Source organism: Ursus arctos, unplaced genomic scaffold (genome assembly GCF_023065955.2).
Source record: "Ursus arctos isolate Adak ecotype North America unplaced genomic scaffold, UrsArc2.0 scaffold_7, whole genome shotgun sequence".
In the NCBI taxonomy this organism is placed as follows: domain Eukaryota; kingdom Metazoa; phylum Chordata; class Mammalia; order Carnivora; family Ursidae; genus Ursus; species Ursus arctos.
This window is the reverse complement of record NW_026623089.1, coordinates 16,347,622-16,490,737: the sequence shown is the minus strand read 5'-3', so window position 1 is coordinate 16,490,737 and position 143,116 is coordinate 16,347,622. Positions and strand designations below refer to the sequence as shown.

General features: G+C 47.6%; 2 protein-coding genes across 51 annotated transcripts; one reads left to right on the top strand and one right to left on the bottom strand.

The window, feature by feature from the left end:
- The first annotated feature begins 42,039 nt into the window (after positions 1 to 42,039).
- Positions 42,040 to 73,283, top strand: HABP2 (hyaluronan binding protein 2). The gene is made up of 13 exons (XM_026494169.4): positions 42,040 to 42,218; positions 53,899 to 53,935; positions 60,597 to 60,707; positions 62,137 to 62,244; positions 63,444 to 63,560; positions 64,455 to 64,574; positions 65,073 to 65,244; positions 66,438 to 66,535; positions 67,393 to 67,648; positions 68,668 to 68,810; positions 69,581 to 69,715; positions 71,069 to 71,214; positions 71,909 to 73,283. Exons 1-13 carry the CDS (start codon positions 42,162 to 42,164, stop codon positions 72,071 to 72,073), a joined length of 1,665 nt encoding a protein of 554 aa, XP_026349954.3. The 5' UTR covers positions 42,040 to 42,161; the 3' UTR covers positions 72,074 to 73,283.
- On the bottom strand, positions 72,412 to 142,014 carry NRAP (nebulin related anchoring protein). Of its 50 annotated transcripts, none has more exons than XM_048218788.2 (42): positions 141,700 to 142,014; positions 141,286 to 141,380; positions 140,625 to 140,712; positions 136,386 to 136,490; positions 133,637 to 133,741; positions 132,447 to 132,554; positions 131,825 to 131,929; positions 130,515 to 130,622; positions 130,152 to 130,250; positions 127,491 to 127,595; positions 126,377 to 126,493; positions 124,047 to 124,151; positions 122,469 to 122,576; positions 121,327 to 121,431; positions 116,016 to 116,114; positions 114,603 to 114,707; positions 112,759 to 112,866; positions 112,414 to 112,515; positions 110,228 to 110,425; positions 109,534 to 109,638; positions 107,031 to 107,129; positions 105,794 to 105,898; positions 104,553 to 104,660; positions 102,701 to 103,012; positions 101,457 to 101,561; positions 98,652 to 98,750; positions 96,947 to 97,051; positions 96,119 to 96,226; positions 95,460 to 95,573; positions 93,645 to 93,842; positions 91,874 to 91,978; positions 90,633 to 90,731; positions 88,622 to 88,726; positions 88,173 to 88,280; positions 86,986 to 87,297; positions 81,460 to 81,564; positions 80,589 to 80,687; positions 79,181 to 79,285; positions 75,771 to 75,878; positions 74,236 to 74,547; positions 73,346 to 73,477; positions 72,412 to 72,767 (listed from the first exon to the last, which is right to left on the bottom strand). In XM_048218788.2, the coding sequence occupies exons 1-42, from the start codon at positions 141,769 to 141,771 to the stop codon at positions 72,663 to 72,665; spliced, it is 5,190 nt and encodes a 1,729-aa protein (XP_048074745.2). In that variant the 5' UTR covers positions 141,772 to 142,014; the 3' UTR covers positions 72,412 to 72,662. The 50 variants fall into 50 exon arrangements, with proteins under 50 accessions (XP_048074745.2, XP_044238072.3, XP_044238073.3 ...); XM_044382137.3 differs by having other exon boundaries at positions 127,491 to 127,598; positions 141,700 to 141,975; XM_044382138.3 differs by having other exon boundaries at positions 127,491 to 127,598; positions 132,447 to 132,551; positions 141,700 to 141,975.
- Positions 142,015 to 143,116: the final 1,102 nt, after the last annotated feature.

Below are 143,116 nucleotides of genomic sequence, written 5' to 3'. Positions count from 1 at the left end.
CGGCTCAATTGATGAGTTGGTCATAAACCCAGAAAGGCCTATGAATGAAAACAGAACTCTCCGGGGTGGCCTTGGGGCAGTGCCTGTGAATATACATAAATTATTATTATTATTATTATTATTATTATTATTGCAAACAGATTGATCATCAGCTCCACTCCTTCTGAGTTATGTGACTTTGAGTAAATTCCTTCCAGTCTTTAGCCTCAGTTTCCTCCCCTGTAGAATGGGGTGGCTGGAACTCCACCGGCCTCCTGCAGGAAGGGGAGGAGGTGCGGTGCGTGCGAGAGCTGGTAGCGCGCAGCTGACAGTGAGCATTGTGGCCCTTTCTGCCCTTTCTGAACTTGACTCCTTTGCTCCATGTGAGGAGAATCAGGGTGGGAATCCAGCCCAAATGGCGTGCAGGAGGGTAAACTGAGGCCCCAGCCCTCAGCAGCATCCCGTCTTGATGCCAGCTGCTCCAGAGCTCACTCCCAAGTTTCCTGGTCAACTTTCAAGTGACCTTGAAGGAAGTGCTGCTTTTCCGCGTGCCTCCAGCTGCGCGTTTCCACCACAGGGGAAACATGCCCACCCTTCGTCCCCCAGGGTGGGTTGTGAAGGTTAATGAATTGCTATTTGTGAAGTGCTTTGAGATCCGTGGATGAAAGGCCCTATGAAGTCAAAAGCATCGGGATGATGATTAAATTGCCTTGCCTGAGGTCAGACAGCGCAGGACTAGGGGAGCCGGAAAGGGAAGACACACTCCCTTTCTTCCGTTCCCCTGCTAGAACAACTAAGACCGTCACCTGTTCTTGTGAAGATGGGCCTGTCCCTCTGTGAGTGGATGTCCTCGGGCCTGCTCATCCGTCTCCTTTATTCCCAGCACCCTCGTAAGGACCAGATTCGGGCTCCTCACCAACCCTGCTCATTGGAATGCCGAGCAGCTGCCCGCTCTGGGGAAGAGCTCTGGTTTGCAGGGTTTTTTAAAGCCCAGGGAAGCTGTCGTGTGAGGGACGAAGAATCACACTTGACCCCGAGACCCTTCTTGAGAAGGAAAGGACACAGTCTTTCCTATGCCGACTGGCCACCCAAGCTAAGGAGGACCTCTGGCCGAACGTCGTGGGTGGGGGGGTGGTTTGGGGACCCCACACCTCCGGCGGTCTCCTACACCCTGCTTTTTCTGCCCTTTCTTTTCCTTTTCCGTTCAACCAGACTCACAGTGCGATATTTGTTTTACAAACATCTCCTGCCCACCTTTGTCTTTTCCTGCCCCCACGTCGGTGGGTGTAGAGGCGCCTCATTACAATTCAGACACCTGTCACTTTCGGATGTCAACGTGGCTGTTGCCACACTGATTAGTTAAGATGAAGAAAAAAAAATACAGTGCCGTATAAATAAAAAATTAGAGACTGTCACATTGTGTAAAAAGGGCCCACCTTCCAACACCAGATCTCGGCAAAGCAACACTCCTTCTGTTTCCTGGGTATCCCAGCTAAGGGGGATGCTTATAATGTCTTGTTTTTAGTGATTAAGTGGTTAATGATTTAATGAACTAAAAAAAAAAAATCTCATTTGTTGCTTCCCTTGGACTTGGAAAAAACCTCAAAGAGCTGATTTTCTATGTACCTCTGTCCAATATTGCTACCTGCTGGGATACGAACACAGTCTCTAAATAAATTGCTAGTGGCCTTAGGCGGGTGGAAGAGTCTCCCTTTGATCCTGCAAGAGCAGATGAAGTCAAATGTTCAATCAATCAATCACATTCATAACTAGCAGCTACAATCGGGCTGACAACAGCCTATTATTTATTTTTAAAATCATATATTTCATTATTGCAAAACACACAGGCTCTCACGAGGGGGAAGAGACTAAATTATTGATAAGCCGTATAGATGACGGAGTTTGTTGTTTCTGACATGCTTGTCACTAACTATTGTCAGGAAGAATTTACTACGATGGAGAGCCAGGAAAGTTGGCCAGAAATGTATGTCGTGCCAAAGAGGCGATGGGGAGAGGGAACTCTAATGGCCTCTCTCTCTTATTGAATTCTTGTAGGTAAAAGGCAGCTGAAGGGAGAACAGGTTTCTATTGTAAAGCAAGACTTGAAAAGCCCCCAATTTGATTGCTACAGAACAGGAGATTTGGTTCTCAAAATAGCCATGCGTCTGGGAAATGAATTTTTGCTGGTGTCTGTGCATTCCTGGAAATAACAATCGTAACTCTCCAGAATTCCCACATGGACCAGGGCCAGGCATATTTATTCAGGATTGTGTGTCGGGGGCCGGGGGTGGGAGGCGATGTGCGAACGCAGCCCCAAGTAGAAGGGATGAAGGAGGCTAGCTCCGGACTCCAGTCTTGGGAGAAGACGGGCGCACTCCCCACTGCCTCCTTTTTCCTACCCCATGAGCTGCCAGGGTGCTCTCCACGGAGGCGGGCTCCCTGTGGACCTGCACTTGAACTTCTCCAATAGATTTAGGAGAAGGAAGAACAGTCAGAAAAATGCTGAGCTCTGGTTTCTGTGTGCACCTTTCTTCTCTGTTTTCTGGGTCACTAGCTGGGGAGGCCATGGCTAATTGTGAGCCCTGGTGATGCTTACAGTCGCCGCTGGTCCCTTCATCTGAACAGTGAGGGGTTGGACAGGAAGAGCTCTCGGCACTGTCCCCTGGCTGTCACCTCTACGTTAAGGAGGTTTTTGCTCCTGGATCTGCTGGAGGACAGAGCCCCCTGGGCTGAGGGAAGGGAAGATGTTTTATTAAGGGAACGTAAATGCTCGCTGGTACAGATCAAATTCTATTAGAACAAATACCATTATATTTGAACAAAAACAGCTGTGGAACCAAAGACCGCTCCTACCCAACCCCCCCGCCCCCCGCCATTGGATACCCCCTGGAACGAAAGTACAATGTAAGTAAAAGGCAAGCTCCTTCGGAGGTCCAGTTGAGATTCGACTTGTCCTCCTAAATTATTTGCTAATTCCAAGATGATCTCCCAGTGGTTGGGGACAGAAGAGAGACCGTGCTACGGGTGTGCCCTGGAATCAGTTTTCTCACGGCAGAAGGGCCCTTCCAGGTCAATCTGCCCAACACCTCCCCTCCCTATTTCACAGATGAGAAAACAGCGTCAGAGAAGCTGGAAGCAGACAGCCAGTTGGTGGCAGATGGGGAACGAGATCCTGGCCTCCAACCCCTTCCTTCAGATAACCCAAGGAATTACTAACAGAACTTGAGTTAGAAAACAAGGTGTCTCGACTCCCAGTCGAGTGTTTGTCTTACTTACTACATGATGCTACTTTCTGGTGGAACATTCTGATCTGTGTTCGCTCGGTGTTAAGACCATAAGTTCCATTTAGAACCCAAGCAACCAGAAAGTCACCTAATCGCTCACGGTTTCACGATGCTGAGCCCAGACAATGAGTAGACAAAGTGATATAGGAGGAGGATTTGGAAAACATTTTTGTATCCATTGGAAGAAGTTGCATCAACCTCCCGGGAGTCGGGAGCCCTTCCAGCTTCGACGGTCACTTCCTTTGTGTGTCACTTCTGGCTGACATGCCCCAGTCTGGGACACAGGTTTTTGTCCATGGTGTAAGGGGCCGTCAATGTGGGCTGCAAGTCATTGTCTAGTTCCAAAATGCTCCTTAGTGGCGTCTTCCTTTTATTGTTTGAACGTTTTGCAGCTTAAGTTAGCACACATGGAAACGGAACCAACCAAAGAAATCAATGCAGCAGAACAAACCCTACCTTCTCATCTTCGTGGTACAGGAAAACTGACCTTTCACCGGGAAAATGAGGAAACCCGGCGGTTTAGTCTTGGCCTTGCTAAACTTCGGTGAGTCACAGAATCCCATGCATCTCAGTTTTCTCATCTGTAAAATGGGAATATTGATTCCTTTTCTATCCACTCAGCTGGGACTGATGGCTATGAAGATCTGACTGCATTACCTAAGTGGGAAGAGGGAAAGAAGCAGCGTAAGGTTCAGCAGAGATGGGGAAGAGTAGCATCACCTGGTGGGGGGCATTTATGGCAGAGGAGCGAGCCGGCTGCAAATTCAAGATTATGCTTTTAATTACCTTCAGATGCTGACCTATATAAATAAGCCTATTTCACTTCTTTGGGAGGGGAGCTGAGAAAGGGATAGGGCGGGACTCATTAACTTCCTGGCAATGCGGTTTTGCAGCAGTGGCTAGGAAAATCTTCAGGAGGGGGAAAGCCAGCTGCTTTTCTCTAGCGGGAGAGAGAGAGCCCGTTCCTTCTCTCGTTCCCATCCTTTTCTGTGCTCTGGGTGGCAAGGTGCGTCTGTCCCCTTACGGCACTCTGGCAACTCCCCTTGACAAGGGCCATAAACATTCTAGTCATTTCCTCCATGTGGCTTTTTCCCTTTTGAAGCCCGTGTGCTGCACACCTTGGGGAGAGCTGTCACCTCAAGGAGGGCTGGAGTACCTGCATGGCGTTGGGTTGCCGCGTGCCAGACAGATGGCTTTTTTCCCTGGCAAGATAAGACTATATTAAGGACGAATTTATGAATAGCCCGTCTCCCAGCCCTGGTCCCCCTGGGGGCCTCCCGCGATTGGTCAGTTGTGTGATTACAATGGGCACTAATTATACCCAGAAGCGAAGGAATAGCAGGCTTAACTTACAAAGCCCTTGGTGATAAGGGTCCAAGTAAACACAATGAGATAAAAAACGACTTCATCCTTCCAAAAGGACAAAGGCATTACTTCTTGGAAAAAAAAAAGGATGGCGTAGGAAAAACAGTTAAACAGAGAACAGAAATAAAACAGAAATGCTTTCAGCTTTTGTTTTTAGGAGAACACCGGCAAATTTGGGTTAACCCTGTGTGGACCACGGTAGCGTCAGTAGAGCACAGTCCTTGACTTGTCCTGCACGGATGCTGGGAACTCTCGGATCTCACCGTGCCACCTCCAGGAAGAGGATTTACAAGTGTGGAAGCCAAATCTGTACGTTTAAGACCCCAAAGATAGATGTTTCAGCCAAGAAACAGCCCCAGCCTACACAGCAATACAAATGCTCTTTAAATGGCTCCCTCTTTTTTTTTCCCCCAAATGACTCAGCAGCAGCTGTGCCCAGACTAGCCTGTGGCTCTTGCCCCCGAGATTGGTCACCCCAGTGTTCGTTCAACAGAGTCAGGATGGCTGTATAATCAGGGGCGTGAGATGCAACTTGTACACACACAGATGCAAGGAAGGCCACGCAAACCCCAGGAGGTGCTTCCCGGAAAGAGGCTGGTGGGGAGCGGGAAGGAGAGGCCCAGGGAAAGAGAATCTCTTATTTCCTGAGGAGGCTGACTCTGGTGCCCGAGGAGCAGGGCTCAACTTTTCACGTACTTCCTGCCCTTGCCTGTGCTGCAACACTCTCCCCCCCGCATACCTGCATGGCTCCCACTTGCTTCTGTCATGTATCTCTCAAGACACGTTCTTGGTCAAGCCATTCCCGAACCCTCTGCATAAATTACCAACCCCCTTCCCTCCCCAGCCTTCTCTCCGTTCCCCTCAGAGAACTTTTCTATGAAGTATTTACTGCCCTGTGACACATCCTCTTCACCTGTTTGTTTATTTGCCTGTCTTCCCCCACGAAATGAAGTTTTATGCGTGAGGGGACTTGGCTTCGTTCATGCGGCAACCGCAGAGCTCAGCACACCTGATCGGGCGATGGGATAGCTGGTAAACCATGCCTACGTGTGTCTGTGAGGGCGTCTCTGGACAAGATTGGTGTTTGGATTGGTAGAGTGAGTAAAGAGGACGGCTCTCCCCAGTGGGAGTGGGTACCACCCAATCCAGCGAGGGCCTGGATAGAACAAAAAGGTGGAGGGAGTATAGATTTGCTGTTTCTGCTTGCATTGAAGCATCCATCTCTGCCGGCCCTCCCGCAGGGGCGCTCTCGGTTCTCAGGCTTCTGGACTCAGACAATATTCACACCGTGAGCCCTGATTGTCGGGCCTTCACACTGGCGCTGAATTACACCGCTAGGTTTTTGGTTTTCCAGCCTGCAGACAGCAGTCTGTGGGGCTTCTTGGTTTCCATAACCACATGAGTCAATTCCTACCATAAAGCTCCTCATCTACAAGATACCTATCCTATTCTGTTGCTCAAGAGAGCTCTGACTGGTGCAATGAGAGTGTCGCATGTGCAACCCCATTTAAGCCTTGTTTTACTCACGAGAGCGCAGATGCTGTGATGTTAAACTATCCAAGATCACACAGATGGTGGGTAGGGAGCTAGACTCAGACCCAGGTGGTTTGCTCCTGAGTTGGCACTCTGAACCCCTAGGCTCCAGAAGCTTCTCTCTGAGTTCTTGATCGAAAGTATGATTTCCAGCTTCCAGCTCCTCACCAGCTACCAAAGCCCAGCTGAGCACATGAAGGATGCATGGTCCCTTTCTTCTTTCACATTCCCGTGGTCTGTGCCCAGATAAAGACCCATCTCGATCATCAGAGAAATGTGGGCTTTGACCCTTCCTGATTATGTTACTGAGTTGCACTTGGGAGTAGGTGGGCCATCAATGGACACAGAGGGCGTGACACAAGAGGGCTGTACATCGTCCCTAATCTGCAGTTTTACTTTCCATGGTTTTAGTTACCCACGATCAACGGGTGGGAGGTGGAAGCAGGTGATCGCCTTCCGACACCTGGTCAGAAGGTCAGTAGTAACTTAACGCCACATCCCAGTGCCTCTGTCATTCACCCCACTTCATGTCATCACGTAGGCATTTTATCTCCTCCCATCATCGCAGGAGGAAAGGTGACTACACTACAATAGGGTACTTTGAAAGAAAGAGACATATCATATTCACATAACTTTTATTACAGTACCTTGTAATTGTTCTATTTTATTATTAGTTATGGTTGTAACTTGCTTACTGTACCTATTTTACAAATCAAACTTTATCACAGACATGCACATATAGGAAAGAACGTTGTCCATATCGGGTTCACTACTATCTGCGATTTCGGGTTTCAGACCCCACCGAGGGTCTTGGGAGGTATCTCCCGCAGGTAATGGGGGACTACTGTATTGCTCTGTCACTTGTTTCAGTAAAAATGAGGGGCATTGCCCTTGATCTAAGTGACCAGCGACCACCCCATGGGGATTCATGGAAGAAGATTCTCACGTCTAATAACAAATATACACACACACTATGGGGACCGTGAATCGAGTAACTTGTAGTCTTTCCTACTGCGCGTCAACTCCTGGGAACTTAGAGACACATGTCTGGCCCCGCCTCTAGCATATGCAGAAAGCTTCCCAGCCCCAAACTGGTGAGTGAGCCTCCCGCTCTGGGCACAAGGTAACTCTTCTAGTCTTGGTTTCCTTTTCCTTTTCTTCTCTGTTTTTAACTGTTCTTGCCAAATTATATGTCAGTGAGTGTAGGGGGGTGTGTACATGTGTGTATACACATTTGTGTAGCTTGTATGTTTTTTTAGTGTAGGACTCAAATATGGTCACAGCTCTTTTCGTTTTCCTGTTCACTGCCTGAGGACCACCTGCCCTCTGTTAGCAGAATGTCCCTCATGAAGTCTCTCCCCAGCTTCCCACCCACTTCTGAACCCGAGTCTTTTTTTTTTTTTATATCTATTTTTAGAGAGGGGGGAAGGGGCAGAGGGAGAGAATTTTTCATGTAAACTCCCTGCTGAGCAAGGAGACTGACGTGGGGCTCTATCCCACAACCATGAGATTATGACCTGAGCAGAAACCAAGAGTTGGATGCTTAACTGACTGAGCCACCCAGGAGCCCCTCGAACCCCTGAGTCTTTAAATGAGAAGTGAAACTTTCAGTCCTTCCTCCAATTTCTGAATTAACGGAGAGAAATCAGATAGCTAAGTAGTGTGCTGGGATGTTGACGCAGCCATGGTCACGTGGTATCCCTGCTGGTCCTTTGCAGTCCAATCTTGTGTTCGAGATGCCTGCCATGGTCTTGGGCACGCCACCATGGACCTCACATTCGCTCTTTCAATTCACTATCATATAAACCATTTATCCTCAAAACATGACATAAGCCAGGGTGCCAGGAACGCACCATGCTGGGCCACCTACCTACCCCCCAACAAAACTCCGGGACTCTTGGGATGTATTTCTGGCCGTCAGTCCAGGCTAACTGTCCCTCTTCTGCTCTCCATGGTACTTCTAGGGAGCCCCTTGTCTTCTTTCTTGCTAGAGAACTTTAGCCAGAGCCATCCTATCAGATTTTTAGAACTTTTAATCTCAGAAAGCAGTGTTTAGGGTTCTAATTCCATCCCTCCCTGTAGGTTCTGAGATTTTAATGCAAAGGAGTCCACACCTTCTCCAGAGCTGTGCGTCCCACCTAGGACCAGTGGGACTCTCCAAGGTCATTGTCCAGCTCACCTACTCTCTGTTTTGTTTAGCTCTGCTCTGCTCTAAGCTTTATTATTTCCTCTCTTCTGCTTGCTTTGGATTTAGTTTTCCCTTTTCCTAGTTTCTTAAGGTGAAAGGTGATATCATTGATTTGAAATCTTTCTTCTTTTTAAACACAGGTATTTACAACTGCAAATTTCTCTCGGAGTACTGCTTTTGCTGACTTTCATGAATTTCAGTATGTCGTACTTTTATTTTCATTCATCTCAATGTATTTTCTATTTCCCAATTCCCAGAAGTTGTTATTTCTTTTTTGACCCATTGGTTATTTAAGAGTGTATTGTTTAATTTCCACATATTTGTGGATTTTTCAGATTTCCCTCTGGTATTGATTTCCAATTTTATTCATCATGGCTGAGGAATGTATGACTTCAAACTTTTTAAACTTAGTGACACTTGTTCTGTGCTTTACCATAGAGTCTATCCTGGAGAATATTCCCTGTGCACTTGAGAAGCATGAGAATTCTGCTCTTGTTGAGTGACATAGTCTACAGATGCCTGTTTAGTCTAGTTGGTTTATGGTGGTGTTTGCATTCTATTTCCTTGCTGTTCTTCTGTCTAATTTCTCTATTATTTAAAGCAAGCTACTGAAGTGTCCAGCTATTATTGTTGAACTATTTTCTCCTTCTATTGTGCCACTTTTTGCTTCATACATTTTGGGGGATCTGCTGTTGTGTGTATATATGTTTATAGCTGTTGTATATATCATTTTCATGGTTTCCTTTAGCTTTTTGTCCATGGTTTCCTTTATCTCTTGGAGCATATTTAAAACTGTTGATAGAAAGTCTTGGTCTAGTACGTCCAACATCTAAGTACTCTAAGAAAGAGTTTCTATTGATTACTTTTCTTGCCATGTATGGGCCATACTCTTGTCTCTGCATACTTCAGTTTTGTTATTGTTGTTGTTGTTGTTGAATACTGGACACTGAATATTATAATGTAGCAACTCTGGAAATTAGATTATCATCCTTTCTGGGGTGTTTCGAGGCAGGACATTCTAGCTGTTGTCTTGTTGAATGATTCTTCTAAACTAACTTCATAAAGCCTGGATTCCTTGTCATTTGTGACCACTTAAGACTCTCTTCCATTTGTCTGGTTATGGGGCAGAGATTGGACAGAAGTTTCTTTAAATGTCTGGAACAAGGACAATCACAAAAACTCCCAATCTTTGCAGATGCGCTTTGCATGCGTACCAGGACATGTGTTCAATACTCGGCCAAGCACTTAGCAAATCTGCTTGAGCCTTTCCTTTATTCTTGTGCAGCACCTGAATGTCAGCCAGAAGGGAAAGTTTGGGGTCTCCTCAGTTCTTCCCTGAGCATGCAAATAGCCGTGGGCATGCATGTGGCCTTCACAATTCCCAAGAAAATGTCAGAGCATTTCCGAGCCCTTATTTTCCAAAGCGTCTCATTCCCCAAGCTTTCCTTCCAAATTTTGTGGTTAGTCTATTGTTTGCACCAACTGTTACCCACTGCCCAGGCAGCAGGGATTAGTACCTTGGCCTTTAAGTGTTTTTGACAAGTGCCCCGTGGATAGCCATCCATGCACTGGGTGAGTTCTGAGTCAGGCAAGGTTAAGGTGAGCCCTTTGAACTGCTCCAGGGAGCTACCAGACAGGTCAAAACAACCAGCCACAATTCTTCAAGAAAAAGATCTATTTCTCTCCCTCAAGGTACAGGTGCCTATACTGGGATTACGGATCGTTGTCTTCAAAACCACTGCTGAGCTAGGGAATAGGGACTGGGACCAGGATAAGTTAAATGTGCCGCAAAGCTCTCTTACTAAGATTCGGTTGTTAGGTTTGTTTGTTTTTGTCTTTGTCTTTTGGGGGTTGGGGTTTTCTTCAATATTTTTTACTAAGTGTCTCCCTTTCTGCTGTATGCTTTTGGTTAGTTTCCAGAATTCCAAAAGGGTTGATTCTGAGTTTTTTGCCAAGTACTTATTGCTTTTGTGGAGGAATGAGCTATTCAAGTTCCCTACTCTGCCATTTTCACTGATGTTAGTCTTGTAAGTATCTTGTAAGTACCGACATTGGGCTAGGTAATGGGGATGCAGAAAGGCTTACAAGATGGCTTCTGACCTCAGGGAGTTTACAGTCTGGTAGGGGAGCAAGATTCTGGTACACGAAGTAATGGTACAAAATGACAACTGCTCAAGGGCAAGATTCCTGCTCCCAAGGGAAGTTATGGAGGACTGAATTCTTTAAAAAGCCAAGGGTGATTGGGCCAGGTCCTTTTTACAGGTAGTTTCCTAGGCATCTCCTTGTCCCTTCCCTTAAGCTTCTCGGGGCTACACTCAGAGTGGTAGCCACTGCTCTGTCATTTTTGGTATTTGTTTCTAACTCCCTAGTAGACAAGAGCAATCCTCTCCTAGGCAGCACAGAACTGACCTTCTTTGAAGTTTCTCTCTTTAAATTAGATATGAGCATCTGGGACTTGGAGAGCACTGATTAGGTCTAGACTTAATTGACCTCGTTTGGAAATAGATGGCCATCAGACTGATAAGGTAAACATGTTGTTAGAGGCTCTAGTTAATTTGGAACGGCTGTAGCCATGACCGCAGCCAAAGAGCAATCTCTTATTCAGTTGAGCTCTGCTGTCTGCCAGGCAACATGTTGTCAGCCCCAAACACAGCCATTTCATTAAAAAACTAAATTTTAGGGGGCACCTGGGTGGTTCAATCAGTTAAGTGTCCACGTCTTGATTTTGGCTCACGTCAAGATCTTGCTGTCATGGGATCGAGCCCCACATCAGGCTCTGCGTTCAGTGTGGGGTTTCCTCCAGATTCTTTCTCCCTTCCCCTCTGCCCTGCCTCCCACTCTCTAAATAAGTAAGTAAGTAAGTAAGTAAATAAATAAATAAATAAATAAATACAGTATTTTAAAAAATAAGTAAACATTTTATACATTTTATGTACTAGAGAGTTGGTAGAGAAAAAATACAGAATAAGTCAAGGTCCTTGGTCCTAAGGAGATCATAATCCTTAAGATGAACAGAAACTCTTGGCAAAATAATCTGGGTCTGCACAACAAAAAATTCACCAAAAGAATGCTAGTCAATTATTTGGACGTATCCTTCCCTTCCTTGGCTTTCTTTTTCACTCTTTGTCTTCATCTCTTCCCTTCCTTCCTTCCACAAATATACGATGTGCCCAGAACTGCCTACTTGTTAAGAATAAAACACTAATAAAAATAAACTTGGTTTCTGCCTTCATGGAATTTATAGTCTGGTAGTTGAGTCAAAGTAGAAAGACAATCACAACCAATTACCATTGAATCCAGGTAACAACAGAGGCTCATAACCTAATCTCAGGGGTCATGAACTGCATTCTCAAAGAAAGGATATCTAAGGGGATGAGGAGGGGAAAATAAGAGTGATCCAGGAGAAGGAAGGGTATTTTTCAGGAGGAAGGACTAAGAGATGTGCAAAGGCCCTGAGGCAGGAGGAAATCTGAGAATGGAGAATGGAAAGTAGGCCAGTGTGTGGGGCATGAAGAGGGAGGAGGGGCAATGGTACCAGATGAGACTGCAGAAGGAGCAGCACAGGGGCTGTGTCATCCAGGGTCTTGTGGGACTGAATTGGACCATATCCTAAAAACAATGGAAGCTGTCATAATCATAAAGCCACTGAGGGGATGAGTGTCCACACTTATACTCTGAGGCTCAAATGTATCCTCAGAATGTTACTTTTCCCCTGTATCTAATGTCAGTCTAATCTTACACCCTCACCACAGAGAAACAAAAAACTCTTTCTTGACGTTGTTCATGTCTCAGTTGCTTCCCATTTAAAACAATCTAAGATGAAATCTTTGGGATAAATATTTGGTCTTTTCAGAATGTGATCTCAATTCATTCTGGATTTTCTTCACCTCCTTCTTCAGCCCTCTTCCCTGGGACAGCCTACCAGTTTCCTGTTGTAGTCGTTTGTTTGTGGTAGGAGGCTTGTGTTCCATTCTGTCCTCGTGGAAGAGGCATGTCTGTGGGCATCTCCTCCTTGGGCCAGCCCTGGGTCCTCACCAAGCTCTCCAGAGGCATGTCCCATGCCATGGTCCTTGGTGGCTGGTACCTGTCAGGGGAGGCTGGGCTTCCCATTCCTCTACAAACCACAATTGCTCCCCACCAATGTGCTCGAACTCAGTAGCTTCCTTCTCCTCCCTCCCCTTGGTTGTGTAACCATGGGGTAAGTGCACCTCATCAGAATTAGTGGCGACCCTCAGACAATTGTCTGTGCATTCTCACCCAGCAGCTGGGATAGGTTACTTTGAGACCCTCCATTCTCTCACCCATGCGGGCTCACCACTTGGTCCTCCTTTGTCCCGGATTTTCCCAGTTTTCAAGCTGAAAGTGCTGTGCCCTTCAGTCTCAGGCAAGTGGAGTCAACTGGTCACTTTCCACCCATTCCTCCCCATGGCCAGTGGCCGGAAGTCGGGCAATCAAGTTAAAGAGAACAGAGAAGAACCACTTTGACAAGATAAGGAAGCACAGTGGCCCAGCCCCTAGGTTGCCACCGGCTTTCACATGGGGTTCATTCCACCTCGGTGGAAATACAAAACAACCTCCTGGCTTCTATATTTGCCAAGAAAGAAGTTATTCACTGCAGAAACGGATTTGATAAAACACATAAAGAGAACACATGCTTTAAACTGTAAGGATTAAGTAGCTAAGTTTTATGCTGAAGTCAGAAGGGAAACAAGAATCTTAGGTCATGTATCTAAGTTTACACAAACATCATCTAATTCTTATTTATTTGGTTAACACTTTGGAGCAGGAAAAAAAAGTCAAATGTTATAGTTTCAGCATCAAAAACATATGTAAAGCAGCTCTTACTCTCCTGCGCAGTGGATGGAAATGGCCCCTCTGGAAGGGGTGTGGAAGAATGCCTTTGTGTAGCTGGGTTTTTATGTTCTTGACTTACCAGATCAAGGACAGATGTGAATGTATTTTTCGGCTTCATAACCAACAGGGAGTATTGCAACTTAAAGCAGCTGGGGGAGAAAGCTCTGTATACTACAACGTTCTTTCTGGATACCGACTTATATTTTAATGGAAAAACTGGGAGGCATTGGGGGTGGATACTTTGATTCACTGGGAGAAATATAATGGGAGTGCACGGGGCAGATCCTGGGTCTTCTTCTGGTGTTATGGGCAGTCCCTATGGCTCCCTCTTCGAAAGGATGTCCAGCTGTCTTTTCTGTCTGAGGCCCCACCTGGAGCAGTGCCCTTCAGGAAGCAGGGGCTGGGGAGAGGTTTACTCGCTAGGTGCCAAAACCCGCGCTAAGTGCTTTACACGTGTTCTCTCATTTGTTTTTCAAAATAACCTTTTGGATGCAAGTCGTCAAGGCCCTTATCCCAAAATGCTTGGGGCCTCAAAAATGTGTCTCAAAATGAAGCCTTTCCACCCAGATTTAAGTCAAGAAAAAATGGGGGTGGAGACCATGCAGCCCATCACACCCCCCTGTGGGTCTGCGGTCGCACCCCTTGATCCAACACACTTGTACTTTCCCATTTGGTGGGACAAATAAAAGTTATAAATTGTTTCACATGAATTCTGGTCAGACCTCACCACTAAATGGGTTTTAGTGCCAAACATTTGGGACAAAAAGGAGAGGCTTTGTGTTTCCTGCGCTTTTTGGATTTCAGAATGACAGGAAGGAAATTTGGACTCTCCTATAATGCCCATGTAACGGAGAAGGAGGCTGAGGTCAAACACGTTTGTTCTCTGTACCTCATTCTCTTCCAATTTCAAACTCATTTCTGAATTAACTCCATGTCTTTTGGGTCAGGGCTCAGTCTTTTTAGAATTTGAGTTCCATTGGTGCTGGCGTTGCCCCCCACCCCCACCCCCGGGGGGACCTCCGTACTGGGCCCGTGGCTGGCTGCTGTGGCTGAGTCTCGAGTGTCTGGCTAGATTCCTCAGCTGCATGTGGGACTTGACACCCACCCCCTCTTTATCTAAACGTAGCTCTCTTTCCTTGTCTCCTCAAGGAGGAAGATTTGGGCAAACAAGAAGCAAAAATGTGGCTCCTTTCTATAAAAATGAGATATCCGTGGACTCCCCTAACATGGCTTGAGAGCTGTTATTTGTGGCTCTAGAACATTCCATGTCTCTTGAACTGTAAATGTTTCTAGGGCAGCCGGGAAGGGCCTCTGTCCATTCACACACAGGGACCTAGCTCGATATGTAATAACCACACTCCCAGAGTGTGGCAAGGTGGGTGCACATGGGTACACACAGCAATGAAGTGTTTGCCAGTGAGGCCCAGGCTGCCTTGACCAGCAAAGAGCCAGTGGTGAGACCGCGAGCTGGGTCCTCCCACTGTGTGAGTGAGGGTGGGTGTCGCTCTGAGCAGGGTCCAAGCCAGTCCCTTCTCGAAGGCAGAAGCATCCTCGATGGTTTCTGACCTCTCCTTCCTCCCTACTTCTGGCCAAGGGAAAGCAAGGGGTCCAGAGCCAGAGAGGCCAAAGCCACAGGAAGTGTGTGTGCAATGGGCTGGGGATAGTGGACTTCTTTGTCCCTGCTGGTGACACCATCCCACCGGCTGATGGACGACCAGCGGCTCCCATCTAAATCACAAGTACAGGGGTTCAGAGCCACCAAACCGACTTCTGCTGCTCCAGGCAGATAGTGAATGTCTTTCTAGAAGGTGAGAGGGCCTCGCATTTCAGAGAGCCAGCTAGCAAGAGCTAGGGATGGAACAGAAGACTCGGTCCCACTGCGGCAGAAAGAAAAGTGTTGCCCCAATGCCGTTCCGCGGAGTGCTTGGTCCCCCTGCTAACACAGCGCACGTTCTCACTTTCAAAGAACAGGTGGGAGTCTGACATGCTCCTGAAAAAGAGAGACAGAAAGAAATCCTCCCCAAGAACTTTAAAAGTCACTTTTCTTTTCTCCATTTCTGAAAGGACTTGGTCCACGTTCTTGCCCCGGGGAGAAATGGCTCCTGAGAGCTGAAGGAGTGGGAGAGAAAAGGTCTCCTTAGACCCCGAGCCTCAGTGTCTGCATCTATGAAGGCACCTACCAGAAATACTACTGGGAAGAGTTTGTGTAGGGAAAACGTCTGAAATATGCAGGTGCTCAGAAAATTAGTTACTATTTTATTAGCAGTAGTTTTGCTATGGGAATGGTGATGATGGTGATGATAATGGTGATGATGGGGATGGTGGTGGTGGGTATGGTGATGATGGTGATGGTGATGATGGGGATGGTGATGGTGATGATGGTGATGATGATGGTGGTGATGGTGATTATGGGGATGGTGATGGTGATGATGGGGATGGTGATGGTGGTGATGGTGATGGTGGTGATGGTGATGGTGATAATGGGGAAGGTGATGATGGGGATGGCGATGGTGGTGATGATGATGATGATGTGGGGATGGTGGTGATGGGGATGGGGATGGTGAAGCTGATGGGGATGTGGGTTGATGTCCTCTTTCCTGTTCATGGGTGTAGTCCCAACACTGCAAGTGACATGACCCCTCCTCTCTCCCAGCCCTGCCCATTCTGGGGCTCCCCCTTGATAATGAACAGAGTGGGCTGGTTGAAAGGGGCAATAATGTCCCCCCAGCACTCCCTGGGGTTGGCTCCTCCTTCGTCCACTTCAGACCCTCTGGGCTCCCAGCTTCCTTGGCTAAGGAATAGTGCCAGAGGAGACAACAGTCGCAATCTTCCCCAACAGTTTCTGGGTGTCCTGTCCTCACTGAGGTTCCCCATGCTGGGGTAGGGAGGTCAACCAACTACCCCAGTGGCCTCCCTGGGCAGGTTAGGCTATGGCCCTTGCCCAGGTGCTCCTGACACCCTGACATGCCCAGTCACAACCTCCCCCCCCCGATACTCAGGCATGCTGGGGTCCACAGCCCAGGTCCTCACTTGGACCCCAGTTCATGGTTACCTCTGATACCTCTCACTACAAGTCTGGGAGGAAGGAACTATGATGCTCATTCCACAGATGAAGAAATAGAGGCCCAGAGAGGTTAAATATCAAGTCCAAGCTCACACAGCCAAGATAGGGGCAGGGCCTAGATTCAAGCTCAGGGCTGACCTCAATGACCTTGTGATCTCCTGGCCCTGTCTCATACCCAGAGGCTCAGATCAAGTACCAGGGGGGCTGTTGTTTGCCACAGACTCAGGACAAGGCCTAAAATGGGAGCAAAGGGATAAGGATCATTTTGGAAAAAGAGCCCAGGGAAAAAGAGCTGGAAATCCACCTGCTAGGCAGCCTGTTTTCCAGAGTTGAGGGCTGGACCCTCAGCCTACCCCTGGCCCAGTGCGGGAGGGGTGAGGTAGGAGTACCCCAGGGGTTCCCACCCAGCCACGTCCCTTTGGGCTTGTTCCAGAGGAAGATCTTGCTTCCCATGCTGGGAACTCCCATGAATGTGCTCAGGAAGAATATAATCACAAGAACTTTCTAGAGAAATGGGTTCCCACTGTTACCCTTTAACCAGAGCCTATAGCTCCACTTCTGTGGATGGTTATAAACCTGACCAAAAAGACAGGAGAATTTCAGGAATCTTTATCTGAAGGTAGCCATCAAATTCCAGCCCCTGGCAAGTAGCAAAAAAATACACTGCCACTCCAGTTACTTCTGCAGCTGCCATTTTCCTGTTCCCTTTGTCTGGGTGGCCTTTTCCCAGCCTTCTCTATCTGGTGAACTCATAGACCTTCTCCAGGAGCCAGCTCAAATGTCGCCTCCTCTGAGATGCCTTCCTGGACCCTTCCAGGAACACGGTGAGGACATCCTTTGAGAATGCAGATACATTTTAGAAACTTGTACTGGGTTGTCAGTTTACTTATCCATCATCCTCAGTAGCAGCAGAGTTCTTGGAATACAGTAGGTGCTCAATAAATGCAGGCGAGACAAGCACATTCATGAATAAAAGCCCATTTAGCTTAGTTTATGCTGGAAGTCGCAGAGAAGTCATAAGTTAGGTCTTCGCACCAACTGTTGGGGCTCATCTCATCTGCAGATTCATGATAGTGGCCTTAAAACAAGAAACAGCTGCTGCCGAGGCCCAGACGGAGGCTGGGAGATTTGGTCCTGGTAGCCTTGTCTTTACTTCCCTCTTGTGGCCAAAAATTACTGCTGCATCTGAAAAAGCCAGAGATTTCCCTGAAGCCAGGGAGAGGGAGGGATTTTTGCCTCCTAGAGCAGTTTTCTTAGGGTCCCCTGAATTATTCTGATCCAGTCTCACATTTCCTAGATGTATCTGTGACCCTCCCTCCAGTGCCTTGAAAATATGTTAAAACGATGGTAGATAGATAACCAGCAGGGTCTGACTGGCCTCAAAATGAGCATCTAAGAGACTCCACGTATCTGTCAGCTCTGGCTTGAAAGTGTGTTGGGGGGCGCCTGGGTGGCACAGCGGTTAAGCGTCTGCCTTCGGCTCAGGGCGTGATCCCGGTGTTATGGGATCGAGCCCCACATCAGGCTCCTCCACTATGAGCCTGCTTCTTCCTCTCCCACTCCCCCTGCTTGTGTTCCCTCTCTCGCTGGCTGTCTCTATCTCTGTCGAATAAGTAAATAAAATCTTCAAAAAAAAAAAAAAAAAGAAAGTGTGTTGGGTGCTTGGGTGTGGAAAAGAAGGATATGACAAAGCATGTGGTAGGTTTCTGCCCTTAAACACCTAACAGTCTACTTGTAACACCTTTGCTGGAAGTTCAGGATGAACCATATGACACTGTATATTAATAAAGAATCATAAAAATGCCTGTCAACCCAAAAGCCTAGCTTTGGAATCAGGCAGAGTTGGAAGTCCATCCTGATCCCACCACTTACTACCTAGGTGACCTTGAACAAGCTACTGCGTCACGCTGAACCTTTCTTCATCTGCAAAATGGACCTGCTAAGAGAGTTCCTCCTTCACAGAGTCATGATGATTTAGTGAGATGATGTGTGTCCAAACCTCAGCATGGTGTCCAGCCCAGAGTGATTCCCGTAAATGTTAGAAATTATTGTTATAAGTAAGATTTTTAATTTTCTAGTGCAAATAGAGAACAGGATGGGATGTAATAAAAAAAAAAAAAAACCAGGATAAATACATCCCTAATCACGGTCTTCCTAAAGGCAGATTTCAGGGTTTTTTATTCTTAGAGCTCATCTCAATATGGTATTTATTAGTATGATAGTGTATCACGAGCAAGATGACCCACAGGGCTGCCTTGTTTTAAGGCTGCATGGAAGAGGCAGGCTACCAGCTGGCTCTAGCCAGAGTCAACTTGTTTCAATTTCTTCTTCCTTCACCCCTGGCAGACATCACTAATCAATCACTTCTCCCTCCCACACCCATGGCAGACACCACTAATCAATCACTTCTTCCTCCCACACCCATGGCATACATCACTAATTAATCACTTCTCCCTCCTAAACCCATGGCAGACATCATTCCTATGACATGCCAGACATCATTCCTATGACATGCCAGACATCACTAATCGGTCATAGCCCTCTTTCACATACAGCAAGCATATAATCTTGGATTTCTCAGTATAGAGCTCCAGGGAGTTACAACAATTAAGCAGAGTGGGGAAATGGCATACAATCTAATTTACCTTTTCAGGTCTTGACACATGGGTGGTTAAAGATGTATAGAGGAAGGGGATGGACATCTTCCCCCTTTCTGCCAATTTTTCATGACACAAGAGTTACTGAGGCATCACATGGACTGGTACTACAGCCCTCTTGGCCCATAGGTGAGGGCACCCTACCAACTCAAAGAAGATGTCCTTGAGCCAAGGACAGTAAGCAGAAATGGGTCCCATATTTGGCCCTGGGCCTGTTCTTGAAGACACTTTGGAGAATTCCTACCACTGATGGCCAACAGCAGACTAAAACTCTGGAAGGTTCTAGAAGGTTCTGGAAGATTCTGATTCATAGGTTGGAGTTCAGGGCATCCAGAGGGAGTAAAGTAAGCTGAAATATGAGTGAGAAGGCAGATGTGCCAGGAAAAGGAAGTTAGTTAGAAAGGAGCTGCTTTGTGGAGCCCCTTGGCCCATAAAGTGGACAAAGGGAAGGTTGTTAGGCAGATGAATAAGGGATAGCAGTTGTTTTGAGGCAAGATCTCACCGGCAGCTAGTGCCAGGAGAGGGGCCTGAGCCCTGAGAAGGATTGCAGAGGGTTGGAACTCAGGACAAGGTGTGGAGAGAGATAAAGGCCAGGGATGCTGGGAAGGAAGCTCTGGTGGGCTTGGTGACTCCAGGCACATCAGGAATGAAGGAAGTGGTGCCATCAAAACTGCTTTCCTGGCCTTGAGCTCTGCAGGCTGGGAGAATAATGACACCTCCAGAAGGAAAGGGGGCTGGGGCTCAGAGGAGAGGATGTGCTTTGTTTCAGGCACTGGAGGTGCCTTTGGGACATCCAGTGGCAATTTCCTGTGGGCAGCTGGAAATGGGAGATTGGAACCAGAACTAGAGCTGCAGATATTAGAGAGGAAGAGAGGAAAAGGTTAATGCTTTACAGAGCCAGCCTCTCTTTTACTCAAAGCAGTTTGGGTAGGAAAAGAGAGCGTGCATCCAGGAAAAAGATGAACTGGGTGAAGGTCATGGCTTAATTAAAAGGCATTCGCTGCAATCCGGTTATTCCAAAAGATACTGCATATCTGGGTCAAGTGTCCTTTTCACAATATCACCTAAAATGAGTAGGGAAAAAAATGTTTTTTGGTAATAGGGAACAGTAAGTCTCATGCACAGGACCCCTAATGTCCCTACTGCTAAGAAAGAAAGTGTATATTTAACTGAAATACCCAAGCAGTCAGAAGAGAGGTCAGAGGGACGATTCCTTTATTAGGAAACTCCATTTCCTAATGCGTAATAAAGTCACTTGGTCCCAAAGGTCAAACAGACCTGGATTTGAACCTCAGCTCCAGCACTTCCTAGCTGTGTGACCTTGGACAAGGCACTTAACCTCTCTGAACCTTGGTTCCCTCATCCATAAAATGGAGCTAATAGAGTACCTAGTTCACAAAGCTGTGGTGGTAATCAAATGAAATGATGTATATAAAGGTTTAGTCCAGTACTTGATCAGTAATAAGAATAGAAAGAATGAGAGCTGTCCTTTTATCTTATCATCTAACTTTTTGTAGAACAGACAACCAGTGCATCTTTTCATGGCTGATCTGATTCCTGGCAAGTCCTCTGAGGGAGGCAGAGAAACCCTACACTGATAGGCACCAGCAGAGCCCATTTATTTCTTTTGTTTAAGTCGATCGCATCATCCAGGAAAAGACAAGAGGGAGAGGCTTCTGGAATTCTCCAGGAGATAAAAAGCTTATTGGCCATCTTCTGTGGGCTTGTGCCCCAGGTTGGGTCTGGAGGGCTCTGCTCTCTGCAGTCCTGTGTCCTTCTCCCTTTCTGCCAATGTTTTCATGACACGAGAGTTACTGAGGGGTCACATGGACTGGTACTACAGCCCCCTTGGGCCATACGTGAGGACACCCTACCAACTCAAAGAAGATGTCCTTGAGCCAAGGACAGCAAGCAGAAATGGGTCCCCCATTTGGCCCTGGGCCTGTCCTTGAGGACACTTTGGAGAATTCCTACCACTGATGGCCAACAACAGACTAAAACTCTGGAAGGTTCTAGAAGGTTCTGGAAGGTTCTGATTCATAGGTTGGAGTTCAGGGCAGAAAGGCAATTTGTGGTAGGAGGATTAAACTCAGTATGCTAACAATATCTAACATTTGCTGAGCAATTACCAAGGGCCAGGAACTGTTCTACATAAGTACGAACTCGTTCCATCCTCACCATGACCTGCGAAGGGCCTACCATCTCCATTTTACAGAGAGACCACTGAGGCCCAGGGATGCCAGCAAACTAACATCTACTAAGATAAACTAAGTGGCGGAAGAAAGGTTTGAAACCGGACTTCTGACTGCAGAGCCCGGACAATAACCACTGTGTTCCAGCTGTGTCTCAGGGCTGCGGTCACACCTGAGGGAGGGGAGGGCTGCCATGTGAAGCTGAGGAGAGGCTGGGTGGCAAAGGAACCCCTCATAAGTGCTGTTTCCCAGGCCTGAGCCCACCTCGGCAGAACGTCCTGCCTGGTGCTAGGCGTCCAGATAAATAGCCTTTTTGTCAGATGTTCCCAGGGATGAGTCACCCTCAGGAAGCTGCTGGATTCTTCTAAGGGCCCCTGTTCTTTTATCTTCTTGTTCCTTTCCTGGGGATAAATAGGACACTGAGAGAATTTCTTTAATTCCTATATTTACTCACATGTTCTTCTCATCCCCAAACAGTGTTTAATAGGAAAGGTACAAAGTTTCCTGCTACACCATCCTCCCCCCAACTAGTGGAGGAAGTGGGGAGATGGCCCAGGGGCCCAGCCGAAGGGTTCTCCTTGTTGGACGTGTAACCCGGGGCTTGACCACTGTTCCCACCTCTGTGTCTGCTCTAACGAAGCTGTCGAGAAGGGGAGGGCAGGCGTGGAGCAGCAGAAAGGGGGAGAAGGCCCCCAGCTTCAGGAGAAGGAGCGAGGGGGTTCATTCCTGGCTAGGGGACACCCAGGGAAATGGACTCGTATGCTATTCTCTTGCAGCCACTTGCATGGAAGTATGGTGGTGGATCCTAGAGTCTTAGGACAAACCTCTGGTAGTAATGGTAGAGGACAGAAACATGAAAATGGGTCTCAGATCACAGGGCCCTTGGAGAGTAAGTCCCCAGCCACTTTATGCTGTCCTATCCCTGGGTCCACCCAGAATCCAAGTCAGACACAGGAAGGCCATGGAATGAAAGACTGCAGTCTGCTCATTCATGATTCACTCATTCATTCTACACACACTCTCTGAGCACTTGCTCTGTGCCAGGAGTCTCGCTGCAAGGTGGGGATGCAAAGCCAAAACGGACACCGCCTCCAAGAAGCCTGCAGTCTGGAGGAGAGCGGACCTCAGGCACCCAGCCGAAATAGCCCCAAATCTCTGGCAGCTCAGAGACCCATGGGCCCTTCCCCCTGGGCATGACTGGGAAGGCACAGTGGTAAGGTGACCACACTGAGGGTTTGGGAAGGAGGCAGGGGGCAGCGGGAACCACTCGGTCTCCCCACTAATTCGGAGCTCCCTACTGATTCGGAGCTCCGAGCTCAGCCAGCCCCCCTTCTCTGCTCCTCCTCAGGAGGCTTTGGGCAGATGTGCTTGGTGGAACGTGCCCGGTCAAAGGTGCAAAGCCATTCCTTCCTCGCCCTCTCGTTCCCACCATCACCCAACCTATTCAAAGAGCAAGCAAGGAGGGGACGCGGGGCACCGGAGCGCTTCTTCTCAGAGAGCTAGCAGACTCTCACAGAGGTTAGAGGCACAGGGGGTGGTGGGGAGCCCGACCTACTTCAATATACACCCAGTTTTGCCCCCCTGAGCACATGGCTTCATCTCTCTGAGCTTCAGCTTCCCTGACTGCAAAGAAGAAATAAGAAGACTTCCCTCACAGGGCCCTCATGACGATGACATGGGACAATGCCAGCAGGGCCCTCAGCATAGCACCTGGTGCACTGCAGCCCGAAATAAATGGTAGCTATTCATATAATAGTATTAAGTGCATTTTTACCATATTCAGAGTCTCTGAAATTTGTAGTGAACTTAGAGTCAGAAGATCCGGATTAGAGGCTGGGTCCTGTCACTTCTTCACCATTCCTTATGTCCCTCTGTGTCTTGCACCTCTCATCCCTCAGCATGAGGGAAGGGAAATCTGCTCTACTGTGTTGTGAGGACCAAAAGAGACAACCCTGGGAAAGGGTTTTGTGAATCAAGTACAGTGTGGATTGAGACAATTATGAACCAAGGGCATCCCTGGCTTCTGTCCTGTGTCTGCGGTGAACACTACCTGGTACCCAGAACTTCCTCCCCTCCCCTGATGTCTTCCAGCCCCTCTTGGGAATGAAGTGTTTCCACCTGATTCTACATTTGACTTCTCCCCAGTCTCCAGTGAAACTGTAAGTCTCTTGAGGACAGACCCATGTTTATACACAAAGAGTAGCCTTCCACTGCATTCAGGACATGCCCAGCATTTTGTAGGCATCATATCATGTTCTTCTCCCCAGATCCCTGCTGGGAAGGGACTGCTGTTATCCCCATTGTCTAGATGAGGGAATTGACACTTCGACAAGTTAAACACTTTGCCAAAGATCCAACAGCCAATGTGTGACTTCTTCACCAGGACCCACAGCACATGTTTGAACCTAGATCAGTCTGGCCCCAAGGCAACCTCTTAGCCCCATGAAGAGCCAGGCCCAGACAGGCACCCAGTATATTCATTTTGCTTGATTAATTACGATTTCTCTTTTATTCCTATCTCACACCTATAAGAGAGAACCCCATGCAAGAATCCCCTAATCATAACCCCACAGCCCTCTTGAACATTCTGTGGGCACTGAGAAATGCACATGGGTGACCAGTATAGGCATAGTCTCTGTCCTAATCCCATCAGCAGGTTTCCTACGATGGCCAGACCCTGTTGGAAGGGCTGGGACTATAGTCAGTGACCTAGCAGACGAGGTCCTGTCCGCAAGGGGTGCGTGTTCTGATGAGGAAGATGGACAATGGCCAGCAGTGAATAGAGCTATGGGGAGAGAAAGTCCCCATAGCATAAGAAGAATAAGGAATAAGGGCCGGAGCGTGACAGAGTGGGGTACTCTTTGAGTTGACTAGTCAGGGGAAGATGTCTCCAAGTGACATTTGAGCAGAGACCTGAATAAATGAGGAAATGAGCCATGTGGATGCCAGGGAAGGGGTAGTGTAAAAGGTGTTCTAGGCAGCGTGAAAGGCGAGCACACCGACGCTAACAAGCGAACAGGCTGGGTCCACATAGACAAGAGCAAGCTGGCCAGCGCGGCTGGTGTGGAGCCAGCAAGGGGAAGAAATGTCAGCTGAGGCTGAACCAGGGGACCACGAAGGAGCCTGGAGTGCTTGGTAGGCTCTGAATGAGACCAGAAGCCACCGGAGTTTTGGGTAGTCTAACAGAGAAACAAAATCACTCTTTATCTTTCCTAGTAGAGGCCAGTGGTTCTCAACTGAGGGCAGTTTTGTGGGACATCTGGCAAAGTCTAGAGACATTTCTGGTCGTCACAAATGGGCGGTGGGGGGTGTGGGCTACTGGCATCTAAAGGGTAGAGGTCAGTGATAATACCAAAGATCCCCAAATGCACAGGACAGCTCCCCTCCTCCCCAGCAAACAAGTCTATGGCCTAAAATGTCAACAGTGCCAAGGCTGAGAAAGATAGGTATAGGCCCAGGCATGGGCAGTATGCTCTTGGGAGGACGGCAGGAACTCACCCATGCAGGGTCCAAGTCCCAGGAGCCCTGGACTCGCCCAGAGTCAACATTCCTTGCACTACTGTTGGTATTTCCTTCTCTGCTCCAAGAACCACTTAATTGGGACACATTCCAGGCCACTTCCTGCTGCGTGGCGCCTGCTGTGTGTCTCAGCTCAAGATGATGAATTTTCTGTGCTCAGGGCCGTCTGTATGTGTACGCGGCCTTGACGTTTTGTGCGCATCCTGCGTCCTGAAGTGTAATTTATTAGGCCTAATCCCTGTCTGGGGTAATGGTAAGTCCTCCCTGTAGAAACGCTGGGGAAGAGGATATGCCCCATTATTATTTCATTAGGACACCACCGGGTATTCCGGGAGTCCCTGAGTAGGGATCACGTGCTCCTCGGATGATTTAGGCAAGACAGCTGGGGGGCCGCGTTCCTCCCAGAACTCAGGACAAATAGCCCCAGATTTCCACTCAGGCATCTTCGGCTCTCTCCTTGTTACTGAGTTCCTTCTCTTCACTTCATGCCGGTGTTGTTCTTGCACATCAGGAGAATACACAAACACCTTAAAGAAAGCGTCAGGCATTTCCTGCTTTCTCAACAATGCGAGTAGTAGATCCGAGAGCTAAATGTCAGCAGCAGAGGTTCTAACCTCACAACGTGTGCCTCCAGGTTCCCTCCGAAATCGGCGTTGACGGAGGCTGCTAGGGCACGTTGGCATTTCATAAATTCTCGGTCCTCCTTCGGCCCAGCCTGTCTAAACATGTGGAGTGAGGGGAAAGGCATTGAACCATTAGGAGACTTCCAGCCTCCACTTCCCTCAAGGATACTCAGCACTCTCTCAATCATCGGGCTTTGCTCTTCCTTCCCACCCCGCTTCTCATGTTCAGGGTCAGCTCTAACATGCCCTGGGTGGTAGGTATGAAGGTCACTGCATTCTAATTCCCTAACTCATGAAGATAAATTGTTCTTTGCATGTTCATTTCAGCTCAGAGATCCCTTCTTCTGGGTCCTTCTTTTCCCATCCTATTGAGTCTTCAACTGATCTGAGTTGGGATGGATTTATGGACCTTCCTTTTCCTAATCCCACAAGGGACTCTTGCTTTGGCCAAGGCCCCACTGCCACTCAGCTCACAGTTTCACTCATCACTACGGGCAACAGGTGGACCAGGAATGGGCTGAGGGAGGGCTGCAAACTCAAAACCTTGGGTTCCATCCACACAGTACACCTCAGCACCTGTACTTTAACTCGGGAAAGTCTTTTCCCCATTCTGAGCCTCAGTCTCCTCATTTGGGAAATGAGAATCACTGTACTTACCTCTTTGTGTTGTGGTCTGCAGAAAGTGAAACAGTGCATAGCAAAGCAGTTTTCAAAATGCAAGGAGCAACTTGGAGGTTATGATTCTATTCTAACACAGTAGCCCCCTCATCCACAGGGGATATGTTCCAAGACCCCCAGTCGATGCCTGAGCCATAGATAGTACATACGTACATACATACATACAGGATACATACATACCTATGATGAATTTATTATAAATTAGGCACAGGAAGAGATTAACAACAATAATAAAATAGAACAATTATAACAATGTACTGTAATTGAAGCTATACCGTATTGTCCTGTACTCACCCGTCTTCTGTGTGATATGAGATAATCAAATGTTTCAGTGCTGAGATGAAGTGAGGGGAATGGCCCAGATGGCCCGAGCACTGTCACATAGTGTGAGGCTACCATCGACCTTCTGATGATCCGTCGGGAGGAGGATTGTTTGCTGCTGGACCACGGTTGACCACGGGTAACTGAAGCTGGAGGAAAGTGAACTGGTGGACAAGGTGGGGGGACTACTCATGCCATTTGGCTGTGACTCATGGAACGAGAAGCTGCAGGGGGTGTGAAAGGAATAGCTTCTCTTCTCAGGGTTTGGCCAGAGCGCCCAGGGCGTGGTCTGTGCTGGGCGAGGCTGTCGTGCCCATGGTCACCATTCTAAGCTGAGTGGGTGAAAGGAGAAGGGAAAGGCTACTCGGCTCTACTTGTTGGGCAGGTTCAAGGTTCCGCATTGAACCTCCTGACGGCCGGCCTTTCTGCAGGAGGAAAACAGCTGATAACAGAAGACAACAGGAGGACCCTCGTTTCCCCCTTTTACTTGATGTCCAGCAATGCAGTTACGGAGGCAACTTCACACAGTAAGTCTGGAAGTCGTTTCTGTCTGGCTCATCGATAGTTGCCTTATAAGAACTCTTCGTGCCTAAGAAGCCTTGTAAGCCTTTTTAAGCTCCAAAGATTAGGGTGAAACAGGGAGGGGCATGGGAGGAGGACAGATAGACAGCACACTGGAGAGCATTCTCCATGCAGAGAAGTGGATTCTGTACTTCGGTTAGCTTAATCCCCAAATTGAAAGCGGCCGCGAACATTGTTCTGAGAAAGGAGAGCCCAGATAAGAGAAAGCCCCTCGCAAAGCCCCTGCATTGAGCTGTTTGTGGAAATGAGGATCGTGTCCTTTCCCTGCAGCCAAAGGACGGGAAGACAAGCCCGCAGAGGACAAATAGAGGGTGAGAGTTTCCTTGGGACAGCCCGGGGAAGCAGGAGACGGAGCGGCCCCACGGTGGCCCCACGGGTGAGGCTCACACATTCTGCCAAACCACCAGCCCGTCTTTCCTTCTCAGCCTGGGCACCCCCAACCCACCCATTTTCACACCATGAAAAGCACAAGTGTTGGCTTCTTCAAAGACCGAGCGGCAGGACAAGCCAGCCTTGCTTCCAGTCCACCTGCAAAGGACCCGAATACATGCACGAGAAAGCCAACCCCTTTCTTTGTGGCAAACTTGGTTTCCAAGCCCAAGACCTCAGTCTTGTCAGGAGAGGCAGGCTTTGGGTCCAAAGGACTCCTCCAAGTCTATGCTTGAAGGCTGAAGGTTGCCATCAGAGGGGCTAACGGGACATGGGTGGGTCCCGACGTGATTCATGTGGCCTGATGAGAATTCGTAGGTCATCCAATAGAGCTGAGAGTTTCCAAGAAGACAGTGCTCCTTTGGAGGTGCCGGTGACTTAAAAACAGTCACAGGAGCTCATAATCCCACCTAAGGAGACTGCACTTCAGTGTCTGCGGTGGGGCCCCGCCTGCCCCACCCCACGGCAGGGGCAGGGATGTGATGAGCCAGAGCAAAGTAAGACCCTGCAGGGGGGTTGGCGGGGGGACAGGGGCTCCAAGGGCCGCGGAGTGATGGGCCCAGTTCTGTTACAAGTTGAGAAAGAAGAGGAAGAGAGTAAGCGTCAGAAGGGCGTGAGAAGCCTCCTGGCTGGAGGAAGAGCTGCCATGTTCCCATCCACTTCTGGAACTTTGAAGAACGCTGGTTGATTTCAGACCAGTCCAGGAGCATGGACGTGGAGAAAGGGGGGGGGGTGATGCCAGCTCCCCGTCCTCGCTCCTCCAGGTTCTGTGAGCATAAGGAGGGACACCCCCCTCCCCGAAAGGGATTTGGGAACCGCAGGGACATGTCGGTTTCCAAGTGCTGCTTACTGACTGGGCTCAGGGTCCCTGGGGGCTTCTCTGTAACTGGTTTTCTCCACCCACAATCAGGTGGTGAGGAAGGGTGTTGGGCTTGCATGCCTTTCTGAGATATTCCCAGGAGCACAGGGTGGGGGCAGGATGGGGGGAACCTTCCAGAAGAGCCAACAGTCTGTGCAACCTGCCCGGGGAGTCTGGGGAGAGGTACAATGATGGCAACTTCCACAGTCTTACCTTGTTTCCCAGGTTTTACATGGCACCCAACACATTCCTTTTGACCTCTTCCCTTTACCCTGCTGCCATTTTACCTGTCTTTACCTTTCGGGGGAAAAAAATTAAATGTATGAATATTTAAGGAAATATAAACTATTTTAAAATATTTATGAAAACCACCAAAATGATACACAAAAAATTTTAATTATATCAAAGTCCTATGTACACATGATTAAAAAATAATAGCATTCAACGGCATCTCATGAAAACCACCCTCCTCTGTCAAGCCCAGAGGCAACTTCTCAATTTTTAACATCACTTCTGTTTTTAGTTCTTCTGCTGATCACACACACATCCCCAAATCTTCCGCTGCTTCTACCACTTCTTGCTTTATCAATGGCAAACTTTATCTACCAAGCTTCTACTCGGAGAGATGAGGACTCGGCTCACTCAGGAACACCCACCCACTTCTCATCCTTCCTTCTTCCTGACAGAACTAAAGCACAGGCTGACTTCCTCTGTCGGTCACCCGTGTCTACATAATGCATTCATCCGTGCTATTTTAAAATATCCACTGTTTACATATACCCGTGTGTGTGTGTGTGTGTGTGTGTGTGTGTGTGTGTGTGTGTGTATCGACCGGAATGTCTCTCTTTCCTGTCTTTCGTCCTCTCTCTGACCACATCTCCATCTACACAGTCTCAACATAGCTGAAAGACTCTGGTCGGACGGGTGGAATCGAGCACGCACAGGCTCGTTGCTGTCCCGGAGATAAGCAAACAGGAGAGTAAAACATGGGGAGCTGGTGTCCCCAGCCCTGGAAACTGGCCCAGATAAAACGAAGGGATCAAGGTTCGCCCCACTTTTACCTACACACATCTGCCAGTGGACGGTCAGATGCCAGGAGAAAGGCTGGAAACAGAAAATCCTGGAAGCAGATCAGCACAGGCGGCTGCTTCTTGCCCGGAAGGTCCCCCAGCTCCATAATCTTCCCTCTTCACCAGCCAGCTCCAGTTGTTGACTCTGTGTTCCTACCTATGCCAGGAGCAGTCACCCCAGGAATAGTCATTCCCAGGAATGGTCACCCCTGGGAACAGTCACCCCCAGGAAGAGTCACCCCCAGGAAGTCGTCCCCAGGTTCAGTCATCCCCAGGTATAGTCATCCCCAATACAGTCACCCCCAGGTACAGTCACCCCCAGATATAGTCACTCCAAGGAAGTGACCCCCAGGTATAGCCACCCTTAGGAACAGTCCCCCCCAGGAAGAGTCACCCTCAGGAAGAGTCCCCCCCAGATATAGTTTTCACTTTTCTTGCAGCAGCTCCCACCTCTGCTTCTCTGCCTCCTGTCCTTCGTCAGCCTCTCACAGATGCAACAGATAGTCACCGAGCAGCCACCCTGTGCCTAGACACTGAGAACACAGACACGTACAAGACAGACAAGGTCCCTGAACTCTGGGAAAGGGGCTTAAGTGGCCTTTGAAAGGACACCCAATAAATAAATTAACTACACGGTGTAGAAGTGCCTTAAAGGATGTCAAGATAGAAAATAATAGAACTTCTCTTCTCTGAAAAGAAATGCCACTAGGAATTTAAGCTGAGACCACAAAGACAAGGAGCTAGGCATGCAAAGGCAGGAAGGCCTGAAAGAAGGATGGAGAAGAGGAAAGTGAATGTGCAAAGGCCCTGTGGCTGTAATGGGGAACAGGGTGTCTTTAGGAACTGAGAGGAGGTCCTTCAGCTGGAGCTTGTCAGGCAAAGGGGAGAATGGTCCAAGGTGAGGTTGTCAGAGGCAAGGGCCGGACTTTGCAGGCCTGGTTGATCAAGTAAGGAGTTCAATATCAGTGGAAACACAATATAGAAAGGCACTCAATGCTTTTAGCAGAAAAGAGACATGACCCCATTTTTGTGCTTTAAGGTGTCCTTTCCGAAGAACGGCTGAAAACATGGGGATTCCTCTGTCTTAACTAAAGCCGTGGACACCCCATTTTTCTTGGGGAGAAGGGTCTCTCCAGGTGGTATCGCCCGTGACTACCAAATGGTTCAGGGTTCTGGGAGAAAGGAAGGCGGTTAACAGAACAGCCGTTCCAACCAGGGTGCCTGCTTGGTCACATTTCACAGGGAGACCTTCGCACCACAGACCGCAGAAGGTGCGCGGGGTCTGAGCGTCCTCACCCTGGGTGAGTGGGGTCCGGCTGGTGAGAGAAGCAGCAGCGTGAGAGCGTTCTTCCCGGGATTGCAGACTCGGGACCTGAAGACTGGAATTACAGCCAAATGCATTTCAGTCCTCTATTAACATTCTTTTTTTTTTTTTTTTTTATCACCTGAACTCTTTCCCGGTCTCCCTGGCTCCACAGCAGGGGTCCCCATGTGATTTCTGCCGGGATCCACCCCCACTTTCAGGGACCGGGTTTGAGGCCCAGCCCCTCCACTTTCAAAGCCTTTCCCCTGGTCATCAGAGAGTGTCTCGTTGGGGCTGGGCTCTGTGAAATCCTGACTCTCTCCTCTCGCCCCGCCCCCTCTCTCTTCCTCTCCCCTCCTTCCACCCCTCCGTTTTTTTTCCTGTCCTTTATATTGAGTTATCTGTTCAGAGCAAAGCCATCTCCCGGAACTGTGTGGATGGGATCTTGCCTCCCATCAAAGCCGAAGAACCTTTCTCCAGTTAGTGGTGTCTGTCAAAACCTGAACTGCCGCAGCATTTCGAGGCCGCTCCGCTCCTTGGAGCTGTAGGCACAGGTGTTACTCGTGAAGGCCCAGCATGGGCTGCTGTCAGCCCCCGGGGCCGGGAGGGTCATGGGGGTTGATTACAGCGAGGCCTGAGCCAGCCCCCGGTTCTGGAAGGCACTTGCCTTGGTGAGCAAGGGCTCTGTACAGCCCGACTGCCTGGCTCCACGTTCTGGCTGGTTCGTTGACTAGCAGTTGGGTGGACGGCAGGCTGATTAACCTCGTCCAGCCATTCCTCAGTTGCTAGAGGGCACCCCCATTCTTGGCACATGGCCCTCCTCCCCCATCCTGGAAGTCTGGTCTCTCTCACACTTTGAATTTCTCCTTTTTTTTTTTTTCTTCTGTCTCATCCCTTTGACCCAGCCAGGAAAGTTTTTTAAGGACTTATTTCTTTAAGAAATTGGGCCCACCCAGATAATCCAAGATGATCTTTCCATTTCAAGGTCCATACCCTTACCCACATTTGCAAAGTCCCTTTTGCCATATGAATAGGTTCCAGGTTCCAGGGAATTTGGGCATGGGTATTTGGGGGCCATTATTCTATTCTATTCTATTCTATTCTATTCTATTCTATTCTATTCACATTCCCTTAAAGGCCCAATTCAAGTCTTACATCTTCTAAGAATTCCTGCTCAACCATTTCTCATTTCTTCTCTAAGCCACTGAGCTGTGTACCCTGAGAAAGTTACTTGATCTCTGTTTGTCGTTTTTGTTGGGTACAGTTGTGTGCTCGTGAACACTTAACAGCTGGCTCTCCAGGGTGGGGGAGCCCAGATCTGTGGCATTGGCCGATTTCTGTGTGGCTGATTTCAAGCTACCAGTGTGGTGTTCCCAAAGGTCGACTTGAGAAGAGTTGTCACAGTCGGCTCTCGGGAGCTGGTACGGGCCGGCTCCAGCACGCGCTCTGTGTGTGCCTGTAAAATGAGGAATTGACTAGGGGATTCAAATATCACTGCTGAATCAAGGATTCCTCAAAATCTTGGAAACTTCTGATAGCTTTCCGTATAAGTGTGTCCCTCTCGGTGGCTGGTGGCATCTCCAGTGTAAATGTTGGAAAGATACCTCTGTGAGGAACATGTGGGAGAACTGGTCTCATGAGAAAGACTGGAAGAAATGCTATCTAGAAAGAAATCTGAAGACCTCTGCGGTCTGTTGGCCACATCACAAAATGTGCTTGGCTTTAGGAAAATACGTGATTTTTTTTCTAGAGACGAATTCAGATGTGTAACGGGTTTATTGTGATTTCCTTAGGTACGTGCAATCAGAGGAGGACTCCGATGAAGAACGCCAACCTCATGAAAGAACCACTAGGACGTCACATAAAGTACGTTAACCTTGCCTCACAATCGGAGCATTTCTCTGTCCTGCTTTTCGGCAGCCCAGGGAAGTAACAGCTGCATCTGCTCAGTTTTTACTGCATGCCAGGTACTGGGCAAAGACCTTCGTGCATATTCTCGAATTCAATCGGCCTCCTGGGTCCCCGTGGGTTGGATAACTGACCAGTCCCAGATCATTGAGCTAGAAAACGGAGGCACTGGGTCCAAACCCTGAACTCCCCAGCTCCACTATTCCTATGTGTGAACACCAACCCACAAGACAGGCTCACAGCAAAGGTCCGCATGGGAGCCAGCAGGAGGGGTCAGCCCGAGCCCCCACTGGCGGGAATGCGAGTATTGACAGGGAATCCCTGGGTGCCTGTTTCTGAAAGAAGAAATTCCCGTGAGCCCACCGACCCATGCCCCCCTTGTTTATTTGCTGTTGCTGCCACTGCTATGTATGTACTCGAAGTCAAGGAGAACCTCTGAATAGGCTCAGACTGGGTTTGGGGACCTGTCATCCCCAGAGGGCACCACTGCTTGGTGTCTAAGCCTGTCTTCATCCTTCTTCTCCTTCCTTTGTCCCCTTCTGCGGTCCCTGGGATCTCAGTTACCCCTACGGTGACAGACACACCTCCATAGAAGCCAGAGGCTACTGCAAAGGTCCGGGCAGGGTTGCTGAGGGCACGAGCCACACCGTGGCAGTGCTGGCAGAGCTGAGAGGACAGACGTGCGAGAGATTCTGGAAGCGTACGTACAGACGGACACATCACCTGAATCCTTTGCAGGGACCCCCTGCCTGGGGCTGGGGCTGGGGGTGGGGTTACAGGGAGCTAGGCCTGTGAGCTGCGAGAAGTACATTCCTGGAGGTCGCAGGAGAAAAGGAACTCTGGGGAAAAGAGGTGATTCAAGACAAAATCACCTGTCTCCAGGCCAACGGATAAGCCCAGACAGCACAACTGCACAAGTGGCTGCTGGGGAAAGGCACGGTGACAGCACACACATCAGTATTTTATGATTCAGGAAAGAGGGAGATCAGCAAGAGCGAGAGGAGAACCCACTCTTGCATTCGGAAGGTCATTGTGACCATGAAGCATGCCAGCCCTTCCTCACCACACTGGCAAAACTGGCGGAATGCACGACCTTTTAGTTAAAAGATTGAGGCTTCTGGAAGTCGCCGATTTGCCCAGAGGCACCAAGTTGTCACAAGAGGGCGCTAGAACTAAACTCGGATCTACGGAGAGGGAGACCCCACTTAACTTCTGGCCACAAGGTCCTGGCTTCCTCTTCTCCAAGTCTGCCACTCCTGTCGTCTGTTCCGTGTGATCTAACACTTGGCCAGTCTCTGTGTCACGGGGTAGTAATGGCTTAACATTTGAGGTCTGCGCTACGTGGCAGGGGCTGTGCTAAACTGACCCAAGCCATCCGTTCCACAGCTGTCTGGCTTTTGGGGGAAACAAGAAGAGTCTCTGCTCATTAGAGGGGGATGGGAGCTGCATGGCTCCCAACCTGCTAGCTGCTGGCATTGTGATAAAGGCAGTCTGCCACACGTAACAAGGAGGCATCAGATCACCCACGTGTGGGTCCTTGTAAGTCTCAACTCTCCTCTTGCAGGCACTCTGACAGCACTCTGCAGGGAACAGTCACTTTGCCAGGGTAGGTCAGCTGGCCTTTGGTTGCACCAGGAATCAGAGCCAAGACCAAAAGGATATCTAGACTGAGAATTTTTCCCTGCAGGGTTGGACGGCCGGCTTCACCCGATTGTTTTATTTTGTGCACACCAAGCCAAGGCGCCCGCTCCGTCATTTCAGTCAACCTGCTATCTCGAATATCACTCATTTCACCCCCCAAATTTATTTTTTAGCATCCTGTATGCTAATTAACAGGGCCCTTGGTGCAGCTTTAGATAGGAGTATTTGAAGCCCCTACCATAGGCACTCTGGAGGGTGGGTCATTTAACAAATGTTTGTAGAACGTTCCCTACGAGCTGGAACAGTTTCAAGCGTTTTGAACTTTACACACCATAACCCATTTAATTGTCGTAACAACCCCATGAGGTGCATACTAATACTGCCCTCATGTCCCAAATGAGGAAACTGAGTCATAGAGAAGTATGCCTCCCCAGATAGGGGGTGAGGGCCTTGAAAGTAGAGACTGTGGGTGTAATCCATCCTCCAATCTCAGTCCTCAGAAAGACACAAGAAATACATGTTGGTGATCGTTAGTAATTACCAGCATGGCAACTGATTTTACGAACGGTGTGAGGTTGGCGTGCGTGGGTAGGTATGAGTGTTAGCTGAGTTATTCTGTCATGACCAAAGGGACCCACGTTGCGCCTCCCGTTCTTCCAATATGCCTTCCTCCAATTTCTCTGTGTCCTGCGTGGCTCAGAGTTGGCCTCAGCAAGGACCTGGTTTTACAGCTGTTTGTAGATTTCCTATTTAGATTTCCCTTGACAGAGATGGAAGTCTCCATGCATATTAGAATGCCATAGTACCCCCCGCACTGAGTGAGTTCTTCCAAACTCAGTGAAAGAATGCGTGATTCAGGGAGACAGATCCCACACCTGCATGTCTGTGTGTGTGTTGTTTCCACTTCTAACTTCTTCACATATATCATCACATTTAATTCGCACAGAAATTATTTAAGACAGGCTCAGAGAGATTAAGAAATTTGCTCAAGATCACACCACAAGTGTGTGGCTTTGCACTGGCTCTAATGCCAACCCAGGCTCTTGCCGCCACAATACAAAGCCAGCGAGCAAACACGCTTAGAAAAGATGTCAATGTCAGGCTGCATCGAGTACATATTTTGGGGGGGTGTTCCAAGGTCTGCCACCCCCAAAAGGGAAAAGGCTTTTGAAAACAGCACATTCTGTTCAGAAAGCCGACAAGTCTAGACAGAAAGGGACACCCAAATCTCCAGATCCCTCCTCTCTTTCAGGTTTTCTATTACACTGAAGTGGGGAGTGGAGGGCTTCCCAACATGCAAAACGTATGCAGAATTTTATTCAAAAATGTTTAATAAATCAAAGGTGCACTTAGAACAAGAAGCATCACACAGCCCCGGTGATAGCGCTTTGTGAGTCTGAAGATCCAAGGGGGCGGACTTGTGTTTTTGCAGAACTGACTGATGGGATGGGAGAGATCGGGGGGAAAAAAATACACTCCCTGCCATAGACAACCACCGAACAGAGGAAATTTAAAATATGAGAGGGAAGATTGAAGCCCTGCTGAAAGATTAAAGAAAGGAAAGAAGTACAAATGGGCAGATCAATTGCTGTGTGGACATCCTAAGGTGTGTAATTCATATCGGGCCGTGCCGTACTTGGAAGTCACACGGTTGTGCTGCACCGATGGTTCTTGTATCTTTCCAAACCTCGTAGATCACAGGAGCCACAACCACCAATGACCAAAGACCAGGGTTCATCTCGGCTAGAGATTGCCAGCATGTCAGTGGAATTCCCCATACGCTGTTTACCCAACGCCAGCCTGTGCTCATCAGATTGTAAGGGTTTTTTTTTTTTAATCAAAACTGACCTGGAATTGACCAAAGAGATGGAAAAAAAAAAAAAAACACCCTTTATTTTTCCTGGAAAACTGACTTAAGTATAATGAAAATCATGCCAGACGATCAGGGTTTTCCTTTATCTTTGGCCAACAGGGAGCTTAGCTATAAATTTGTAGCTTGGCTTATTAACTGTGTAACATTTATGATTTCCATAATAGCAGTCTGGTTTTCTGTTTGATATTGATTGCCCCAATTAAACATCTGCAATTGCTCCATGGACCTGGATCAGCCTGGCCATGTTTGTGGCTCCAACCGTCTCGAACTAGACCAAGGATAGACTGGAGATCCACAACTTGACTGAGCCATTCAGGTTTCCTGACTTGGATTTGCCAACTAAGCAACGTGAAGGAAATTTCCAGTTAACAGTTGGAGTGGATGTTGTAGAGTTCCCACCAGATCCCTCTTCACAAATGAGGCCCACTTTCTCTCAGCTGCCTGGTGTTGGCTCCTGGCAGCTCTCAGTTGAGTTCCTCTTGCAGAATTACCCTTACCCAGGGGTGCCTTGACCAGACTCATGTTCCTTCCACGGGGATAGCCCATGTCCCGTGACACTGGGTGTTATACGCAACTAACGAATCATTGAACGCTACATCAAAAACTAATGATGTACTATATATACTAGCTAACTGAACAGACTAAAAAAATAAAATAAAGGGTCAGAATAAAGATTGGATAACTGGAAAAATAAGTAAAATAAAAGGTATTATAACTCCTTTTTGACAGGGTGATCCCAGTACAAAATCCTACCCCATGGCTCATGGCAGGACAACACTGAGGGCCAGTCCAGCTCTAGAACTTTCCAGGGGATGGGCCTCTGTTGTGACTACATGGCAGCCCAACTTCTTCTACCTGTCCTGCTCCCCTCATTCCCCTATGGGCATTGATCCTAAGAGAATTCCCCTGTAAACTTCCTTCCAAATCTCCACATCTCCATCTGTTTCCCAGGAAACCCAGCCTAAAATACTAGAGGCTGCTGCTGGAGGAGGACAGGGTTTCTCTACTACCCACTGGGTACATGGCCATCCCTAAGACTATGTAGCTGCCAAGATGGAGGAAATGTGGAAATTGGCCAGGCAATGGATAATCTTTGCTTTCAGATACGGTGTTTTCTTCCACACGTTCTTAGGTGGCTTGGAGTAACTGGCAAAACTACCACCCCAAGGCCCTGGAGTCCATGCAGTAGAGTGGGAGGGGCTTCCAACCTGGCTCCGTCTCAAGCTGGGTGACCTGGGGCAATTTACTGAACCTCTCTGAGCGTAGGTTTCTTTAACTGTAAAATGGGTCAGATCACCTTGTGGGGTAGTTATAGAGACTATACGAGCTTAGGGTTATAAAGGCCCCTGGAGCACAGAAGCTGCCCTAAAATGTTGATTTTCTTTTACAAACACTGCGAGGTGGTAGACATCTAGTATCTTCTAGGTAAGAAAAGAGGGTGGGCAGTACCAACGAGTTTACCATGGATATGAACATCCTGGCGAGCTTTGAGGCAGCATGGGAAAAGGTTACCCTCCCATGACAAGTTAATGGGGCATCTCCCCATCTCCCTTCCCCCCAAAGGAGGGTGCCCCCTGGAAGTTAATGGATCAGGCAGGGGCCTTTGGAACAATGGGAAGGAACAGTGGCACTTCCCTGCAGGATGTCTTCTCTTCTCTGATTAGCGATGACTTTAAGAATTTAAAGGAAGGGGTTCCTGGGTGGCTCAGTCAGTTGAGCATCTGACTCTTGGTTTCAGCTCCTGTCATGATCTCTGGGTCCTGGGATCAAACCCTGCGTCAGGCTCTGTCCTCAGTGTGGAGTCTGCTTGAGATTCTCTCCCCCCCCCCTCTGCCCCTCCCCTGCTTGCACACATTCTTTAAATAAATAAATAAATAAAATCTTTAAAAAAAAAAGAATTTAGAGGAAGTCCAGCCGTGTGACTCTGAGTGAGGGTCATTACGAGAATGTCACTTCATGAGGCTGGCACCTGGCATGTTGTAGGTGCCCAATAAATACTTGTGCGATGAACGAGCAACCATTGAGTCCCCACAGCCCACAGAGTTCTGATGATTCTGGAGCAGCGGGCTTAACTTCTGGGGGAACCCTCGGAGGGCAATGATGTCACATTGGTCCAGGCCCCACCCCTGGTTTCCGGTGTGTCTCCACAGGGACCCCTGCAAGTTGCGCAACACTCCGGCTACATCCCATCACTTTCTCCTGGGTCCGTGCGTCACAAGCCATGGCCTTCTTCTTTTCTTTTCTTTTCTTTTCTTTTCTTTTCTTCTTTCTTTCTTTCTTTCTTTCTTTCTTCTTTTTTCCTTTTTTTTTTTTTTAAAGATCTAACTATTTAAGAGAGAAAGAGGGAGCATGCACAAGCACGGGGAAGAGCAGAGGGAGAAGGAGAATCTCAAGCAGACTCCACAAGCCATGGCCGCCTTCATTTTTTTTTTTTTAATTAACTTTTTTAGAGAAAGAGGGAGAGCATGAGTGGAGGGAGGGGCAGAGGGAGAGGGAGAGAGAATCTGAAGCAGACTCTGTACTGAGTGCAGAGCTCAACGCGGGGCTCAGTCTCACGACCCTGAGATCATGACCGGAGCCGAAACCAAGAGCCAGACGCTTAACCGACTGAGCCCCCCAGGCGCCCGCCATGGCCCTCTGTTCGCAGATACTGTGTTTCCGGGGCCCAGCCACGCTCACGGGTGTAAGAACTCTCTGCAGCTACTTCTGAGTCACGGTCACAGGATTGAGGAGATACTGAGAAATGGACGGCCAGGAAAAAATCTAAGATTTTTATTATCTAGTCCTTTCAGGAAAGGTTTGCAGACCCCTGTCCTAGAGAGAACAAATGAGGTAAGGGTTTCTCCCCACGAAGGGGCTCCTTCCTTCCCTGGGTTGGAGGCTAGGCTTACTGAACCCAGGGCCCTTTAATCTCTGAGGGTCTGGGGGCTCAGCTAGTACCATCCCATAAAAAGACTTGACTGATGTCAAAGGCAACATGTTCTGCGAGCCTCGTCTATGCCAGCCGCCGCACGAAGACACCCCCAGGTTCTCAGGCGCGCCCCTCGGCAACGCCACGGAGCGGGAACAATATTATTCCTACTTTACGGATGAGAAAACGGAGGCCCAGAGAGAATAAATGACACCCACGGCGTCCCATAGCGGGGCTGTGGCAGAGGGGGGCTCTCCCAGGTCTGGTTTGGCTCCCGGCTGCTGTTGGTGGGCACGCCTCTGTCTGCTCCCTGTGCTGAAGGCCCAGCAGGAGGACGGTTGTGACTTCAACACGAGTAAACATGAACCAGGTTGGTTCTGGCCCCACCAGTGGGTGGTGTGTAAAAACAACCCCTAACCCAGTACGTGGAAGAATGGGTGTCCGGCCAGGGCATCGGGAGGAAGAGTCAGCCCATAGACACCCAGAGTCCCCAGCCCACCCAAGGCAGGAGAGGGGCTCTCGCCAGCGGGATGCAACCCACTTCGTGAGCAAACGGCGCCCACAACTCGGACAGAACAGACCGACTTGATCGCAGCTGACACCCGCGTCGGAACGAGGGCGAAGGGTTCTGCGTTTGAATTCAGAAGAACGGAGATCGCAGGTAGGGGTGCTCCATCTCCCCAGATAAAGACAGACTGCACGAAAAGCTCACCCTTTTGTCTTCCTAAATTAAAAGGGCTACACATCTTTTAGCGAACGCTCTCCTTTCGGGCCAGGCGCAGACATTTATTCAGTTTCACGTTGTTGTGATAACAAGACTGTAGGGAAATCAGAGACAGGATGTGGGAGGCCTGCAGTTACTACACAGAGAGCAGAACTGGTTTTTGCTTGAGATAAAGGGAAGATCACATGTGAGGGGAATTAATCCGGATTAAAAAAACGGACAGCACGCGCCCAGAGGTCACTTCCCGTCGACACAGGAAGAAAAGCCGCTGGTTTGTTTTCTGAGACTCTGTCCACAAAGTCGGACGGTTTCAAATTCACGCAAGGCTGTGGAGGGGGAAAGAGACGCCCCAGTCACACGAGTGATGCAGTGATTCGACTTCGCTGAAAACTTCGCTTTCCACTTCCTGCCGACCGCAGGGGGCTGTGAAGTCCCCCAGATCGAGTTTGGAAAACAACAAACTCCCTGCTGCTCTGCCTCTTGGGCCCTCGCTCTGCGGTCAGATAACCACCAGCGGGGTCCCCAGCCCCACGCGGGTGACCTGCTCTGCCCACATCATCACCTTCGCTGCCTCCCCGTCTACGGAAACCTCCCACCCACAAGGATTTCTGGTCCGTGACCTTGTTTCCTTCTTTTTTCACACCTGTCACTAACTAAAATGCACTTGCTCGCTTTTTCATTGTCTACCTGCCTCCAGACGGAGCGGGTGGTCCTTAAGAGCAAAGTTCGTGTCTGCCGACTCCGTCCCTGTGTCGCCAGCACCTGGCTCACAGCAGATCCCTGGTGTCTGTTCGATGGGTATTAATGGAGTCTTCACGCACAAGTTGGAGTGTGTTTAAAATTTCACAAATACTTTAGTTTTTCACGTGAAGTTGGCTCTGCTGTTTTAGCTGTCCTGGTTATAAGGTACCCAACTGTCAGTTTAATAAAGTGGTTTTTCATTTAAGATATATTTATTGAACACCTACCATGGGCCAGGCAAGTGCCCGACATCTATGCTAGGAATTCAATGGCAGGCAAAATAGAATGCCCGTCCTCAGGAGCTTTGAGTCTGGTGGGGACAGCGGGGAGCAAGGATGAATGAAACAGCAATGCAGGCATGGGAGGCTGACCTCGGTCAGGGCTAGGAAGGAAAACCACAGGCAGGGCTCCTGAGGAAGTCATGTCTGTGCCGAAACCAGAAAGATGCAGTATGCGTTAACTAGGGGAGTTAACTAAGTAAACTTGCTAAAAAGGGATGAGGGTTGGATTTAAGAATAGAGTTAGGGTGGGCGTAAAGATTAGGGGAAGAATAGGGTGAGTTCAGAGAAGAACTTTCCAGAAAAAGGGACTAGTGCATACATGTGTCATAGAGGTCAGGTGGATGTTGACCAAGAGTGAATTGATGGCTGCCTAAAATAGGTGGAGACAGACAAAATAAGTAGAGAAAAGAAGACAGATTTTGGAGTTATTTAGGAGGTAAAATGGTATGACTCGGTTTGTCCTGCAAGGACATCTGATGGCCGAGGCATTGAGTTTGGCCTTCTCCTGGGCTGGTACCTGTGGGGCCCTCCGTGGCCAGCAGCCTGGCTTCCAGAGCTGGAAGCAGCCACTGAGCTGTCCGAGCCCATGTGCCAAACAGGTTAGGGCAGATGGGTGAGCGGGAGGCCCAGGTGAGCCCCTGCCTGGGTTGGCAGCAAGGTTTTAGAACTTGGATTCAGGACCCGGGCGGGAGGATTCCTGGAGCCCTTACATAGATTACTGTGGGCAATCAGGTGATTACGAGAGCTCAAGATGGTGCTTGTTAAAGAAATCAATCGTGTTCCGGAGAGCCCGCGCTTCATAGGTAACGCTGCTTTATATAGCCGTCCCTGTAACCAGTGTCGCTAAATAAGGAACAGAGTGAACGAGGCCCCAAATATGAGCGTCGTGGTTTCTTCACCCTCTTGATCAAAGAAAGACTCCAATGAAAGGAAAAAAAATAATTAAAAATAAAAACCTTATGTAATGAGATTTAAAAGAAAACTTTTGAAGCCAACAAGCAACCATGGGCAATTCTTCAAAGGGCCCAGAATCAATGTTTGTCAATAGCAGTTTTGCATCCTTTATCTTTCATGAATAGAAAGTGTGATGTTATTAGGAGCCCATCCATGCCTTAATTCTGTTTGAGATTTGATGAGTCAGAACTCTGTTAACATTCTGTCTGAATCAGCAATGGCCAAGGCCCGTGGCAGAAGCCTTCCCCAAACCGGGGCTTTCATCCTGCAACTGGGACGGTGGTTAACTCTCGCACCTTCTGCACTGAACCCTCAGCAGCCCCCCGCGTGCACCCAGGGGCCGGGGCTCTTGAACTCTGCCACTTTCTTTGGAGACTTTCTCCCCAGAGAAGAAACCACCCCATGACTCAGCCTAGCTCCAAAGTTACCATTTGTTTAATCAAGATAGTTGGTTTGCAAAACATTAAACATTAAACAGTATTTGATGCCTAGTTAATAATTGGCATCCTCTTCATTTGTTCCTGAATCCTTGGAGACTGACATTTTCCCACCCTGAGGGCATAGACAACAAAAGAAATTGTGCGTTGGGCAACACAAGAGTTCTTGAACAGCAGAGACGCTCGCCAGAATGTCCGATCTCCATATTCTGCTGTTAATGGTTCTGGCGGGAAAGACAGCCATCGGGGTAAGTGTTCTTTTCAAATGTCTGTAGTTGAGAGACTGAGGTTATGAGAAGGAGCAAAGCAGCTGGGCCAGGAGTGACTAGAAACTTCAGTTGTGAAGGGCTGGTGTGGCCATGTGGGATACGGCCGATCGTAAGAGTCAGCGCACACCTGCAATGTTGGCTGCTCTTGAGTGACCCTTTCCATTAGGCCATGCAACTGACTTGAGCCCTCTTGGAGCAGAGTCTCCATGAGCACCTTCCAACTAAAGGGACTGGGGCAAGAAAATCTGCTAAGACAGTGGGCGGTGATCTGGCACGGATCTTAGAGAACCCTTTGAGAAGCCTTTGAAAGCTACCGACTCTCCTTAGACCCGTTGATAGACCTACATGGTTTTCTAGCCATTTCAGGCCACACTAGGGTAGGATCCCCTGTGATCTGGCTCTAGAGGAGAATCCTGCTGGTTGCATATGATCCTGGCAACAGGTTTACTTAGATGGATTCGTTTTGGAGAAAGCTTTGTGGGTAATACTGTTTCTCCCTTTTCACAGGACCCTAGTAGATGGGGCAGGGAGGGGAAACGGGCTGAAGGGAGGTGGTGATGAGTAGGGAAAGGCAATGCCATCCAAGGGTCTTGCATGGGGATGCTAGGTATTTGGGAGCAGGGGGTAGAGGAGATGTTGGCTCCTGCTCTGTGCCGTTGTGGTCCCGGAGTATTCGCTGGATCTCTGTGGGCCCAGGAGAGGGGCCATCAACAGAAACAGAGCCTCCTGGAGTGCCCTACCGGATGTGGTTGAGGCATGAGTGTGGGTTTGGGAGCCAGTGCCTCGAGTCACAGCTTTGCCACCTTCTAGCTGTGGAATATTGGGCAAGCGACATAATCTCTCAGAGCCTCAGTTTCCTCTACTGCAAACCAAGTGATAATCTCTCACAGATCTGGGGAGGGCCACGGCTGATTGAATGAGGCGATGCATTGGCTTTCAATAAATGTTAGCTCTTTTCCCTTAAAATTTCTAGAATGAACACGACTTCTCTATAAAAATCAGAGAATGTACCCCTTTGTGTGTGGGGGTAGGGGTGGGTAGAGAAGGGGCAAGGCGTGGGAACTGAATTAACAGTCATACCCTCTTTATCTTATGAAATATCTTTGCCTTTTATTTCCCATTTTACTCATAGAGATTTTCCTGTAGAAAGCAGATTCGGTTTCAGGTTTTCTGATCAGATACTTTAAAAACAAGAGCCTCTCCTTCCCTTTCAGTAAACTGTCCTCAGACACCTCCCTTAGCCCCATATTAACCTGTCAAGTGTCCCACCTCTGAGAGAGTTTTCTTTTCCGATGATGACTTGTATATGTGTGCTGGGGTTGCAATTACACGTTTTCAAGCACCTACCTCATTTGATTGTTTGGGGACGTCTGGGGCAGAGACCCAGCAGAAATAGCACAGGTCTAGAGGAAGAGGTGGAAATTATCAGAGGCCCACAAGGGGCCCAGAGAAAGTACCAGTCGGAAAGAATTAGAGCCTAAAGTTTGCAGTCAAGGAGAGAGTTGATGCAGTCTGTTTGAAGTTCACAAAACGATAATGGTCCCCAAAAATCCCTTTTTTGCAAGCCCCAGTGAATTTTTAGGGTTAGCAATGAAATTATAAGTCAATAATGGATAAAAGAGAAAATATGAGAGATAGCCTTCAGGCAATGAGCTTAGTCAGTTCCAGAGAGAGGATTCAGGGCTTTGGAATGTTTTCTTACCCCAGATGTGTGCCAGACAGGTGGTCGGGAAGGCGGCTTGCGTTCCACAGGCCGGGCCACAGACGTCCAGGGGAAAGCGGCCAACTTGCTCAGATGCTTTGGAGAGTTCAGGGGCATCATCAGGGGGAGGAAGCCACACCGCCAGATGGGCTGGGCAGCCTCTCCCACCCCACATAGCTAAAAATGATAAGCAACTGCTGTCCTTTAATAAGCCTGCGAGCCAGGCTGTGTGTTCGGTGGATCAGTTCATCTCGGGAAGGACCATGAGAAGGAGGTACTGCGAGGGCTCCCATTTCACAGGTGAGAAGATGGACAGCTTGGCCTCAAGTCATACCCCTAGGAAGTGCAGAGCTGAGCTCTAGACTATGGGCTGCTGTCTACTCTCTGGACCAGGTCTTTTGCCTGGACCCTGGGTAAAGATGAGATTTCTTCTGCCCACAGAACTTCAAGGGCATGGTCTTTTGTGCAGGAACAGGAAGCTCTTAGACCAGGGGTGTGTTTGCTGGTTGGGGTATAACGGGCTCCATGTGCCTCCGGAACTTTGGAGAAAAGCAGTCACAGGGTCTGTGATCACTATCCTTTGGAAGGATGTATGGACACTCTCCCATGAATTTAGGTCATGCAGCAAACCTTATAATGCCTTCCCTCTGCGCTCATATCTAACGTAGGTTTTTATTCGGCTATCCATGATCCAAAGAGTTACAGGTCAAATATGATTGCCCTTAACACCAGCAATTCATCCATGGGGACTTTCTGGCTGGGGCTAGATTTGGTTTTCCTTAATGAACACCTGTCCCCAGCACAGCCTTGTATGGTTGTCCCCATTTTGTGGGTGAGAAACAGACCTAGAGTCGTTAAACTAACTTCCCAGCCAGGATTGAGGCCCATGTCTGCCCGACTCCTTCCCCATGACAGGAACTGTGTGAAGGAAGGGCACCGCCATCCCAGGCTCAGAAATCTCTCCTTGCTGTGGGCCTTGGGTGATTTGGGGGTCCTGCTGGGCTCAGCCATAATGGAATTTGACCTCTTCCAGGGTCAGGAGCCAGAGGACAAGGTTTGTTCAGGCCTGCCCTACTTAGCTCGGCCCGTCGCCAGAGAGGACAGAAGACAATGGCTCCTCCTCTCTCCAACGCGTTTGCTCCTACTTCTGGACTTTTTAAACCCTAGAGTTTAGACCCAAGAACTCTAGAACTCTAGCACCCTCCCAGCAGAGCAGAAAATTTTGAATAGGCCAGAGCCTGCAAATTGGCAGCTTGGGGTATATTCCACTCACAGTCCGAGTTTTATTTGGTGGGTAGAAGGTCAGCCTAAGACAATTTTAATTTCCGTTCAATTGCTTGGCAACATTTGCAAATCAGAACATTTCACATGGAAACACAAATGCCCAGCTTCTCTTGAAAACCAGACATTCTAGTAACGTGGGGCTCACATTCCTACTTGGCACCAACCGGCTGAGGGGCTATTGCCCTCATTTCTAGAAGGAACTCAAGCCCCCCAGTCCACAGGCCCTACCACTTTCTACTGTTGACTCCCTTTTGCTTGACAGATGTACATTATCTGCCGGGTCCTAGCTTGGGGAGAGAGAGAGAAACAAGAGAGAGCCCGGCTTCTCTGTTATGACGAGAAACAGTGTGGATGCTGAAGGACTGGAGCCAGTTTTGGATGATCGAGTAACTGGATTCAATGTCTGATTAATTTGAGCATCCAAATCTCATGCCCCTCCCCCCCCAGGACTAAACCAGGCCTTTGATGGGAAGATACAAGCCACCCCTTTCTAAGCCTCAATGTTCCAGAATGTCCAAGTCTCTTTCACACCCAGGAGGGACATCCCTCCCTCTTGCTGGAAACCACACAGCATCTTACGGAAAAGAAAGGGACTGAATTTCACTGCGACTTCTCATACATTTTTTTTTTTTTTTAAACTGATCCAAAGCACAATTCCAACTCATTAGCTTCGGCGGCGTGCACTGGTATTTAGGGAAATCAGGTCGCAGGAAACTGCATGTGTATATAGGCAAAGATATATTTATATTTTAAATTCATTAGGGTTCCCTAAATGCAAAAGCGATGCCGCTGTCACAGAGAAACAGCACGGCGGAATATTCGGCAGCCGGGATTTTAAATAAAACATGCTTTTCTTCATAATTAATATAACAAGGTTTTCTGGCTTAGGACCTGGCAAGGATCCCAGGAAAAATGAAGGGGTGGAGGTAGGTGTGACGTGCCTCTGACCCGACAAACAAATGCCAGGAAGAGTTTATGCTTAGTGAGCCCTCCTCAATCACGCCCACACAAAAGAAAAGAAAAGAAAAGAAAAAAAGAGAAAAGAAAGAAAAGAAAAGAAAAGAGAAGAGAAGAAAAAAGGAAGAAAGAAAGAGAAAAAAAGAAGGAAGGAAAGAAAGAAAGGAACTCCAACTCATTGATAACAGTGGCTAATAATCATAATCATAGTGGCAACCATTTATTAAGTCTCTACCATATGTACTGTGTGCCTGAAGTTTATGACCTCATTCAAGTTTCCCAACAGCCCCACTAGTTAGGGACCATGTCATCCTCATTTGACAAATAAGAGACTAAGCTATAGAAAAGTTCAATAATCTGCTGCAGACGGGGGGGGGGGGGGGGGGGGGGGGGGCGGGGAGGTGTCACAGAGCCGGGATTCAAACCCGGGTCTGCCCAATCCCAGCTCCAAGCTCATGACCACTGTGCTGGAGGTTGGCAATGCCAGGTGCTACCCAAGAACAAAGGAGAAGGTTCAATGTGGTGTGGAAGGCGTCAGAAGAGGCAACGTCTCAGACTCCAGCTTCAGGGAGGAGACAAAGTTACTCCTACACGGAGCAACTTCCACAGTCCCTAAAGTTTTTCTTTCTCACGCCAGAACCATCGAGGCTTGCCAGATAGCTAACCAATCAGTTCAGTGTTTTCAAACCTCACTCATGAATGAAATCTTGCTAAAACCCAAGCCAGTTTCTCAATATGTTCCTTAAACATACTTGTCTTTTCTCTATCTCAATAGATTTATTTTTAAAGGAAACTGTCCCTACTATAAATGGAAAAAAAAATCACAGAAAATGATGTCATTGAATTCTAACTGGCTACACTTGTCACGCAGATGCTTACAGCTTGAAGCCTGCTTTCTCCTTGTGGGAAGGGGAAACTGGGAAGAGCGGGAGAGGATAGAGACTTGCCAGCTCCTCCGAGCTTTTCTTTGTGATGGGTTTGGAAGGGTTGACAGTAAAATCGGGAAGGGAGTGACCGCCTCATGCTGTGTTTGATGTCACGCCTTGGCCAAGCACCACCCGAATCAGCTTGGGGATCCCCGGTTCCACATTAACGAAAGCACAGCCTCGGGGATGGACTGGGTTCCCATCAGTGGGAAGTTACTTTTCTGAGCCCCTGGGCTGTTTGCTGAGGCCAACTGACCAAGGTTAACGTGGGGGATTACGCCCATGTGGCAGGCCTCAGACCCATCCTACTCTTTCGTTTTATTTGTTTATTTGCCTTTCCAAGGGCCTTCCAACTGCATTATCATATGCAGAAAGGAGTGTTTGTATCTAATCTCACCATCCTGGATTGACCTTACGCCCTAACCTTCAATCCTCCCCAATCCTTCGCAAATGCTACACTCCCCACGAGCAGCCACATCTCCTCGAATAAAACATCAGGGCAAGGACATTTTCACTTTTACAATGGGGAAAACTGAGGCACAGGGAGATCCAACACCTTGCGCAGCAGCAAAGATCAGCCCACAGTCTCCTTGGCCAGGAGCTTCACGCCTAAGGCAGGTCCATCAAAGCGAGGCTGAGGGTAAAGTCAGCTGGGAACTGGCTGAAAGTTCACGTCCTGGGCCCGCTCCAGGACCCATGGACACCCAGCCTCTGCTGGGAGGGCCCAGGAATCTGAATTCTCATCCAGCTCTCCAGCAAGGAAGGACAGCGGCCACGGAGCTCTTCCCTCCGCCCCGCCCCCTCTCTGCTTGTCCCAGGAAGCTGTGGTCCAGCCCCCACTTACCGGGACGGGCCTCTGAGTGGGCCCTAAAGCTCTGAGCCGGAAAGCAGAGAAGCTAGAGAGAGTGTCTCTCAGCCAGGCACAGGGGGCTGACTTCCGCGCAGGAGGTCTGGTCTCAAGTCCTCCCTCCCCCCCCAGTCAGCTCAGGCCTCACAGGACTACTACACACGCACACAGCCCCCCAGCCTTAGCTTCCTCCTCCGTACGTGAAGGCTCTAGACCCACTCCTCTCTCCCCAATTCACCCCTGTTGCTCGCTATGGACCTGCGTCGCCCAGGCTCCCGAAAGGAAACCACCCACACAGGCCACCGGCCAGTGCTGTCTGCTGTGGCCTCCATGTCTCCCCCTTAGAGCCTTGCCTCCCTCCCCCAAGCTTCAGATGAAAGCAAAGCCACAGTGAACCTGACAATCCTGAGACAGCATCGTGTAGCTTCTGTGCTAAAGCAGGAAAGGCAAGACTCCTTGTGACTAAAAAAGGACCGAGTGGCTCCACTTTGCCACCTATTAGGATGGCTAGAACTTCTTAAAATGGGAAGTAACCAGGGTCGGTGAGGATGCGGAGAAATGGGAGCCCTCATGCGGGGCTGGTGGGAATGTAAAATGGCGCGGCCACTGTGGGAAACAAGGATGGTGGTTTCTCAGAAAGTTAAACATAGAACTATCCTGGGACCCAGAAAATTGCACTCCTAGGTTTAACCCAAAAGGATGGCAAGCAGGGCCTGGAAGCTTTCTGGACGCCAGTGTTCCCAGCAGCTTACTCACAATAGCCAAAGACAAACCCAAGTGGCCCTCAACACATGAAGGGATGAACAAAATGGATATACAATGAATCCGACTCAGCCTTCGAAGGAATGAAATTTCGATATACGCTAACAACACAGATAAACCTTGAGAACGTTGTGCCTCGTGAAATAAATCCAGTCACAGAAGGACAGATATGGTGATTCCACACATATGAAGTACCAAGAATAGGCAAATTTAGAGACAGAAAAGAGAGTGCACCTTGGCTGGGGGCAGGGAGGAAAGAGTTGTTGTGTAATGACCACAGACTTTCTGTTGGGGATGATGAGAAAGTTTTGGGTAAAGGTAATGGGGACAGTGACACAACAATGAGAACGTGGCTAATGGTTAAAGTTAACCACTGAATGGTTAAAGTTAAAAAGTACTGTGTTAGTGTATTTTATCACAGTTGTTTGTTTGTTTGTTTGTTTGTTTTTCCAAAAAGGACTAAGTGGCTTTGCTCAGCTGTTCATTTCATCACCTAGTTTGTCTGAAGCAGGAACCACAGGGCAGGGATGGATGGGGCAATACTTGGGCTGGTGACCGGAACCCTGACAACCTCTGTCCTCTGTCACCATCACCACCTCTCACCCTGACCTTGAGCTCTTTGTTCAACAGTGAGGACTGGCCTCCTGAACTGTGCGCTCTTGTCTCTGGCCCGCCTTCCAGCCCTGTGGCTGCGGCCTCACCTGGCCCTGGGGCAGACTTCTCTCCCACCCAGCTGCCCTCGGAAAGAATGAAATTCTTCCACGTTGATCTACCACCAGGTCATGGTAGAACATCCGAGAAGGAAGGGATGGTGGGATTAGAGTCCCCATTTTTTACTTACCAGGAGAAAGGTTTTTCTGTTGTTGGTTCATGCTAAGCCAAGCTTCTGGCCCCAAGGGACAGGTCTAGCTCTCCATCTCCCTCTTCTGCTTCCTAAGCCTGGGGCTCATCAACTCAGAGTTTTAGCCTCTGCCTTTCAGTTTGTTTTCCAGAAGATTTAGAATTCTGAAAGGTAGAGGAAGAACCAGAATTGAAATAATCTAGAAAAAGATTAAACTACATTAAAGAGAGGACAAAACACGATTAGACCTCAATGCTCTTGACCCCCAAGGAGATTACATTGTAAATCAGTAAGACTCCGAGACAGTATCTTTCTCTCTGCCCTGTCTTTCCCACTGACCAACCTTAGCCTAGAAGACACTAGAAGATACTAGAAGCTCCTATTTGAGCCCTGCTGAGATGAGGACGACAAGCGGTGGAAGAAGCAGGCAGTGGCTGGCACGCCCCTGGACCTGGATGGAGACGTGTTTTGGGAGGCGTTAACCACAGTGGACTGGCCGCGGCTGGAGCTCACTTTTGTACCTTCCACGGCTGTCCCTGGTGCCCAGTGGTCCTCTCTGTGTCCTGCCAGGCCTGGGCTAGTCTGGACAGGCCTTTCATAAAGCTTTCCAAGGACAGGGGTCTGATCTTGTCACCCAGTTCCAGGCCGTGCCTCTCTTAGAATTAGGAAGCTCTTCTGTTTCCTTCTCCATTCTTCCATTCCAGGGAATGCCTGCCATGGCTCCCACAGCCCTCCTCGTAATGGAGATTAAGACCAAGGACCCTGACGGAAGGCTGGCCCCATTCCATCCTGGCTCCAGCAGTTGGCCAGCTGAGTTACTTCGGGCAACTTAATCTCTGTAAATCTGTTGGCTTACCTGTAAAATGGACATAATCATAGAACCTCAATGATCAACTGTTGTGTACAATAAATGAGACCAAACGCATGTACAGCATTTAGCCTACCGTAAGCTCTTCATGCTTGTCGACTGAGATGACAGTTGTCTCCTCCTTCTTCTTGTTCTTTTGCGTTAGGGGTCTTCCTCCTCGGATGTGTAAGTCCCAGGGGTAGGAGTTAATTTCCCCGTCACCATGGATAACACAATGCCATGGGATGAGAGGAGGCAAATACTGTGCCCGCTCATTCCCCCAGCCCCATGACCCAGGTTAAGTGTCAGGATGCAGATGTCCGGCATAAATACGGGGCTACTGGCCTGGCCTCTCCCACACTGTCCCCCAGATATCCCGCCTGTGTTTGGGGGCCCGTTTCCACATTTCACTACAGGCCCTGCCAGTGGACCCGGTGATTCACGAAATAAGTGGGCCGGCTTCGGATCCCTGGGACCCCCTGACACACAGCCCAGGCTACTCAGCTGGGTGGTAGCTGCTTCCGACTCCCTGAGAGCCAGCAGGATCCGCAGGGCCCCCAGCCCCGCTTTTTGTTGTTTCCCTCAGAGCGGCCGCTCCAGCTCCTGGGAAGGGCACGTCTGCCACCTGCTGGCTGTAGGCGGCACAGCACCTGGCCGGCTCTCCTGGTCCAGGTCAGAGCTAAGATGTGGGGCTCCGGCCCGGGGAACAGGTGTCAGAGGGCCTTTTCTGCACTGGGCCCTGAGGAATTCTGTTCCTCAAAGGCCTCTCTCCTGTCCTGCCCATTTCTTGGGGCCGACAGTGGACAGGCAAGGCTCACTGTATTCAGTTCAAATGGGAGAATTTAGTGGATACCTCCTCTGGGCTGGGCAAATGCGGGTACAGAGGGACAGGCCACGCCCTCCAGACAAGCTTCCTGGAGGGAAGCTGAGGCGGGGCAAAGGACAGGATCAAGGCAGAGTCGGCAGGAGGGGTAACGTTGGCACCTGGGGCTGTCTCATGCCCCTCCTTTGGAACCACCCTGGCCCTCAAGCCTGGAGGGGTCAACTTTAGACGCTCCCCATTCAAACCCCCAGGCCCGGAAATACCCCTGAGACCTGAACTTCCCCTTCCTCTGTCAGGCTCCCCAACATCAACCCCCTTCCCACACAAAATGCTCAGCCCTCATCTCATTCTTTGCAGACACCAGGCCAGGGGACCGTGAGGCAATTAAATGGGGCACGCACAGTGCAGACAGCAAACCGCCTCTTTACCTTTTGCATCCCTCTCCCTCCTCAACCGTTTGTGGTAGAATTTGTCAAATCTGCAGAAAGTGGAAAGAATAACACACCGAATATACATATAGATCTATTCACAATACCATTATCATTCTCAAGAAGTTCCACGTTGACACACTAATAGTCCCTAATATAAGTCTATATTCAGGTTTCCCAATTACCCCCATAATGTCCTTTATAGCTTTTTTCTTTTTTAAATCAAGCATCACTCACTGCGTTTGGTTGTCACGTCTCTTTAGTCTCATTTAATAAAAAACAGCCTCCCCATCTTCTTTGTCTTTCATGACACTGACATTTTTGTAGGGTCAAGGCTGGTTGTTTCATTGAATGGCCTCAATTTGCACCTGTCATGTTCCTCGTGGGTAGATGCAGGGTAAGCACTTTTGTCAAGAATCCCATTTGTTGATGTCGTCTGCTCCGTACATCCTGTCAGGCTGCATTCTTTCTTTCTACCTGTCTTTTCTAATTTATTGTCCATCTGCCTAATTCCCAAAAGTGGTTAAAAGGCCAACAGTAAAACAAAATCAAAACTTCCGCTGGCGGGGAGAGGAAGGTTGATGTGGGGACTGGGAAGGTGACCACATTGACCGCAGCTTTTTGGTGGCTAAGACCCATAGGGAGACCTGTCAGGGGCTAGAACCCTCCTTTTCTAAATCGGAGGTCAGCAAACTTTGTCTGTAAAGTGCCAGATAGGAAATATTCGGGGCTGTCTGGTCTCTGTCACAACGGCTTTGGCGGTGTAGCACAAAAGAGGTCTCAGACAATGCTTAAAAACGGGCATGGCTATGTCCCAATCAAATTCAATTTATAAAACCACACTTCCGGGTTTGGCCCCAAGGGCCTGAGTTTGCTGACCCTTGAATTAAGTAAAAGCAAATATTCTAGCTATTAAATGAGTAAAACTTTCTTTTTCCGGTAAGTACTGCATTCTAAAAGGAACAGTTCATAACACTATTTATTTATTCAGCAAAAACTCCAAGGATCGTCATGTGCTAAGCGCTATGCTCAGGATGGGGTAATACATCAGTGATGAAACAGACGGGATCTTTGCCTATCTGGAGGACAGAGTCAACGTGAGAAGCAGATAACGTGCAGATAAACAAATGTAAACTACATGTTGCAATAAGAACTATGGAGGAAATGAACAGATATAGTGACAAAACAGTGGGGGAGGGGTCATACCTATAGGGGAGTTGAGGAAGGCCTCCTTGAGAAGATGACATTTAAGCTGGGACCTAGTGATGGTCATGAGAGACAGCTTTCCAGGCAGAAGGAAGAGCAAGTGCAAAGGCCCTGGGGTGAGATGAGCTTGGCTAGTGCCAGTTGGAACCCAGGTGTGGCTGGAGAGCAGTAAGGGGCAATGGAAGGGGGGGGTATGGGAGGAGGTTTATAGCTTGTGGCAGGGGTTTGTATCTTATTCCAAGAACCCTGGGAAGCCACTGGATAGTTTTAAGCAACTGTCCCTCCCCAGCCTAAGGGGCTGTTACCCAAGGCAATCACCTAGACTTGAGTGTGAATCCAAATTCTATCACAACTATGTGAGCACTGAGCCTCAATTTTCTCATCTGTCAATGGGCTAAGAAGAGCCTCCTTGTAGGGCACTAATAAGAAGGAGATGCGGGGGTGCCTGGGTGGCTCAATCATTAAGCTTCTGCCTTTGGCTCAGGAACGTGATCCCAGAGTCCTGGGATCGAGCCCCACATCGGGCTCCTCTGCTGGGAGCCTGCATCTTCCTCTCCCACTCCCCCTGCTTGTGTTCCCTCTCTCGCTGGTTGGCTCTCTCTCTTTGTCAAATAACTAAATAAATAAAATCTTTAAAAAAATAATAATAAATAAAAATAAAAAAGAATGAGATGCAACAACACACAATCAGGAGACAGGAGATGCTCAGTCCGTGCCCATCACTGTCCCTGACGAGATTGTCTACACCTGGGCGGCCGCGCCCCGGCGTGGGAACAGGTACGCACAAGCACCACACGTCCGCACCAAGGAGGATGTTCAACCCGCACAGGAAGAAGGGAGCATCTCCAAACAGGCCCCACCCTCTCCCTCCCACCCATCCCCGCTACGGCCGTCCCAGAGCACCCAGCGCTCCTGGTCCTCCCACGTGACCCGGGGGAGTTCCTCTTGGCCTACGGGAGCTCAGGGAGGCGCCCGGCCAGTCAGCTGACTCAGCCTTGCTCAGCCCTGTGTTGGTTTGTTTTTTTGTTTTTTTCAGTTCTCCCTGATGTCTTTACTGATAGACCCGGACCCAGGTGAGTGTGTGGATCGCCCTGGGGCTCCTCACAAACTGCAGGCTGGTTCTGGGATGGAAGAAAGGGGACCCACGCATGTAAGTGTTGGCATAAGCTCAGGGTTCAAATGGTTCAGACGTGTGGCAGACCCCTTTCGAGAATTTTCCCAGAAAAATGCACTCCCGGTGTTTGTCCTTCTGTGCACATATACCATGCTTGACTAAATTTTGAGTTGCCCGTGGATACCTCTGGTCCCCCGTCTCAGGACCCCAAGGGCAAAATTGCTGATACAGTTAAATCCCATCGTTTTACAGAGAAGGAAACTGAGGCCCTGGGAGGGGAGGCTGCAGGTCACATAGCCCATTAGTGATGACAGGAGATGAAAAGGCCAACGCAAAGCGAGGGAGGCATTGGGCACTTACTGGCTCCCGGCAGGCCAGCCCTGGGCCCCCACTCGCTCCACTCCTTGGGTGGGGAGCCAGGTCCTCCACGCTGTGCCACGCAGGCAGTCCCCAGGCTGACCTGCCCCTGCGGTGGCCTCCCACTTCACCCCCACCACAGCCCCCCTGCCCGGTGCCCTCAGCTGTGCCCAAGCCGAGCAGGGCTGTTCCTTCTGCCATCATCCAATCTTGGTCTCTGACTCTGGGCCCAAGTTTCCCTTCGCTGCTCTGAGGCCCAAGGGAGAAAACTCCATGCACAACTCCATCAGGGCAAAGGCTGGCATCCCCCACTGGCAGTGACCTGTGCTGGTCACCCACAAAGGCCCAGGGCCAGGGAGACAGCACATGGAGAGGGCAGTCACGTCTAAACTTTGGATCAAGGGCTTATTTGGACAGGGAACAACTGGTCAAAATCCACGTGGCGGTCAATATTCTCCAGCAGCAAAGCCACGGATGGACAGACAGACTTGGGCTAGCTCAAGGCAGGTGATGTCTGACCGTCGTCCACCCCTTAAGCTCAGGGAATGTTTGTGGAATTGAGCATGGCATGTGGGTTTTGAGAGGGTCTGTGTCTTTCCCCAGAGCAAAGGAGACTGTTCTATTCAACAACATTTAATTTAGTTCCTTGAAGGAATCGGGGGGCTCCTCCCAGTAGCCCGCATCAGCATCCACATGTGGAGTCCAGTGGGGGGGGGGGTGGCAAAGCCAAGAGGTGGGAAGAGCTGCCCCCTCCCCGGCCTTCAGCGCACACCAATCAGGCACCAGGTGTCAGAGAGACGGAGCTCCAGAACTGTGGGGTCACACAGTGGACGAGGAGCATAAAAGAGTCAGAAACCTCGCTCTCTTCAAGGATTTGAAAAGCAGACCCACCCCTAGTCCATGCGGTCAACTTTGTGAAAATTAAGAGATGTTTCTACCTCAAGACACTGTACTGCCATCTTCCAGAAAATTGCAGAAGACATCGACAGTGACGACGAGTTTCTGATACCCTGGCACTGAAGTTGTGCAGTGAACAACTTGAACAACTGGAAACAGTGGTCCCAGTGAACATGGATCACAGAAAAGGGAGGATTCACTATCTGTGTTCATAAGGCTTTTAGCTTTAATGAAAGAGATTAGAAGCGATAGGATCAGATTTGGTCTGCAAACAGGGCAACTTCCTCACCATCAGAGTTGTCCAAAAATCTGTATGGGCTGTTGGGCTCTTGGGAGGTAGTAAGTACTCCATCACTGGTGTTATTTAAACACAAGCTGAAAAACCATTTAGTCGGGAGTGGAGAGTGCTGGGTTTAACATTCTGAAATTCTAGGCTCTAGAAGAACTCTATCAATAGCTTCTACCAAGAGTTTGGTGAGTAGATGAAGGAATCCTGGAGGCCACCATCCCTGGGCTCCCAAGTCCGTCTCGAGGTGTTCGGTCAACCTCTGGCTGTGGAGCAGGGCGAGGCATAGTAGCCGGGCCTTTCTGCAAAGAGCAGTTTCGGTTTTCAAAATGCCCCTGCCTGTGTCTGCTCTAATTGCACACGGGGGTGGTGCTTTGATGGAATTTGTCAGATCCCAGCTGGCTTTAGAAAGCAGTGTGGCCAAGGAAACACCACGGCCGTGTCCACAGGCAAGCTGTTTCTGTAGCTCGTCTGGCTGGACACAGTGCATGGCGAGGGTTTTTGCTGGAGCAGAAGGCACCTAGGCCACGGTCCCCAATGGGTGGCAGAGGACATGGCCATCAAACAGCCCAGACTCTGCTCATCTCCCCAAAGCAGGTGCCGTGACAGCCAACGGGCCTGCGGAAATGCCTCTTCAAAGCTGGCTTGGCTCTGCCCAGCAGCACAAGCTGAGCCCATCCATCAGCTGTCCTGCCACCTGCCAGTGAGGGTCTCCGCTGAGCTTGCCCTGTCAGCCGGATTGGAAGCGTCAAATACAGGCCAACAGGGCTGGGGTTTGGGGGAGGCCCTCGGAGGAACCGTCTGTGCCACGGTGATGGATGACGCCAACAGGGACAGCATTCCAGAGAGTTTTCTTCCGTTCCGCACATCTGGCAAGTTCCTTAACCAGAGCAGCTGCAGAGCCCCCATCGCACAAGCTCTGAGCTTTTTCCGAGAGACCCCGGTACAGACCACAGTAATCCCGGTTGAGGGACTTGGAGCATGTGCTAAAAAAAGATTTCTCGACGTGTGTTACTTCCTGGAAGCTGAAACCCGCGGAGCTTTCACGAAACACAAACCCACAAGAGGCTCCTGGGCCAGTAGAAAAGCAAACCAGACTTGGAATTAGGCAGACCCGGGTTTGGATGCCACTTCCTCCTGCTCTCATTTTCCCACTTCTGTCAAATAGGAGTAAGAATGCCTATGCCACGGGGTTTCTCCGTGGTTAAGACTATGTGCCACCCCATTTATTTAGTATAGTGTCCAGCACACAGAAAGTTCTCAATAGATAATAACCAGTTATTGGGATGATTTGAGTTAGCTCCGGATACTCTCACCATCCTTCCTGATAAGTTCTAGAAACACTCTGATAAACAGACAAATCCACAGGGATTTCTTTTTATACCTGATATAAAATCCTCCAGACAGCTGCTCGCATTCTTCACCCAAAGCATTCTCCTTTTCTACAGCCTAGAGAAAGTCTCCAATAACCTGTATTTGGACCTGGAATGTTTTCTTCCAATCCAGCAATGGAGGCAAATTCTACGTCAGGCTGTAATCCCTCTCGATGCAGGAAAGCACTTGGACAAATTTCTAGACCCTACAGAACTCATCAGGCATTTTCTTCACCAAATGCCTATGCCCCAGATCTCACGTAGTTTCTCTCCTAAGTTCCCTGTTTCCTCTGCTCCAAGCAGATACCAACTTTGCTGGCCGAGCTCCGTGCCTGCTGTGTGCTGGCCAGTCAGAAGGAAGGGAGGCCCCACCACAGAGGGAAAAACTCACTTAAACACAGCCATTAACTGGGCTCTGTGCTGGGTCTGAGGGGTACAAAGAAGAATAGACATGGCCCTCGCACTTAAGACGCCAATAGTTGGAGGGGATAATCAGATAGACGAAGTTGAATAATAAACCACAAGAAAGAGGTGCCATCTGAGCTCCAGCCATGAAACCGAACGCTGTACAGCCCCCTGGGCCGCCGAGGAACGCTGCAGTATCTAAAATCCTTATCCCACTGCAACCCAGTATCAGCCAAGCCCTCTGTGTTCATTCGTTATTACTGCAGAGTATACTACCCTAAATTTAGTGGCCTCGACCGTTAATATTCTTAATAGGATAAGAATAACGTCTCAATTCTTTGGGTTGGCAATTTAGACCCGGTTCAGTCGAACATTTCCTCTGGTCTGGACCAGACTCAGCGGACGTTGGCCGCGCCTCCTCACGTGTCTGGCGTCAGCGGATAGATTGGCTGGGCTCTCATGTGCCTGAGGCCTTGACTGGAAGTGCTGGGCCTTCTGCTGCCCCACACTTTCTCTTATCCTCCATGGAATAGGCCAGACTTGAACACATGGCAGTCACAGGGGTCTGAGAGAAAGAGAGAGAGAGGAAGTGGGCAAGACTTGTTGAGACCCAGGCTTGGAGCTGGCACACTGTCCTTCCAGCACATGCTATTAGTAGTCAAAGCAAGTCCCAAGGCCAGTTCAGACCCAAGGGGTGGAGAAATCAATTCCATCTCTTGGTAGGAGGAGCTGCAAAGTCTCACTGCCAAAGATGAGGCGACAGGGAACGGGAGCAAGTCGGGGCCATCTTCCCCCATCGGATTGGCTCCTACGGCACTAAAGGGCCAATGTGGAACGTGAAGTGACCTCATCCAGCTCCCCTGTCTCTCCACTCCCCGCTCACCTCCTTTCTGGGCTGGCTTTCTTCCCCCACTCACCCTGGCCTGGAAGCGCCGTGTTGGAGGCCACATCCCACTCTTTTCTGTACATCTCTCCATTATTCCCAGTGCCTTCCAGAACATGATGTCATACTTGGCCCATCGTAGGTGCACAACGCACGTTTCTTAGGTAAACAATGGGATTAAGTGCCAACAGCGTAGAAAAGACAAAATAAACTTTAAATTTGGAGGCGGAGAAACCTTGCTGGGAATCCTTCTATAAAGCACTCCGAAAACATGGGACAGGCACCCCAAAGCTAAAGGAGCTTGGTGCCTTTCCTTGCCCAGAACTCCAATTGGCTGGCTTCTGGTGACCTGGGGCCACTGAGCCTCTGTTGCTTCTCTCCACCTTCACTAAGGGCCCTGGGCCTCTCGGGGAAGAGTGGAGCCTTTTTGCCTCGTTTAGTAGAAGCATGACTCAAAGCCTACATGCCTAGTGAGGCCTAGTTTCACTGCGAGCTGAGCAGACCTTGTTAACAAGGCTGGATTCCAGTTAAAATCCTCCAGCAGACATTTCAGCCATCCCCTGCCACCTAGAAAGGTCACACGATTCCATTTATGTAAAAACCTTCCCCGTTTCCAAATATCTGCAAAGGGAATGATTCTTAATGGCCGAGCTGAGATTAGCCCAGCTGACCTTCAACCCGTGGGAGGGATGGGAGAAATTACGGGAGCGCTCTGAAGGCACTTATCTATAAACACCTGTTGGAAAAACAAAAATAAATTCTCTAAACCAAAAAAGAAATAAATAAATGATGTAATCAGCTCATTACCAGCCCATTGTCTCTCCCAAATGTCAGTTTGAAATCTTTCATGTCAAACTCCGAAAAATGTTTTTTTCCCCTCACTTTCTTACTCTCTTTCTCTGCTTTATCGTGCTAGATGGAAAGAAACTTTATTTGCTCCAGGAAGACAATGGCCTTATCTTCAACCTAGATCCTCGTCCCTGGAAAGGTGGCCTCCTCTGGGAGCATTTTCATAGTGGGGAAAAGCAGCTCGCGAGAAATAATGAGCAAGCAAAGGGAGTCTTGACTTGACACTGTGATAAATGAGGTGAAACTTTGGCAAGGAACCAGAGTTGGCGTATTCAAAAAGGAAATAAAAAGATCGTTCCATTTTAATGGGAAATATAAAACAGCCATTGTGCAAAAGTCGATTTTTCAAAAGCCAAAGAGATAAAGACTATAAGGGAATGACTGAGAGACGAGGGAGATAATGCGGTTGATAAGCAGGCCGAGGGAAAGTGCCACGCTCCGAGCCACCGGCCGGCTCCGTGGGAGCGCCTTTGCAAGTCTCCTAACTGCATTTGCTCCTGCCTCATTACCATATGCATCTCCGGACAGCTTCCTTACAGACTTAGCTTGCAGCCTTGCCACACTCCTGCCAGCCGCGGAAAGCAAAGTCAGCCCACCTTTCTTCAAATCCCAAACGCTCTCCACGAGCCATGGAGCTACCAGCATCTTCTAAGTCCCCAGATGACAAAGAGCCCGAGCCCAGCCTTACACGCATGCACTTGTTCTCCCCATGGACCTGCCTAGCATGAGGTTGACACGTGTGGGCAGTGCCACACCCTGACCCGTCTCTCACTGGGCCAAATCTATGACCTTCTCTCAGTTGTCCTTGGGAGAGTCCTAAATAGTAGGCTGGGTATGTGATGGGGATGGTTGGACCCCTTTCTCCAAGGGTAAGTGTGAATTAATGGAGGCAGTGGAAGAGGCCACAGCTGACGCAGTCGAGATGATGCAATTTCTGGGTTTTATGGGGGTCAAATGCCTTAGTCCGTTTCCTGCCGTTTATTCGCCATGTGAAATTAGCTCTGTACAATGCTTAGCACAGGGCTCAGTACATAGTAAAGGCTCAATCAATCCTAGTTGTTAGGATGATGCTTGAGATAGAATGAGAGTAGTTTGATGGTGTGACCAAGAGGAAAGTGACGAGTTTCCTTGACTTCATAAGCTAAGGTGACTAATAAAGGCCCAGGGAGAAGTTTATTCACAGAGGCTCCCAACAAGGTGACACTGGGTCTGACCATGGGCACCTCTTGTGTAGGACCTTGGACACCTTCTAGACCCCAATCATTTTCCTGCTGTTTACAGATAAGCAAACCGAGGCCCCGAGAATACAAGTACTTGTCCAAGCTCACAGTCAGTGGAAAGCAAGCACTTGACTTCTCCCCATTTCCAATCAGGCGCTCTGGACCCTGCCAAATGCCAACACTGCCTTGCTGGGTCATAACACACCCCAAATGAAAACTCACGATGCCTAACCCCTTCTGTCCACCCCATCAGCTGGGGAGCTAGAAAGACACATGGGTCTTCCTTCAGGATTTGGAAATCTTTAGGTCTAATGATTAGGGTTTCTTCCGTCCTCTTCCCACTTCTGCAGATTGGACCCCTGACTACTACGAGAATAGCTACGAGGAACACGACCAGGCAGAGAGCAGCACTAACACTCCTGCCTACCAGGAGAATCCGGACTGGTACTATACGGAGGACGGTAGGTGCCAACGCTCTTCGGGGGGCCCCTGGGAGGAGGCCAGAGCAGCTAGAAGAGAGTTTGTGTGCGACTATATGCAGGTGCCTCTCTCTCCTCTCCGACGGGCATCATAAACTGAGTATCGAATAAATGACTTAGACTGCCTTTTTTCAGTTCCAATCATATACTAGCAGGACAGGGGAGGTTGCTAGAGACTCTCTCTCCCACCCTCAAATGACAGATGATGCAGGTGAGGAGGCCAGGACTGGAGTTGACTTAGCCAGGGTCACACAACAAGTTAGTGCATCATCATCTGGGTCTCCTGACACGGTGAGTGAAAGTCATGTTCAAGATCACTCCCCAGCTTTGATTACAGGTAGGTCCTAATTACGCAGAAGGGGCTGGGTTAGCATTCAGCATCAGATTGTAGCTTTCACAAATTTGGCATTGAAACTTCCCTTCCCCTTCTGCTGTGTTTTTCTTTCTCCTTACACTCCTGGGAAGCTTTCCACCGTTGTTGATGTGTGTGCATGGGTATGTGCGTGTGTGTGTGTGTGTGTGTGTGTGTGCACTCACACGTGTGCTTCTACATTCGTTTTGTTTTTGTGGCTTCTTAACCCAAGCAATGGGACAGAAGGAAAAATGAGAAGTGGGGCCCAAGCAAAACCATGTGACGAAGCCAGGAGAAGGAATGGAATGCACTTAGCCGCTAGAATAAAAACTGTAACTGTGCGAAGTGGCCTGGAAGGCAGGGCCAAGATACAGGGCATCAGGGGAACATCAGAAGGGACCATCAAAACAAGAGCTGGGCCCAGGGATCCTAGTTCCTGAACCAAAGAACAATGTGTGTGAACAGAAGGATAAAGAATTCCCCAAGGGAAGATCCATTCAGACAACCATGAAAAGCCAAAGGCACAGATGAAATATGACAAAATCTAACTGAACAAGTAGTTGAAGAAAGATGAAGGCCACTGGGTCATTTCCTCCTCGCCGCCAATTCTTCTGTCACCCTCTTGCCTTTGGTCTTCTTTCCTGATGTTCAGAAAGCTTGTGTTTCATTAGGGGTGGGTTTTCTTTCCCCACTCCTGACCTCCACCCCCGGGCACTGGGAGTAGGGGAGGTCTTCAGGCTTATGAAATGCCTTCAGCATCAGAGGCAGACCCCGTGGCACTCCCAGCGAGACTGGGAGGAGAAAACACTGATGGTGGAAAAGGGGAGTTTCTCAATGAGAAACTCAATGAGATTCCTTCTCGCCTGTCCTCTTACTAACCTGAATCTCTCTCTGGTCCTATGACTGCAGTTTTCCTTGCTCTTTCAGGGCAATTCACGTTTCCCCCTTTCCCCATCATTCACTTTCTCATTCGGAGTAGGAGACTGAAATCTGATGAGCAAGTAGGGGCTTCTCCCCTGCTATTCATTGCAGTCATTGACTTCCGCCCACGTATCATAGATCCGTGCCTGTCCAACCCCTGTGAACATGGCGGGGACTGCCTTGTCAGCGGGGACAACTTCACATGCAGCTGTCCAGCCCCTTTCTCTGGAAACAGGTGTCAGAATGGTGAGTGCGCTTTCACTGGATTCCTTCTTCCCTCTGAGTTGAACAAGAGGCAGTTCCTCCTCCAACTCAAGGGGGTAAAAAGGGCTGAATGATTCATGGAAAGGGTTATAATCATACATATTGTATCATCTATAATGGACTCCTCAGCATGAAAACAAGTAGCATCTCCTTGAATCCTCACCCATGCATATTGGCTAGATGGGTATGTCCATTCTATAGATGGGAACACTGAGGCTAAGAGGAGATAAGAGCTGGACTCTGACGTATTCCACACTCAGGACTTTTTGCTTTGAGTGTTTAGACTAATTACAACAGAGAAATACTGTTCTCAAATGAGAGGGAAGGAAGAACGTGAGGGCATATGAAGCCCAACCCAGTTAGAGAAAGGGAGCCCAGAGATACAGAGAACCTTCTCATGGTCACACAGCTAGTTAGGAGAAGAGCAGATATTAGCATCCTGCTGCCTGGCTCCCATCCCCATGCTCTTTCTTCCTGCCATCCTCACTTACGGAGACTCTGATAAAAACAATGTCTGCCTCGGTGACCTCTTATGGGCATAACATGAAGCCATGTTGAGAAGATACAGAACTCGTGTGGGCTAATTGCACCCCTGGAGAGAACGTGGATTTTGTTCCATCTAGTGACCATCTAACTGGGGTGAGGGAGGCAGTGAGGATCTTTAAATAGGGCTTTATGGTTACCTTCTTTTGTTTGTGCCCTCTTCACCCCTTCCTTCCATTTTCAGTGCTGTCAGTCCTTCAATAAATGTGTCAGGATGGTTTGGGGTATCAGGCATTAACATAGTATCTGGGCTCATCCCTCAACTTCCCCAAAGAACGGCAAAATTGTAAATGAAATATAAAATCAACTACAAAGTAGAGAAACTCAGATTGCAGCTTTGTTTGTTGAAGATGTAAAAATTATCCAGGTTTTTTACAAAGATAGAGTAAAAAAGAATATGAGCCCTGGAGGGAACTGGGCTGCAATCATCCATGACCCAAGGATTTATTTAAAAAAAAACAAACTTTTTATTTATTTTTTTTTGGTCCAGGAGTAGCATGGTATTTCAGGACCACAGACAAGGGCATGCGCTCTGTCAGTCGCCCTCACCACCCCCAAACATTGTATTGTGCAGGTACCCCAGTAAGTAAAATGTGTCCCCAAATCATGTCGCTTACTTCTCAATGGATCTCCTACAGTGCAAAACAAGTGCAAGAACAACCCATGTGACCGGGGCGAATGTCTCATTACCCAGAGTCCTCCCTATTACCTCTGCGCCTGTAAACACCCTTACAGGGGTCCAGACTGCTCCACGGGTAAGTGCTGGAGGCCCCTTCTATGCTAGGTTTTCTCTTTCTGGCTTGTGCCGAGGACGTCTGCAACCTATTGTGTAGAAGTCCAGATATCTCTGATGTTTTAGTGGCATCCAAGATGACCCATTTAACTAGGACTTTTTAAAATGTATCATCCCACAGCGCCTGGCTGGCTCAGTCAGTACAGCATTCAACTCTTGATTTTTGGGGTTGTGAGTTCGAGCCCCACATCGGGTGTAGAGATTACTTAAAAATAAAATCTTGAAAAAAATAAAATACATCACCCCTGGAGAGTCTAGGGGGAATTGACTAACCTGTGTCCCCTCTCATCCAAAAAGAATAATCATGAAACTCTTTTCCTCCAGGAAGTAAGCCCTGGTCTATTCCTGGAATGGGCCATATAGGAGATTAAATCTGTACTTAGTCACTGGTATGAGTCAGGCGTTGTCCCAAGAGATTTACATTTTTTCTTACATTCTTCCAAAAATACCATAAGAAAGAGCTTTACAGATGAAGGAACTGAAGTTCAGAGAAGTTAACTAACTTGCTTTCAGTCACGCAGCTATCAAGGGGCAGAGGCAGGTTTCAACGCAGCTCAGACTGGCCGCCAGGTTCCTGCTCAGTCTACACCTCTTATTCCTTACTGAGCTAGCCATCTACTTAATATGTTCTCCTTTGCATGGCCTCCATTATATTGCCTCACCCATGTTTGTTTATGTTCTTAAGGTTCATGTGTACGTTTGCTAGAGCGTCAGTGGGTCTGCTTTCCTCTTTGGTAACACAACTTTTGTGAAAGGGTGGGCACCAGAAGAGTGCCACCGATATCTCCTCATCATCTCCGATGTAACCACAACTCCTTCTGAAAAGCCTTCCTGGCCCCATTTCCTGTGTTCACAGCGGTTCCTGTGTGTAGGCCAAATCCCTGCCAAAATGGCGGCATCTGCTCCAGGCACAGGCGGAGAACCAAGTTCACCTGTACCTGCCCTGACCAGTTCAAGGGGAGATTCTGTGAAATAGGTATGGGTCTCTACCTCCACTTCAACAGAAACTCGGGGCCACAGTAAGGACTATGGGATCCTTTTATGTTTGGGTTTTGTTCCCAGAATGGGATTCACGTCAGGATTCCCAAGCTCTACTGTTGCCTCTGCCTTATAACCTAAGGGCATAGGGTGCTCCTGGCTCCGTGTAAATAAAGTCATAAACTGGGATGTAGGGCAGGCAAATCAAACACACCTGGGCCTCTCTGGGCCTCAACCCACAGGCCACCAGCCCTTGTGTGAGCCAAAATTAAAAAACTAAGTTCCATCTACCCACAACCACCATGTTTCATGTTTTTAAGCTGGGCTGAATGTGACATATACAAGCCACTTCCTTTCTGGAATTCATGGTGGAATCTCAGGGTGAACAATATGCAGAACCGGTTCCTCTCCCCACCTGATCACACCTGCCAGGTCCTTTTCAGGAGCTGCATGCCAGTCCCTCTCAGTTCCTGTGTTCCTGCCTGCTCTCTCCAAGGTCCTGATGACTGCTACGTTGGTGATGGCTACTCTTACCGAGGGAAAGTGAGTAAGACAGTCGAGCAACACTCATGCCTTTACTGGAACTCCCACCTACTCTTGCAGGAGAATTACAACGTGTTCATGGAAGATGCTGAGACCCACGGGCTTGGGGAGCACAACTTCTGCAGGTAAAACCTACCTTCTTCCCCATGAAGAAGCACCCCTTGGGTACTTTTTAGTGTAAGGGTTTGTCTGTCCCTTTGCCCTGCTCCTAGTGTCCCTGGGCCAACTTAGAAATTGGGGGGGGGGGTGTGGATCACTGAAACTCATCAGCTTTCTATCTAGGAAGGTTTTCCTACACAGGATAGGCTAGGGTGTGCTGCTATAACAAATAGCCCCCAGATCCCAGTGGCTTGAATACCTCAGGGTTTAATTTTCACTGTGGCTGCATGTGTCGTGTGGTTTGGGGAATGAGGGTAACTTAGCTCCACAAAGTGACTCAAATACCCAGGAAAGGCAAGGAGAGACTCAAAAATGGAGCATGAGTTTTTCATCACCTAAACCTAGAAGGGACACATCACTTCTGCCCACATATTTCATTGGCCAGAAATAGTCATGCCATCCTGCTTAAGTTCAAGGGAGAGATATAGAGGATAAAATGGAATGTCTGGTGAACATTGCGATCTCTGCCACAAGGACGTTCAGGTTTTTCCATGTCAGGATAATGCCATTTCTATCCCTGGTGATGACTAGCTACCTTCATCTCCTTCTGCTGCCTCCAGAATACACTGTCGGCTTCCTCCAGTGCTGTAACTAAGGCCGAGGACACATATCATCTGCATATAAGGGGCAGGAATTTTTTGTATGGCTTTAAAGTGGTTCCATTAAGCCAGAGGACTTCCCTTGCACGAAATGCAAGTTACCTCCCACTTTCACTCACTTTGAGCTTTTCCTTTCGTGGAAGGGTTTTCAGGGTGATGCCCATGGCAGACTTCCTTAGAGAATAACCACACATGGAATTTGAAGGTCTGGGCAGAGGAGCCCTCCTCTCACCATGCATCTGTGGCTATTTCACTTTCTTGGCAAAGGAGAATCTTCAACAGGGATCTCATTTCTTTTCCTACAAACACTTTGATATGTCCCATGGATCCGGCACAAGGCTTGTTAACTATTTTCTGGTCATTGGGATTTTCCTCTGCAAGTTAAGGTTTTGCCAAAAACACTTACGTGCCAGGGTTTGTTAACCTGTTAGAGGAATGAAATGGAATGTGGCCCCCAGGGGAACACAGGAACTTGGTACTTTCTTATCCAAATGTCCTTTGATGAAGTTCAGTGGCTTCACCAAGCCTTGACCATGGGTTATTTTCTATTTTCATTTTAGAAACCCAGATGGAGACAAAAAGCCCTGGTGTTTCATTAAAGCAAACAATGCAAAGGTGAAATGGGAGTACTGTGATATTTCAGCTTGCTCAGCCCTAGGTAAGACCATGGCTGTCCAGAAACCCCAGTAATGGTGAGGCTACAGGTCAATAGATAGATGGTCCTGTCACCCCATTTCTTCCAGCCCTGTTCACCCAGCACACCTGTTTTTCCAATTGCCATCCCAGTAGAAACCCAAATGCCCAATCCTCTGCTCCCCTTTCAGGATGTCTAGCAAGCCTGGATACCTTTGTAAACTGAGGCCAGTGATCCAGCTATAAACTCATGTTTCCTTACTCCCAGTCAGTGCACTCAGCAAATACTTATGGATTGCTCACTATGTTCCAGGTACTATGTCAGGTCTTCAGTATACAGTGGTGATCAAACACTGGCTGAGACTTCATAGCTTCTCAGGGTGCAACCTGGACAGAATTCCAGCTTCACAATCTTCCTGGCAGGCTTCTCTGACCCACCTCTCTATCCGTGTCTCTACCCAGGATTACCTCCCTGGATAGTTTCAATTCTGTGCCTTTGCTCTCATGGTCAGCTCTGTCTAGAATACTCCATCCCAAGTCTGATTTTGTCCATATCCAACCATTCTTTAAAAATCAACTCAAGTAACCCTTCCTCCAGTGGTGGGTTTACATATTTACACACACATTTTTGTATAGATGTCAAAATAAGAACTAAAAAGCTACATCTTCATTGTTAATTCTATAGACTTGCTTCGTAGGAATCCATGTGTTAATACATATTAACTGTGCACCTACTATATGCCCACCTTGTATGCATCAGTGCAGTCTCTTAACTCCGAAGCTTGCTAGGCTGCTGGACTCAGTGTCATACCTCTGACAGGTTCCTTCTGAGGCCCTGGAAGGAAAATGAGTAGTGTGACTTTTCTTTCTTGTGTCCCACAGACATTGCTGACCCAGAGGGAAGCCCCACAGAACCTCTGACCAAGCTTCCAGGGTTTGACTCGTGTGGGAGGACTGAGATGACACAGAGGAAGGTCAAGAGGATCTATGGAGGCTTTAAGAGCACGGCGGGCAAGCACCCGTGGCAGGCATCCCTGCAGACCTCGCTGCCACTGACCGTCTCCATGCCCCAGGGCCACTACTGTGGGGGAGCGCTGATCCACCCCTGCTGGGTGCTTACTGCCGCCCACTGCACCAAGTAGGTGCCTACTGAAAGCAGAGACCAGGGAGACTCAAGTCCCTGGGGGGTGTTCTCCCCTTCCCATCTGAGCAGCATTTTGGTGACTCTGGCAGGCTCAGAGGGGCTGATCTAGGTCTAAGAGCAAAAGAGTGGCTCCTTAAAACGAGATAGAAAAGAGCTGCCATGTCTAGAATGCTTACCACGCGCATTGCATGGATTATGACAGGTAATCCTGAACACTATCTACTGGAAGACAAGCTGAGGAAGGACAGGGATTCTTACCTTTATTAATTGTCATATACCCAATGCCTACTGCAGGTGAAAAAGTTGATTGTTATTCTCATTTCATAAACAAGGACCCTGGGTCTTGGGAAGGTTTAGCACCTTGTGTAAAGTCAGGGGGAAAGTGAGTAGGTAAATGGAATATGAACCCAGACTGACCTGTTTCCTTAACCTCTCCAGTGTTACCCTGAACACAGAAAAATAGCATGCTCCTATCTGATGCCACTACCATGACCTCCTGGTGGTGTGTGTCTTCGGCCATGACACCTGTTTGGCCTAGAGAAGCCAGCACCTACTTAGGAGTCTGAATTACCACCACTTCCCCTGATTCCCCAAGTTCATGGTCAGGGCTGGTCCCATGCAGCCCAGGTTTTGGTGGCAGCCTTGAAGATCTTCCTATCCACCATCATTAAACAATTTCTTCTGGGATTCCTCAACCATGCAAACATTAGCCTCCACAAAGAATAGTTGTTCTAGAAGTTAATTGGCTGCTCTTTAGCAAATACTAGGGGGATGGGCGGTCTCTCAGGAAATGTGGGATACACGTTACAGCTTGCATTTGGAGACCATGTTTCCTCACATTTTCTTATTTGGACCACACAGCAGAGTTCTGTGAGCAAGATGACAGTTATAGATGAGGATGCCAAGGCTGCAGAAGGTCAGTCATTTGTCCAAGGTCACCCAGCTCACTGGGACCAGAGCCAGGGCTTAGTGTCAGACTCTCAAATACCAGACCATCTTACCTTCCCTTGCAGCATAAAAACCAAACATCTGAAAGTCGTGTTAGGGGACCAGGACCTGAAGAAGACAGAATTCCATGAGCAGAGATTCGGGGTGGAGAAGATTTTCAAGTACAGCCACTATAATGAAAGTGAAGAGATTCCCCACAATGATATTGGCAAGTGTCCTCTATGGTGGATCTCCCATGGGTCTTCTCCTGGGTAGATTTCATTATGGATGGAAAGCTGAGGTTTGGTTCTAGAAGGTGCTTTTATCTTCTTGGTCCCTCACAGACACTCTAAGGAAGAGAATTTATTCCAGAGCCCTTTAGTTAGAAAGGTCTGTGTTGATGTTATCGATAAATGGGGGGAAGCTGTGCTAGCAAGGCTGTATTGTGGAAAGAGCTCAGCCTTGACTCCCAGCTCCCTCCCTTACTAGCTGGCTTCACTTCTCCAAGCCTCAGCTCCTCCACTATAAAATGGGTACACTGGTGTACAATGCTCCGCTTCCTGTGTGTTAAGTGACATGGTGTGCATGTGTCCCGTGTACATCTGGCATCTGGTAGGTGCTCGGATGTAGAGGCAAAGATGTTAAGCTGCTGGCTGCTCAGGGTGTACCCCAGTTCTCCATTCCTGGGACCTGTCACTCTCTCTCCTTCCTCAATATCTCTTTTTCTTTCCCTCTTGAAGCCTGCTCTTAAAAAATTAAACAATGGATTAAAATGGATTAGAAATGATTTCAAACTCCACTATTATTTTTTGGTATTACTCTCAGCCTGAAGTGTGCCTCCTCCCCAGGTAGAAGTTAAAAGAATGCAGTGGCGGAGGAGCAAGGCATTTGTTTGTTAGGCATTGGGAGTGGGGCCTTGCTATGTCTATCTCCTGATCAAGCTAAAGCTAATGACAGAGAGGATATCGTCATTCATTTCCTCTTTCTCTCCCTACCTAGCTTTGCTCAAACTGAAGCCAGTAGATGGTCACTGTGCTCTCGAATCCAAATACGTGAAGACCGTATGTTTGCCTGATAGTGTTTTCCCTTCTGGAACTGAATGCCACATCTCTGGGTGGGGTGTGACAGAAACAGGTGAGTCTGGCCATGCACCCTCCTGAGACTCAGGTGAGTTGCACTAACCAGAGAAGAAAGGGATCAAACTCCACATTGCTTCTGAACTTGAAATCAGTATTCCATTGAAGGTGTATTACCAAAAGGAAGAGATTGCCTCATGGCTAAAGCTCTAGATAAATCTTATCACCTCCAAGGAGTCTTCCCTGATCTTTGTATCTGTCCCTGTCTCCAATCTTGACTTCCATCAAGCATTGATCCCATACCCACGAGATCGCTCTCCTTCCCTAGGTAGATTGGAAAGAGGATAGGTTATAAAGATGGGTTTGGCATCAGACAAGACTTATGTTGGGTTCTTGGCTTTGTCGCTTGGACAGTTGAGTTTGAGTTCCTCCATAACCACACTTACCTCCTAGGTTTGCAATCATGATAAAAGGAGCTGATAGAATTCTATGGAGATATTCACTAAGTCAGCCCCGAGGGTAGGGTCTGAGCTCATTCATTTGTCTCCCCTGGAGTGCTTTGCTCAGGGGTCTTCTCATCATGGGCATTCTATAAATTTTCTTAAGCCAAGCTATTGATTTGTCTCTAGGATGTGCTCTTATCTGAAAAAGTAACCACAGGATTAATTCCTCATGTGTTGACAAGATTATAATCTCTAACATACGAAATTCAGAGGCATATTTCAAGTTTTTCTCAAAGACTCAAAGTAGATCTCTCTTCCCCCCAAATCTTGTCCTTAATAATGGAAAGCAAGTAACACTTTAAATAGACCTGTATTAGTGAAGAAAATGAAATGTAATATACAAATTTGTCAGAAGTCTTTTGGGAAAGAAGATTTTGGGTTAATCAGATCTAGGGTTAGCCAGAGACCAGTCTTCATAGCTATTTTCACTCTTGCACACATAAACCTGTCAATATCACCGTGCTGACCAGAGCAAATTGAGCAGAACAGAGGGTCCTCAGGGGAAGAAATCTGTGCTCTGGGAAGTAGGTAATCTAGAGGAGTGACCAGGGCACTACATCCATCATTAGGAATCTACTGTGTGCCAGCCCTCTGCTAGGAAATTTAAAAAATGGTTTAAAACACTATCCCTGCCCTTCTGACCTGATGGTCTAGTTGGGGAGACAGAAGAGGGAATAAATGATTCTGTTCCACTGTGATATAAAAACAGCATGGAAGGTCTATAAAACCACAGTGAAGACTGGAGGCCAAGAGCCCCCATCCTTGAAAGATGAGATTCCTCTGCCCATCTCCTGGAAAAACCTTCCTTTCTGAGTTCAGACCTGTGGCCATCTTATCAATGCTAGCTTCTGGTGAGGCAGGTGTCACCCGGGTCCCCACAGTGGTGACTTCTTTTCTCTACCCCACAGGAGAAGGATCCCGCCAGCTCCTGGATGCCAAGGTCAAGCTGATTGCCAACGCTTTGTGCAATTCTCACCGACTCTATGACCACATGATCGACGACAGCATGATTTGTGCAGGAAACCTTCAGAAGCCTGGGAAAGACTCCTGCCAGGTCAGAGATTCCAAGTGGCACTTGGAGAGGAGACATGGGCAGGAGCTTATGCTCGGCAGAGGCCAGACTGGGAGCCCACGGCTGGGAGGCAGGTTCCGAGGCCCACCTGCCATAAAGCTAAGGCACAGGCAGGCATACCTGTCCTGAGGCAAATTCGAATCCACACCCATCCAGGAGGGTCCAGCATAGTAACTGTTGTGGTCACTTTGCCTGCTGTGTCTAATTTAATTCTCGTGACACTGGTGAAGGGGATGTCATCATCATCATCTCACAGATGCTTAGAGAAGTGATCTTGGCCTATAGCACCTGGCTGGTGAGTGGCAGAGCGGGAATTTCCTTCACTGTGTTTAAACTTGAAGATGGTGCTTCTGGCCACGGTCCTGGGCAGCATCACTGCAAATCCCAACAGGGAACCATCCAAAGGACCAGTGGTTAGAAGGAGAAAGATGACAGGCCCAGAGAATTCTCTGCCAAGCCCTCATGGACTCAGGCGCATACAGTGGTATTCATTTCTCTCCCTTCAGAGCTTTGTGTCTTAGAAGGCTTCAGAAGAGCCCTGCCACCACTTTCCAGAGAAATCCACTGGGGCGATTTCACCCCATCGCCCCCTGGCATCTCCTCATGGAAGGTGGAGGGTGTCTCTGAATATATTCTGATTCACAAAGCTGAACTCATGTCTCTTTTTCTCCCTTAGGGTGACTCTGGAGGCCCTCTGACCTGTGAGAAGGATGGCACCTACTACGTCTATGGGATAGTGAGCTGGGGCCTGGAATGTGGGAAGAAGCCAGGAGTCTATACCCAAGTTACCAAATTCCTGAATTGGATCAAAGCCACCCTCCAAAAGGAGGGTGGCTTATAAGGTGTCTTCTGAACCTGAGAGCCCATTGTCCTGAGCACCCAGACAAGGCTAGGCCTCATGGGCAGCACCGGACATGCTGAGAGCCCCCAGGTGGCCACACAGCCGAGTGTCCATGCTCTGAGCAGAGACAACCGCCACCCAGCCTGGGGATCCCTGGACCAGCATGTCTACCGCTTTATCAGGCTGCTTTGTGGGTAACCCAAGAAATGCCAGAATCAACCCAATAGATACTTTGTTGGCTTCCCTTCAAACAATGGTAACTTCCAGAAAATCACAGACCACATTCACCTCAGACATTTGCAAATGTGGGATTTCAGAATGACCGGAGCCAGTGGGAGTCACCTTGACATCTTTATTCCTCACCCCAGACACCTAAGGCACGCCACAGACCTGGCCACCCCCTTCCAGGTTCAGACGGGGGACCAAAAATACAACATTCTCCATGGCTTTCTGAGAGTCATTGCTTTAGTAAAGGCGGCTCGGGGATGGGCTGGTGAGCGGTTTTTTCAGCTCGCTCAAATGGAAGCATGTCTCTGGTGGGCACATTTCCTCCCGAGCCCCTTTCCCAAGAATCCTGGGTGAACGCTGCTCACAACGGCAGAACCTTCCTTCTGTTGACGTGCAGAATCTCCGTGGCATCTGGGTTCACGTCCCCCCTCTGATGATATGCGGGCTCCACAGCCTCTGGCCCCCCCTGCGGAAATCAAACATACCTCCCTGGGTCAGAATGAAGCTTCTGCCGGGCTCCCACAGGACGAGCAGCCTCAGATGCCCCGGGAGCATTTCAAATGCTCCCCCTCCCCTGCCCTTCCCCTCCTCCACCCTCCCCAAGAGAAAGGATCCTCGAGGCAAGAAGGAGAAAGAAGCAAAGCCAATCTCTCATTTAGACGTGGCGTCTTTCTTCTGAACAAAGTAGGGTTCAAAACCCAGACTGTTGCAGCCAGTGAGTCCCTGACCCTTTCTGTGGATGTAACGAGCAAGCAGTCAGCACAGCCTGGGCTGCCGTGGCCCGCGATTGAAGGAGCCCCGGTAGGCTTGTCTCCGCACAACTAATGGCTGCGACTTCAGAGAAAACCCTGCAGGAAGTTTAACCCGGGTGTCATCCGCCTGGTCATCTCAGACCCATGAAATTAGGCGCCTTGCTCCAGCTGCATTTCACACTTCTTTAGAGCCAGCTGACCTTTGGCCAAAAATAAAGTTTGAAAAGAAACAATGAGTTTGCCTTTCCCCACAGCCTTGTTGGCTGGGATGGGTTTGCGGCTGGCTACTCACAGAAGCCCCCCGGAGAACCAGGCCCCCCGCCTTGGCCAGTTCTGCTGCCCGCCGAGCCATTTCCACTTTGTAGGAGCCGGGAGGTGTCCAGCCGATACCTCTGGTCAGGTTCAAGTCTGATTTGTACTTGACCTTAGGGGACGGAGGGAAGCAAGAGGAATAGGTCAGCAGGGTCTGGGGCGGTTTGGCCACAGAGTGGCCTCTGTGGAATGGAGCATATGCCATCGTCAGTAAAGCCAAGACGAGGGGGGCAAACTCCTCCTAAGCTCCCTGGCACAGAGGGCCCGATGAGCTGTGAGCTGGGCCAGCATGTCGCCGAGCTTTGTATCTTTTGGCTCATGCAATGAGAGTGACACTGGGGGTGGAGGGTGGGGAGGATCGGTTCAAGTCTCAGCTCCCACCTCCACTCGCTCTGTGGCCTTGGGAAAGCCATTTCCCTTCTCTGGGCTTCAGCTGCCTCCCAGAGAAAATGCAAGGACCGAGTTAGGGAACTGCTAAGACCTCTCAGAAACAGCATGGCAGAACCATTGAGAGCTTGAGCTCCCACATCAAACCAAACTGGGTTCGTATCTGAGATCTGCCACTTATTTGCTGGGTGATCTTGAGTCAGTTTCCTAACCTCTCCAGGCCTGCGGTTCCTCAACTGAAAATGGGGCAGGGATGGGTTGCTGCAGGAGCTCCGTGGTGTAATGCTTGAGAAAGCATTTGGCACTGAGCCTGGCCCACGGTAAAGACTCAACAAATTACAATTATGATTCCTTCTGGCACTACAGTGTTAGGTCTCCCGGACTCTATCTCAGCCCAGCTCCCCCCACCCCCAGAAGGTCATGTGGGATGCGGTGTGATGGCCAAGGCAGCAGAGGAAGGCTCTTGGCCTGGGGGGAGCTCACATCGCTCTGCAGCTGGTGGGCCTTCTGTGCGTGCTTCAGGCCCAGCTGCTCCGGGTCACAGGTGGGCTGGGGCAGGGGCTGCCTGTAGCACACGTCGCTGGCCAGCTGCTGGCTCCTCCTGGCCTGGAGGAAGCCGGGCTGGTCCGGGCGGCTGTGGAACTGGGACCGACTCTTGGCAAAGTCCTTCTTGTACTCATTGTCACTCTGGAGTTTGCCGACGCTGAGGAAATGCCTCATCCTTGGGTCGTCGTTGACGCTGCGGTAACCAACCTGCAGGCCCCGGTCCCGCAGGAAGGCCTCTTTATACCGGAACTGCAGGTCAGAGGAGCAGAGATGGGTCCTGGGGGCCTGCCTCCCCTCCCGGGCCAGCCCACAGGATTCTCAGCAGGAAGTTCCACGATGGGGTAAGAGCACAGCTTCAGATTCAGGTAGACCTGGGATCTAGATCTCCCTCTGCTACCTTCTAGCTGTGTGGCCTGGGGCCAGTTACTGAGTCTCTCTGAGCCTCCGTTTCCCTACCTGATAAAACGGGACAATGAGCCTCCGCCCCACGGGATACAGAGAGGATTCAACGAGATGGGGGCTGGGCTCCATGTCTGGCACAGGTTCATGCCCGCCGAGTGGCGGCCAAGGGTATTCATGCTGCTGCAATGAGTAACCCAACAGGAAGAGAAATGTGCCCACTCTCTCAGCAGCCACTCTTCCTTTGATTCTTCCCAGCTTACAGGGACCCCGCCCAGGTTCCTCAAACCATCTCTAGGGAAGGATCGGGTTCATTTTGTTTTGCTTTTTAAATTTCCAATCCATCAAAGTCCCATGGGTGGTTCTACTGCATCTGATTAGTATGTAGTGGTAACACCCAAACCAGCCCCTGCCTGCCTCCCGGCGAGTCCACCAGGCACAGGCTTGGTTGTCACAATGGCTAGTTGCTAAAAATATCTCTGAATGCTTGTTCTTGATTTCTGGACTGACTGTGGGCAGATGCAAGCTATTCATGTGTGATCCGTGATCTACCTTCCTCTTCCATAAAAATGGCTGCCATGGTTTGAACACCTGTTCCTTGCATGACACCGTAAACCATTTTGTTTTCAATCCTCCATCAATCCTAGGAGATGAAAATTAAATTCCTATTCTGTAGATGGAGAAATCTGCTTTCAGAGAATGTAAGCAGCTTGCCCAACACCACACAGCCGAGTCCTAAGTGACTTGAGCCAGGATTTGAACTCAAAATCAATCTTGGGGAAAAGCTCAATCTCTTTCTACCCTGTCACCTTGCACTTCAGCTAGAAGGCCCTTTATTGTGCAACAACACATCAGTCACGTGTTAGTTGACTTTTAGATACACATACGTCAACTTTTAAGAGTGTCCTCCCCGATCTGAAATTTCTGGCTAAGGTTCTAGAAAATAAGGCCTATTTTTAATTTCACTTGAAATACTTGTTCAGTTTGGGGTCCTGGTGGTTTGCTTTTCAACAGAACTGCAAAAAGCAGTCAAACCTATCAGTGACAGAGGGAGAGAGAGCCTGAGGTCTTACGTCACTGGCGATCTCCCTGGATGCCCGGGCAGTCTGGAATGGGATGGCGTCCAGCCTGAAGTCATAGCCACCAGCCCGGGTCTGTTCCCAAGAGTTTCTGTAGGCTTTCTAGATGGGGAAAAGAGAGAACTGAGTGAGCAGGGAGTGAGAACGACACACCGGGCATGTTGTTAGTTCTGAGCAGAAATGAACGCACACCCTCCACCCTGTAGGTGTCCAAGGACAGAGCCATGGCCCCACATCCATCCCAAGGACGTCCCCAAGCTCTGGGAGTGGTGGGGCTGGCCATGAAGGGCTCAGCTCTAAGCTCCTGGCCTGAGCATCAGGCCCTGCTCGGGGGGTCTGGTGTCTGCGGGTCTGGCTCATTTGCTACATCCTGTTGGTACCAGAGGTCCCGCTCTACTCCTTCCTGTCTTTGCATTTACTTTCAGTGCCTCGGGTTTTCAGCTTCTAGATGCCGGAACTCGAAGTTCAAGAACTCTGCTTCTTCCCTCATTCTGAAAGCCCTATACCTTGGGTCCTGGCACCCATGTGTGTGTGAGTTCCAACGACTCCGCGCGGGCCCCTCGGCTACTTCTGAAGCCATGTCACACCATCTCTATGAAGCGTGCCGCCTCCCATAGGCACCCTTGGTGCCCGCATGGAGGGAAGAGCCTCCACCTGAATGAAATGGATTGCCAAGAACCTGACCGAGTTCCTGACCCATGTATTTCACATCTTCCTCTTTCATTTTTTCCCTTTTGAAGTTGTTCTCGCACACCCTCCAGGAGTCCGTAATCACATCCTCTTGGTCCTCAGGTAGACCCACATACCCGAGAGAGCATCAAAATCTCCCATGCCTTCATGTAGCTAATATTTTTTTTTCAAGATAAGGGAATGGCTCCATGAAAGGAGCCATCTGGAGATGCCAGTGGAGGGCTGTCCTTTATTCAGCCACAGAGAAGGGAGATGGCAGGTGGGGCCCAGGAGCGGCAGGTGATGAAGTGACAGCCCCAGGCCGTGTCGGTGGCTCACTCATTCCAAGAGCCACGGCAGGTCAGGAGGCCCCTGAAGAACCTTACTTTGGTCACTTGGAAATACAGGTCATGGCCGAGGCTCTGTTCTACAGGGGATTGAGGGGATTAAGCAAGGAAGGATGGCAGATAAAAAGCAAAGTGCCTCGCCTCACCGCACAAGCGGTCCTGGAAGCAGAGGGGCCCCCGGAGCTGGAGCCTGGCCCAATGGGGGGGCTCCACATTGTTATGTCCTGCCGTCCACCACCTTCACCTTCATCATTGCCTCCAACTCCAACATCCAATACACCAACCATGAGCCAAATACCTGCCGTATCCAGGGCCCTAGACATACAGAGCCAATAGTCGTTGGAAGAATCGCCTAATTGATGGGTCACAAACAGGGCCCCAAGGATTCGATTTACTGGGTCACCACAAGTGGAACACGCAGGACCGAGGGACTGGTAGAAGGGGAGAAACATTCAGATAATGACAGAGCGACCAGCACCCTTAGCCTTATGCTCCCTGGTACAGTGGGCCCACAAGTAGCAGTATATATAGCAAATAGAGTCCAAGGCCTTAGCATCCCCTGGGAAGAGGACAGTTGGTGCCTTCCCACAAAGGGCCTCCACACTGGATCTGGGCGAGGTAAGGATGCCAAACTTTCCTCAGCATCAAACTCTGACGTCGCCCCACTCTGGTGTCCAATGCACCCCAGCTTCCGAGCCTCTACGGCGGAGGGTCACCTAGCGATCGTGGCCGAAATTGGGGTTCTCCCCAAGGCGCCGGCTCCCTTTCTCCTGCTCCTTCTCCCTGTATACTATTTGCTCGATTGTGATCACTTCCTCCCTGAGTTTTTTTATTCTGTTGAGGTTTCTGCCTTGCCACCGGGAGCCTTTAGATTCCGTAGGCTCTTTGATTTGGAACCCTGGGCGTTCCTCTTCTTTATCACAGTGGGCGCAGTTTTGTCCTCATCCTCACACATTAGAGTCATTTGATTTTTAGTTATTTCGGCTGCCTTACACATCTCAATGGCTTTCTTTGCCCAGGAAGGTCACTTTCCCTCCACATCTTCCTCACGGAGCACTTGATCCAATTGTGTGCATTCTCCACGCCCCCGAAGAAGTGCTCTTTCAAAAGAGGTTCATGAGTTCTCCATATCCGCATGCCCCGGCGGCTAATTTCAGCCCCGGGACTCTGCAGACTGGCGTCCCTCGTGAGCCGGAAGATGCTCTGTCACCAGCCTGGGGTGGCCGTCCTCCTTCAGCTGGGCCCCAGATGGACTGGCGGCTTTACCCCAGTTTTCAGGGCTCTGGGCCTCCAAGCATGCAGCCCACGGAGGCCCGGCCTTCCCCCATCCTCGAAGCACTAATACGATGGCTGTTTTGTCCCGGCTCTGCTGAGGGGGAGGTCCCGCTTCCCCCAGATGGAGGTCAGCCCACCAGAGCTGCTGTTCTAAAATTATCGCTCGCACATCCCTCAAAAGCCTCAAATGTCATAATAACTCATATTTACAAAGCACCATCGCATTCACTGCGTGGGATCCCACAGGGCTTTACAAACGCAACAAACTAATACACACGCTAACTAGAAGGCGCCTCTCGCCGACCCCTGCAAGGCAGCCACCTCTGGGGTGCACGGGAGCAGCTGTTGATCTGCACGGAGCCCCAGGATACAATGGCCAGGCCAGGGAGGGAAGAATGGCCGGACTCTGGGAGGCCCCGCGCGGCCCCAGGCCGACACACTCAGCCTGTGTGATTCTGATCTGACGGCGTCTTTTGATTCTGCCGCCTGGCTACCTGTTATCCCCGGATCACAGCTTTGCTGGCCGAGCGGCGGCCTATTCTATGGCAACCGGGGGCCTCCAACCCCCGCTAACAACAAGCCTGGGTTTAGGAAACAGCATCTTGGTTATGCACGCAAAGGGCAGACATCTAAGGGAAACAGAAGTGTGGAGGCCACCGCCTCACACACAAAGGAGCCGCTTGTGTTTGTACCTGATGGACGACAATTGTGTGGTGAGAAAGTGCCACCGTGCCTCCAAAGTCACCCTGCTCTGAGGGCTGAGGAGACGCGTCCAGGAAAGAAACAGAGCAGGTGTCTATGCCTGCCAGGGCCGGGGGAGCACCTGACTGCGGTCTTGGCCGTCCCGCCCAGAACCAGAATTTGCTAGCCGAAGGAACCACAGGCATTGGTTGGCCCAGCTCTGTCCCATTTTCCAGTTGAGGAAACTGAGGCCCCACGAGGAAACGGGCTCAGAGTCACACATGGGGGCTGTCTCATTCTCGGTCCCCGCATTCTTTCTGTCTCAAGTCCTCCTTCCTGGGACTTTTCTCCCCCCAACAAATAGAATCCAGTTTGGGTGTAGATGCAGTTGCAGGAGGAGGCACGTGCCCCACGAAGCGTGACTTCACTTACGTCACTCAGATGCAGTGCGTTGAGGCGGGCTCTGGCGAAATCGGGGTGGTCGGGGATCGGGGTGTATCTGTGCAGGGACTCCGCATCCCCTGACCTGTACAGGCGCTGTGGGGAAGACAGGCTCACGGTAAATGCAGAACAGGCCCTGGCTGAGGTTGCAGGTAAGAAGCAGGCTGCCCCTCCCTACCGGGTGCTGGTCGTGGGAGCAGAACCCAGCCCTGTGCATGGAGGGCATCCCTCCAGAACCCACCGGCTGACGGAGAGGGCCCACGGGCCCAGAGTTACGTAGGGCCGGCTGGGGGTAAGGAGACCCTATTTAAAATATTTATCAAGATCTGCTCCAAATGGGCCCCAAACCAACATCCTGGCTGGCCACCCCTGTGTGGTTTTACAAACAGTATAAGGTACGTGGCTCTTTTGAGAATCTTTGCAATTGAGCATTGTTCAAGCTTTCTACTAGTACCGAGATGTCTTAATGCCCTTATTGCTTGACATAAATAGTAATAATAAAAAGACACAACCACTAATAAGTCTTTTTTTAATCCTAAAATGCCTTAATATGTTTTCAGAAAATTAAAGTTTTCATAGTCTACCTGGGTCCCTGGAAGACACAATTTTAAAACTCAAGCTTCTTAGTTGCTCTTTTTAGAGCAGTGATCTAAGAGTTGCAAAGAAGTTTAGGAAGGGACTGAGTCTCATCTACTTTTAGAGAGGAAAATATAGTATTGAATATTCTGATCCTTTTCCAAATTGAATTTGGGCTTCATGAACATAAACCTGTCGGTATATTTGGACTCCGTGTGACCAGGGGTCGGCTTTGTCACTGTGTGTGCAAAATCAAATCCTTTGACGAGTTCAGAGAAAAAATATTTAACTTCCTATACTTCGAAATAAATATAGAGAGAAGAAATGAGGCTAAATCATACAGAGAGAGTAGAAGCAGAAAGAAGCTTTTAATATAGCTGTTCTTTTTTTTCTAACTGGGTTATGTTCAGCTTTTAATTCCATCACCATCTATCAATAATTAAGACGTATCTCATCTAGTGCTGAGCAAAAGATCATCAGTAGTACACAGTGTTACTGTTGCTATGATTACGAACCAAACCATAATAAGGGGCATGCACTGAGGACTTACTACGTTCCCCATACTTGCTAAAAGCTTCACATACATTTATTTATTCAATTCTCATTTAGTTCCCTTAATCTGAGGAAATGGCGCTATCATTGCCCTCCTTTCAAATAAGGGAACAGAGGTTAGGAGAGAGCAGGTAACTGGCCCTAGATCCCCCAGGTAGTAGACAGAAAGTTTGCACTCCCAACTATCCTAAGTCCGTGCTCGTAAGCACTGAGTACTGAGCAGTACTACCCACTCCTGGGCACCTAGGGTTGGTGATGAAAACATACCCACCTCATTGCAATGCATGTAGCTGTTCTTGGCATGAACCAGGTCCGGGGAGTCAACCACCGTGGTGAACTTGATACTATCTGGTCTCTCACGGTATTTGGTCTGTAAGAGAAAGATATGGATCCCACGAAACAGGTGAATATCATGCATTTTTCTGGATGCAGCTTCACCCCACCTACTCAGTACCAGAGGTGCCAATGATGCTATTGGAAAACAAGTCTCTCTTCTTGGTGGGTAACTCACAGGGCTCCAAGCTGCCTCTGTGGACAAGCATTTACTCTCCGGCACAATTCCAAGGCATATTACAATAAAGGAATTCAGTAGAGGGAGGGGCTTAGCACCAACTGGGCCTTCCTTGGACCCTGTCCAAGTAAGTTCTGCTACTAAGAGATGGAAGAAGGCAGCACCACCCTCAAGGGGATCCCCGGGCAAGAATCTCCAGGCCACCAATACAGTGGGGAGTTCGGTAAAGGTAACCATCCCTCTGCAGTGTGTAATGCCATCTGAAATCAGATTACCCAAGACACTGGACACTCTGCATAAATTCTGTAGGTGGATGGCAAATACTGTGCCTTCAAGAAAACAATGGACCAGCTTAGCTCATAACGACATGATGTACCTACTGAGAATCTTCTAGTGCATCACCTGTCTCTCATCGCCCAGTACGGAACATGACTTTAACTCCCCAGCAAGTGAACTCATCTGGAGGGAAGTCTTGTTCTGTCTTGTGATTTGGTTGCAAAAGGCCAGGAAAAACACTGGAGGGTCCAGTGGCCGTGAGGCCCCCTTAGGGTTTCGACCCCATAAGCCGGTTCCCTCTTCAGGAGGAAATAAATGCCAGGTTGCATTTATGACAGAGTTGGGGGTGTGGTACCTCGCTGATGAGTTCGCCGGCCTTCTTTGCACTCTCCAGCTGTGGGGAACTCAGCGTCAGCCATCCTGTCCCCTTCATGCCCATCAGGTCTGACTTGTAGTGAAACTGCGGGAAGAAGATCATTGGTTTTTACCAAGAGAGTGCCACAGGCTGTCGGGTGATTTCAAGGTGCTTGATTTGTAATAGCATCTGTATTCATCTCCACTGTAACACGTCAACATCTCCTTCGGAGCACATCCTGTATATCGTCAAGTCAAACCGTGCGAGTGTGTGCACTCCGCCAGGAGCTAATTAATGGATCGTGCGAAGATCCAAGCAGGCCCCACCTGTGAGCGGGCAGGGTTGGAAGCCAAGGTAATGGGTGCATATGATCACTTAAAGAAAGAGTGGAGGTCTACACCCAAGCTCAGGCATCAGCCTGGATGATTCTGTTCCCTTCTGGCAGTGAGGCGACTGCTTGCCTGCCTTCCTGCCTGCCTAAATAGAACAGTTCTACCCACCTTCAGGTGATCAAAGGGCCCAGAGCTCTGGGTCAAGCCTGCTGGGACTCAGAGCAAATCACTTCACCAAAATGTGACTCAGTTTCTCTCTGTGATAGCTGAAGGTCATAACAACCCTTCTGTTCTCGTGAGAACACCGGAGAGGCCTCAGGAGCAAAGGCCATTCGATGCGTTGGATCTGGTTTTGTCTCGTGGTGGTGGGGGGGGTAGCGAGGGGCAGAGACAATGCCAGCAGGACTCTCAGAACCACACACACTTAGATACAACCGGTTGTATCTATGTGTGAGCCATTTTAATTTTTTTGTGCCTGGATTTACCTCCCCCTCCCACTGTTGCCTCAAGATTTGCTTGTATCACAAAGATGGGCTGGGCCTTATCCATTTTCTTCATTTTAAGGACTCAGAAGATTAGAACGACAGCGGCATTCCTGGGAGACAATCCTAAGCGGTGCTGTAGGACAATGGGTCTGATTAGGAGTCTCCTAAAACGTGAAATCTTATTACCATTCCACGATCTGTCCACCATTACCTAGGATGAGACAGTCGCAGGAATGCTTTTCTTCTTCTCTTTATGGAAATTAGGCATTTTTAAAGGTGGAAAAGGACTCTCTAAGGAAATCTAAAATCTGGATCTAAACGAAGTTGATAGCATTTCTCTAATTTAGATATAAGCTCTGCTGTAACGTAGAATATCACTCCAGAAACCAGTCTTCTGCCTTTTTAGTTTCCTTTCATTTCAGGATTCACAGCGTCCCTCACAGCTGGCCTCAAAGAGGGTCCGTTTCTGATCTACTGTCTGCTGGTTAATGCCCCTGTGCAAATTCCACTCTGCCTTCCGACTGGTGAAGGGAGGTATCACTCAGTTTCAGGAGCAGGTTTCAAAACCCCATGTCAGTAAGATTGCTTTGTATGCCGCGATCTTTCGGTCTACACCGGCAAAGCTTTTGCCTTCCACTCTGATAAAGAACAGAGAAAATTGGATAAATTTCTAAGTTAGAGAGAATAATCCTACAGGGCCTCTTCACAGCCAGGCCTTGCTCCTTTCATACGCAAGATGAAGTGGGGAGCACTCTTTCAACTCGCCTTTTGTTGAGCTGAACAGTACAATCGCAGCTAAGTCGGAAAGCAAGATGCAGGTTCCCCAAAGATCTGACTGGGCCTCAGACTCTCTTACAAATGGATTGTCTCTTGATATTCCAGCTCCCAGGCCAGGTTTGACTATTCACGCAGACCCTAAAAACAACACGCCTGCCCCGGACTTCATGATGAAAGAGGGGGAGAGAGGAGGGGAGTCGAGAAGAATCAGCTACCCAAAGATGGTTTTGAAGAAGGATGGCAAGATAATAAGAGACCCTCTCGAGCTGCCCAGCTGCGCCTGGCTTCCCCAGATGGCAGTCTTGCTGTTTTCCCTTGCACGGATTAAGGCCTAGAAGCCACCTTCAGATTCATACGTGGGGTTTCCCGGGACCCCCGTTTTGGAGCACAGGCTGCAGTTTTGGGTCCCCAATTTCCAACAACGTCAACAACTGCACCCAGGAGGCGACCAAGGGAGGAGGTATAGCTGTCATATTAACGAAAATCTATATAATCACCTTCTAGCAGAGGGCGTGGTTTGCTTTAGACTCATCCTCTCATGCAGTGCTCACACCACCCTGCAAAGGCGGGGTTCTTATACCCATCTGCGGAACAATCTTGGTGTTCAAGTGACTGTTCAGATCCTCAGAAGAGCCATGGGCGGCTGTCCTCTGGGTGTACCAGACAGACTGTCATTAAGAGAACCCTTAAGAGCCGGCGTGCCTGGGTTCCTAATCCAGCCACCCGGGGGAGCCAAAGAGCACCAAACCAGGAGTCCAGAGACTAGTGTGGGGCTTCACCTCTGACTTGGGGTCTAGAGCAAGTCATTTCCCCACCAGCCTGTGACCCTTGGGCAAATGACTTAAGATCATAGGTGCTTTAGTTGCCACATAGGTAAAAATGGGAGTCCTATCAGTACGTACCTAGATACTAAATGAGATAGTTCGTGCAAAATACTGGAGCAAATGCCCAGTCCAGAATAAACATTCCATACATTTTAGCTATTGTTATTGTTGTTGTTTCTGATGGGGAAACTGAGGCTCAGAAAGCTTAGGGAGTCTACCCAAGGTCACGCAGCTGTAAAAGTCTACCCAAGGTCAGGGTTGTCCCCTTGACAGTCCTTGCAAGGTGCTTTTCAGGACTCCCCACAGCCCCCGTGCAAGATCACGGCCATTTGCAGTATAGCATTCCCTGGGCAGAGCGTGTGTCTGAGATAAATTCTGGAGGCCCAGGCATGCCTTGAGCGATCATGGCCTGAGACCTTCGCCCTTGGGGTGAGCACCTCTTGGCTCCCTCTGGCCAGACCCATAGCTTTCTTTCTGGCCTGGGGAGGAGAGGGCAGGAGAAGCAGCTGCAGGCCAGGGATACTGTTCCTCCCCCAGACTCTGCCAAATCGAGTGAAGACATGTGGAGCCTTTGTTCCTTCTTCTACACAACATAACCACATGAAATTAGATTTTCAATAACGCCTGCAAGGAAACAGAAGCCTCAGAGCCAGCTGGACATTACGGGACGTCCGGTATTCATAGCACCTTGGAATCCACGCCCCCCAAATTAACAAACTTCAAGCCTATAAAGCAATGCATGAAGAGCAATAGGGTGATTTAAAAAATTAAGCCACAGTTTCTCGGCATTCAAAATTTTAATACATATCCTATTCATAAAATGTCCGTTTAAGAGTGCCAACCACTGTTTCTTGGAAAGTCCTCTTCTTTTTAGATTGTTCTTCCTACTTATTTTAGTGTTAAAATATACTTTCTTTTCAGGAAAAAACCACTGTGATATATTTGGCAACCTGAGGTAATGTTTAGGGTTGTTTTTTTTTCCCCACTTAGTAAAAAAAAAAATCTGATAATATATTGATGCCACTATCTTAAAAACATCTCCCCATGAACCCTGAAATCTGAGGTCACCAGTCAATCAACCCTCTTCGCTCTTCTGTTAGATGCATGGAGGCCTAGAAAGTGAAGGAACAGCTCGAGGACACACGGCCAGTAACCAACAAAGTGGGGCTTCCAATGAACATCTTCAGGCTCCCAGCTGGGCCCCCCTTGCCTCTCCCAGATGGCCTGTGTATCTCCCTCTGGGATCTGCCCTGCCCCAGAGGTTTCTCTCCTACTCCCCCTCTCCCAGGAACAGCCCACTGACAGGAGGGTCACGCCATGAGCTTTTCTTGCAGGTGGTGGGCTAGCCGTCTAGCAAGTGGAAGGCCTTTCCAGTAGAACAGGGACTGGCACCTTGGTAATGTCCTGTGTGGGGCCCAATGAACAACCCCTGCTCTACACTTGACTTGCTCTCGCACCCTGTGATGCTGCCCTCCCAGCAAACTGTGATGAATAATGAGGTGACCATTAAACCATGACCGCACTGACTCATAAGTAACCCCCACTTACATGTTTATAGTATTTTGCCTGTGAATATAACTCAAGCTAAGAGCAGTCATTGCCCTAAAGACAACCAGAATCGACAGGCTCAGTGCAGAGAACAATCCAAACAGCTAACACTTACCGGCATGTTTCTGTGGACCAGGCACCATGCTGGGTGCTTCATACAGACCAGTCCTCAACTGCCAGCGGTGTTCTCCACTGGGTGCGATTCTGTCCCCCAGGTACACGTGGCCATATTTAGAGACATTTTGATTGCCACACTTGGGGGAGGGCAGCACCACTGGCATCTCGTGGGAAGAGGCCGGAAATGCTGCAACGCATGGGACAGGGCCCACACCAAAGAACTCTCCAGCCCAGAACATCCGGGGTGCTGGAGTTGAGAAACCCTGATACGGATGGGAAGGGTTGATGCGACAACAGTCCCATCGGCTGTGCTCTAAAAAGACAGTTTCTTCCTCGTAGGACTGCTCAGAGGCCTAGGGAGACAACACGTGCCAGATCTCGTGGCACAGTGTCTGCCACACAGCATGTGGTTCACACGTGCTGACCACGCCCACACTGTCTTCGTTGGGAGGTCCCGGTGGAGGAAGCTGAGAAGTGGAGGGGGGATTGGAATGACTCCAGCATGTGTGGGAGGGGCTCCCCACCAACCTGCTCGGTGCCCTTGCCTGGGTGAGGACCTCTCCCTTCTGTGTTGTGTCTACACCAGTGTTGTAGGAAGCACTTGAGCTCCCTCCCCAAGAGCAAGATGGGTGAGATCGTGAGTTTTGGAGCCAGTCCTGCCTGGGCATCTCCCGCATGACCTCATCTGTAAAAGAGGAGTCACGACCATCCCCACCTCACGGCGTTATAGCAAGAGGGACAGTAATGGCAGCCAGTCGGTCAGTGTCAGCCATGTTTTCTAGTCATGACCTTCACCCCCACCACACAACGTCAGCCCCATAAACTCTCTCAGACTCCACTCTGGACCACAGCCTTCTCACTTGCCCACTTGCTTCACGCCAGCCTCAGATAAGCTGAGAATCCTCCCACTCAGGGCCTTGGCCCTTGGATTTGCTATTCTGTTGGCTGGAGTGGTATCCCCTTACCTCATCAACTTTGCTCTTTGCTCATGTCGCTTTTTCAGTGGGAACTGCCTGGACCCCACCCCTGATTTTAAATTGCACATGTGCAGGTCCACACACACCTGCACACCTACCCCCCTGCCCTGCTTCGTCTGTCTCCACAACACGTGTCACCATCCGACATACTATGTGTCTTACTTATCATATTCTACCTCCCTCCCATATACTGAAGCTCCATGAGCACAGCAGTTTTTTGACTCTTTTGTTGATTGTGGGATCCCCAGGGCCTGGAATGGTGCCTGGTACATAGTAGGTGCTCAAGAAACAGTTGTTAGATGACTGAATGATTCCAACCTAGATGACCTAACATAGAGACCCAGCAAGTCTTGGTTTTGGTGGGACAGGGGGAGTCGGAAAGACTAAAGAAGAAGCAGAGATTTACACCCAGTCTTGGTGCGAGGAGAAAGGTCAGGGGCTGCTGTGCGGCCCAAAGGCCCCCTACCTCACTCTGCAGGGCGTGAGCTCTCTTGGCCCAGGACATCTTCAGGTCCTCAGGCAGAGCTGTGAACTCGTGGCACCGTGTCCTATAGTCGTGATCGCTGGCGAGGGCCTGGGCCTTCCTGGCATGGACCAGGTGCATCATATCCAAGGGCAGGTGGCACTGGGCGTGGCTGCTGGCTGCCCCCCGTCTGTACTGAAGCTCGCTCTGCAGCTGTCCCACCCGCCAGCAGTGCTGGAGCCGGGGGTCGTCGCTCACGCTCCGGGCCCCAATCAGCCTGCCTCGCTCCTTCACAAAGTCATGTCTGTAGAGAAACTGCAAGGGAGGACCACCGTCAGGGGCCGGCATTCGGCCTGCTTAAATTCCACCTGCACGTTTTCACTGCAGACCCTAGAAAAATCACCTATTCTTACGCGAGGAGGTGATGATTATAAGAAAAACCACAAGTGAGGTTGGCCTGAGAGCATGCTTCCTCCCTGGGGGATGAACAATTAAAACATCGCTCCATTCTTCCTATCTAATTAAAACCAGATCCTCAGAACAACAAAAAAAGGCCCCACTCCCCTTAACGTGTCCTATGGCCAAAAGGAATTTATCAAAAAAGGTAAAAGAGAAACTTCTGCTTTAACCGTGCGTACTTGGCAAAACATGAAACCCAAAAGACAGGATCCATTTATTTGAAGTCCACATTTTCTGTGATTTGTTTGTGGGAAAGAGAAAGTCACCTTCATGTCCCAAAGCTATGGACGCTATCAACAGAGTGGCTGAAACACAGCTGGCAAATCCTCACGCCAACGTGTGAAACTACAGACAGCCAAGAGGGAGATGTGTTAGGGCTGTGTTACGATTTCTACAGCGAGTTCTCTTTCGAATTCCAGAAGAAGTTGGGCAGAGCACACATTATGGGGCGGGAGGGGGGAGACGACTATGGCCCAGACACTGCAATTAGATATAAATCGTCATCTCTTTCCTGCTGGAGACCTTTGCCTGAATTTAGCTTCTGATTAACAGAGCCTTTCTTTCCCTCCCTCTGTCAAAGAATCTCATTTCTAACTAATATATTCTGCAGGTGACATCCTGTCTCACAGGGTGATAGATTTGCTTTAATTCAGGAAAATCAGCCGTAGACATTGTTTTACATGAAGTTAACAGAAATTAGGCAAGATGGAAGGTCATATCATTCAACTCACATCACTGGCTATATCTCCAGAGACGCGAGCAGCCTGGAAGGGGAGAGCGTCTATTGTCAGCTTGTAGCCTTGAGCACGGAGATTACGCCAAGACTCCTGGTATTTTGCCTACGGTAGGAACACATGTAGATCTTCTTAAAAAAAAAAAAAATTACATGAATCAGCGAACAAAGGCTACCCTTTTCATTTGTAGTACGGTGTTCCAGAATCGATCTCTGATGAGCAAAAGCTCTCTCTTTTGCAAAGACAATCTCATTAGCACACACGCTGTGTCGCGTGCTGACACATTTGTACACAACACTTGAGAAAGGGCATATTTATACAAGCATCGAAAAGACATTTTTTTAAGTTTCTGGGAACCCCAGAAGGGTCCCTGTGAGATCCCATCCCAGCCTCAGACACACACGGCTTTGGAGCATGTCTGAACCTCGGCTACAAGAAAGGCTTACGTCACTCAGATTGGCTGCGTTTGCTTTCGCTCGGACAAACTCAGGCAGCCCCAGGGTCATTGTGTATCGGTGCATCTCATCCTCTCCGGCTGCTTTATAGAGGCGCTGGGTAAAAGAGAAGAACAAGCAAGGAGACAATGCCGCATGTTTCTGCCATGCTGGCAGTCCTTCATCTGGAAGTGGGAAATAGGCTTGTGGAAGGCCCCTCCCTGTGTCATGGAGACACCTTCTGTCTTGGGGAAGATCTTTCTTTCAATGAAGACAGTCTTTCATGAGTCAAATTGAGTGGCATAAAAGGAATATGTAAGGAATTGCAAGTTGCCTTTGATGGGGTTCAGGACAGGTTACCCCGAAATATAGCACCTTGCGGTACTGAATACTTTAAGCTGAAGGAACGTGAGAGAAGCAGGTGTTAGGAGAACTCTGATGCAGGTCATAAGAGCCTCCTGTGGGAGGTGTCCTCACTACACCCAGGGGAAACGAGCATCCTTATCTCCGAAGACCGAGGGCTGCTGAGGGGAAGCCAAGTGAACAGACCTTGCTAAGTGCACCCCTGTATGACATCTTCCCGTGACTTTCTACTCTTCATTAAACCTCCTACAAAAATGTTCAGGTTTAACCATTTCTTCTGGTCTTTGTCTCCTTACAAAGGCTCCCGTATCATGTAAAACTCATATTAAATAAACTTGTATGCTTTTCTTTTGTTAATCTAACTTTGGTGACAGAATCCCCACTGAGAACCTAAGATGGGTAAAGAAAAAGGTGCTTCCCCCCCCTTCCCCTACACTTTACTCAACAATAGGCTGAGGAAAGAAAAACACAGGCACATCATTAAGGTTCTTCTCATTATAGACTTTTCCCTAGAGGATATAACGTAAAGACAACAAATATTAAAATCTGGGAAATTTAGGAGAAGCTCCAGTTGATAGAAGGGAGACTCCCAAACCCTATTCTCCATCCTTTACTAAAGCCCCAGCTCCTCCCATGAACAAACTCATGCCAATTCCGGAACTGGCCTCATGAACAGTTCCAGAAACATCTATTCTCATGATCAGAAATGGGTCTGTGGCTGGTGAGTTCTCTGAGGCCAGAGGCCACCCTAAGAGGCATTGTTACCCCACAGCATCCAGCTCACACAGCAGGCAGGAAAGGCTCCAAAGGAATTTAAAATTGAGAACATCGCTACACAAGCCCTTGGGAGCATTCTTATCCCAAGCTGCTGTGTCTTACTTTTTGACTTTGGTGAGAGTGGAACCTCACTGTTTAAAAAGCCAAATTTCAACTGACTTCTAAAAGAGTCAGAAGGAGAATTTTTAAAACTAAGGACGATGCCAAATTTAATTCAATGCCAAGCTCAATTTCTATTTCAAACTTGCAAGAGAGCCACTAAGGAGTAGAACCAAGGGGGCTGGAACGATGATTCGATGTCACGAGGTTCCTTCCCCTGTATGCCCCTCTGCTAGAGATGATTAAATGAGGTGAGCAAACAGCAGATGAGGGGAGGAGGCAGAAATTCCAGAAGTCTTACCAACACCATACTACATAACCGCCCTTGGACAACCACCTCTGGATAACCACACATCCTCCACTAACCATCAGAACGACCATATAAATGCAGTTAGCCAGTATGTGCCTAGACAGAACAGATGAACTGTGGGTCAATACTTTGCAACTTCAATGCACAGAGGAAACCCATGTGGATCCTGCTCGATGACCTTGTGGATTCAGTGGGTCTGGGGTGGGGCCCAAGGTTTGGTGTTTCTAACAAGCCCCCAGGAGATTCTGGTGCTACTGGTCCATGACTGCCCTTGGGACTAGAGACTAAACCCGATTTCCAACTAGGCCTGCCTTCTTTCTGGAAAATATTAACATTCCATACAGGACATTTTCTTTCCAGACTTCCATGCAAACACACATCCCTTTCCCTGGCCCCAACCCCACAAATATTCAAGCATATTTTGAACGATCTAGCAGTTTTTTAAAAGCCCATTCCAAAGCCATCCAGTTGTACCTCATTGGTGATCTGGTTACTGAGTTTTGCATGGAGGAGGCTGGGAGTGTCTGTCACAGCTGTGTACTTGAATGACTGGGGATGCTGGCGGTATTTACTCTGAGGGAAGAAGACGGCTTGATAAGGCATAAAACCAGAAGCAGAAGAAGCTTTATGAGCACTAGTTATAAAACCTCACTTTACAGAGGCTGCTAGTCTGTCCCCCAGAACCAGTCTGATACCTGCTCTCGAGACCTCCGTGAACAAGACTATTGAAATCTACATTTTGCTCCCGACCTTTGCTCACAGGAGACCCAGAGGTCTTCAGCTTTGGGGGTAACCCAGAAACAACAGTGCAAATTAAAAAAATACATAATGCCTGCATCCCACCCTGGAGACCAGGATTCAGTAAACTGTCCGTGGGCCCAGGACTCTGTGTTTTTTTAAAAGTTGCAAAGAGGATTCTGATGCACCATCAGGTTCAGAAAGCACTTTCTTTTGAGATTTCACTGGAAAAGGAAAGCACAAAGTTCAATCTGAACTCCCATGGTGAGGCCAGTTCCATTTTCTCAGAGCTCCTAGTCAATGTGTGAGCCCACCTGATACTTCCAGTGCCTTCCATCATGCCTCCTGTCCTTGCATCTACAGTGAAGGGAAGTCCCAGAGCCCTCACAGGTGTAAGTAAGATTCCTCAGGCATTTAAAGAGCTTAGAATCCTAGACTTCTATATTTTTACCATGAAATTATCACCAAGCTTGTAGCAATCATTTCCCAGCCACCAGAGAAGCACAGTTGCTTAGATTATTTGTGCTAATCCCCTAAAAACCAAATGACAGAGGTAGGAGTACCCCCATTTGACTGATTAAGAAGTTGAGACTCAGAGAGGGCAGGTGACAGGCTGGAGGTCACACAGCAAATGAGTGCCGGCCTAGAATTTCAGTCTCCCCATCTGTTGGTCTCTAAGGCCTGCCTTCTTGTCATTGTACCCTAGGAAAGCAGATCTTATGAGCCAGTGAATAATTCTTATGGGTTCACAGGGGGAACCGGCCTGATATTTGCAAAGCTGTCTTAAACGGCATCCAGTCTGAATGGAGACTCTAGCAAGAGGAAGGGCCCGCGAGTGGTAATGCCGTGAGTCGCCACTGTTAAGTTGAACGTCTAGCTCGCTCTAGCAGTGAGCAGCAAGCTGAGCGCTTGGGGAGGACTTCTGCGGTGGAAATAGACTGACATCTGTCACCTGTCCTTCCAGGGTCCCCGGTTACCTCACTGATAAGTTCAGATGCTTTCTTTCTGCCTTCAATCTCCAACGTGCCCGGAATGACACAGGGAACGCCTCGCATAAAGTTCAGGTCTGACCGGTACAAATTCTGTGAGAAACAGCACGAGGCATCAGAAAAGCCAAACTCATGGGACAAGGAAGCGAAGAGAAACCCGAGGACCCACAGCAGGACCACACCATAATTAGAACTCAAGGCCACGCCAGTCTCTCCAGAGAGGTCACCCTCAGCGCACACATAACGCCTCTCAGTAAATGTTCATCAGGGAAACAAAAACGTAGGTCAGGACAAAAGACTTTCTGTTGTCACTTGTCTCAGGAGCCGCAGAGGGACGAGAGGCAGGTTTTCGTCTTAATGTGGGCTATCAAAACATAAATGCTGGAGCGGATTGTGGTCAGGAAGTCAGTTGTCTCGGGGCAAATGTGGAAATGATGGTTTAATAGGTCTTCTAAAACAAAACCCAGCAGCAGAGGGTGGCATTAATTAATCATGGGTTAAGAAAGAACTAATAAATGAATCCAGAATCGTCTGGCACAGACCTGTCTGAGTCTATCCCGGGTCAGGGCAAGTGCGTGTACCCGAGTGATTCGGGCTGACAGTTTAAAGGGTGCCCAAATTCACATCCCTGCAGCCACCAAGGTGCCCCCCTGGGCGTGCTGCCTTCCAACTGATATCACGACGAGAGGCGGGGAGGCAAGGGCTCCGCTCAGGTGACACACGGGCCTGGAGCTGAGCGTGGCAGCTGCCTCGTTCCTGCAGCTGCTCTAGGGTTCCTGACAGTGTATGTCATCCAGTAAACACTGTGTACACACGAAGATTCGAACAGATGACAGATAACCCAGATCTGAGCACCCTCTGCTTCCAGGCCCCATCAGACCAGGAAACAGGTTTTGTATAGTGTTTTGCTTTCCAATCCTGGCCCATTAGTTGCAAACCCCAGTGCACGGAAACCCAGCAAGCCGGGAAATAAGGTGAGCACCAAACAGGACGCCGCTGCCTGTTGTGGGGAGACATCCAGGCTCTTTTCGGGAGAAAGGAAATCCTCAATGCTTCCCAACACTCCCAGGCCACCTGCTTCAGCAAGCAGGTGACAGGAGCTCGAAATGCATGTGAGAGAACCATCAAGATCTCCACAACTCCTTTCAGGGACCCAGGAAGGATCTCTGGGGCCCGATGTCCTGCCCTCCTCTGGACACTTTCCTCTGTTTAAAGTGGGTCCACTCTGACCCCACCCTCTTCTAACAGAACATAGCCTCCCACAGAAAATGGGCAGCCTGGGAATATACAAAGCACCATAAAGAGCCTGAGACCAGAGGCAAAGCCGTTACTAAATCTTGAATATGCAAAACTGTGAACTGAAGGCATCTTTGTCGGATACTGTCTAAGTTCAAATGTCAGCCCCCCTTTCTCACTGATAGTTATGTGATCTCAGGCAAGCTACACATTTCCCTTCTTTGAGCCTCACTATAATGTCTCCATAAAAGAGGGTAAAGATTACTGACATAGGGTTATTTTGAGGTTTAAATGAGATCATGCATGAAAATGTAATGCTTAGAAACAGTAAATGTTTCCTGCTGCTGTTAGATCTGTACAATCGTGCCGGGCAGGAACACTGGGCAGTGTTTCCGAAGAAAACTCAGGTTTAGGATTTCTCACCTCCGGAGCCTCCCACAGCGCCAACAGGAGCTTGCGGGTCACTGCCTCATGGTCAAATCTGAGCCGACAGAACCCCAAGAGAGAGGTCGGGTCTCCTTACCTCGCTCTGCAACTTGTGAGCTTTCTTGGCACAGCTGAGCCTCAGGTCTTCGGCCAAGGAAGTGTACTGGGGGAGTGGGTGTCTGTAGTCCTGGTCGCTGGCCAGGCTCTGAGCCTTCTTGGCATGCACCAGGGTTACCATGTCCAACGGCAGATGGAAGCGCGCCTTTGAGAGTTCAAAGCCTTTCTTATAATTCACCTAGAGGGGCAGACAGATCAACAGCGGCTATTTCAAAGCCACCATTTGCACAGGGGCCATCAGGGAGAGCAGTGGTGATGCAATTGTCCCAGGTAAGCCGGGGAGACATTGCTGGCAGAACCAGTGCTCGCTTCCTGCAGGGACTGGCTTCATAAGCAGGACTCATCTCCCGGTCCCAACACTCATCACCCCCAGCTCCTAGAGGTCATCGTGATTTGGATGATGAAGGCCCATGGCTCCCCAGTTAGGGAAAATACAGAAATTCAAGAGACAGACATTTCCTGAGGCAAGAAGCTACATGGCTAACCTGTGTCCTGCCCACCAGAGTTTCTCCCCGTCACACTCTCAAGTTCAGATTTTAGATACCGGGGACTCTCTACTTGGGCGAGCTTGTGAAGACCTTCATCAAAGCATCAGATGACATCCTAAGAAATCTGGGGGCCAGGAGCAGTGGGGCCAGTTCTGAGGGGTGGTTATTCCTAGGAGTCCAACATGCATGCTGAGGGAAGAAAGGAGAGGTCTATCCCAGACCACAAGCTCCATTACAGTCCTCAGAGAAGCTGTTGGAAGGCTGGTGAAACTCAATCTGGGCTTTCTTGGAACTCCAATGCATAACTGCCACCTCCTCCATCCTTCCCACCCTAACCTCCTGCTCCCATCCCCATGAAACCTCCCCTAACCCCCAGCATAAAGCAGAGGACAATTCATGTCCAACCCTACATTCTTAGGTCAGCACTCCAGCACAGAAAGGGGGGGAATGTTAGAAATGGGGAAACATGAGGCAGAGAACATGTGAAGCTGTGGAAAGGGCATGAGATGGAGGGCTGGCTCCATGTCCACTTTCTAGATGACCTTAGACAAGGGACTGAAGCACTCAGGGTCTGGGCTTTCTCATCAGTAAACCAGACTGGATAAGATGATGACATTCCTAGAGACAGTTTAACGGTCAAGTGGGATGCAGTGTGTAAAAGTGTTTAGTCCTCTGTGACATAGTGGACACAAATTAGCTTTTACCACCACCATTAGCCAACTCACACGTGTGCAAGGGGACAGTGTATACACGCTTGTGCCAGCATCTAGGCGGCTGAAATCAAGAGTTGCAAACTCAGTTGTTTCCAGGGGCCAGACAAGTAGCACCAGGGAATAAAGCAGGAAGTGGGGGAGCAGGGAGTGGCCGTGTGACCAGGGGAGCACAGATCCCTTCTCAATGGAGCTCTCAGCAGTCCACTTCAACTCTAGCCTTGAGAGATCCAGGCTCAGCTTCTGGCCAGAAGTCTAAAACTTTTATGTGAAAATTTCCATTTTTAAAGGTTTGCAATTAATTCACTATGCAGACTAAACAGAACACCTCTGCAGTGCAAATCTAGCCCACATGCCCCCATCTGTGGCCCCTGGTCAAATCACAGAATGCCCAACCCACAAGGGAGCTAAGGGGTCAACTAGCTCAAACTCTCTCTTGATGGAGGAAGAAGCTGAAGCCCAGAGGAGCCAAGAGACCTAACAGCAAGTTAGGACAGAACCAGTGGCCACAACCAGAAGGACCAAGGACATAAGCTGGCTGGACATCATTAGGCTGGGAGGGGAGGGCCCAGCTCCGACGCATTTTCTCCCACTTACTTCGCTCTGCAGCGAGTTTGCATACACTGAATGTGCGAGGCTGAGATCGTCTTCCAAGCTCCGGGAGCCAAGCATCTGCCCTTTCATTTTCTCAAATGCCTCTTTGTATTTGTACTAAAGGGAAAGAGAGCGGGAGAGAGTAACAGCTCGGGGACAAGGGACACGGAATGGGAGAGGTGGGTATTGGGCGAAAATGTTTTGTTCTTTTGACAGTGACTGGGTGAGTTGAAAGAAAACGCGCAGGAGTCGTCAAAAGGCCTATTCTTTCATATGCAAGACTCCCAATGACTAAAGGGCTGGATATGAAGTGGCAGGACGGTGAGCACTTGGGCGGCCCACGCTGGAGGAAGGTGGAGGTGGGTGCATTGTTAGCAGTCTCTGCCCGCGGACTCGCTTTAGGAAAGCGCCTGGTGGAGGGTGCATTTCATCTGCCCAGGGTCCGGAGTTACAGTTCGGCATTGGGCTTTGTACCCGGGCCCGGAGATTTTTTTGTTGTCTGGTCTGTTCTTTCTCACTGGTCGTTATCAGATTGCCCTAACACAGTCATTTGGAAAAGCAGAGGATAGTATCCGCAGGCAAAATAAGGCAGGGGTTGGGGCAAAAGGAGTAAAAATGGGTTAGTATTAAACATTGACAGAGTAATGGAAGTGGACGCTCACATCACTTATGATTTCGCTGGAAGCCTTTGCTGCCTGGAACGGAATGGCATCCAATCTCAGCTTATAGCCACCATCCCGAAGTTTGCTCCAGGATTCCTTATAACGTGTCTGTTGGGAAGATGTGGACAAATAGACACCTTCATGTGATCTGGTGGTTCTGAAATTCTCATTACCGAGATGGGGATCTGCTTTGTTGTTGGGTTTTCTCCCGCACTGCCCACCCCCGCCCCCAATTGGAGTTCGAAATCACCGTGTCTTAGCAAAAACCAAGAATTGGATCCTGCCTCGTGTCCACCCATGAGAGGGAGAACCTCTGTGGGGGACTCTTAGGAGTTAGACCCAGATTTCTCTGAGCAGCAAGCTGAGTGGAAGCAGCAGACATAAGGCTGAGTGTGCAGAGCTCTTTACGCAACATACAGAGAACTCAACCGTCTTTATCAAAGAACAGGAAGGGGGGTGGTTTGCTGATCAAGATCCTGGGAGGGAGGAGTCTCTCCTTGGAACAGCCACTGGATACACTCGCCTACATTCTGATGCTCCCATATTTCAGCCCCTCAGTACAAATGCCCTTTGTACTAAGGCAGTTCTCCCAGTCTCCTTCTTGTAAAGGAGCTTGACTCTTCTGCAGGACGGACTACCTAATCTGCAGAGCTCCGTCCGTGCAAATGAAAATGTGGGGCCCCTTGTTCAAAAATACGACAAACTTCAAGATGGTGACAGCACAGCATTAAACTGGGCTCCAGGCTCTTCTGAGTCCAGGCTGTTGTGCATCACCCAGGTCCCCTGATCTCCTGTACTTAAAACCAGTGCGCCTTGCATCAGCCTCACCTCACTGATATTCATGGCATTCAGCTTGGCCAGCAGGACTTCAGGGAGGTCGGCTGTCTGAGTGTAATGATGCTTGATGTTTTCTCCTTGTTCCCTGTACAACCTCTGTGGACGAAGAGAGGTTTTGTATTAGACCTGGGAGGCTCCTCCCCGCAGCCATCAGCCAAGTCCCACTCCTGGAGGCAAGGGTGGGGCGGCTGCCCCCTCCCCAGAGAGACAGGATGCTGGGTGCCTCTACTGAGATCTCATAGCCAGCACGGTGCTGCGTGCTTCATTCCCTCCTGAGCCCTACCTCCCAGCTCAGAACATGACAGGCTGAAACTGGCCTCTCAGCGAACACTCCCCACTTGTAACAGCTGCTGACGGGGGTCAGCAGAAAATGAGAGCTAGTTAACCCTCAGTAATTTTGTTATTCCCTATCAACCGTGAGAGGGCATTGAAATCCAGAAGCAGGAGAGATGGCTCTTGCACAGGTGAGGTTTTCCTTGGACCTACTTCCGTCCCTGTTCCCGTCCCCCAGCTCAAGGATTCTTGTGCTAATAAATGTCTACTTGGTGGGTCTGGGGTGCTATTCACCCAGAACTCTGATTTGGGCTCATGACATCCTCGTGGTGATGACACATAAAGTTGACATAGGCCGCCAGAGAAAGTTTCTAAGCCAGGCTTTTCCATCCTAAATCTTATTAGTGTATCCATGTTTCTCCGTATCACAGCAGTGCCCCCTAGAGTTGGTTAGGGTAAGGAAGAAGCAGGTGTTGTTTTTCCTCATACAAAAGTTCTTTGACCATCTGTGTTTCTCAGAATTCAGTGTGCTTCTGATGGGCTGATTGTCAAGAAATTATAAATTCCTAAGTCCATAAGTGTATAAATCATCTCATAACATATTCTGACAGGCACTCAGGACATTTCCAAGTGCCTGTTGAATAAGACACCACCTGAATAATTTATTCAATTGGGAAGGAGAGATAATCTTGAAACTCCTCCCCCATGAAGATTTGTAAATTTTCCTCGTGGCAAGTTGAATGGTTTGAAGATATTTATAAGGCATGTCTGCCCTGCACAAAGATCTGTGGGCCTCTCTCAGTAGAATCAGCCAAAAGGGGTTAATCCATGTCCTAAAGTGAATTTTCATAGGATCTCATGGTTCAATTTAGTCTCCAACGAACATTGTGCCATGAGGGCAAAAGGCCAGATCTCGGTTTCATATTATAAAGGGAATATACGAAATGACTTCAAAGTTAGTCTTATACACACAAGACCCAAATCATTTTCAAAGTCTTTAGGGGAATTCAGAGAGCAAGAATTCCTGTCCTTGGGTCCCAAGGAGCCCTGGCAGGGCTGAGTCTGTCAATTACCAAGAATTTTGGCCCCAAAAGTTCCAGTTCTGAAAACAACAGTTTAAAATCAAAAGGACAGGGGAAAAGGCCCCACCACAGACAAATCTTGAAGACATGCAAATGGGAAGAGGGGAGAGTGTGGGGGCGGCAGGGTGGCGGAGCCCCACTTGGCATTGGAAGAGCAGTAACACCCCATTTGCATCCTAATGAGGAAGCACCCCCGCTAAGGTGTGCCTCGGCAAAAGGACAAGAAGTTCCTTCATCCTTAGAACAACAGAAAGAGCAAGGTAAGAACCCCTCAGCTTCAATCGCGGTGTTGAAAGAAGAGCCCACTCTTAGAGTCATAATGTATATATATTATCACTTACATCCACTGCTTGGGTATAACTAATTCTGGCCTGGACCATCTCCGGAGTGTCTTTAATACTGGTAAACTTCAAAGCATCTGGATGCTGACGGTACTTCTTCTGTTGAGCAGAAAAAGATCAAAGCTGTGAATTTTGTGCGGCTCTTTCATGCCATTTGAAAGGGAAAATCATAGGTTGCTTGAGATTAGAGTGAATTTGTGAACATAATTATTATTCGGCTTCCTCCATCTTTATATCCTAGGTGCCTTCAGGTTAATATTTGTTTCAATTTAAGAATAACCTCATGTCAATTAACATTAAAGTATTTCTACCTGGTGTAAAGAAAACATCACAAAATTAGGTTGTACCAGTAAAATACTGTGGGATGTACACTTATGGAAGGATTCTTTTTATAGGCTTCAAATACTGTGTCACAGTTGTTTACATATCTTGGTTTGGGTCTCCCAAGCAGGAAGGAAGTCACATTTATCAATTGAAGCTTCCCGTTTTCCTTCCCCAAAAGGACTTGGCAAAGATTATCACAGTCAAAACCCTTGCATTTAACAGCCAGTGATATAACTATTCAATCACTTTAGAACCCAGTTCAGTTAACACAAGCAAGAATTCTCTAAAATGTTACAATAGCAAAAAGAAGGGCGCTATTATTGGAAAGGAGCCATCATACATTTTGAAAGACACTGGGGGAAAAAAAAGAATTACAAGAATCCAAATGCTGGAAAATATCTAGATACCCAATTCTGATTCCAAAGTCCTAAGTTAATTCCTGCTGTGTTTTTGTTTAATCCACATATAGTTCCAGGAGACTAGAACAGTTGCTATCTTAACGGAATTATGAAGCGTATCTTTCCTCACTTCGAACAGTTATTTTATAAACATTTCCTTATTTATCAGGTTCAATTCTTGTATCCTGGGCTGTTTAAAGGGGATACAGTTCAAAAGCCAGCCATCTCTGTTTTGTCACCTGTTTTTGTAAATAAAGTTTTATTGGAACATAGCCATACTCATTCATTTACGTGGCAGAGTTCAGGAGTTGCAACAGAAACGGTGTGGCCCACAAAGCTGAAAATATTTACTATCTGGGCCTTGACAAAGAAGGTCTGCCAGCTCCTGCTTTAAGTGACAGGCGTGTGTGCATTTGTGGCTCTTTCAACAGTGCATGGCATTCGGTCTGAAAATTAAGAGGTCAGCCAATTTGACACTAAACTGGAAATGTGCCAAACTGAAATGAGATGATTGGAGGAAGTTGCTGAAGGATTTTCCAGCGTTACTGACGTTGGAGAACTGGTGTGAAGCACAGAAGAGAAGCACATTTGTTGGGTAGGTTTGCAAAATGAGGTGGAAAAGTAAGCCCACCGTGGGATAAATAGTTCCAGAAAGATCCCTTGGATGCCAGACTTAGATGCATGAAGGAATCATCCTGAAGCCTAAATTGTGTGTATAATTTATTTTTCATGTACTTTTATGAGTGGGCCCAATGAGAGTTTAGGATCATGAATCCTCAAACCTAGATGTTTGCTCCTGCAAGTTTCTCAAAATCATCCTTTTAAGAGAGCCTTTCCTCAATCAGACTGAACTGCTTAGGATAGTACAGTAGCCACAGAGCTCCCAGGGTTTTCTAAGCCTTGCATGTTGACTAAGATTCTAAAAAATTAGGCCACTCGGAGTGATCCCACTTTTGGAACCAGCTCTGTGACATGTCAGGTTAACTGGAATAACCCGCCGTGGGAAAATGTCAACGCTGGGCAGGTGTGTTTGAAAAACCAACTTAGGTGTCTTTATGTTTTACCTACATATTCAGTAAGAAAGTGTTCTCAATACAAGGTCCTAAGGCTACAGTCTTCTGGGACTATGGCCATTGTGGTCTCCTCCCCACCCAAAAGTCTAGAAAGACCAGGTTACTCCGAAGACAACTAAAAAAATTCTCACTTGCCTTCTGAGCAAACAGACATGAACAGAGAGGGATTTGGGTTGTTGGAGAATGCATAGCCTCCATGTGAGCATGAGGCAAGGACAGCTCCCGGGCCTGTCTAGGCTGGTGGCTCTCTATCTTTTGGCAGTTTGGAGACATTTTTGGTTGTCACAACTGGGAAGAGGGTGCTACTGGCATCTAGAAAGTAGAGGCGAGGGGTGTTGCCAAACACCCTGTAAGACTCAGGGCAGCCCCCCCAAGCAACAGTTTTCAAAATGTCAGTAGTTCTGAGATTGAGAAACCCTGATCTAGTCTTTAAATGATCTGTTTAATGAAACTCTCCTCAAATGTGAGCAGAGGGCTCTTTTTAACACACCATGACGCCTTAGGGTCCAGCTAGGGAGGCTACAAGTAGACAGGAATGAGATTTAAACAGAAGCGAGACCCCCCAACAGGAGAGACCCAAGTCACGTGCTCCACACCACGTGAATATTCAAAAACTGTTTACACTGTGGCAGAAAGAGAGAGGGAGAAAATGTGCATAAAGTCACAAAAGAGCTTTCTGGGTGCAATAAATGTATCTTTTCATCATCTCTCCCTTGTTGCTTCATTAAAAAGGTAAGTTGGTGGGTAGCAATTGTGCTCTTTTTGATTGCCATTACTATTCATAATATCATTTGTCACCCACTTTGTTTTTGCCAGGGCTCTATGGGCCCCTACTGGTGTGTGTTTGGTATGCAGTTTCCCTCTAATTACCAGCCCTAGTCTGGGTTTCCAGGCCTTTCATGTACTTTGCCTTTTTCTTTCCCTTTTGAGTGGAAATTATTTTAATTTTATACAGAAATGCCACACGCCTAGTGCAGCCAGGCCTGTTGCACGCTGTCAGGAAATCTCACCTCGCTAATGAGTTCTCCTGCCTTCTTCGCCTGCTCCACATTTAATGACCCGGTGGCGACCCAGCCCGTGCCTTTCATCCACTTCACATCTGCCCTGTATTGGTTCTGACAAAGGAGAAAGAAAAAAAAGGCAGGGCATTGTTGGTGCGCAGACATTTAAAGGGCTATTAACGGCGCCCAGATGTCGCCTTGGTGCCAACTGAGTCAAATTAGATGCCACTTTTGTCTTATCCATTTCTGTACAGTCACAGGTAGGGCTCCAAAATGTCAATTAATTTCCCCTTTAATTGGAGCGTCCCGCAGCGGGCGCGTTAGGCCCCGCCCAGCGGCGCCGGGTGGTGGGGGCGGGGCGGATCCACCTGGTCCCTCATTAGGGACGCGCAGTCTACCTCGGGAAGAGGAAGGTCCTCATTGTCTGCTTTCCCCGTTTTCTTGTTTAAAATGACAAGCAGGGGAGAAGAAAATGAGAATTCACAACAGAACCTAGGTGGGGAGCTATTTGAGGGAATTTCACAAGACAGCCAAGGCTTCCCACCGCGCCCGATTCCTTCCTACGCACCTCGGTGTGGGGCCAGGGCGCGGGGGGGGGGGGGGATGTTCTCATTTCTTTACTTCCCATTAAAGGAATCATTTTCATGGAAAGCCATTTAAATGGACATTTCTCTAAAACCAGCATATCACCCATCTATCCGGAAACAGCTCCACCAGGAAGGGTGTGTCGACATGGGCCCCCCCACCCCAGCCCCGCGTGGAACAGTCTGGCTGCAGGCGACCTGCCTTTGCAGCTCTCCCAATTTCTCATGTAAGAGTCAGCTGAGGGCGGAGGAAAACTGAGCCAGGTGGGGCGTACAGGGAAAAAGGGGAGGGGGCTCTTGGGGGTTAGCCTGCTGCTACTGAAAAGGGACGGCCAAGGTTGGAAGGAGGGTGGGAGATGGTCTCCCAGAACAGGCCACAATTAAGAATGTCACACATATGTCTTCCCCCTCTGCAGTAAAAGAAAACAGGGAAAATGTAGGTAGAGCAAATCCCAAGAAGAAAAAAGTCGCTTTGCGATTTTCCGGGGGTGCGTACAGAATCTAAAGAGGACAGAGTTCGAATAAAAGTCGAACCTCTAGGACAGCGAAGATGGGTCCGCCCTGGGATCCAGAAATAGGTATCTCGAGGTATCAACTACTGTCTGAGGGAGGGGAGGCTTGGGCAAACGGTCTTGGGGACACGCACACACGTGCGCCCACGGAGCTTACATCGCTCTGTAAGCCGTATGCCTTCTTGGCCCATTCCACCTTCATGTCCGTGGGCAAAGCGGTAAACTGATGAGATGCTGTCTTGTAGCCGATGTCTGTAGCTAAATCCTGGGCCTTGCGGGCGTGGACAAGGTGGATCATGTCCAGGGAGACATGGCACTGGGATCTGGTGTCCTCGAACCCCTTCTTGTACTCGAGTTCACTCTGCAGCTTGGACATTTGCAGCGAGTGGCTCATCTGTGAATCCCCCTGGGCGTCCTTCGCCCCAATGAGCTTCCCTCTGGATCTTGCATAATCTTCCTTGTACTTCACCTAAACAGCAGGAAGAGAGCGGAGGAGATCCTTGGCATCTCCTAAAGGCATTGTTCACTTTCAAACCGAAGGCTCGAATGTTCAAACAAAGCCATACAACAGACTGTTATTAGAATTAGTGTCATAAAGAGTTTGCCTCCTGTCATCAAACAGTGAAATAAAATATTACTTATTATTTCCCTTTTCACCTCAGCTGCCAGTCAGCTCAGAGCTAAACTGAATGCTCAGCTGTACTACAGTCTTTTCCCAAGTTCCTGGTGACTTTCCGTCTCTTGTCTATACTATTCAACCTCATTTTTTCTGGCTTTATTTTTAAGTGGACTGTTACTTTCATGAAAGTCACTTTAAATACCTTTCTGGGAATAGTGAGAAAACATCATAAACAAAAAGTAGTCACGAAATGAAAAAGACACAGAATAGCCAAAATACAATTGCTGTTTGAGAAAGGGTCCTGAATTATAAAACTGGGGTACCTAGAAATATGCAGGAGTATGGGGAGCACAAGGGAGCAGACCGGCTTGGAAAAAAACTCAAGGCCAAGAGTAATGAGGATCAGAAAATAAATAAATAAATAAATAATAAATAAATAAATAAATAAATAAATAAATAAATAAATAAATATGGAAATGCTTTAACAACTGTAACAAGACACCAGTGTGTGGCACCCTTTTCAACATGATCGGGAGGCCAGTCTCCCTCTCCTCTCTGCCAACTACACAACGCTATCGATACCTGCCACCATTTACTGAACACTTACTGTGAGGTGAGCACGGCACAGACCTGGGCCCCTCACAGTGCGTCTGCAGACCACGGCTGCCTGGTGAGTTCTTGTCGGATGAGGAGATGAGGAGCTTATGCCAGAAGGTAAATCAACCACATCACCAAACCACTGTTTTGTTCAGCTGATATCTCCATGTATTTACAGGGAGAAGTATCTTTATGTGTGTGCATCTATTTTAGAAGCCAGACTGTCTTGATGAAGTGAGCGGACTTGGCCTTACATTCTGGCTTAGGCTTCTTAGCTCACATCAGACTCCCAACAGACGGCTTTGGACGACGGAAACTCAGTACGCATCCATTTGTTTCCTTTCCTCATAACCACCTGGCAACTGCCAATTTACCACTGGGTTAATAGAGATTTTGCAAGGTGACACGGCCTTCCCAGAGTCACAGTGCTAAGAGGGGATGGAGCGAGGATTTTATCCAAGGTCCATCTGCCACCAGAGCCCACACTCTTAGTTGGTGACCGGCCACAACATCCTTAGATAGGCCTGGAAGGTCTCTGGGCGTCAGTTAATCTGTCAAATAAGCCATTTAGATGGCTCGTCATGCTACCACTAATAATAATGCTTCCACCTACTAAAAACTAACATGTGGCAAGCAGAGTACTCGGCACTCATGTGGCGGTCTCATTGCAAACTGGTCATCTCTCCCCAGTTCACAGATTGGACCTTGGGGCTCAGAGAGCTGAAGAGCCTGCACAGACCCTCTCTGACTCTCCCGGATGGAAAATGGTCACATTCATTGAGCACCGACTCACCTCGCTGGCCAGGTCCCTGTTGGCTTTGGCTGCCAGGAAGGCCAAGGAGTCAAGACGCAGCTCAAACCCTTTTGCCTTCTGGTTTTCCCAGCTGCTCTTATACAGTTTCTGAAAAGAGGCAGGAGAGAAGCGATCACCCTCCTGTGGAAGGGCTTCCCTAGCCTCTGTGATGCTCTCGGAGGCAAACACTGATTGTGTCCCTCCACGGCAACCCAGTACCCCAAATACCACCAGATCTCCTTGTTTCTGCCTCAAGTCCTCCTGACACACAGGGCTTCACTCAAAAGAATCACAATTCGAACTCTAGAGGCCTTGAAAAATACTAGGAGTCTTTATGAAAGTTTCAAACACATGCCCGCAGTGGAATAACATTCCAAAACACACAGCAACATTTCTGAAAGGTCTGTTCCCCACCTCTGCCCACACACCCACTCAGCCGAGCTGCCCCTGCATTGACAGCTACTACCTTCCTTTGTCTCCCTGCCCCCAGCCTCCAGTCCCCCTGGGTCTGTCCTTGCTCCTCCCATTTCCTGTCCTGCCCCCACTTGCAGAATTCAAGTTCCTTCTTCTGCAAGTCTCCCTCTCTTTCTACATGTGTGAATCAATTTAGCCTCAGTTGCTCTTCTAATTCTCCCCTCTACTCATTACTCAGACCAGGACTCCAAAGACCTGGTTGTTGACCGGGAGAGCTAAGGAAGGCCCCTCCTAGAAGACAGAAAGGAGGAAGTTGGGACCATGCATGCTTTTGTGTCTAGGAGTAATAGCTATATTGCGCACGCTCCTTCCAGTGCTTTCTGCATATTAGCTCATTGAAGCGTTGCGACAACCCAATGAGACAGGGACTAGTATGACCCTGATTTTTACCAATGGGACAACTGAGCACAAAGAATTTACCCAAGGTCACATATCTAGTAACTGGTAGACCCAAGGAAACTCCTTAAAGTCTCACTTCCTTCTATCAGTGCTCTAATGCTGCTCTAATTACGACCCAGGAATCATCACTGACTACTATCCTGTTATATTCTCAGTGGTTCAAGTCTCCCACCAGCTCATTCCTATGAAAGGTGGTCCTTCCCTCCCCCTGAAACAGTGACCAGGAATAAGGTCTGCTGGATGAGCTGTTTACAATGACAGGATATATGGAATCTCAGTTGACACACCAATATGGCGGGTGGGTTTTGTTGCCCAGGCGCCTACAGGGGGAAGCAGAGCCTACAGCTGCCCAATCCCTCTTGCCGTACCTCACTGAGATTGGCAGCGTTGACTCGGGCCTGTAAGAAGAGAGGCTCGTCTTTGCTGATGCTATACTGATGGACAGACTGCTCGTTTCCTGCCTTATAGGCCACCTGTTGGGAGAGAGCGTTGGGTCAGGAGCAGGTGGCAGTGAGGTGGGTCGGTGGCATCACTGATGCGTCTTCAGATCTGCTTGGTGTTTCTGTAACTTGCACAGGCAGTCCATTACAAAACTGTCCAGACCAGACTCTGGCTGGCAGAATACAGTAAAAGAGGATTCCAGCCGGAGGGGTGAAGGCAGAAGGAGAGGCAGTGAAGAGCTGAGAGACGAATGTGGCCAGGGGACCAACCTGAGAATACCTCCAAGGTCTCGGTCCCCATACTTCTCCCATGAGAAGGCATCAACCTTCCCAAGCTGTTCCCATTTACTCTGTCCACGGCCACTGGAAATAACCCCCCAGAGGGCTCGGATGAGCACGGACTCCTCAAATGAGAAAAATAAGAAGCCTACACTGTCACCTGCACCCCCATCATAAATCCCAGTTCATTCAAGGGTACTTACCAGTCAGAAAACAAGCAATGACCCAAAAGACAGCGTCGGTGAGCATCTACTCCACAGAAAACTTACCACTCTGCTCTTTCTCTCTCTCCTTCCCTCCCACCACCCCGCCAACAGCGGCTGTCTGCTGACTCTGAGCTCTGTTGATGGCACGCTTCCTGGCAAGTGTACCTGGACCTTTAGGAAGGAAGGCCAGGAAGGTCCTGGCCCCATTGTAGCAACTCTGGCACCTGCTCGGTACAGGGGCACGGGGAGTGCTGAACGCTGATGTGTAAATAAGGCACGTGCTTTTTCATTGTTGTGCTACCCAGATCTAAGCTCAGGTCACCCTCCTCAAGATAATTCTCTGCTGGCTACAGTATTATGGAGTCTTTGATGAGCGAGAGGAGAGGGAGAAAGAAAGAAGAAGAAAGAAGGGCATGGACAATCCTGAAAGCCAGAAAGGAAGAATGTCAGTGGGCATCTGTCCCTCACAACCAGCAGAGGAGGGAAGTGGGTAAGGCAGGGAGAGCAGGGACTCCAGTTCCCAGAGACAGCCTGGAGGCCCCAGGGAAAGCCGGGCCCAGCTTGTCGAAAGCAGAGGCTCACTGGTTCCTGGATCGTGCCGGGCAGCATGTGCTGTTGTCCCGGATATGCCCAGCCCACGGCACAGCAGCATGGTGGGGATGGGGCAGCTCAGGACTCACCCCGCTCTGCAGCTCCTGGCTCTTCTTGGCGTGCTCCATCTGGGAGCTGTCGGCCACACTGGTGAACTTCAGCTCATCCACCCTCTGCCGGTAGTTTTTCTGTTTCCAAAGAAAAAGGACCCTGTGGCACTCGGATTTGGCTATCCCCACCACCACACTTGTGCTTACATCCACATACACACTCTCGGTGACACCCCCGTCTTCCTGGGGGGAGTCCTCCAGCTGGGCCTGCAGCTTAATCGGGACCCCACAGACCTGAGACTGCCTGCTCTGGGGCACTTCTCTTAGGTGCTGCTCCTGAATGAGGATATGCATTTCTCCCCCCACTAAACCCTGTATTCCACCTGGTGCCCTGGAATGCATCCATTTGATAAATCAAGATCTGGCATGGGAAAGTGAGGCGGAGGGAGCTTGGACTTTACAACCAGGAAGACAGAGGCCAAACCTTGCCTCCGCCTCTTTCCAGCTTCATGACCTTGGGCACATCACTTAATCCCCGGAGCCACTCTTGCCACAATGGTACAAAAAATAGCAGCTGCCCCACCGTGGGGTGGAGCAGAGGCTGCAGCGCTCTCCTTTCCATGAGGGGAGTCCTGGGACACTGCAAGTGTTCACACTAACCATCACCGGCATGCACGGTGCTGTCGGGATTACCCGACCAGCCTCGATGCTCGAGGGGAGAGGAAATGCCAGGAGCCACGGACAGGAGGAGGCTGGAGGCCAGGTGGGATTCACCCCCACAGTTTCTCCGTGTTCCAGATCACTGAGGTCTTGTCCTCCTGGTGTCCCCGCCTCACAGCCACGAAGGAACTGGCAAAATTTCAAATGTGCTAATTCTGTCTCCCCACAGGGACTTCTTGTCCTTCCCGGAGGTTAGTTCCATTGGCTTTTCCATGGGAGGTGCCAAAGTTGACGGGAAAGGCGGCAGCTGAGGACGGCTGACTGAAGCTAAAGCTTCATGTGGCAGGGAGAGCAGAGAGGCTCACAACCCCGGTGCTGCCAGCACGAGGGTCACAGATGCCAACTGAAGCCAAAATAGGGTTTGGAATAGTGAAGCCTCCAAATTTCCTCCCTTGAGGAAAAAAAAATTCTAGGGACAGTGTTCCAAAGAGACTTGTAATTTTCCTCTCTGGTTGCAGTGTGTTGAATGGGAAAACCCCCTCACCACATAATTGAAGGAAGTTGCATTGCCCTTCCATGGTTGGAAATTCCCGATCATTCCAGATGGTCAAATCATAAGAACTTACTGAGGAGCCAAAAATCCACCCCGTACAGGGCACAACAGAAATATAAAACGGGCGAAGAGGATGCTGTCTTCCCGGCCCTTGCGGAGCTTAATAATGAGTAGGCACGGGAAGTCAGACAGAGATGGGAATTCCTAAGGATGGAGGTCGGCCAGTTGGGTCTCCTCACCAAGCCTTAATCCAAGACAAATGGGGCTCTGATGGCTCCCCTGGAGTTAGCAGGCCTGAAGAGAAGCTAAGTAATAGGAACCCTAAAACATTATTCGTCTTTCTCTACCTTCTTTATTTCTACATTCTAACCATAAGTGTGTCTGTGTCTGAGAGAAGGATGAGCCGTGGAAAAATGAGATTAATTTACAAAATGTGCTTTGGGGATGCAAGACCACTTTGTGGGCAGGAGCTGGGCCAGATCCCAGCTCTGCTACCTACTTGAAATGTGACTCTCTTTACCTCATGAAAATGAGGTTATTAATAGGGTACTAATAGTGTCTACTCACAAAGGGCAGCTGTGAGCCGTAAATGAGCAATATGTATGTAACACACTCAACATGGTCAATCAATGACAGCCATGACTGCATAATTATTATCAGCCCACAAGGGTCAGCTGCATTATTGCTATTATTACCATTTGCAAGAGATACACCGACTCAGCCTTCCTGATCCTGAAACAAGAGTTCCCTTTGAAGATCCCAAACAGAGTTCCTGAAATAGTCATACTTCCAAATGAAATGCCCTCCAAAAGTCCTCCTCTGCCTGCTGCCAAAGCCAGCTTTACATGGTGTAAAGAGAAGCAGAGGCTTAGAGCCGCAGGGACTCTCTAACATTCTCTGTTTTACCCAAGAGAAAGAGGATCGGAAGGCTCGGGTGACTTGCCCAAAGTCTGCAGCGAGTTTAAGGCACAGGCATCACGTGAATGCTGACCTCCGAACGTCAGGCTCTCTGATTCAGGAGGAGTCACACACGCCTCACATGACAAACACATCTCCCCACGTGCTCATCGACTGTGTATGACAAGCCTTCTGAATTTTTCCTGGGATGCTGGGGCTACCCTACGTAAATCAGTAGGCTTCTTAGAAACACCTCCCCGGGACGGGGACAGGTGTGGAAGACTAGCCAGGGCACACTGCGGGTGCAAAATGAAGGACTCCTCTGAGTCAGGCTCAAAATAAGAGCACAGGTTGGGAAGGGAGAGGAAAAGATGGCTCTCGGGGACTTGTGGGCTGAGGACCACTAGAAGCCAGGCCCTGAGCTCGGGTTACCTCGCTGACCAGCTGTCCAGCCTTCTTGGCCTGTTCCAGATTGAGACTCCCCTCCGTCAGCCACCCGACTCCTTTCATCCACGCTAGGTCGGCCTTGTACTGCAGCTGCAAGAGAAAACCCAAGCTGTAATCGGATGCAGGGATATACAGACGGGACAAAGGTGACAGGAGACAGGGAAACCCCTGCTCTTGCCTTTGTTCTCCTAAAGGAATGGCCCCTCTACTCTTTTACAGTCAGGCAGCACTCTCCTTGGGTGTGAAGCCACTGGGCCCACCTTGTAACCAGCAGAGCACGTTCTGCCTCAGGGCTGAAACCCCACCGCCTTACCAAAAAGAGGGCTTTGCAGACTTTTTCACTAAAAATCTTATCTACCAACCTGCTAAATTTCCAAGATTTACTTGCCATCTTCAACGCTTGCTTCTTCCCCTTTGCTCATCGCCGTTACCAGCACGTCTTGGCTCCTGCAATAGCTCGGATCCCCAGTCCTCCACCCTCTAGTCTCCATTGTTTTGACTGCATCTATAGCTCTCCCTCCCCACCCGTCCTCCCTGGGCCTGGCACCTCTCAGCAGTTCTTCCCAATCCTCCGAGTTACGTAATAGACTCATGCACAGGTTCCAGATCACCCTCAAAATGTCACTGTACCCCACTGCAGGAGACGCACAGGGAGAACTGGCAGTGAGTGAGGCCTCACCTCGCTCTGGAGCCCATAGGCTTTCTTGGCCCACTGAGTCTTCATGTCTTCAGGCAGCACGGTGTATTGATGCAGCTTCGTCCTGTAGTCCAGATCACTGGCCAGAGCTTGGGCCTTCTTAGCATGTTTGATGTGTACCATATCCATGGGTAGGTGAAAGTGGGTCTTACTTTCCTCAAAGCCTTTCTTGTATTCAACCTTGAAAGTATCAACGAGGCCCATTACTTGAAGTCTGCCTTTGCAGAAGTGATTTACAGCACAGGAAAGAAGCCCAGGCTTTTGTGAGGAATGGGCAATGCCACTCATCTGTCAGAAAGGTGTGACCCAATTTCTGGCTCTAGAAGGGGGCGGTGCTGGGGAGCTGCACTTCCACACGACTTTGTCTCTAGGAGGAATGCCTCTCACCAATATCAAATCTTTTTATCTGGCTGATCCAGGAGGAGAAGGCTCTGTCCAAGGTTTCTGTAGACTCTTTAAGAGGCAGAATAACAAAGCTTGGGCTCCAGAGCCAGATGAGCCTGAGTTCAAATCTGGTTTACCCCTTGCTGGATGACCTCTGGAAAGTTACATCACCTCTCTAAGGTTTCATGTTCCTCAGGGGACTATTGTGATAAGCAAACAAAACAGTAGCTGAAATCTGCTTAGTACAAGGACTGGCATATAGCAAACACCTGATAAATGTTCACAATGAGGGTGGCAATGATGACGGTGGTGATAGTGATAATAGTGATGATGGTGGTAATGCTAGTGATGGTGGAGATAGTGGTGATGATGATGATGGTGGTAAGAGTGAATATGTGGTGATGGTGGTGCTGTTGATGGTGATGATGGTAGTGTTGATGGTGATGTGGTGGTGATGGCGGTAATGGTGGTAATGATGACGGTGGTAATGGTAATGAGGACGGTGGTGATGATGGTGGTGACAGTGATGATGGTGATGATGGTGGTGTTGATGGTGATGTGGTGGTGATGGTGGTAATGGGGGAGTAATGATGACGGTGGTAATGGTGGTAATGATGATGGTGATGTTGGTGATGATGGTGGGGATGGTGGTGATGGTGGTGATGATGGTGATGGTGGTGATGGCAATGATGGTGGTGTTGATAGTGGTGATAGTGGTGATAGTGGTGATGGTGGTAATGGTGGTGTGGTGGGGGGGGAAGGTGGTATGCTGCAGTAGAAGCAGTATGGTGCCAGTAAGTAAGAATCCTAGGATCTAACGATACCCCTCCACTTTTATCACTGACTACTATATGACTTTGGGCAAGACACAATCTTTTTGGCCCCAATTGCTCTAACTGCAAATAAGAAATATCATCGTGTTCTGTGTCTAAACCAAAGCCAAATTCTCAATGTCTCAGTATATTTCATGATTATGCACTTCACAGGACTTGTTCCGTAGGCACACCCAAAATGGCAACCCAGATGCCAACTCTCTTATTCTAGTCAAACCATGGCTCCTAAATGACTCATCAGGTAATTATATCTGGCTGCACCACGGGAGCAGCATAAGCTGGCCTCCTAACTTGGAGCAGCAATTGTAAAGCAGAAACTCAATGCTCATGTGTCCTTTTGGCCTGCTCAGCATTGGCAGGGAAGACCTGATCTGAAACCAAGTCCATCCCTTGTCGCACTCTCCTTCCTGCAAAGGATTAACCTCCAGCCAGGACAGTTGTTTATAAGCAGTGTCATTTTGATTGGCTGAAGTTTAGATGCCCCAGTTGTCTGCTAACTCTTTTGAATATCAAGTGTGTCGTGGCCACAGGACTCATCCGGGACATTGCCACAACAATCAGGATGCTTAGTGTCTGACTTTCTCCATAGAATTAACCTCCCCTGGGGAGGAACCTGTTATGTGTCATTCATTCCTACAGACCCGGTGTGTTACACAGGATCTTGCCCATAGTAGTTGCTTGGTAAACTTCTGTGGAATAAATACAAGTGGACAGACACCTTTGTACCTTGAGCCATAGATGCCGGTCACCCTTCAGGCCCGCACTCCTCATCTACTTTAAAAGAACAGGACACTTGGGCTAAATAAAGAAAGTGAACAAACTTCTCAAGCAAGCCAGGAGAGAAGTTGTAGGTGGAAGTTAATAAGCAGGTCCCAGGTGAAGTAGACCCTGGAAGGACTTTTAAAGCAGCACAAGTCTGAGGAAAGTGTGGAGGGACAGGAGAGAGTTTACCTCACTGCTCATCTTGGCCACCTGCAGGGAGTGCAGAAGCCTCGAGTCCGTAGTGCCCATGACTTTGCCTTTCGTTTTCTCATATTCTTCTTTATATTTAATCTTGAGAGGAAGAAGAAAGTCTACGGTGAGGGGAAGAGAAACTTCACCACCTCAGGGGCTCTGGTATTCACAAGGCAACGGAACAATTCTGAAAACAACCTCCCGGTCTTTCACGAACCCAGAAGAAGATTAAAGTAGTGGGATGTTTACAATGTCGGCAGTCATAATTTTTTTCCACAAGACCACTGACATTTTATGGGAACGATTTCTTATGCATTTGTGAGCTAATGAGAGGAAACCTACATTGCTAGCAAGCTCTCCGGAGGCTTTGGCGGCCAGCAGAGATATCGCATCCAGCTTCATCTCAAATCCTCTCCCCTTGGCCTTCTCCCAGCCTTCTTTGTACTTAACCTGACAAACAGAAACATGGGTGAACAGGAGTCAGGATCCATATTCCTGCCCAAAGTTAAAAAGACATTTAAAAGAACAAAACAGGGGTGCCTGGGTGGCCCAGTCGGTTAAGCATCCAGCTATTGGCTTTGACTCAGGTCATGATCTCCGGGTTGTGAGACCAGACTCTGCACTGGGTGTGGAGTCTACTTAAGATTCTCTCTCTCCCTCTGCCCCTCACTTCCCCTCTCTCCCTCTCTAAACAGCAACAACAACAACAACAACAAAGCTGGTTTCTTCATCTGTTTACAGACCAGAATCTTGGCTATTCTTGTCAAAATGGTAATAGCAATTACTGAGATGGTGCATTGATCCCTGAGCTATGGGACCATGCAGGACAGAGGTGATGGGACAGAACAAAGAGAAGAGTCATGTGTCCATCCTGGCTGTGTTGTTTCCTGATCATGAGACATTGGGCAAAGCATATTACCTCTTTCAGCCTTACTTTTGCCATTTGTGAAAAAAAGAAAGAAAGAAAACAAAAACAACAACAAAAAAACCTCCTCTTACTTGTCTCAGGGTTGCTGTGGGGATAAACTGGATACAGAACATGAACACGGAACCTAAGCTGGTAAAGACGTAAGCTATTGATGTTGGCAAGGTAACAATACCTACAGGTTATTGACCCTTCCTAAGAGCCTTCTACTCATCAACTGTCAATCTTTGCATTAGGCCTGTGAGGCTCAGAGACATCAGTGACCTCACATAGGTCACACAGTGCCAGCATCTGACTCAGGGCATTCTGATACCAAAGCCCATGCCACTGTGTCTCTGCCATAAATAGGTCCTAGCGGTTATGATAACTGAATAATTCCATATGTAAGGTGCCTTTCTCAGTGTGCAGCATAGAGCAGGCATTCAATAAATGGTGGTTTCTGTTTTTCTTCTCCTGCCCCCATCTAGGATGACAAGCCTAATCATAGCCCTCCTGTGACTCCAGGAAGAATCTAGTGATTAAGATTGATCTTAAAACTTAAATTTTCGGGGCACCTGGGTGGCTCAGTTGGTTAGGCATCTGCCTTTGGTTCAGGTCATGATCTCAGGTTCCTGGGATCCAGCCCCGGTTCGGGCTCCCTGCTTAGCCGGGAGTCTGCTTCTCCCTCTCCCCACTGCTCATGCTTTCTCTCTCAATCTCTCTCTCAAATACAACAATAAATAAAATCTTAAAAAAAAAAAAGTTATGGGCGCCTGGGTGGCACAGCAGTTAAGCATCTGCCTTTGGCTCAGGGCGTGATCTGGGCGTTGTGGGATCGAGCCCCACATCAGGCTCCTCCGCTATGAGCCTGCTTCTTCCTCTCCCACTCCCCCTGCTTATGTTCCCTCTCTCGTTGGTTGTCTCTGTCTCTGTCAAATAAATAAATAAAATCTTAAAAAAAAAAAGTTAAATTTTCTCTGGACAGCAAAGCTACAGTCAGAAGTCACCAGGACAATGACAATGACGATGATGATGGTGTGCGTGTGTTTGAGCACATGCTATACACATGTTCACATAATAAGAATCAAATTCCTGTGTTCAATTTATCCACAGTGAACAACCACATGCCGTGAGACAGCAAAATTCAAAACCATAACGTGATGGGCGCCTTTGATGAACGTCTCTCACAAACAGAACAGCCTCTGGTTGTTGGGCCTGGTGCCCTCCTCCTCACACTGGTTAGATGAGCTCTACCGTGTTCTCACCTCCATTGCTCGCTCACCTCACTAAATAGTTCGGCATTGGTTTTGGCCTTCACCAGCTGAGGTACATCCTGTGGCAATGTGTAATTTAACTTATTTTTCTCATAGTCAGCACGATAATTTACCTGTTGGATTTAAAAAAAAAAAAACCCACAGGGTAAATGCAAGGTTTTTAGATAGACAGAAGGTGAATTCTGAAGGCAATGCTCTCTTTTTCACTTTCCCCTTGGGCCCACAGCTGAGAAGGACTTTCTGGAAAAGGCATTTGACAAGGTAGCCTGCAATTTTATGCATGTTTTAAATTAACTGATTAAAGAGGTCAAATGAAAAGTAAAACAACTCAAAGGCACACTCAGAGTTGTGAGTTTATAAAAGATTTCCCTGTGGTTACTTCACCAACTCTCCTTTGAAGCACTTGAGGGTAGAGAACTTGTGTGTGTGTGTGTGTGTGTGTGTGTGTGTGTGTGTGTGTGTTGGTTTGAACGTGCCACAGTGTTAAATGTCTCACTATATGCAGAGTAGATACTCAAAGAGTAATTATCAAGTAGCTGCCCACATTGGGAAAAAAAAAGCCACCTTAAGTCACATAAAAAGAGTTCAACCAGACATTATGTGATTCCCATTGGAAAAATACAGCATCATCTGAAAAGCATCCTTGCCCCAAAATTGAACCTGAACCTGATCAAACCTATAGACCCGACGACTATTTTATAGGACATTTGGAGGCCAGAGGAACACATGAAGTCCACACTGGGATGCGTGCACAAGGCTCAGACTGCGGGAAACATAAGGATCAACAATCCAGTTTCTTCAATAAACCACTTGTGAGAAAAGAAAAGAGATAAGCAGGAAAACTTAAAGATGAAGAGAATCTTAAAGACCTATCAACCAGTCACAAGCGTGGACTTCATTCGGATCCTGACTCAGACAAACTGTAAGACTGTAAAATTATAACTTTATGAGACCACTGGAATTTTAAATGCTAATAGGACACTGGTGATATCAAAAATTATTATTAGTTTTTGGATGTGATATATTAACATTGTATAAATATGTTTAAATTTTTTTGTATCTTTTAGGGATGTATCCTAAAATATTTATAGATTAAACTATATAATCTCTGGAATTTTCTTCAAAATAACAGAGGAGGGAGAAGGAGATGGGCATACAGATGAAGCAAGACTGGCCAGGAGTGGATAGTGGTTGAAGCTGAACGATGGATACATGGGAACTCATCACACTATCTTTTCTACATTTAAATGTATTTGGAATATTACATAATAAAAAGTTTAAATTGAGGGGGGGGTCATCTCATGGTTGTCACAAGACATATGTCACCATTAATGAATGCAAACCCTTGGGGAGCCAGGTAGCCAGGGGCCACAAAGCCCTTGAGTCCCCCATACCTGGCTGGGCAAGGGCGGGTCACTTACATGACTCAGTTGCTGGGCATTGATTTTGGCTTGGATAATCTGAGGGGTGTTGGTCACAGAGCTGTACTTCAACTTGTCGATGCTTTGCCTGTAGTTGGCCTGGTTTAAAAAAAAGAAAAAGAAAAAGGCATAAGAAGATGTCACCAGCACTTTTCTTTAAGATTTGCTTAGTTCTCTACCCCTAAGCCCAGCAGAGGTATGATTATCCAATTACTACAAAAAGGATCAAAGATTCCGATTGGAAACCAACAGACACTGCAAGCCCACAGGAAAAAAAAAAAAGCAAAACAGACAAAAAAAAAAACAACAAACCCAGTACATTGATGAGTAAGTGACTTAAACAGTGCATAGAAGAGGTCAACTAAACTGCCAGTAAGCACAGGAAAAGGTTCTTATCCACATTATTATTTTTTAAACATTTTATTCAATTATTTGACAGAAAGAGAAAGCAAAAGCAGGGGGAGCAGCAGGTCTAGGGAGAGGGAGAAGCGGGCTCCCTGCTGAGCAGACAGCCCGATGCAGGACTCAATTCCAGGACCTGGGATCATGACCTGAGCTGAAGGCAGACGCTTAACCAACTGAGCCACCCAGGCGCCCATCCACGTAGTTATTATTATGAATCAGAGAAATGTATATTAAAACTGCAATGAGACACCCCTCCACAGTCGCCTGAAGAGTGAAAATTTAAACTGCTGACTATACCAAGGGCTGGCAAGGATGTGGAGCTGCGGAAACTCTCACAACACAGCTGGCGGAAGTGAGGGTTGGCACAGCCACTTTGGGAACCAATATGGCGCTCTGGCACACACACGTACCCCAAGTCTCCACAATTCTATTCCTAGGTGTGTTCCGAAAGAAAATACATGTGCAAGGTCACTTTATAATAATTCAAGCTGCCTATCTATACTTAATGTACTTTTCTATATATGTCTTATACTTCAAAAGAAAAGAGGTTTTTTTTTAAAGGGAAAGAAAAATGGAGAGACAAAAAATCCAACGGTTGCAGTAGGCATGTCTAAGTGGGAAGCAATGGCACACCAGTGGCTCCATGTGAGGACAGCCTCACATGTCTTCACCCTGTACACCTGGTCCTGCCTGGCCCTCACTTCTGCCTTGACAGAGTCCCTGAAAAAAGGGCCCGAAGCTGAGCACTTTCCTGAAAGAAGAAGGATGGGTGGGTTCAGAAGACAAGGTGGTGAGCCTCCAGCACCGCCTGGTGCACAGACTTCCAGGTTTCCCACTATTTCAAGACACAGGGGGCTCCTGGATTTTGTCTTTTGAAAGTACAATCTGCCCCTCAGAGACTCAAGGATTATTAGCCGTTTGCCCATGAGAAGATATTCATCCGATCATCTTATTTTCCTCCAAGCATGCGCAAGTACCACTGCAGAGAGAGCGGGAACTTGAGCAGAGAGGTAAAGGGATTTGTTTGATGCCTGAGGGCAGGTAATATGGGGAGGGGGTGGAGGTGAGCTGAGTGAGAGACCCAGGGACCCGCACAGGTGGAAGGCTAGCTGGGATGCAGGCGAGTGAAGAGGAAGAGTGTGAGGTGGTGGCTGGCAAAAGACCTCTGCCTGCGTCATCCCCTGTCATTCATTCATTCATTCATTCATTCCTTCAACAGTCACAGAACGTCTACTCTACACAGAGTGAGCAAACTCAGACACAGCCCTGTCCACAAAGATATCTCAGCTGGGTCCTTGCTCCCAAGACCCCAAACTGACCCAGCCTCAGGACACCTGAGCCCTGCCCTGCCTACAGGCTCCAGGCTAGGCCCTTCCATCAGCAACGCTCCAGCTTTGTTCACAACAATCAGATCACTGAACGCCCCACGCCTAGTCTTCATGCCTCTGTTTTATCGCCTGAAGCTCAGGACCCCACCTGGTATCCCACATAGTGTGGCAGCTTCGTGAGGCCTACACCACGCCTGAGATAGTCACACCCCCCCCTTGCTGCATCCCCACTAGCTACTGCCATCTCCTCCCAGACCTCCACCTACCACCTCTGGCCATGCTCCTCTGGCCGCCAGCTCTGGCTGACACAGGGGCTCACAGCTGCGGCCAGCACTGCACAACCCTACCATTTGCTGTCTGTCTAGAGTCTGATGCCTTTCCTTTCTATCTGCCGGCTGCTGTATCTTATTGCTGACTCCATAGGTGACAGCCCACCCCAGGGAGTCTTTGTAGCCCAAAGGTCACAAAGCGGGTGACAGCCAGACAGACCACTAGCTGGGTACGGGGGAAGCACTAGTCTGGGCTCAGTGTTTGACCTCATGGTTGGGGAAGTAGTAAGGAGTGGCGGGGACTGTGGCATAGGGCAGCAGCTGCTACTCAGCTCTAGGAGACAGTTAGGGTGCAACAATGTGGGGCCCAGAGTGATCAGACTTTCCAGTTATTCCAAACAAACCAGAAATCTATATTATTATGTCAAGTCTTACAATTTTTAAATGCTGACATGTAGTCAATATTTTTAGAAGCCAGTGACCCAAGTGAAATAGACCTAAGGGCCATGGCATCCTTCATCTCTTCCTTGTACTCACTCCGCTCTCGCCAGTGTCAATATGGGCTAATAATAATCATGGCTTAAAAACAACACTATTACTATCTGCCTACCATTATTTCAGGTGCTTCACACATCTTAATGCATTTAATCGAACCACCCTGTGGGGAGACACTCTTCTTAACCCTACTTATAATGTGAAAACTGAGGCCCAGACAACTGAAGTGATCGGCCCAAGGTCACCCAGCTAATGTCAGGATTCAAATTCTAGCACTCGGCCTCCCAAAGTGGCTTTCACCCTCTACATCCTCTTCACTACACTTTTGCCAAAGCTAGTGTGCCTGAAACTATTATTTTACAGATGAACCTGGGATCCCCCATAGCCAAAGCTACCACTGTTTAGACAGGAAAATATATTCTGGGTACAAACAAATGACTTATAAATTAAATTCGAGGACACGATCTAGGAAAAACAGAGCATTCCTGACACAGGGACACAGGTGTTTTGTTGGATTTGGAGATAAAGAACAGCATTGCTTTGGGCTTTTTGGCCAATGGTTCAAGGACAGAAGTTTTTGCACATTTTGAGTTGTGGATAATGGGGTATATAGGAGAAGTAGGAACTATAAAGTCATTTCAATGTCAACCATTAATGAGATTAGAGTGCACTGGCTTCTTAATGCATTAACTCAGAGGGGAAATTATTATCTCATAATAAAGAGTCTATTAGAGTTCAGAATTGTGCATGATAAAATGTCATGAAAACTGTAGTTTTTAAAAGGCATATTCCTTCCCAATAATTTTGCATTAAATATGTTGCAGAGTACAATTACTCTCCTCTGCGGGACATAATTAACAGTCACCATGATTAATCACATCCTTGCAACATCACAGATGCTTGGCCATTGCTTCAATATACTTTCTGAAGGAACTCTTTGCTGAGGTTGGAGTCTCATTTTAATGCTATTAGTGCTGATAAAATCCATCTGAAGGGAATGCTCTCTAATTAAAGACCTGTGCTTGTTTATTTAATTTCATAGCTATTTGACCACCTTTAGAGCCACCAGACAGAGAGACCATAAATGCTCTTGTAATGGATTTCCCAAACTTCCTGAATAGTTAAGTCCCTACCCTAGGGGTGGTAAACTCAAATTCACATGGGAGCCAGGAAGGGAGAATAAAATAACACAGAGCACCTGCCACTGAGTCCTAACCAGCTGCTACCAGTGTGGGAACTAGGGCTGTCGTTCCCAGAGTTTTTAGATTTTTCTAGAATAGGGTGAAAATATGAATTTTTATATGAACTCCCAAAATCTCTGTATGTTGATCCAATTATTTTTTAAACACTGTGAGGTCAAACACCTCTGCAACCTGGATCTGGCTCCTAGATTTCCAGTTCAGATTCTCCCTCTGCTTCTAATTAATCCTTCTAACCCAGACTGGTTTAGTTCTTCTATTGGACTTGCCCAGATGAGCAGGGGTATTTCAGGAACATAGTCTGATCCACAGCCTTACACAGACAAATGTAAGAGCAAGTCATGTTACAACAGGAATACGAAGTTGTAGCAATCTCTCTAGTTTTGACTGTGCTCTCAAGCATGATTGATGGAGGTTTATGGACAGAGTACACACTCCCATTGTAACGAGGTGCTCTTGGTCCTCAAGTCCCAGGTAATACATGCAGCCAAAAAAGAAAGGAAATAGCTTAGGTAGTCAAGTGTAATCTTGGGTTTCATTAAGGTGAAGTGATAAATCAATCCAACCAAACTTGTTCAGAAAAGAAGCAGCAAAGCTTAGTCTCCCTTTCTATTCCTCGACTTCCCATCCTTTACTCTACTATACATTTGAAAAGCCCATTTCATTCATTAAACTCGTATGCCAACGATTGTTCTTTGTTGTCCTATAAGCCAAGCTAAACAGTGGAGATGCCCAGCTGAACACAACACTGCTCTTACTCCGAGCAAAATAGAGAGCAATGTGAAGACCTATTTACCAAGAGCAAAACCCAAGTCAGTGCTACCAGAGTTGTGCTGATCCCAAAAGAATGTGAAGGAAAGTAGCACTGGACATTCAGTACACATATGCTGAATTATTTGTTAAATTATTGATTGGCTAAAGATAACCATCACTGACAAATAACTACGACATGAACTCAGGCCTAAACCACCTTAACTATGTTTTGAGAAAACATGACTTTAATCTTTTTCTTTGTGCTTTTCTGTATTTTCTAAATTTTCTGTAATAAACATATATAATAAAATTCTTATAATTAGAAAATAATAAATTTAATTAATTATACTTATTTCACTGGGACAAGCCAAACTATAAATAAATAAAATCACCACCATAATAATGAAGAAATACGTATACTTTCCCAAGTGCTCCTGAGAAAAAAAATTAAGTCAACATTACCACTTCCTCTCAACTTACAGCCATTTTATTTTACTTCCTTTAGTCCCTCAACATAGGACACTCCAAAACTTTAAATTAAAAAAAAAAAGAAAGAAAGCTCATCATTGCTAAGGAAGAATAATTTTAAAGGTGCCCAAAGGCAGACATATTCTACCAAATTCTAACTGAACTGCAGGTTATTTTCAAGATGAAACCAGAGTTGTCCCCACTTTACATGGAATCAAAGAGTTTCCAAACATGCATGAATGGACTTTCCTAGTGGAAGAGTTCCCCTTCTCAATCCCTTCCATCTGTTAGGAACTGTTGTACCTTGTTTCTTCCCATCTTACTACTTAAGAATCACTCCACAAGAGGAAGAGACAAGGGATAAAGCAGAAGATGCTCTTGGAGGGAGACTTACATCTTTCAAGGGAACCAGTTTCATTGTTGTTTGATAGGAAGGAGTGAGAGTGGCTGGGTAGTTGTAGTCTACAACGTCGTGTTTATAATCGGCCTTGTAGGCGATCTGAGACACAAAGGGAAAAAAAAGAAAGGAAAAAGAAAAAAGAAATAAGTCCCCACTTTCTTTTGACCTTGTTTGAATGTCATAGGAAATACTTAAAAAGTAACCAGAAATAAAATTAATTCAGTTTCATCACCTCCAAGGAAAATTAAATTATGTTCACACTTCGCCTTTAATTAATTTGAATTCTTCTTAATTAATCCAAAACTAGCTAACTTCCATCTGTAGCACATTTATTTTATCTTTCTTATTAATTGTGGAACCCCTTATAGTTTTTGTTAAAAAGAAACACTGGCACGTGGGTGTATGATGAAAGAGCTTCTTGGCTAACCCCCCAGAAAATAAACGAAAAGTTAAGAGTCTTCGGGGTATTTAAAATTTTTTTCCAAAGGTCAAATTTGACATTCTCAAGCAGAGGAAATTTGACATTTGTATGTTTTACTAATGAAATCAGTTCCTTTGAAGTGCCCTTTACCTCCAAGATTTACAACTTGGCATTTACAAACCTGTCAACTGAATTGACAAAGCCAAGGAGAGATAAAGAGATTCTGTGCTATGGGATCTGATCTATTTTGTTACCCCACTACCTTGACCAGTACTTGCCCATAGGTGGTCTTCAATGAACACTACAATTGCATAAATGAGTGAACCAATCAACCAACCAATCGACTCCAAATAAATCACAAACGCTTTGGGAAGTTGGAGGGATTTCAAATAAAAATTATGCTCATCCATTTCTCTTTATCTCTCAGAAACTGAATGTTTTTCTCACACTGGATCAAAGATAATAGATCTAAGTGCTCTTCAAGCCAGAGAAAGCTGAGATAAATAAATTGTAGCTTTTGAAAATTTTCAAGGGTTTTACCTAGCTTTGGTTATATTGGTTAATGTTTAGAAGCTTTTATGGGTCAATCTTTATACAACAGGACACTGACTTTTAAAAAGGAAGTTTGAAAAAGAGTCGGAGGAATTCTTTCTATCTCACCTCCCTCCACCCCAACAGGTCCCCAGACCGTTAGGCCCTTCAAAATTGGACTCACATTGCTTGCCAAGCTTCCAACCTTCATAGCATGGAGCGTCCGTCTGTCCATACCAACTCCTTCATAGTGGCCTCTCATGTGGTTCTGGTAATTTTCCTTATATTTATTCTACATGGAAACACGAAACTTTCAGTAAGACTTCTCCTCCCAACTTGTTGAAGATCAACTACTCATTTTAATGCACTAAATTGGAAATATAAATGATTAAATAGAACCTATTTAAGTAGTCAGTTTATCACTGAATAAAAAATAAGCCAAACCTTCTTTTAAGAAACCACTTAAATTTCAAGCAAGCACAAGAAGATGGAGGGAGACAGGCACATACACACAGAAACAAACCTAGGATCTGGTGAGAACAGACAGCACAAAACACACCCAATTTTCTTTTTAACATTTTCACTTGTAAATGTGTTAGATTTTTCCCGTGTGAAAACCTCCCATGAGCCGGGGGCTCTCCAATGGACAAGACGGATCATGCAGGCACGGGGTACCAAGACCCATGCTAGCGGCTGGTACAAATCACTGCATGCCATTACCTCCGCTTCTAATTATACGACGAATATAACCTGAGCTTTGCCAAATGCTGTGATTTTTTTACAGCACTAAACTGGTGGCTACTAAAACCACGGGAAGTAAGGATGTCGTGTCCCAAATGCAGCTTACCAAATGAAGGGAAAACCAAAACAGGATCCCAAAAAGTCATAAATAGGAAAATCTGGGTAGTTTCTAATGAAGTTGCATTAAAATCACCTACCCTGGGAGGCCACTGAATTTCTAGGCACTGAGATTATTTAAAGAAATACTATTGCCATGTACCAGACACAATTCTACTCAGTTCATCTCCACGAGTACTCCATGAGGAGGAAGGACTTATCATACATCCCCATTTTACACACAGACGAAGGGGCTCAGGGGGCTTAAACAACTTGCCCAAAGCCCAACACTTGACTAATTCTGGAGCCAGGTCTGTCAGCTCCAAAGCTGGTGCTCTTCACCCCTACATTTAGGCAAAATAAATTCCTCTCTGTGCCTTACAAAGTTCCTCGTGATCTTAAATTCTACTACAGTATGCAGCTCAGCAGAAATAAAATCACATCCTCTAGCATGGGTCCTTGATGTTCTCAAGGAAACGTCCCCAGAACGTCTCTGAGAATTTCCAAATTTGCAAATGCCATCTGTTCATCTGTAAAACGAGGAAAGCACATCTAGGTCCCCAGGTTAAAGGAGATCAGACATTAACTAAGAAGCGCAAAGTCGCATTGAGAGGGGATGTCGCATGCTCAGCCAGGCTCTCTCGCCAGCATTCACCCCCAGGAGCCCGACACTGCTGCACAGGAAGAACACAAGAGAAGAGGAGCTGCCATTAAGGAGTCAAGGTCAAGTGTGTGGTGGGGGATGGGACGGAATTCAACACTATGTGGACTACTCCCTGCAGGCAATCTTGACCAAAACTCTTAGGTATTTGTGCCTAAGAGGCCATGCTTCTCTGAGACACACATCACATAGACTGTCTCTTAAGAGACCTAGAAATTAGTTCATAAAAAAGCCCAAATAAATGCTTAGGTGTTAAAAACTCACATCGCTGGTGAACTTTGAGATCTTGCTCACGTTCCTGAATTGAGGCGTCTCACAGTAGTTGATACTGTGACCTTTACTACTTTCCAGGTCCTTCTTATATTCCACCTTGGAAACCAAAACACCAGATGCACAATAGAACCAAGCCCAAGCCACTCTTGAAAATGTCACCAGGACTTTACCAGGATATTTTTAGAAAACTTTCAACCCAACATTTAAAAATATCAGGCATAGGACACTCTAAGTTAACGGTACATGTTTTCCTTTTAAATAATAAATAAGTAAATCATCAGTTTGATTCTGAAAATTAAAGATATATAGTCCCTTTCAAGAGAAAATTCAGTAAGAGATCATACAGCCCAAAAAGTGGCAAAATGGGTTTTAGAAATCAGGATGACAGTTACTCTTGGGGGAAAGTGTCTGGGGGATCATGGGGGTATGTCTGAGTCATGTTCTGTTCCTTGGTCTGGGTGCTAGCTACATGGATGTGTCCACTTGCGGAAATCCCTCCCATTATGCACATATGGCTTGTACACTTCTCCATATGTATACTTCAATAAAATTTAACCAAAAAAGTTACTTGACATAGGAGTATAATAAATGAGACCACTCATAGATGCACAGAGCATCTTCTAATTTTAAACGGATTGGCTAGTTGAGCTCCCCTGGGTAGCTGGATGTAAGATTCAAGGTTATAGTTATTGAATAGGCCCCAAGTCATCCCCAGTAATCGGAGGAGGTAGCTGAAGGCTGATTACCACGAATAGAGCATGACTGGTTTGTCCTACTGGATAAACATAAGGGCAAAAAGAAATTGAAGATTCTCTTGTGACCTCTTACCAAAAAAAAAAAAAATTATCATCCTGTCTTATAAAACATATGGTGGAAACATGCTTTTTAAAGTATGCAAGATGTATTATAATGCTCACAATCTGATAAGAAGTGAAAGAAGTATACCAAGCTATAAATATAGTTGAATTCTAATCTATAAATGTCTTTATATTCATGTACTTGTTTATAGTATCCTCACCTAGAAAAAGGCCAAAATGTTAACAGTGTTTTCCTGTGTGGTAAAACTGTACTTTCAGAGATCTGGTTCCAACTCTGTCCCTAAAAGTCTCTCTGAACCAGAATAAGACACTTTATTTTTCTAGACCTATGACAAAGTGAGGACCTAAAGATTGCCAAGGTCCCACCTAGATCTAACGTTCTGTGAATCAAGAGCAAAGTTTGGCAACTATGTGTCTCTGCTCTTGTGTGAAAGCAGCCAGAGACAATATGTAACCAAACATGATGTGGCTGTGTTCCAATAAAACTTTATTTACAAAACCAGGCTATAGGTCAAATTTGGCACTCAGGTCATAGTTGGCTGACCTCTGGCCTAGAGCATCAGAACCATCTCAAACATCTGTTTAAAATGCAGATTCAAAAAAAAAAAAAAAAAAGAAAAGAAAGAAAGAAAGAAAAAAAGAAAATGCAGATTCCAAGACCTAGGCACCCATCAATTACTTCAAAATACATGAGCCTCTGGCAGAGATCAGGAAAATGTCACTCCTGGTGATTCTGAGCAGCCCAAAGTTAGAGGGCCACAGATTAAGGAATAGTTTGGGTTCAAAGATGACCTTTAGAGGTTAGGGAAGAAAAATATTTTAGGATACTTGAATATCTGCTTCTGAATTGCAGATAACTTGGTAGGGGAGTACTTTTAATAGCCCTCATTCTTCCTCTTGCAAGAGGTTGTTAACTCAAATGCCTTTACAGTCCAGAGAGGAAATGCCAAGGAGACGCTGCTGTGAGAGAAAGGACTGGAGGGCGTGATAAGGATTTGGGAGCTCGAGGGGTTATTTCCTTGCCAGAGTCCCAGCAATTCAAGAAATCTGAATCACCAGGTCGACCAAACAAAACACACCGTCCTGTGGCCAGTCCAGCCTCCAAGCTCCGGGAATTCACAGGACACACAGTTTCTGGGAAACCCTACCCCAATAATAAGAGAATGAGAGAGGTTCCATGTGGGAAACACTTTCTGATCTTTTGATTTCCACTCTGTATGAATGACGTATTGTCACAGAGGCTGGCTAGGGCAGTAAACTAAACTAAAAATCTGCTGCCTAAAACTTCGGGATATCTACAGCCCTGTGAGAATTTGAGAAGAAACTTCTGAACCCTTGGAGAAACTTAATTTGTTTAATTTGTTTGATTCTAGGCTCTCTTGAGAGTTGCTTTTCTTTACTGCCCATTTGTTCCCTGGGAACTGGTGACCGTGTGTAGTTCCCGCGGCATTGCACATAGTTTTTCACGCTGGGGTTGCCCCGTCTGCGGTCCCCCGTACGCACCTCGCTCACAAGCTTGTTCACGCTCTGGGCCCGCTTGAGAACCAAGTTGTCTTGGGCTGGGAGGGAGTGATAATGTGCAGGGCCTTTCATCTTATTGAAGTCCCGCCTGTATTTTATCTGAAAGAAGCATACAAAAAGGGCCCAGAGTTGTTGTTTTCATGCTCCGTGAGAGAAATTACTCCAAAATGACCCCGCATTTAATGTCAGGATTTACTGAAGAGAATTTTCTGAAGGGAAAAAAAAAAATCACATGGGCTTTTTTTTTTTTTCCTCCATGAAATCCATAAACCACTCAGTCCCTTTTGTATTAAAGTTTTACCGGCCCTTTTCACACTTGGTGTACTTTATTCTCTAATTCTGCATGAAGAAACGTCTTGAATCAAGCATGCCAAAAGGTGTAATTCCAAATCTAGTCTGCCCATGGTTCCAACATCTTTTCTCATCTAACCTGCTAATGAGGGGCAAAGTGAATTATGTGTTTTACTTCCCCTCTTGGGTCAAGAATGCACTGTGCTGGGCAAATGGGTATAATTGAATAGCACAGAGCAAAGGAGAAGGGCAAAGGGGGTGTGAAACTCATGCGTGGCTTCTAACTATATATAGAACAAGCTCGAGCTGGCCTGTTAGATCTATGCGTGCACACCACTCGGCCGAGGTTAATTATAGCCTATCTTTCAAGGACCGCCAGCTGGTCAGCATTCTGCAAATAAAAATCATTTTATCCACTGGGTTATTCCCAGTTTGATAATCATATGACCTGCTTTAATCAGCTGTTCCCCTAAAGTGCTAGATTTCTAGATGGCTTATTTTGCGAAGACTCTCCTAATCCCAGCTAATCTGGCTGGACCAGCATCTGCACTTGCTTGAACTCACCTAAAGTGAGTTTCACCGTTTGTTGGTGTCACGCTCCTCTGAAGCAGATAAATGTGACCGAACAGTTTGAATGAAAGAAGGAGATGTCAGAAATTTGGAGAGAAATTGGGGGCTAACATTTTACTCTGGCTCAGCTCTAAATCAATTGATCTGCGTGTAGGCTTCGCGTAAGCCCCGTCTTCAAAGTCTCATTTCTCCTCTGCTTGGGAGGCTCTGCGGGCTGTCCCAGTGTGGTACTCACGTCACTAGCGAGTTCGTTGGCCTTCTTGGCATTCTGATACGCTGGGGTGATCATGGCGGGAAAGCTGCCTTTTCCTCTGTGCTCCTGATAGTTCTCCAAGTAACCCTGCTGGGCCAATCGAAAATTTCCATCAGTGATGCTCCCCTCCCTGAATGGATAGGGGGTTGGAAATGAACTCTCCTAGAGCCTGTTCCAGACATTCTACAAGTCTCCTAGACCCATGGATTATGAAGTACGCATCTCATATCTGACACCAGGGAGGTCCCTCTGCCTTCCAGTCATCTCAAATGCTGCCTTTCTTGGGCCCATTGGCAGATCTATGCAAAGAAACCCATTAACATCCCAGATACTGTTTTCTCAGCGATGTATGATATTTGCCAAAAAGAAATGCATTTTATAACTATTTGAATTTTTTGTATTTGGGGGGAAATTTCAAATTGCCCTAAGAGACTCTAAATGGGACTAAATGTATATTTCAGACAATTATCATCCAAGCCTGTTTCTTCCTTCCTCTTCCCCACACCACCCACCCATTCCCACAAAAGAAAACCTTCTCTCTCATGGAACTGTCATGATGTCAGTAGCATAAACCTTTCCTGGTAGGGGGATGTACCCTGTCTGATTCTACCTTCTCTCTGGGAAACTCTTCCCTCATTTCCAGTCCTGCCCCAGGCAGAATCGGCTGCTTCCTCATCTGTGCTCCCACCAATCTGAAACAGCCTTACATGCCCCCTCAGGCTCATGACTCCGTCTCCCTCCAGCTTCCTCCAAGGCAAGGACCTGCCCCGCTCCCGCACCAGGGTCGGAGTCTGGCACACACATTTTCTTAAACAAAACAGTTGGGTCAAATTAGAAAGTCTAGGCTTCCCCTTTATCCAGTAATGACAATTGTTTAGCCTGAGTGCTCCTTTATGTTTGGTTGCCAAAATGTTCTGGGCGGAATGCAACGAGTAAAAAAGTTAAGCTAAAATAAAATAATAATAATGAAGGCTCCCAAATTCTTTGGTAATCCCCTTTTGCCCTTTCTGCTCTATGGGTGGGGGCTGGCTTGTAGCTTTATTTTAACTTCTCTGCTTATATGTATCTATGTTGGGTGTGTAAATCTTTTAGTGAGACACTCAATCCTGCTGGGGAACTGACTAGTTACAAACAATAAGGCGATTACATGATATAGTCCATTGACCTAAAAAAACAGTTATTCGTGAAGAGGAAGAATGAATTGTTTGGCATTTTAGGCACTACAGATATGTATAGTTTATCTGACTGTCTGTCTGCTTCTCTCTCACTCCCTCCTACTCATGCGTGGCGGGTCCTGCTAAATCACACAAGGAAATGCCACACAAGGCTGATCCTCTCGACAGTTGTTGGCGGTGCTATCAAAAGACACCCACTTTGATTCTTAGATTTGTTATTAGCACGACCGGAAACTTCAGCCAAGATGTCCTAATAAGCAAGAACGAACTACGACGCCGTGAGGTTACGTCTCATCGATGTGTATAGATATGTCTAGACACGCTCATGCCTTGGCAGAAAAGCACTGGCCACACTTAGAACAAAATATTTTCTGCCAAATATAGGAATCAAATATTTTTTAAAGTGATTTTTAAAAGTTATCTTCTCTACAATAGATTTAAACCATGAAACCCATAAAAACATAATTTCATTGAGTTTAAAACCCTGAAGCCATTTAAGCAACTTATAGAATTTAACAAAATGGACTTTTTCATTTAAGACAGAACACTGTTGCTCAGATAGACATTTGCAAAGGGGTCACACCTCATCTTCACACACATCCCAAGTCTTACATGAGTGTCTCCCTAGACACTCTCCTAAAGAAAAGAAACAACTTGTTTCCTTTCATAAATTATGTATGTTGAATAAATCATGTATGTCGTAGAATCTAACCACTGATAAAAAAAATTCAAACAACTCTCCAATTAATTTTAAAAAATCAACTAAGCCCACTGAACGTACTCTTCCAGTACACGCACTTAGCCTTCCAATATTCTTTACTTCCAACTGTGAAAAGATAATGTTCCCTTTCTCTCCTACACCTGTTCAGCATGAGAAAATATGGAGGGATGTACAAATAAAAATTAGCTTCTCATTATCATCTCAACCTTTTTATGCCCTGTCACTAGGTAGTTCACGTGAGAAGTGAAATTGGGGAAAAGATTTGCGTTCTCTGGCAAACTGCTTCATCTAGCAACCTAGACCAGATATGTACTTTCTAAGAAACGAGCCCTGCTACTCAGTGAAGTGCCCAATATTCTTCCAGAAGTGCATTTGGATCCCTTTCGAGCTCATACAGCGATGAGAGAAAACTAGCCAGTCTTAGGCTTTGGGACCATTCTTCAATGAAGAGGTGAGAATGCTTTATTCTTGGCAAATTCACCATCTTGATAGCGGTTCTTTATTTTAAAAAAAGAAAAGAAAAAGTGCTTAGAAACTGTTTTCCTACGTGGATCAAGCTGAGCCCAGTGTAATTGTCGTTACTTTCTGACTTAGAAAAATCCACCTTTCGTAAATAGGGCTAGATAAACCACAGCCCAACCCCTGATTTAAGAGCCATCAGTTGGGTGATAGGCCAGTGGGCTACTGACACACCAAGAACTGACCATCAGAAAGGGCAGGCTCCCAGGGAGTGATTTCATCCCCTACCTGGCCATACTGGTCCATGCATTCCCTTGTGCCTGCAGCTCCAGCAGCCGGACTAGCCATTCCCTTCATTTCTCTTTGATATTGTTGATGGTACCTCACCTAAATGAAGGGAAAGGACAAGCCTGGTGAATTTCACCTTCTATGCACAGAAGCCAGAAGAGTAAAAACGAACATCTGGTGGAATGTTCTCTTTCTGCTTGGGTCCAGGAAGTGCGTCTTAGGCATAAAAGTAAAACCGATTCAAAACTGTGAAGGAAAGCTACTCCCTGGACCATGGTGCATGCAAAAGCAGACAGGAAGTTGTACTCGCCAGGCCCGTGTAACTTCCTCCCCTACCACGAATACACTGTCATGGACACTCACATCACTGGCCAGCTCATTGGCTCTCTTGGCTATCTGATAAGCAGGTGTGATCATAGCAGGAAAACTGCCTTTCCCTCTCTGCTGTTCATAGTCTTCTGTGTATCTCACCTGGAACATGAAAAAAGAAAATGAATTTCATGCCACAATCCCACGATATACCAGGCTGTCTGATGAGAAGCCCTGCCACGGGCTTGCATGATGCCCTCACATCACCCTGTCACAGCCCCTGTGGCATCATCATTGGCTTATGGCTTGATGGACCACATGCATCTTCTTTACCTTTTTACTTCCCAAAACCCAGCACAGAGCCTGTTATATGGAGACACTCAATGCAGAATTCAACACATACTTTTGAAGCATGGGCTGTGGGCCAGGTGGTGGGGCTAGGCAGAGGAAGAAGGCTTTTGCCCTCAAGGAGCCACCAGTCTAGTCTAGGAGACAAAAGAGGCTTCTCAACCCAAGGCAAATGGAAGCCACTCGTTAAGCTGAACCTGGATTTGTGCTTACAGTTCCCACTTAGAAGAAGACTAAGTTCTTGGTCTTATTATGCTAGGGAACAAGTGGGCTATGAAAAGGCAAATAGAAATTCCTTAGAAGTTATGTTCTAGGGGCGCCTGGGTAGTGCAGTGGTTAAGCGTCTGCCTTCGGCTCAGGGCGTGATCCCAGTGTTCTGGGTTCGAGCCCCACATCAGGCTCCTCCACTGGGAGCCTGCTTCTTCCTCTCCCACTTCCCCTGCTTGTGTTCCCTCTCTCGCTGGCTGTCTCTCTCTGTCAAATAAATAAATAAAATCTTTAAAAAAAAAAAAAAAAGAAGTTATGTTCTATAATTTGCAGCGACAAGGACTAAATTTTTTCAGATTAATCACATACATCTGATTTGTGACTGATACTAAGTTTTCTCTCTAAGGAAGAGTTTTCACAAGGTCTGTGCTGGCTGACTTATCTGACTTGACCATTTTTTTTTTTAAGATTTTATTTATTTATTTGTTTGACACAGAGACAGCCAGTGAGAGAGACAGCCAATGAGAGAGAGAAAAGCAGGGGGAGTGGGAGAGGAAGAAGCAGGCTCCCAGCAGAGGAGCCTGATGTGGGGCTCGATCCCAGAGTGCCGGGATCACGCCCTGAGCCAAAGGCAGACGCTTAACAACTGAGCCACCCAGGCGCCCCTGACTTGACCATTCTTGACCTTAGAAAGTTCTCCCTGGCTCCCATGTGGGACCAAGAGGCCTCCTCCATTCTTCTTCCCGCCACCTCCAAGGAAGGAAGGAAAGGAAAATCTTAAAGGCCTCTAGGCCTCCATCATTTCTTACATCACTTTGAAGCTGTCCCCCTGCCTTGGCCCGTAGCAGCTCAGGGGTATCCGCCACCGTGGTGAACCTGGAGACACGCTCATCATGCCCTCTCTTGTATTCCACCTGATGAAGAGACAGCATGGAGTCAAGGTCATACCCACCAGCCTTTGTGAGAACCCTTCCTTGCAGCTGTCCTGAAGCTATACCATCAGGCTAGACTCAACACAAGCCTATAGCCCATTCTTTAGTGCTGGCTTCATAAGCTCCTCTTCAGAAAGCATCAGTGTTACTGTGTCAGGTGCAGGAGAATGGTCCTAGGCAAAAAGCTTGGTTCTTCCTCAGAAGGACATGCCATCCACTTACTAAGAATCAGTGTCTGAACTGTTAAAGTGACCTCGAGAAATTATTTGGTCCAGTTTTGGAGGAGCTAGCTGGTCTCTCCATTTGCTAGATATGGCCCAATCAAGGCACAGAGGATAACAGATAGGGAAGACATAAGAGCACAGTTTTTTCCATAATCCCATACTAATGACACCTACTGTCCATAAGCACTCCCTTACTGGTTTTTATTTGAATCCTAGAATTTCATTAGTGACAAAAATTAGCATAATCTAAGGTGAATAAGCACTGGGACGCTCACTTGGCTGGCCAGCTGGTTGGCTTTCTTGGCTCTTTGATAAGCAGGCGTGATCATGGCTGGAAAGCTCCCCTTGCCTCTCTGTTGCTCATAGTTTTCTGTATACTCCTGCTGGTCAGAGTCAACGTCAGCACGAGAACCAATATGGTATCAGATAAGAACAAATAAAATTATAATTGCAAGCATCATCAGAACCAATGCAACTGGATTTATAAGGTAGTTGGAAACCATTTCAATCACCTGGAGTAAATTCGAAAATGTTATTCCACTGGTGATTTGAATAACACATTCGACACTGAAAAAATCCTATTTCCCAGGTCAAAGGGATTCCCCTTCAGGGCTTATGTCAAATTATGTGGAACTTGGCCCAACCCAAGGGACCCAAAGAGAGCACAACCCCTTTGACTCAAAGGCTTGTATGATAATGCAGCAGTTAATGTGTGGGAGACTTTTCTGTAACTCATCGGCTAGAATTAGTCCTACAGCATTGAGAGTAAAATGTTAGGTTTCCCTTCTTACTTTTTGAGTACCTCTGATGATTAGTTCTCCTAATGAGACATGGCCCCTAGTTTTTGTGTCTCTGTTTTCTTTCCATCTGCTAAAGGCAAAGTCACTAAAGACTGACGATAGTTTCAAGTGGTTTCTTCAAAGGGCAAGTGCCTTGAGTGTGTGGAGAGGACCAGAAGGTACCATGAGCAAATCGCTAAGGATTTCCATAATCTGGGTCAAAACTGCCTTTACTACATGAAAATCTACTAAAATCCCGTTACAGTGCTGGGAGGACAGAAGTCTAAAATGGGCCATCAGGGCTGGTCTCTTCTGGAGGCTCTAGAGGAGACTCCATTTCTTTACCTTTTCTAGAGGCTTTCTAGTGTATGGCTCCCAATGGTTTGGACCTCTGCTTCTGTTATCACATCACCTTGTCTCTGACTCTGACCCTCTTGCCTTCCTCCTTATAAGACCCCTTGTGATTACGTTCATCTACCCTAATAATCCAGGGTAATGTTCCTATCTCAAGATCCTTAACTTAATCATATTAGCAAAGTCCCCTTGGCCAGGTATTGTAATGGTTACACAGTTCCGGGGATCGGGACATGGTAATCTTTGGGGGAGGGGCCAATAGTCTGTCTACCACAATCTTAATATAAAGAAACATTCAAATTAATTGCTAGAATAAGTTCTAGGGCCCTTACCTCACCAAGAGACTTTCGGGACTCAACCATCCTTACGATTTCGGGGTCTGGCAGAGCTCCTGGGCACCAAGCATTCCCTTCCCCATATCCAGTCCAATAGCCTCTCTATAAAGGAAACACTCAAATGAATAAACACATACCCCACACATTTGGTTGGTAAGACCTACCCCCACCCACTTAGCAACGCTCACATACACTGTCAACATAAGAGAAATTCTCTAAAAACTATAAAATCCTACTACATACAGTGGGTCTCAACTAAGAAAAATGTTCAATTTTTTCACCTAGAAAATAATCTAATATCCTAAAAAAATTGAACTTTCTGAGATTCACTTATATTCTAGAAGGGTTTCAAATGTAACTTAGCATTTCTTTGCTCATCTCTGTCCCTAGATTGACAGGCGATGCGAGATTAACCAGCATGATTCAGACATGCTGCAAAAACTTACTACTTGTCATGTGCTTAATATTGGGATAAGCAATTAATACTGGGAACAGAAAAGCCAAAAAAAGGAAGACAGTTTCTTATTTAAGATATCTGTGGCCTATACAGGAGATGAAACCAACATAGGAAACAAGTAGTGATTAGAAAATGTCTGTGTGCTTAAGTGTGCTGTATTGATGATAAACACAAGGTTTTGAGAAGCAATCTGTATGCAATGGGCCCCATTCTGGATAAGAAGATGGAACCTGAGCTGGACCTCCAAGGCTGAGATCAGTTAACAGGGACAAAAGGAGAAAGAAGGACATCCATTCTAGATGGTCAGTTCCATGAAGGCAGGGATTTTCATCAGTTTTGTTCACTGATGTATTCTAACAGCCTGGAACAGTGCCTGGCACATAATTGATTCAATAAGCGTTTGTTGAGTAAATTCCTGGAGTGAGGACTACCATGAATAAAAGCATAAAGGCAATGATGGGTTTTGCGGGAAAGACTATGAGGAGATGGGTTTGATTGGAATTGAGGGGGAGAGATAGAGAGCCAAGTGGTTTGGAAGTGGGGGCAAACTGGACAGGTTGGGTAGAACCATGTTTTGGAGATCTGGAAAGACAGATAATTCATACATGAAAATATGCTCAATCATACTAGCAATCAGGGAAATTCAACTTAAAACAACATGATAGAAATTATCAAAAACTTTTATCTGGTAATACCAAATATTGGTGAGAGTGTGGAGGAATAAGTATTCCCATCCTCTGCCCAGAAGAGCATCAAATGCACAGCCATTTCAGAGCGCAATTTGACAGTGGCCATGGAAATTAAAAAGGCGTGCACCCTTTGACCTAGCAACCTCATTTTTCATTATCTATTCTAGAGAAACACTCACTTGTGTCCAAAAGAAGTCACACACAAGGGTCTCCATTACAAATTCATAATAGGAAAAAAATTGGAAAGAACCCTGCCCATCAATAGAAGAACATGATACGTCCATTCTTAATGGTTGCACTCATGATACACCCATCCACAATAACTTAAAAGGAGGTTGACACAGAAATAGCTCCAAGATATTTGTTGATTGAAAAGTACAAGTTGCAGGGACGCCTGGGTGGCACAGCGGTTAAGCGCCTGCCTTCGGCTCAGGGCGTGATCCCGGCGTTATGGGATCAAGCCCCACATCAGGCTCCTCCACTATGAGCCTGCTTCTTCCTCTCCCACTTCCCCTGCTTGTGTTCCCTCTCTTGCTGGCTATCTCTGTTAAATAAATAAATAAAATCTTTAAAAAAAAAAAAAAGAAAAGTACAAGTTGCAAAACAAGGCTCTTTCATGGAAAAACTTACACATCCCAATAGAAATACACATATATAATTTCAGTGAAAATAATGGCTAATATTTATTGTGCCTACCATTGTTCTAAGATCTTTACATTTATACACTCTTTTAATCTTCACAATAGTTCTGTGAATCAGGAATTGTCAGAAGTTCAGTTTATAGATGAGAAAGCCAAAGAAAAGAATGATTAAATGATTCATCAAAGGCCCCTCAGTACGTGGCAGTGGTCGTATCCAAACGGGAGTACTGAGAAATAAATTACATAGATACATATTTGTAAATAAGCAAAGTATGAAAGAATACCCGCGAGACTAATGGCGACAGGTACCTCTGCAGAGGGACTGATTGGACACAGTGCACAAGGGGTCAGCTTTGTACTTTGGATTTTTTTTTTTTTTACAATGGGGAAAACACAAGTATTATGAGTATAATGAAAAATAAATGGCTGAGGAATTTTGAAATGATGAGACTCTCCCTAGTGAGCATAAATGCTCAGGTGGTAGGAAGAGTAAGTTAGGGCCATCTAGGAAGCTGCGTGTGACCAATGTCACTCGACAGGCTGGACAGAGGCAAAGCCAGAAGAGAGGAGGCCATTCGGGAAGCCCTGACAAAGGTCCAAGCAGGAAATGACGTGTATCAGAGCAGGGACAGTGAAATGCAGGGCAAGGGGCAGAGCTGAGGGAAGTAGCAGAGGGAGGAAGGGCAGCCGTGGTCTCCAGCCTGGGTGGTTGTTCCCAGGGACAGAAACACAGTGGTTGGAAGGGACAAACTGACTAGTGAGTTTGGACTGGAAGCAGATACAGTGGAGATGACCCCACGACACACTGGGGAATGTCTTCTGTAGAGTGCTGGAATCACAAATTGGGTGAACGAAAGCCGTATCAATTTCTCTAGAAGTAATACTCACAATGCATCTCACTTGCAGAGTGTGTCATACTTTTCCTTTTTTCCCAAACCCATTCACACCTCTCCTCTCACCTCTTTCATCAGGGGCTGCCCATTAGGGGCAGCTGTCCCATCCCTGGATTTCATGTCCCAGTGAAAAACCGACTTAAACTGTCCGCCATCATCTTGGTCGTCAATCTGCACCATGGAGATGTTGTCAGTAACGTTTCCATCAGAGAAGAGAAAGAAAATAAACAACACACAGTTAAATTGGAGGGATTGTTCTAAATCTCAATGGCAAACCTTGTTAAGTGCACAATGACACACACTGTGTTTGTCAGTCGCACTGTGGCTTCACCTGTTTTACTAGCCAGGTGAAGCATACAGAGCCTCTGCAGTGTGCAAAGCTCTCGCTAGCAGTGCAATTAAAAAGACGGAAGGTCTCAATGAACTTATCACACGACACCCTAGTATTCAGGTTAGAGTAACCTCAGAAAACGCTAGATTGTAGAGTGGTGGTTCTTAACTTTCGTCTGTGGAACAATCACCCGGGGAGCTTGTCAAATTGTTGGCTCCCCAAATTCATGTACATGTTCTCTTATGCTTTATAATTTTACCTTTAACATATTGACCTGCAATACACCTTGAGTTAGTTTTTGTGTATAGGTGTGAGGTAGGGGTCCAGGTTCATTTTTTTTCCACACGAATATCCAATAACTCCAGTACCGCTTTCCTGAAAGATCGTCCTTGCTACACTGAATCGCAGTGGCACATCTGTCATAATTCAAGTGACCACATATGCGCGGCTCTATTTCTGGACCTTGGATTGCATTCCACTAGTCTGTCTATTCTTATGCAATACTACGCCAAGTTAAGGACTACTACTTTTGTAGTAAATCTCAAAATCTCATAACTAAAGTCCTTCAATTTTGTTCTTCAGAATTTCTTGGCTATTCTAGAGTCCTTGTGTGGTTCACATCAATTTTGGAATCCGTGGGTCAATTTCTACGAGAAATGCCAGGATATCGACTGGAATTACATTGAACGTGTAGATCAGTTTGGGCAGAGCTGACATCGCAATGGTATCTTTGGATTCTTGGGATGGGCAAAGAGTTCTTCAAGACAACATAAAAAGGACCCACCATAAAAGAAGAAATCAAAAGGTCTTAGGTCCCAACCCAGATATCATAATGGATGAGGTCTAAAATGGGGCCAGAAACCTGCAATTTTAATAAGCGGAAGTTGAAATCATGAATTTTACAGATGAAGAAAGAAACTGAAAGCAAAGAAGCGACCTTAACTAAAGTCATTCAACGGGTAATCAGAAACAGGCTTAGAATCTAGGAATTCTATTTCCACATGGAGGGCACTTCCTCTCATCGAATTTCTAGGCTGGCTCCTGCTCAATGCAGCTACTATATGTGTATTTTTAAATATATAAATCGAGAGTGCTTTACCTGCTTCTTCCCCCGGATTTTGAGAAACAACCGCGAACACGACATAGACTGAAAGCAGTGTTTCTGGTCGGCAGCACTACTGATATTGGGGGCCGGTTAACTCCTTTTCCCAGGGCTGTCTGGGGCACTGCAGGACGTTTAGCAGCATAGCTGGTCCTTACCCATCAGATGCCAACAGTACCCCTCCCTGCCAGCTGTGACATTCTAAAAAGTCCCCAGACATCACAAATATCCCCTGAGGAGTAAAATTGCCCTCCTCGAGAGCCATCGCCTTAAGGAATCAGAATAGTGTGACCAAAATAGAAAGCCTTATTTGTTGTCCTCCATGCATGGGACAAATCCATCACTGGGGAGTGCCTCTCCAGAGACTTTTCATGAGATTCCGATTATTCTGAGGAAGTGGGAAGAGGAAAAAAGCCGTTAAGTGTCACTTGTGAGGTAAGGACGAAGCATTAAGAGCTAACGTCCCTTCTCTGAAAAAAAGAGAATCTAGATGTTTTATTCTCCTACAAATACCATGCACACCTACCAAACAGGAAATTTTGTCTTAGCCATTTCTTTATTTATTAATTTTCAAAAGGGTGACATCTAGGAAACACAAAAATGTCAGCCTGCTTTGAATGCCAACTCAAATTCTTTCCTTTCCTCCTTCATCACCATCACTGAAACATCCCCTTTGTTCTTTCTTTTAGCACATGCGCAACAAATTTGTTTTTATCCAATTGGCAAAATCTCTCAGAGATGCAAGAAAGTCAACCATCCCCCTTCCTCAGGTGCCTATAAGACCCTGGGCCTAGAAGGGGCACAGCTGTCCATTTGAAATTTTTCCTGGTGGGGGAAGAGGAGAAAGTGACCTCCACAGCCAATGGTTTGGCATAACACACACATACACACACACACAAATATACATGTATACACACACACGCCACGTACACGCAAATATACACAGAGACGTACACACACACACACACCACACACACACATACATATGCACACACATGCATGCACACGCACATACGTATATCCATACACCACGTACACACGTGTGTGTGCCCGTGCACACCTATTCACACCCACACCCACACATACATACACTCCCCATACGCACACACACACATTTATACACACGCACACATATTGGCACAGAAGCAAACAAGCGCACACACAGAGACGTCCCGGGAAGTTCACATCACTGTCTGTGGCTAGAACCAGAACCAGCAAAATTCTCCCTCCAGATCGGGCCTGTCGCACACAGTGAAAAGAAAATAAATCCGCTACCACCTCAAAGAAAGGTAACATTGTGTGACCTGTTGTATGATTGGAAGGTAGGGACATGCCAGGTAAGAGCTAGTGGAGTGTGGAAAAGTAAAGATATCAGGGATCTCGTTGTAAAGAGCATATGTACAAACAGCACGCAGATGGTGTAAGTACTTCTCCTGGGGTTGAATCTGTCAAATGCTGGCTATCAATGGTAGAAACATCTGGATGTTTATAAACATAAACAAGTGCTTTTTTCCTTCTGGACAATTGGCACTATGTGCACAGAAGTAGGCCAACGGAGCAGTTTAGGGTATGGGTTCCAGAGTCAGAGAGATCTGGATTGGTACCCGCTGTAAAAGCCGGCAGGTTACTTAACCTCTCTGAGCCTCAGCCTCCTCAACTGTAAGAGATTACAGAGGATTCTTGTGAAGAACAGGTGAGACAAGATAAAGAGCCCAGCAGAATGCTTGGCATTCTGTTTCATTAAGAGCTACACTCCGTACTTATCGCAGTTTTGTGTAGCGGCCCTTAGACGTCAAGAGACGAAAACAAGATCCTAAAAGAACGAAGCCTCTCAGTAATCTAGAATGGCTTGTGAACGCTTAAGGCTTGCAAATCCTTCGAAATCAGTGATGTCTGAGCAGCTCTGCACGTCGGGCTCCTCACCAGCAGAATGGGATAATAATAGTACTTACCCTATTGGAGAGTAATGTGTATTAAGTGGATTAAACGATTGTACAGTAAATGTTACATGAGCATGTTAAAAAAAATAATAAGCTCACAATTAGTGCAGGGCTCTTAGCAAAATAAGCTACTTGGCAGGAGGCGTGAGGGAAGCTCTATCGAACACACGTTTTTCTGCGGAGACTGGCGGCCTGGGCAGGCCCAAGAGGCAGTCCAAGGTGAGGGGACATGAGGAGGGTGGCTCACTGACAGCCTTCCACCTCCTGTGCAATTTTCTAATTTTAGAAAGTTGGTAGCTCCATCCCACAGAGCAACTTCCGTGGGGCGGGGGGAAAGAAGTTAAATGAGTCATCACTTTAATAAATGCAGGCATCCGAGCCGTAGCTAGCTATTTGACAAGACCCCATTGTTGGTTTTTCAAAAGAGGTTGGTTTATCAACACGGCTTTCTTGTCTATCCAAACATCACTGCCAAATCAAAATATCTTTGACCTACCCCTGCCCCCAGGAGAAAGAGAGGCTGCTGGTAATCCTAAAAACTGCTGAATTCAGAGAGATTTTAAGAGTGTGGAACTAGAGGTATTTAATTTTCTATACCAAAATAATCATGGGAGAAAGTAAAGAAAGGCTCTTGTAATGTTTTCCAGCTACATAAACTTTTGGGTTATTAGGCACCTAGTTATACAGGGCCTATCAGGTAAACGGCCATCAATGTGAATAGAGCTGGCAGACGGAGATTACAGAGACATCAGATAGTCAAGCTAGATTATCTTGGCTCTTACATTGTGGTAGGACAAACAGCAATATCTGTTACTTAAATGCACTTATAAATGAAGACATGAACAGGTTCAATGTCAACACAGACACTTAAAAACCTGAGTTGAGAAATTTTCTTTAAAGGCTATTTTGAAATTCAAAATTAAGTCACTTACCCCATGGATGGTTTCTGGGGACTTCCTCACATTCAGATTTAATGGAGTATGATAGACACTTGTGAAAGTGTTGTTCTTGGGGTTATGGCTAGAAAAAATAGATATAAACCAAAATTAGAAATATTCTTTAGATGATTGAGTGACTATCCCTAAAAGTACAGTCATTTTTTAAAAAGCTGATAAACATAAAACTTAATAATTAAGTTTATGATTTTCCAGGCAATGTCTTAAAGGAAAAAAAAGGAAATCAATTAAATTCAATATATATAACTTAGAGACCAAATTTAACTGGGAATGGTCACGTAAAAACTTTCTGGAAAAAATAGAAAAGGATTCTGGAATTATTTAAAAGAAAAAAATTAAAGCTCTATAGGCATATCTGTGGCCATTACACTCTTCTGCACAGTATTTAATGATTTGACATGGGGTTATAGCAGATATATTTGACTTTTTACTTAAAAGAAATCTGAAAATTTAAACTTTCTGTCCTTTGCATAAAATCCTGCCTTAGGGCTCTTCATTGATTATATATAAAGGAAAACTTTGGGGAAGATATTTCTTGGATTTAACTCTGGGCTGTGTGATTGGAAGCTTTGGTTGGCTACTTGTTAAGAAATAAATAAAACCCAAGAGGTGGTGAGATGGGACACCAAACACTTACGCATGACAGTATGGCTTTTTCTGGTGACTCACGAAATTATTAACCGACAGCATCATCTTGCAAACTTCACAGTGAAAACATGCCTTATGCCAGATCTGGAAATAATATAGAAAAAGATGTAGCAAAATTACCTTTTCTTCCAGACTCAGGATTCTTATACATTTCCAGGTAATGGATCCTTAGAGATAAAATGGTAATACACACACACACACACACAACTACAATATGTTAAATAAATGAATAACCTTTTTTTGCAAGGCAACATAGAAGACAGAGATAGAAATGGGTAGAACTGAAGAAAGAGGAGAAATACATCTTGTTTTGATGGTTCAAAAAACCCTACATGTCCATATGCGAGAAGATAAGTCTCCCATATTGGTTATTATTTCCAAAGGCCAAGAAAGGTCCACTGACCTGATCGAGACAGTTGATCTTCTCGGCAGGATAAACTCCATACCCACACCTGGAGCAAGCCTGCACATTCATCCTGATGTCCGAAGAGAGAAGACAAAGCTAGGCAACGGGCAAGAAATCCAAGGAAAAGTCCCAGGCTAGCTGTGCAAGTCTCCAAAATCCTGACCACCGTGAAATCCCCGTAGGCACCTTGATCACTCGAAATCCAACTTCCACTTTCCTTTGCTGACCTTCTAGTTTGAAGTCAGCAGCTGGATGGCTTTTAAAGCTGCCACTTACTCAAGGGGCTATTTTGGCCACTCACTCAGCACGCATGCGCCTGGGAAATTAGGTGGAGGTATTTCTAGCTGACATGTTTCTCTAAATAGAAAAATGAACTCACAACAGCATCATGTTTATGTGGGTGACCGAATCCTCGTGTATGACTAGGCAGCATGTAGTAGTTTAACACGAACTGTGATCATAACCCAAGAAAAGAATACAAAGAGATAGGACCTACACTCATCCAACAATCCAATTTAGAAAAGCTTGCTCTATGCGGCCTATGACTGAAGCAGAGAGGCCGGCTCCCAAAAATATAAGAGATAAAACAGGATTGATTCAATCCGTGGGAAGCGTAAACACTGTATTTGAAATTTTGGCTTTATCTATTAAAAGTGGTTACAACATGGGGCGCCTGGGTGGCTCAGTCGGTTGAGCACCCAATTCTTGGTTTCGGCTCAGGTCATGATCTCAGGGTCCTGAGATCAAGCCCTGTGTTGGGCTCCACATTCAGCGGGGAGTCTGCCTGAACAATCTCTCCCTCTGTCACTCCCCCCACATCTATCTCAAATAAATAAATAAATTTTAAAAAATCAATTTCGAAAATGTTTACAACAGTGAGGCTGAAAACTGATTAAGATATTTATTTGTGTTGAACTTCTGCTCGAATGCAAAACTAAGAACACACTAGATCTCTCAGTGGTTTGGCCCTTATGTTATCCTGGGCTGTTCTAAGATCTGTCTGTTTATTCTCTTGCCTCCTGGGCCTGAAGTGGGGCAGCCTAAAGACAAGTCCTCTCTTCCTGGCTTTCTGTAGCTCCTCCATTGACTTCATTGTCCTCTACATGTCACCTTAAAACAGACCTTCTAGAAACAGCTTACAAAAGATGGTACCTCATCTGTTCCCATCCCTCAGCTCACTGCCTCCCATGACCCTAACCCTGCTTTATGTTCTTAATGGCAGTTAACCCCCACCTGATATCTTGAATATTAGAATCTCTGCTTTTTAAAATTATCTGTCTCCTCCATCAAAATATAAATTCAATCAAAACAGGATCCCTGGTCCTTGTCATTTCTATCTCTAGTGCCAAGCACAAGGCCTGACACAGAAAAGATGCACAATAAGTACGTACTGAATCAATGAAACAAACTTAAT

Bases quoted from the DNA above. Each gene is read 5' to 3' on its own strand.
- HABP2 (XM_026494169.4), top strand. From the start codon at position 42,162: ATGTCCGATCTCCATATTCTGCTGTTAATGGTTCTGGCGGGAAAGACA. The intron at 42,219-53,898 runs GTAAGTGTTCTT...TGTTTTTTTCAG, and splicing joins CGGGAAAGACAGCCATCGGG to TTCTCCCTGATGTCTTTACT. The intron at 60,708-62,136 runs GTAGGTGCCAAC...CACGTATCATAG, and splicing joins CTGGTACTATACGGAGGACG to ATCCGTGCCTGTCCAACCCC.
- NRAP (XM_057308282.1), bottom strand. From the start codon at position 141,771: ATGAATGTGCAGGCTTGCTCCAGGTGTGGGTATGGAGTTTATCCTGCC. The intron at 136,491-140,624 runs GTAAGTGACTTA...TCCATGGTGCAG, and splicing joins CCCCAGAAACCATCCATGGG to ATTGACGACCAAGATGATGG. The intron at 97,052-98,651 runs GTAAGTGATAAT...CTTCGTCCACAG, and splicing joins GTTATACCCAAGCAGTGGAT to AGGTTGTACAGGGAACAAGG.